This window comes from Miscanthus floridulus, chromosome 1, assembly GCF_019320115.1.
Source record: "Miscanthus floridulus cultivar M001 chromosome 1, ASM1932011v1, whole genome shotgun sequence".
Taxonomy (NCBI): Eukaryota; Viridiplantae; Streptophyta; class Magnoliopsida; order Poales; family Poaceae; genus Miscanthus; species Miscanthus floridulus.
The window spans coordinates 165,749,173-165,893,351 of NC_089580.1; the positions used below are offsets into that span (position 1 = coordinate 165,749,173).

Here is a 144,179-nt window from a genome sequence, read left to right on the forward strand (position 1 = left end):
TGTCTCTAGGGCATGAGTATGACATGGTACTCCTCACGCCCCGAGCCCCACCAACCGACGATGAAGTCACGCACCGGTAGCCCAGGCGCAGGCAGCGCTCGAGCGGCCGCTCTCGCCGTGCTCGCCAGGCACGACGCGAGCAGGATCACCCCGACGCTACGCGAATCTAGGGCGACACACCGCTCTCCGCCGGTATCCTACGACCAGCTGTTGGCGCAGGGTCCCTAGTTGGGGACCTGTCTAGCCTGAGCCTGGACAAGGGAAAAATGTCGGTGGCACACGGCGATGCCCCGTCATCAAGCTCCGCTCCACTGCTCCCTGAGGAGCCAACTCCGGCGGAGCAGAGCCCGGTGACGGCACCATCCCCATACCCCTTTGGGTTGAGAAATGCCGCCACCTCTTATGCTTACGCCTATGCTTTCGCTCACGAGGATCCCTTAGGACGCCGCCAGCGCTTTGCTCTCGACTTCGACACCACCGCGTCGACTCACACCCACGCCGACTCCTCGGAGGGGGACGAGGCATGGCCCGGAGCGGATTTCTCTGGACTCCACGACCCTGAAGCCATGCACCGCTTCTTGGCCACAAGCGACTACTGCTTCGGCTACTCCGACTCCGACGATGAGAGCACCTACGACCCCACTCGCGAGTGTTTCCACGTCAGGCTTGGGATGCCAAGGACGGATGAGGAAGACGCGGGCGCAGGCAACCGGTCCCTGCCCCGCCAGGGGGTGGACGCTGCCACACCTCCGCGCATTGTCCCACCGGTAGCGCGGAGCAGGAACCTTGCCCCCGCGCTACCTCAACGCCCAGACCTAGAACAACTTCGTGAGCTCCAGGCCAAGGTCGAACAAGACTGACTCCTCCTACAGCAGCTTCGAGACTCTCTCGAACAGGAGCAGCGTGGTCACGGCGATGGTAGAGGAGCCCGACGGAGGGCCCGCGATGTGCACCACCGCATCCACGACGACGAGGGGAGTGAGCAACCCCCAGTCTTCAATCGCGCTAGCCAGAACGTCGCGGCTACGGCAATGCTGGTCCACGCGATGCCCGAGCTTTCTACCACGGAGGGGCGACGGGTCCGCGGCGAGCTCCAAGATCTCCTAGAGACCACCGCGGTGCAGCAGGCCGAGAGTTTAGCCTTCTGACTGCACGGGGGCGCCTCGGGCCTGCCCGCGGCACCGCCTCGGTAGGATAGGGAAGCCTCGGTTCGTCCCGAGCCCGCTCGAGCACCGATAGCCCACAGGGTCCCCTTGCTGCTTGATCGCCTCGGCAACCGACACGAGGTGCAGGGAGACCATGAGGTGGTCAGCAGGCGACGACGCCACGACAACGAGGGGCCCACCCGGGGCTACCACCCACACCGAGGTGGCCGTTATGACAGTGAGGAGGACCGCAGTCCTTCTCCTGAACCGCCAGGCCCTTGGGTCTTCAGCAGAGCCATCCACGATGCTCATTTCCCGGCCCAGTTTTGGCAACTAGCCAACCTCACGAAGTATAGCGGTGAGACCAATCCCGAACTCTGGCTTGCCGATTACCGCCTGGCCTGTCAGCTAGGCAGCATGGATGACGACCTGCTCATCATCCGCAACCTCCCCTTGCTCTTGTCAGACTCGGCGCGAGCCTGGCTCGAGCACCTTCCTCCCTCACAAATCCACGACTGGCGCGACTTGGTTAGGATCTTTGTCGAGAACTTCCAGGGCACATACGTGCGCCCTGGAAACTCCTAGGATCTTAAGAGCTATCGCCAGAAACCGGACGAGTCTCTCCGAGACTTCATCCGGCGCTTCTCCAAATAGTGCACCGAGTTGCCTAGCGTCGGCAACTCGGAAATCATCCAGGCTTTCCTCTCCGGCACCACCTGCCGAGACTTGGTCCGAGAGTTAGGTCGGAACGTGCCACGCTCCTCGACATCGCCACCAACTTCGTCTCGGGCGAAGAGGCTATTAGAGCCATCTTCCCCGACAGCGACGCCAAGGGGAAGCGGAGGGATGAGGCCCCCGAGGCCTCAGCCTCCCACCTCCCCAAGAGAAAGAAAAAGGGTCGCCTAGGGAAGCAGGAGGTCCTAGAGGCCGATCTGGTCACGGCCGCAGAACGCAAGAATCCCCGAGGCCTCAAGGGCCCTAGGCCCTTCGACGACATGCTTAGGAAACCTTGCCCATACCATCAGGGCTCGGTAAAGCACGCCCTCGAGGATTGCTCCATGCTCCGGTGTTACTACGCCAAGCTCGGCCCCCCCGACGATGACACCAAGCTGAAAGGGGCCAGCGACAGGGACGATGACAAGGACGATGGGTTCCTCAAAGTGCACAACGCCTTCATGATCTTTGGTGGACCCTCGGCGTGCCTTATGGCACGCCAGCGAAAGAGGGAACGCCGAGAGGTCTTCTCGGACAAGGTTGCCACTCCCCGATACCTTGACTGGTCTCAGGAAGCGATCACCTTTGATCAAGATGACCACCCCGACCATGTCCCAAATCCCGGGCAGTACCCACTCGTCATCGACCCGATCATCGACAACACCCGACTCACCAAGATATTGATGGACGGAGGCAACGGCCTCAACATTCTCTACGCCAGCAACCTGGAGCTCCTAGAGATCGACCGGTCGCAGCTCTAGGGTGACGCCGCGCCCTTCCATGGCATCGTGCTGGGGAAACGCACGTGACCCCTCAGGCGCATCGACCTTCCCGTCTGCTTTGGCACCCCGTCCAACTATCGCAAGGAGACCCTTACCTTCGAGGTGATCGGATTCAGGGGAACCTACCATGCCATCCTGGGGCGGCCGTGCTATGCCAAGTTCATGACGGTCCCCAACTACACCTACCTCAAGCTCAAGATGTCGGGCCCCAACGGCATCATCACGATCGAGTCCACGTACGAGCATGCATACGACTGCGACGTCGAGTGCATCGAATACGCCGAGGCTCTCGTGGAAGCCGAGACCCTCATCGTCGACCTCGACTGACTCGGCAGCCAGCTGCCTGAGCCCAAGCGTCGAGCTAGGATGTTCGAGCCCGTAGAAGCCATCAAGCTCATCCCGGTCGACCCCGCCTGCCCCGACGATCGGGCGCTAAGGATCAGCGCCACCCTCGACATCAAATAGGAGGCCGTGCTCGTCGACTTTCTCCGCGCGAATGCCGACATGTTTGTGTGGAGCCCCTCGGACATGCCGGGCATACCAAGGGAGGTCGCCGAGCACGCCTTAGACATTCGGGCTAGCTCCAGACCGGTGAAGCAGCGCCTGCGCCGATTCGACGAGGAAAAGCACAGGACCATCGACGAGGAGGTACAGAAACTTTTGGCGGCCGGGTTCATCAAGGAAGTATCCCACCCAGAGTGGTTAGCTAACCCTGTGTTGGTCAAGAAGAAAAATGGGAAATGGAGGATGTGTGTAGACTACACCGGTTTGAATAAAGTCTGTCCAAAAGTCCCTTTCCCATTACCTCGAATCGATCAAATCATTGACTCCACTGCGGGATGCGAGACTTTGTCTTTCCTTGATGCGTATTTTGGTTATCATCAGATCAAGATGAAAGAGTCCGACCAGCTCGCGACTTCTTTCATCACCCCATTCGGCATGTACTGCTATGTGACTATGCCTTTCGGCCTCAGGAATGCAGGGGCCACATACCAGCGGTGCATGACCCAGGTCTTTGGCGACCACATCGGGTGAACCGTCGAGGCCTATGTGGACGACATTGTGGTCAAGTCCAAAAAGGCCAGGGATCTCGTCGATGACCTAAATATAGCCTTCAAATGACTTAGAGAGAAGGGCATCAAGCTCAACCCCGAGAAGTGTGTGTTCGGGGTGCCCCAAGGCATGCTCTTGGGATTCATAGTCTCGGAACGCGGTATCGAGGCCAACCAGGAGAAGGTCTCGGCCATGACCAACATGGGACCGATCCGAGACCTCAAGGGAGTACAGAGGGTCATGGGATGCCTTACGGCCCTGAGCCGCTTCATCTCGCGCCTTGGCAAAAAAGGCTTGCCTCTATACCACCTCTTGAGAAAATCCGAATGCTTTTCTTGGACCCCCGAGGCTGAAGAAGCCCTCGCCAAGCTCAAAGCACTGCTCACCAATCCTCCCGTCCTGGTACCGCTGACCAGGGACGAGGCCCTCTTACTCTATGTCGCCGCAACAACCCAAGTGGTCAGCACAGCCGTAGTAGTAGTAGAGAGGCAGGAAGAGGGGCATGCTCTACCTATCCAGCGACCTGTCTACTTCATCAGCGAAGTGCTCTCTGAGACCAAAGCACGCTACCCCCACATCCAAAAGCTTATCTACGCCGTAGTCTTGGCTCGACGCAAGCTACGCCACTACTTCGAGTCCCACCCGGTGACTGTAATATCGTCTTTCCCCCTGGGAGAGATAATCCATAACTGGGAGGCCTCAGGTAGGATAGCCAAGTGGGCCGTCGAACTCATGGGGGAAACCCTGACCTTTGCGCCTCGAAAAGCGATAAAATCCTAGGTCTTGGCCAAGTTCGTGACTGAGTGGACCGACACCCAACTGCCACCTGCTCAAATTCAGACGGAGTGCTGGACCATGTACTTCGATGTGTCCCTAATGAAGACCGGGGCAGGCGCGGGCCTGCTCTTCATTTCACCCCTTAGAGTACACATGCGCTACATGGTTCGGCTCTACTTCGCCGCCTCCAACAACGCAGCCGAGTATGAAGCCCTCGTCAACGGCTTGCATATCGCCATCGAGCTTGGAGTACGACGTCTCGACATCCGGGGCGACTCGTAGCTCATCGTTGATCAAGTCATGAAGGAGTCAAACTACCTCGACCCCAAAATGGAGGTGTACTACAAGATGGTACATCGCCTAGAAGACAAGTTCGACGGTCTCGAACTCAACCACGTCGCCCGGAAATACAATGAGGCCGCAGATGAACTGGCAAAGATGGCCTCGACACGGGCTCCGGCCCCCCCGAACGTCTTTGCCAGAGACCTCCACAAACCTTCCGTTGACTACGCCTCAGCAGCGGAAGAGGACCCCCAGTCCCAAACACCGATAGTTGGCGCGCCACCGCACAGCTCGACGCCTCCTCGGTTGTCGAGACTCCTTCGGTCGAGCCCGAGGTCATGGAAGTCGACACGTGGCCTCCCCAGACCGACCAGGGCATGAACTGGTGAGTCCTGTTCCTTGATTGGCTCGCTCAGGGAGAACTTCCTAGTGATAGGACCAAAGCCCAACGGCTTGCGCGACAAGCCAAGACTTACGTTCTCTATAATCGCGAATTATACAGGCGAAGTCCCTCTGGTGTCCTCCAACGATGCATCACCACCGAGGCAGGCCAAGCCCTACTTTGGGACTTGCACGTAGGGGCCTGCGGGCACCATGCGGTGCCTCGGACGCTTGTCGGAAACGCCTTCCGCCAAGGGTTCTACTGGCCGACGGTGGTTGCCGACGCCACCAAGTTAGTACGCTCCTACGAGGGATGCCAATACTACGTGCGGCAGACGCACCTCCCGGCCCAAGCCCTCCAAACCATCCCCATCACTTGGCCATTTGCCGTATGGGGGCTTGACATGGTCGGGACTCTGCAAAAGGTGCCCGGGGGCTACACCCATCTTTTGGTAGCAATCGATAAATTTTTGAAGTGGATCGAGGCTCGTCCGATCAATCAAATCAAATCCGAGCAAGCAGTGCTATTCTTCACCAACATTATCCACAGGTTCGGGGTCCCGAACACCATCATCACCGACAACGGGACACAGTTCACTGGCAAAAAATTCTCAACGTTCTGCGATGACCACCACATCCATGTGGCCTAGTCGGTCGTAGGACACCCAAGGACAAACGGCCAAGTAGAACATGCCAACGACATGATCCTACAAGGCCTCAAGCCAAGAATTTACAACCGGTTGAAGAAGTTTGGCAAGAAATGGCTCGCCGAACTCCCATCGGTCAACTAGAGCCTGAGGAACACTCCAAGCCGAGCCACGGGGTTCACACCTTTCTTCCTGGTCTATGGTGCCGAGGCCATCCTCCCCACTGACTTGGAATATGGTTCCCCGAGGCTACAGCCCTACAACGAGCAAAGCAACCGCACCGCCCATGAGGACGCCCTTGACCAACTAGAAGAAGCCCGAGACGTTGTGCTGCTACATTCGGCCAAGTACCAGCAAGCCCTACTGCGCTATCAGGCTCGGCGCATTCAAAGCCGAGACTTGAAGGTAGGCGACCTGGTGTTGAGGCTAACACAGAGCAACAAGGGCCGCCACAAGCTGACCCCACCATGGGAAGGGCCGTACATCGTCACCCAAGTACTGAAGCCCGGGACCTACAAGCTAGCCAACGAGAAGGGCGAAATCTTCACCAACGCTTGGAACATAGAACAGCTACGTCGCTTTTACCCTTAAATTTCCAAGCATTGTATATATTATTTCTCGGAATATAATTGAGAAGCGTTCTTTAGTTGTTCTAATTTTTCGAGACCCCCCCCCCCCGAGCCCATCATGGGTCTCGGCAATACGATAACACTATAAGGGAGACTCGGCTCTGCCTCTGCAGAACCAAGCCTCCCTCGGGGGCTAGACAGGGGGACTCCCCCCTAAGTCCCACGCAACATTCTTCAGTCATTTTTCGAAAAAAAAATCCTACACCAAGTCTCTCTAGCACGCTCGGACGAATCGGTTGTAAAAAACCCACGGACCAAAAAGTCTGTTTCCTGGGCAGGAGGCTGGTAGAGTCGCGAGACGGCCTACGCCTCCGGGCTACGGCACTCCCTCACCACCTCTCGCCCAAGGGACAGCTTAAGCTCCAAGGAGGTTTTTTGCAAAAGAAATCTGACCAGAGGCAACAGAGGGCAGAGGCTCAGAAACATGAGAAAAACAACTAAGAAACACGAGTACTTTAAAAAGAGGCCTCGACGGCCACAAGCGTTATGAAACAAAGTTAATTCCTACTCTATTTACATGGCCTCCTGGGCCCAGGTCAGGGCTCAGGGCCTCCAGTATCGGCAGACGACAGGGGAGGGACCACCTCCTCTTCGAACAGCGTTGCCAGCGCCGTGCTAGGGCCTTTCGCTGCCTCCATCAGCTTTGTGACCACCGCGTCGGCCTCCTTGTCATCGTCAGGCAGGACATAGCCATCACTGATGGCTGGGAGGTCAACGCCGATGTAGTGAGAGGTGATGACGGCCAACAAGCGCTTGACACCTGTGTGTAGTGCTCCTCGGAGCCGCTCGCGCATTTGGCCGCTCAGCGCAATCAAACGGCTCCCAAGGGAGCTGCCTGACTGAACCCCCTCGATCTCCAAGGCCTCGTAGGCGGTACGGACGACACCTTTCAGCGTCTCGTGCTCCCCAATCTCGGTCTCGAGCACCGCCTGCACCGCAACGGAAGCCTCGGCTGCCCGGGTGACCTCGGCCTCCAACCCTGTGCCCAAGGAAACGGAGTGAGATTGAGCGCGAAGAAAAACAAGCCAAAAAAGGGATGGAAGCCTACGGAACTCACCCCTGGCCTTCTGCTCCCAGCGTCGGGCCTCGACCCGAGAGGCCTCGGCTTTCTCTCCCCAGCGCCGGGCCTCGGCCTAGGAAGCCTCGGCCTTTTCCTTCACGTGCTGGGCCTCGACCCAAGAAGCCTCGGCAGCCCTGGAAGCCTCTCTCCCCAGCTCTGCATCACACCAGGGAGTTAGGAGGCGAACATAAGAAAAACGAAGAAAACGAAGGGGACAGTACTCACCCTCGGCCTTTCCCCTCCAGACCATAGCCTCGGTCCGGGAGGCCTCAGCCGTCGTAAGGGCCTCATCCAAGGCGCCTTTCGTCAGCTGGTGCGCACTCTGCTCCGCCCCTAGTTGCCCTACATGGGCCTTGCCCGAGGCCGTCGCTTCTTCAGCCCGGGACCTGAAGGCATCCCGATCATCGGTGACGCGGGTAAGCTCCTCCCCCAACTCGTTGACCCGCGCCGCCAAAGGGGTGACCTGCTCCTAGGCCGTGACCACCTCGACCTTTGTGTCGGCACAACAAAGCCGAAGGTCCTCCAACTCCGCGCTCTGCGCCACTAGAAGCTCATTGGCACCCGCAAGCAGGCCCTTTTGCCGCTGGAGCTGGTCCCAGACGTCCCTCTCCCGCCGGAGAAAGACCGACTTCCCAAGAGACCAGGTCTCAAGCTCCTGGGGAAGCAGAATAGGGGTCATTCACTACAACAAAACTTAGAAAAAGACAACATCGCACAAGAAAAGAAAGCGTGAACCTGGGTGACTCTGGGCAGTTCGTCGGCCACCACGGACAGCGCCGTCCGTAGTGACCGCTCCGCCAGCTGGCGGTATTGCTCGAAGGTGTCCCAGCGCCTGCCCTCGGCTACGTCCTTGAGGGTGAACAGAGGCTCCCCCTCAGGGTCGTCCCGGCTCCGCCACAGTACACGCGGGTGATCCCACCCGCGAGGCTCGGGTCGCACCCGCATGAGGGCCGAGCTTCCCTTGCCTAGGGTCGGAACCGGTTGTTCCATGGCGCCGGTCTCCTCGGCGTCGACCACCTCCCGCACCCGGGAAGTATCGTCGGAGGAGATCGGATGGACCTCTGCCTCCCGGACGCTCTCCCGTAACGGCGGCGGGCCCTGAACCAAGGGCACCACCAAGGCCCCTGCCACCTTCATCTCCACCTCCTAGGCAGATGGCCCCGCCACCATCACATTGGCCTCGGTGATCTCGGGGGCTCCGGCCTCCGTGATCATGGTCTCGGCGGTCTCGGGGGCTCCGGCCTCCGCCATCGTGGCCTCGGTGGTCGCGGAAACACCGACCCCCGCCGCTACGGCCTCGGCGGTCTTGGGCGCCTCGGCCTCCATCACCTCAGCCTCAGAGACCCCGGGGGCCTCGGCCTCGGTGGCCTTGGCAACTAAGGGCACCCCGGCCCCATCCGACTCGCGAGCCTCGCCGTCGTGGGGCGAAAGCGCTCCCTCCCCCGTCTGTGTCGGGGTCGCCTCGGCAGCCCCTCCTTGGGTGGCTGGCTCCTTCGGGTCGGCCTCACCGATGCCGCGCCGCGTTGTATGGCGGCTTGCGCCTCCGCCACCTAGTGGGCGGAGGAGCCGGGGCTCACCTTGAGCGCCTTGAGGGGCGCCAAGGATAGCACCTCCACAGGTCGCTTCCGACTAAGGACAAATCACCTACAGGGTCAGCACGAGACCAAAGAGCGAACGGAAAACGCTACGGCTCTACCCAAAAATACGCTTACCCCGAGCGAGGCTGCAACCGTTTCGGCACTGCAACCCTCGTCTGCAAAGGCGGTGGCGGCGGCAGGGGCGCGGCCTCCGCATCCACCGGCGCCGGCCGGTCCCCGATGGGCCCCGGCGCTGCCTCAGTCCTCTGCGGGGGCGGCGGCGTTGCACCTGCCGCTGCCTGCTCCGCTCCTGCCGTCAGGCCCATCGGGCGGACGGCACGCTTGCCCAGTGCCCGCGCCTTGGGCGTGTCGGCCTCGACCCCGGGGCAGGCGACCGCCGACCCTGGGACCGCTCCTCCTCCCCCCTCTAGGAGCGCTGGACTACTTGCCGACACCCTGGGCACCGTCTCCCCGACGTCAGGGAGATGGTCCAGGGGGCCTCGCCCCACCTCGCCCTCGTCATCCCCGTCCGAGGCATCCGTCGACAACAATGGCGAAGGGGACTCCTCCAACGGGAGACCGTCCTTCTTTTGCTGTCGACGATGCTTGTCCAGTTCCTCGCGCGCGAGGATCTTCTTCATGCGCTTTGCCGCCTTGGCGTCCTTCCGCTTTTTCTGCGCCTCGGCGTGCGCCCGGTTGACCGCTCGTCGCCTCGCGTCCTTGGGAACGGGCGGCGGGGAGGCTCGCACGTCCCTCATCCCCTGCGGGAACGGCGAACGCGGATAAGGGAACAAGAAATAATGAGAAACAGAGAGGGCTCGGGGACTGCGGCGGCGCGTGACTTACCAACGAGAGGAACCCCCACGACAGACGCATCGTGAGGGTGGTCTGACCACCGCTCCTCATCTTCGAAACCTCCACTGTCTCCGTCACCCCGCGGAGAATATCATCGTCAGAAAGGGCGGAGGCGGACATCCGGATGCCCACGATCGGCTCATCCGGCCTCATCTCGAACAGGCGCCACCGCCGAGCCATCAGCGGCAGCACCCTTCGGCGGTGGAAGGCGGCCACAACCACAGCCGCGGTAAGGCCGCGATCCCGCAGCCTCTCTAGTCCTTCTAAGAGCGGCTGCAGCTTGGGCTGATCCTCCCTCGGGACGCCGTACTTCCATCTCTCCGGGCAGCTCCCCACAATCTGCCCGGTGTAGGAGGAGAGACCACCGTCGTCGTTGCGGAGGTAGAACCAGCTCGTGTACCACCGACGATTGGATGACGCGAGCTGGGCCAGGATGTAGAGGTGCTGGCGGTCCTAGCGCACTTGGAGAGTGCAGCCGCCGGCCCTCACCGCCTTCGTCATGCCTGATGTGCCCGTCGGCTTGGTGGTATGCCCCACCTGGAAGAGATGGAGCCACAACTCCCAATGGGGAGCAATCCCCAAATATCCCTCGCAGATGGCGACAAAGATGGCCGCCTGCGCAATGGAATTGGGGTTGAAATTGTGGAGCTCCACGCCATAGTAGTGTGGCAACGCCTGCATGAACCGATCCGCCGGGATGCCGAGGCCGCGCTCGTGAAAAGACACGAAGCTCACGACGTAACCGTCGCGAGGCCTCGGCTCTGGCTCGCCCAGCGGAGCAATCCACTCCGGCAAGTTGGGGTCAGTCACCGGACAAAGGAGTCCACCATCGACGAGCGACTAAAGCACCTCCACGGTGATGTCGGATGGATCCCACGGGTCCGCCTCGATGACAACAATGTCGCCGGCCATGGGTGCGGTGGAGGGTTCGAATATGGCGGTGAGTCTCTCTCTGTCTCTCTCTCTCTCTCTACCTCGCCCTTCTCCTTTCTTCCCCCCGGTGCTCGCTGCTCTAACGATGGCTCAAGGAGGGCAGACCTAATGCAGGCGAGGTAACAAGGGGAGGCACAAGGCTCGTTGCGTATTTATGCAGGGGAAGGCAAAATGGACGGGTGACGAAATCGGAGAAGTTTCCCCTAGATCCGACACAGTTAATCCTGACCCGATTTTGCCGCCCACGTGCCCACCTTTTCCTCATTAATCGCAGGAACAGTTACGTTCCATCCACTGACACCACATCGTGTCCAATCGCTGCGGCGGTAGGCGTCGTTTCGCCTCCCCAAGAAAATCACCTCAAAAGGCGCGTCGGCCGTTGTCGAGCCGATGGGGAAGATATCCCCCACCCTATTCCTTTTAGACGAAGGAACAAGGCGCTGAGCCCATTACGGTCCAGGGGTTCGAAGGCTGGGCCCCGAGGGGTTTTGACAGCCGCCCTAGGGCAATAGAGTCACGGGTGACCGCGGGCGAGCCCATATGGGGCCAAGACCCAAGCAAGCGAAATGCTTGGGACGCCCAAAGTCGTGTCCGAGACCGGTAGGGAGGTCTCTGAATGGGATCCCACCGTAGGGAGGCACCGAGCCACCGGGGCACAGCGAACGGCCCCGGCACCCACTAGAGAAACCCTCTGGTACTCTTGGAGTGCGTCTCTGGACCGCTAGCCGACCCCTAGCGAACGGGGTATGGGCCTCCACTCGGACTACCCGATAACAGCTCACCAGAAGTTCCACCGCTCGTGCCCACCGAGGGTAGCTAGGCACATTCTACCCCTTTTTCCGAGCGAAAAGGAAGCGCGAGGGTCATACAAAAAGCTAGGGGAACCCCTGACGACCTTCTTGCTCTATGCTGAGGCTAAGGGGCTCTTCCTGCAACCTTGCCGAGACCCAGCGACCCCGACTCGCACTCGAGGGGGCTCGGCAAAACAAACCCTCCTTCCGAGCGAAAAGGAAGCGTGAGGGTCATACAAAAAGATAGGGGAGCTCCTGACGGCCCTCTCGCTTCGTGCAGAGGCTAGGGGGCTCTTCCTGCAGATATGCCGAGACCCCGCGACCCAGGCTCGCACCCAAGGGGGCCTCGGCAAACAAACCCTCATGCGTGAGGGATGTACAAAAAGCCAGGGGAACTCCTGACGGTCCTCTCACTCCATGCGGAGGCTAGGGGGTCCTTCCTGCAACCTTACTGAGACCCAGCGACCCAGGCTCGCACCCGAATGGGCTCGGCAAACAACCCCTCCGTCCGAACGAAAAGGATATGTGAGGGTCGAACAAAAAAGTCAGGAGGACCCCTGACCGCCCTCTCGCTCCGCGCGGAGGCTCGGGGGCTCCTCCTGCACCCAAGACAAAGACAAACGACCAAAGCCCGCGCTAGAAGTTTCATTAAAAACACGATAAAGGGCATCGAGCCCGTTACGGTCCAGGGGTTCGAAGGCTAGGCCCCCTAGGGTTTCGACAGCCGCCCTAGGGCAACAGAGTCAGGGACGACTATGGGCGAGCCCACATATGGCCAAGGCCCGAGCAAACGATCGCTCGGGACGCCCCAAGTCGTGTCCGAGACCGGCAGGGAGGTCTCTGAATGGGATCCCACCGTAGGGAGGCAACGAGCCACCAGGGCCCAGCGAACGGCCCCGGCACCCACTAGAGAAACCCTCCGATACTCTTGGAGTGCGTCTCCAGACCGCTAGCCGACCCTTAGCGAATGGGACTCGGGCTTCCACTCGGACTACCCGATAATAGCTCACCGGGAATGTCACCGCTCGTGCCCACCGAGGGTAGCCTGGCATATTCCACCCCTCCTTCCGAGCGAAAAGGAAGCGCGAGGGTCATACAAAAAGTCAGGGGAGCTCCCGATCGCCCTCTCGCTCCATGTAGAGGCTCGGGGGCTCTTCCTACGACCTTGCCTAAACCCCGCGACCCGAACTTGCACTTGTGGGCTTGGCAAATGCAAAATCTCTCGCTCAAAGTGAGAAAAAGACCCTGGGGGAATGAATCCACTCCCCCAGGGCCTCGGGGGCTACACCTGGTGGGTGCACTCGTGCACACCCGCCGAGGCCTCGAAGTACAAAAAACATCGTTCCGCTAGGAGCTACCGCAAGTCAAGCCTCGTCAAAACCTCAAGAAGAGCTCCCACGCTCTCCCTGAGGCTCGGGGGCTACTGTCGGGTACCATAAAACGGGGTACCCCTAGCGTATGTCGAAAGAGCCTTTTCAACCCCAAAAAAACAAAGCCAGAAGGTAAGCCATTGGTTAATTACCGGCCCCGTCTGAGCCCACCGGCTCTTCGCCTCGCCTTCAGCCTCGCACTGGAGGTCTCGATGGCCTGACGAATCTCCGCCTCGCGCGAGGCCGCACATGGGAGGCCTCGACAAGGAACCCAATCTTCGTCTCGCCCGAGACCCCGGGCGTACGGCCTCGGACAAGACAGCGATTCTCCGTATCGCTCGAGGCCGGCTCGGCAATGGCCCGTCGCCCCCGCCTCGACCTGTCTTCCCGACAACGCGCTGCATCCCATTAATGCGTCAACCACCCAGCAATCTTAGCCGAACGACGGCTCGACACCGTGGAGTGGCCAACGGGATGGAAGGTCACGTCGACGCCATACCGTCTAGAGCAGGACGGGGTAGGGGTTACCGGACACTGTGTGCTGGTGCTGTGCACACGATCAGCGCCTGGACTACACTGTGCCACCTAATCCTTGCCCTGGGAACAACGCGGTATGGGAAGTCAAAATCCGGATCACCACAGCCTCGGAATCAGCATGCAAGCCCAACCGCTCCCTCCAAGCCACGGCAATCTACTTTAGGGTCTCGACAACCTCGAGATTCGTGTCTGCCGAGCCTCCCACGATAGCTCAGCCTCGGCACCCACTGAGCCTCGGCCTCTCTCGCAGTCAGCACACGATGACCGGCGCGTCGACCGCTACACCCCGCTTCAAGTAAACACTGGAGCCCCCATGACGCACAGGAACAGATGTGACCGGCGTGTTGCCCCAGTGCTTCAAGGACAGGACCACTCCGTCGACCACGCCATCACAGTAACGGGCTACAGGGCTCGGACAAGCCGCCTCCATTCGCACGACGCCATGTGACTAGCGCATGTACCACCCTTGTCCCCTCTTCAACTATAAAAGGGAGGGATCATGGCCGTTTCGGGGGATCGGACACTCACGATTAGGCCTAGGCTCACGCGACTGATTCACACACGAACGCTTGGACGAACGCTCGAGTTCTCCCACGGCTTGAGATCAATATCTCAAGCAATCCACGCCACACCACGAAGAGACCTGGGACTAAGCTCCCTCTCTCGCCCTGCTTGTAACCCCCTACCACGAGCATTTCGGTGCAAAGAATACAAGATCGATCATTTGAACTGGATGTAGGGTGCCCACTACCCGAACCAGTATAAACTTTATGTCTCTTTGCATCACCATCCGGAATTGGGAACACGCAGTACAAATTTACTAGTTGGTTGAGGACCCCCCGGTCCCAAACACCAACAACTACAGACGGCAACGGGGAATTTATGAATCTGTCATGTGCCTACTATGTTTGTTCTTGTGTGTATGTGCCTGTGTGTATGCTTATGTGCTGGACACCTGGACCTGGATGCCTGGACAGTGGACACCTGTGTTGGCGTGTGTTGCTGGAACTATGTTGCTAGATTGATTAGACTAATGAGTATCCCAGGATTTATGAATCTGTGATCTTTTATGAATCTATGAACCTTTGCTAGATTTATGCAAGTGTGAATCTGTGAACCTTGTAAGATTTATGCATGTGTGTGTTGCTGTATGCGGGGACGGGGATCCCCACGGGGACAAAATCCCCGCCGGGGATCGGGGATGGTGGAGGATGGCTCCCCGTGGTTGTTCGCGGGGACGGGGACGGGGAAAATTCCCCCCCCCCCCCCCGCGGGGACGGGGATGGTGGCTTATTCCCCGACGGGGAATTTCCCGTTGCCATCTTTAGAAAGAACTATCTATTGCTTGACAAACCTAGCTATCAGAAAAAGGTTGAATAGATTTTAATATTTCAGTACAATCGTATGTTCTTATATACACATACATAAATTTGTACCACTATAAGTATCTATAAGATTTTAAGATCGACAAAGTCACGACACATGTCTTATTCTCGATGGACACATCGTCTACCACTGGAAAAAAAATGGTAGTACCTTTAGATCCTATCATCCTAGATAGATAAATCTAGGGAAAAAAAGAATGTTGTACTAGGTCGAGAACTTAATCTTGTGAGCATGTCCCAATTCAAGAAACCTATTATGCTAAACTCATAAGTCTCATGGATTTAGAAAGACAGAGGCTCTCAAATAAATGCCGTGAGTTTGATACAGGAGGCGATAACATGGCCCGTTATTGTGGTGGATGGAAAATAGTGACAGATAATCAGTGAAAAATATAATGATGGGCGTGGAAAATTTAACAGGTGAGACCATTTTTTTAGGAGGGGGGATGGCAATTACTTAAACGCAATCTATATAGCCCTAGGATGGAAAATTAATACACTGTATTTTTAGAGTATTTGGTAATTAGTATCTAATTATTATGGACTAATTAGTATCCACTGTAGCACTTTTGTTTGTATTTGGTAATTAGTATCTAATTATGAACTAATTAGGTTTGAAAGTTTCGTCTCGCGATATCTCACCTAATTGTGCACTTAGTTTTATTTTTCGTCTACATTTAGTACTTCATACATGTGCCGTAAAATTCGATGAGACACTTTGGGTTGGAAATTTTTAGAATCTAAACAGTGCCTAGACTAGAGGAGACGGGTGAACGTGAGACTCCTCCGCCCGGAACGCAACGCAACCCTACTAGGCAAATCGCTTTCCCAGAGCCGAACCCTTGCGGCCGCGCACGTCCCCACCCCCACGTCTCTCAACTTTATAGCCGCCCCCTCCCCACCGCCGCGGCCGCCACGGACATCAGCAACCGGTAGCAGGAGCGCAGCCAGCAAGCGCAGGCCACGAGCCCTACTGCAGCCACCGACGCCACCGCGCCGAACGCCATGGCCGACCCGGCGGAACACCGTCCAGCGGAGGAGGAGGAGGCCGCGGCGGCCGGCGAGGACGAGGACACCGGCGCCCAGGTCGCGCCCATCGTAAAGCTGGAGGAGGTCGCCGTTACCACCGGAGAGGAGGACGAGGACGTGCTCCTCGACATGTGAGTCATCCGCGGCCGCTTCAATCCTCCCCCTCCCTGATCCGCCCCGATCCGATTTGGTGGCTAGGTCTTGTTGATCTGACGACGTGCGGCGATTGTGCAGGAAGGCGAAGCTCTACCGGTTCGACAAGGAGGGGAACCAGTGGAAAGAGCGCGGAACAGGCACTGTGAAGCTGCTCAAGCACAAGGAGACCGCCAAGGTCCGCCTCGTGATGCGTCAGGCGAAGACGCTTAAGATCTGCGCCAATCATCTTGGTAATCACGGTCTTTTTGTGGGATTTTCGTTGGCGATTTCGATCTGGCTGGATAGGTTTCGACATTGGCGAGTATTGCTTAACCCTTTTCTCCGTTCGCACAGTGGTGGCGACGACTAAGATGCAGGAGCACGCGGGGAGCGACAAGTCGTGCGTGTGGCACGCGCTGGACTTCGCCGACGGTGAGCTCAAGGAGGAGATGTTCGCTATCCGTTTTGGATCTGTCGAGAGTGAGCACCTAGAACCATATCTTACCTCTTTATCTCTCCTTGCATCTGTTCATAGCTAGCAGCTTACACTGTCATGATGTTTGGTACCTCTGTTGATTGAACTATTTATTGTTGTTTTGGCTTACTTTTGTCTTAGAAAAGTTGATTGATCACTGGCCTTTGGATCTATGAATTATGTGATAAGCTAAGTTTGTTGGATGCCATTCATATATTGTATTTGTTTTTGATGTATATTGTTCGGTGACCCTCCTTGACATTATGAATGCCCCATCAATTCTTAGTTGTATCGTACTGGGCTTCGAACTCATAGTGCTGTCCTCATAACAATCATCAATAAAGCTTCATGTTTCCTGTTTCCATGATATGGTTTTGTTTCGCATTTGCCTGTATTTCTGGCATGCTACTCTTGGTGCAGTCACAGGCTGTCTTCTGTTCTTCAAGTATTTTAAGTTACTTCCAATGTGGGAGAATACTTGTGCTCAAAGCAAAACATATTTTATTTCCATTGATCGCGATAGAACCTACTCTAAAATTAGCGAACTGCTACTTTGGTCTCTAACCATGAATAGCAAGTTTCAATAGTGGAAGACCTGTAACTCACGACTTGGTAGCAAAAGTGCCAAGTTGGAAATGGTCTGAGACTGAGCTAATTTTGATCGCCATTGGACCTTTTGTTGCCATGTGTCGTGTATATCTAGCATTACTTTTGCCTTGACATTTAGCAGCCATGCTGTTATTTCTTAGCTAATTATGTGATCACAACATGCCGATATTGCTGAATGGATCACCTTTTGCAGCTCTGCGTTAGCATGCCTGCATGTTACTCACGTACTGCCACATGCATCATGAATAACTGATTAATTTTGCACACTCAGGTGCCAGATTATTGAGGTTAATGTGGCTGCTCAATGCACCATGAATAATTAACTTTAATGTCACACTTCCATTCAGCTACGGCATCTATTGGTTAGCCTATGCACGACCTTCATGTTTATATAGGACCATAGTAGCAGTATACTCCAAGGACCTAACAATTTAGTTTCCAGGGATCTTGGCAGCTTTTCCCTGTGTTAGAAGGGCATCAGGTGCTTGCTTGCTTATTTTGAGACATTTGCGGGATGATGATATGTATCATGCTTGTATTGTTGGAAATTTTGTTTGATATCTACAAATATCTGACAGATCATCAGCGTTGTAGTTTAGGTATTGATTGCTATTTTTAGTTATATTCCGGTCTCAAAATAAATCAACTTCTAGAGTTGTCGTAAGTCAAACTATTTTAAGTTTGTCCAACTTCATAGAAAAGAACACCAACATGTATGACATCAAATAAGTATGTATATTATGAAAAACATATTTCATGGTGTATCTAATCTAATAATTTGAATTTGGTGTCGTGCTCTTTTGATGTATTTGGTCAAACCTAAAAATGTTTAACTTCGGACAACTTAGATGTTGGAAACTAGAAAGTGTTCTTTTATACTTTTGATGATAATTTGAATTGTGGTGTTAGGTTGGGTTTACTTTTGTTTCTTTCTGAGATATCAATTGCTGTTGAATGATGATAGTATGACAATTTTATTTTTGGCATCCTTGTTTATTTTGAATTTGCTGCTTACTCTCTTGCGATTCTATTCAGATTGCAAGAAGTTTAAGGATATTGTTGAAGAGATAGCTGAACAGCAAGGAAAGACTGAGGAGGAAGAAAACGAGGAAGCCTCCACTGCCGCTGATTTGGTACAGAAGTTAACGGTGACAGAGGCCAGCAAGGAGGAAACTGTGGAGAAAGAGGAGGCTCCTGCATCTGATGATAAGAAGGATGCTAAAGATTGAAGGCGTTTGTATACGCAAACAAGGGTCAAATGAGTGTCCTTCCATTCATTTTGTTGTCAAGGTTCATCTTCCCTCCACAAATTTTCATTGTGTTTTCTCTGGGATGAATGCTTGTGTTAGGTGAAATCAGAGTCATCAGTCATCTACATGGTTTTCTTGGTTGATAGACTGTTATTTTTTAAGTTGTCTGTTTATCTGGGATGGCTGGGGTCAGCATGTCTGTACAATTACTTGGAGTTGCTTTTGGAATGGACGCTGTTTGATGAGTTGCCTAAAGCTTGAAATGGTGGTGATGTCTTTTTTGCTCCACTTCTCTTATTCATTCGTTTTCAATAATATGAGATGCTATACTTTGTTGTTCATCTTTATCGTTGAGGTTTGTCCTTCCGTATGCAGTGCGCTCTTGTGCAAATCTTCTTGCCAAGCCATCCACATATACCTATACCTATTCGTGGTTTGGTACCAAACCGCTGGAACCGCCAAATAAGGCAGACCAAACCCCAAAGCTAGTTTCAGGCTGGTTGATTTGACTCATTGGCCCGTCGACAAAACCATTCAACCCGCCTCCTTCGCCCTTACTCCTCTTCGATCTGCTGTCACCATGGGTGGTGGTCACGCGCTCACTCTCGCCCCAGGCCGCACGGCGCATGCCTTCGCCGGAGCAAGCACGGCCTCGCCCCAGGCCTCATGGTGCTCTCCTTCGCGGGAGCCGGAGCCACAGCAGAGCAGCCCGTGCCTCCTCCAGCGTCCCCTCGTGCCGCTCTGCGCTCACCTTTGCCGGGCGGCGCGGCATATGGAAGCTCCTCGCCTTGCAGCGCAACGCACCTGCGTGGGTTGGCGGCGTGATGAGGCGCCGCGCCGAGTACCATTACGGCACTTTCCGGTTTCGCCACCGCTCCTGGCTAGGCCGTCGCCAAGCACCAGCGAGCCGCGCTGCTGCAACTCAGTGAGGGGACGGGAACAAGGACGCGAGGAGTAAGACACCTACGGCTCAGTGCGGGACGGATCCAGCCTCATGCCGTTGCCATCAGCAACCAATGGCCATGGCGCGACCACAACCTGCAGATCCGGCAGCAGCTTGCTGACACCCATGCTAGCCGTCATCGTCGGTAGCACAACTCTCGGCGCCGCCTTCACCACTCGGCCTGGATCCGCTCGACTGAGTAGTAGATTGGATTAGGCGGTTTAAAACCATTAGCCTGCCTAAACCAACCCGTTAAAACCGGCTATTTATGGTTTGGTCTGAGTTCTGTCTAGAAACCGCCCAAAATCGTGATTGAGCAGGCAAATCCACATCCTTCAATCTTTGTTCAAGTGCAACAGGGCAAAGATCTCCCATAGGATACCTTGCGATATTATGTACCGTGGAGCAATCTTCACCTGCTATCTGAATACCTATTACGGTGGGATTGTATTGTCATGGTAGCCAGGAGTGCAGGACATGATGTTCCCAATGATGTGCAATAAAAACCTACGCTGAAATCTTCGTGATCCACGGGATGCGCGTCGTACTCATTGCCGGTACGTACATTCCCATGGTAGGCAGGGCACGAATACCTCCATAGGCCCATGGCATTGGTGTGCATATCTTCCATGTTGCCGGAACGTGATGAACGCGTGGATCCCCTGCGTACTTGGCTCTCGTCCATCCGTGGTACCGGCACATCGTCTTGAAGCCACTTTTGTCCAGGGACAGGGCGAGGTGACAGTAAGCTGTCGGTGTATTGCAGCTGTGGGATCCCTTCCCTTCCATGGGCTGAGATTGAGATTGATGCGCATTGTAGCGCGGGTACACATGTTTTCAGCGCGAATATGTGATACCGGTAGCCACCCATTGATGGCGGTGGTTGCGCGCGCCTTACGACGGGTAAGAATGGCACGGCCCAACGGGATGCCGATGCTTCCTTCCCAGCTGCTGTTTTTCAGCAAGGGAATTTTGCGATTCATGTACGTGCGTCGTGTGGTACGGACAGACCCGATCTGAAGAAAAATTCGGCAATTCGCGTACAAAACAGACCCTCTCTGAAAACCGGAACAAAATCTTTGTGCAGCAAAGATTTCAGTCTCACGCATTCACGCGCTGCTGTGGGAGCCTCCGACTCTGCTGTCTGCTCTGCTTCGGCGTGGTACTCAGCACAGCAGTTGTGTCTGCTCTGCTTCGCCGTGGTATCAGCACGCTTCTGCCTGGCATTTTGCCAGCTGTATTTCCTGAAAAGAGTAGAATCCTATCGTTTTGCCGTTCTGCAGATCCATGCCTACCTGTCATTCTGGGCCAGTTCAGAATCCAGACCACCGTGGCAATGGCAACATGGAAATGCCCTTCTGCAATTCCAAGTCCAATTTACACCCTCCAACTTGCAGCAAAGTTCGGATTTCAACCTTGAACTTCAAAACCGGACAACTTTGGCCCTCCAACTCTCAAAAAGTTCAACTTTCAACCCTCTGGGCGGTTTTGTGGGTGAACAGTGACTTTTGATATTTTCGGGAGCGTCGAAATTTTATATTATTTTTTCGAGCATCTTAACGTCCTCAAATGAAAAAACTCAAAACTACAAAGTTGTAGATCTCATCGAGGTCTACAATTTACATATAAAAATTATCTTCATCCGACATCGTATTGAAGGGTTTTCTATTTTTTGAAATTTGAGTCTCATCACGCGATAAAATATGGTGCTGAAATTTTATATTATTTTTTCGAGCATCTTACTGTCCTCAAATGAAAAAACTCAAAACTACAAAGTTGTAGATCTCATCGAGGTCTACAATTTACATATAAAAATTATCTTTATCCGACATCGTATTGAAGGGTTTTCTATTTTTTGAAATTTGAGTCTCATCACGCGACAAAATTGTTTCACGCGTGATGAGACTCAAATTTCAAAAAATAGAAAACCCTTCAATACGATGTCGGATGAAGATAATTTTTATATGTAAATTATAGACGTCGATGAGATCTACAACTTTGTAGTTTTGAGTTTTTTCATTTGAGGACAGTAAGATGCTCGAAAAAATAATATAAAATTTCAGCAGCATATTTTATCGCGTGATGAGACTCAAATTTCAAAAAATAGAAAACCCTTCAATACGATGTCAGATGAAGATAATTTTTATATGTAAATTGTAGACCTCGATGAGATCTACAACTTTGTAGTTTTGAGTTTTTTCATTTGAGGACGTTAAGATGCTCGAAAAAATAATATAAAATTTCGGCGCTATCAAAAATATCAAAAGTCACTGTTTATCCGCAAAACCGCCCATGAGGCTGAAAGTTGAACTTTTTCGTGAGTTGGAGGGCCAAAGTTGTCCGGTTTTGAAGTTTAAGGTTGAAATCCGAACTTTGCTGCAAGTTGGAGGGTGTAAATTGGACTTAACCCATTCCAGAATAAGCGTCCTATTTTCTTTTCTTCCTTTTTTACCCCCAGCGAGTGTAATTAGAAGTACTAATTAGTCAGCTTGGGAGTACTGAGCAATAGCATTCCCGATAAAAAAGAAACGTTAGTTTGCCCTGAGGGTCGAGTTGAGCTTGTGCCGATACGCGCCGGCGCTGACGGCTGATCAACCGATCATGGACGGCCACCCAGTCACCCACCCGATCAAAGAAGAACGCATGCAAAACGCAAACGGCATGAAAAGCCCATTGGCTGCTTGATTCGACGCAAATTTGGATTGCATTGAATTGAGTGGACAAAGGGAACAACAGTACAGTACATGGTACTAGCACAGGTACAATAGCCAACGGCGGCCAGCCGAGTCCTACTCCTACCACCCCAAACCCGCATTTATACCGACAGCGGTGACTGTGACAACCAGGACGGCCATGGCCACAGCGGAGCCCGCTGCCGCTGCCGACGACGAGGACGAGGACGTCACGATCACGGCCGTCGGAGAAGGCGGCGGCGCTGGGTACGGGCGCACTTGCGTTGCCGTTTCTTGGCGCCTCGGAACTGGGAGGTGGAGGTGGGGCCCGGGTGTCGGCTGCCCAGGTGGCCCCGGTCCCCCACTCCACTTCTTCCCAGTCCCAGCTAGTCCGCGGCCCATTTGCGGCCAATTCGGCGACCCGCCCCTTGGCGCGCGCCATGACCTCGTGCTTGCTCTCGGTCTCCGCGTCGTCCAGTGCCTCGGAGTCCGAGGAATCCGACGGGGCCCAGTCGAGGACCGCCCGAGGCGACGGAGATGGAGACGGGGACGGGGATGGCCACGGCTCGCTGGCGTCGTCACCAGCGTCCGTGGAAAGGAACGGGTGGCGCAGCAGCTGCTCGCAGCTCCACCGCTGGGCCGCGTCGCGGCGGAGGCACTTGTCGAGGAAATCGCGGCACGCGTCCGACAGGCACGCGGGGATCGCGGGGCGCTTCCCGCCGAACCCGACGAGGAGCAGCAGCTCGCCGACCTCGCTGGCGCCGCCGAGCTCCGACCACGGGCGCTTCCCCGTGAGCAGCTCGAGCGCGGTGCAGCCCAGGGACCAGACGTCCGACGCCGGCGTCGCCGCGCCGCCGCACGCGACCTCCGGAGCCATCCACGCGGGCGTCCCGCGCGGCCCGCGGGGCGTCGTCGCGGCGTTGGAGACCAGCCTCGCCGCGCCGAAGTCAGCGAGCTTCGCGCCGCCGCAGCCTTGGGCGTCGCGGCGGCAGCCGAGGAGCACGTTCCGGCCCTTGACGTCCCCGTGCACGATGTCGGCCTCCTCGTGCAGGTACCGCAGCGCGGCGGCCACGCTCCGCAGGACGCCGCGCGCGCCGCGCTCACCGAGGCCCCCGTGCGTCGCCGCCGCCTCCGCGGCGCTGCCGCCAGGCACCAGCTCCATGTGCAGGTTCCTCGTCGCCCCCGTCGCGCCGTCATCGCCGAGGTACGCCACCACGTGGGGCGAGCTCAGCCGCTTCAGGATCCTTATCTCGCTCTCCAGGCACGCCATGGCCGCCGCCGGCGCGCTCTTCGCGTCCACCGACTTCACGGCGAAGGCGCGCCCCGTGGCCGTGTCCACGGCGAGGTGCACCGTGCCGAAGGCGCCCTTGCCGATGCATTTCCCGCGCAGCCACTCCATGTCCGAGCGTCTTCTTTGAATTGAAATTGGAGCAGAGCCGACGAGTGGGAGGAACAGAGTGGGACAGGGAGAGGTGTGGACGATGAGTGAATTGCGAAAGGAGGAGTGCAAGAAACGGGGGAGTGTGCCGAGGGCGCTTATATAGTGTGGGGTTCCGGCGCCCTGCAATTTGTGTGGGCAGGGATTTCGGCCTGGGCATTTCGTTTTCTTTCCCCCGTTTTTTCTCTCTCTCGTTGGCCTGTCCTTTGCTGGGATATCAACTTGATTCGCATGTTGGGCGGACGGGATATTAAACTCGCCCGAATATTTATGGGATATCATGGGGGAATAGGTCCTGTTTGGTGTCTTAAGGCGCCTAAAATTTCTATCACGAAACTAATTGCATAACTTATGACTAATTTGTGAGACGAATCTTTTAAGTCTAATTAGTCCATGATTTGACAACGTGGTGCTACAGTAAACATATGCTAATGACGAATTAATTAGGTTTAAAAAATTTATCTCGCAAATTAGCCTCCAACTATGTAATTGATTTTTATAATTAATCTATATTTAATGCTCTTTATTAATATCTAAATATTTGATATGATATAAATTTTAGGAACCCTGAATAACCAAACAGCCCCTAAAGCGGCGGGGTCTTGGTTTTCCGCAGGGGGAGAGAAACAGAGAGGACGCTGTGCAACTTGTAATGTTATCTTCGAGGTGCAGCTGCGTTGAGGCCACATGGTCAAAGATATGGGCTGAGTTTGATGGGTTTTCCCCTGGATACATGGATGGATGACATTTACTCGCAAGGCTTCCTCACCGGTTAGGCTCATAGGCCGAGCAACGCTGTCACTATATGACTTTGGTCTAGGGTACTAGCTTCGTGTCTGTGCGTTGCTACGAGATAGTTAATATTTTATACTACTAAAAGTATATGGATCGTACGATAAGATAATAATACTGTAAAATTAAATATCAACATTAAAGTGATATTTAATCCAAAAAGCAAAATTTGTGAAATTAACACAATCACGTAGAGCGCGGCATCGCAGGCTCACAAACCCTTCAACGATTCTCTTATGAATATTTTAGTTGTAGATCGCACGTCTGTCAACGATTCTCATACACACTTGGCTTGCGGCTTATTAAAAAAACATATAAAGTCTATTTCATGATCTTTATCACATGTAGATCTAGTTTGTATAAACCTAACAAAATTAGTTTGTATAACCTAACAAAATTTATTATTATGCATTTTATCCTTTTAAGTTGATTTGATCATTTTTAGAAAATAATAAAAAGCTAATAAACATTTTTATTTGGGTACCCTAAACTTTTCCAAATTGATTCAAACATTTTTTTTCTTTAGTTATGAACCATATTCTCTTTATATTTAGTCCCCACATCTTTTTTTTATCTACAGTATTTAGACTACAGTGATTGAAAATTCTGAAGAAGCGCCACGTTTTTTAAAAGCACTATGTTTGTTTTGAAATGGATAAGAGTGTGTCAAGATCATCACCACCGGTTCTTGAGTGACCTCTTGCTGACCCCGGTTGTACTCCAGCGCTCCATAAAAAAGATCACCACCGCCTTTAAATTAAACAAGGTAGTGTGCCCGTGCGTTGCTATGGGATAACTAATAATTTATATTAAAAACACACGGATCGCACGATAAGATAATAATGCTGTTAAATTAAATACCAACGTTAAAGTGATATTTAATCCAAAAAGCAAAGTTTATGAATTTAACACAATTAAGGAGTGCGCGGCGTCGCAGGCTCATAAACTCTAGAGCTTTCAGAGATTGGGTCAAATCCAACCTAGAGCATTGGAACCCTGCATCTTTTTCTGGACAGGCTTCACTTCGAATGCGTCGGTAGCAATATCAACGATCTCCAGTCGATGGACCAAGTCGTATGAATCCCCATACAATGGCTTAGACATATAGATTTTGTTCTCATTGTACTTGGATACACTTGTTCCACTGAAGCTTTCATTGAAATGTTTAGACACAAACAATGTCTGATCATCGATGTCCCTCACCCTAGACCACTCTGGCGTACGGTCGTGGAGGCTGCACTTGTAGATCGCGCTACTGTAGGTGAAGCTCTATGTCTCGTGGAACGTGCTCATGTAAGGTTGAGATGGCAGAGTAGAGGGGGTGAATGGTCCTTTCTAAAATTAATTGCGTCGGCTAACCAAAACAAGTGCGGAATTAAGACTATCGGTCTAGCCAAGACTACACCCCTCTACCTATGTTCTCTAGCACCTTCTAAAGATACTAATTAAGCAACAAAGGTGCAGAGCTAGCTAGAGCTCACCTAACCAGTTCTAGAAGCAAGGTCACACAAACCTATGCCACTAATATTTTAAGTAACAGGGGAGCTCCTACACATGCTAGTAAGTAAAAGCACAAAGCCACCTAATGCTCACTAACAATGCTCAATAACAAGGCAACCAATGTCAAATTAGAGAGCGTAATTACTTAGCTACACAAACTAAGCAATGTGACTAGCAAGGCCACACAAACCAAATTAGCTACGCAAGGGAGCTACTTCTATGCAACACAAGCAAGAAGGTAACTAGTAAGCTACACAAGCTAACTAATTACAAAAGCAACTACACAAGCACAATGTATGCAAAAGTAATTACAAGCTTGTGTAACAAGGAAGCAAACCAACGGGAAGAACAAGATTGACACAATGATTTTTCTTCTAATGTTCATGTGTTTGCCAACACGCTAGTCCCCATTGTGTCGACCGCTCACTTGGTGGTTCGACGGCTAATTGGCATCACCCGCCAAGCCTGCACGTCGGGCACCGCAAGAACCTACTCTGAAAGTGAGGGTAGCTCAATGACACGCTCAACTAGAGTTGCTCTTCGCGGCTCCCGCGGGGCGAGCACAATGCCCCTCACAAAGCTCTTCTCCGAAGCATCGCACAAGGTTCTTGCGGGCTTTGCCAGAGACCACCACCAAGCCATCTAGGAGGTGGCAACCTCTAAGAGTAACAAGCACCACCGGCTTGCAACTCGATCATCTAGTGCCACTCAATCAACCTCATGATGCAATCGCACTAGAATCGCTCTCTCACACAATCGGATGATCACTATTAAGCATATGTGAGATGGAGGGCTCCCAAGCACTCACAAGCATGGGCACAAAGTCCCCCGAGGTGCTCAACATCAGCCATGGCCGAGACCATCTTCTATTTGTAGCCCCATGGGCTAAACTAGCCATTACCCCTTCACTGGGTGTTTTTCGGGTTGATCGGACGCTCCGGTCAGATCGACCGGACGTATGACCTCAGCGTCCGATCGCCTGATGCTTGCCACGTGTCATCAGCTTCAAATGCTGTTCACCCTATCTCAATGGTCAAGTGGTTACCGGATGCAGCTACTCAAGTGACCAGATGCAGCAACCCTAGTGTTCGGTCGTTTCTAGTAAGGTACCAGTCGCGACCGGACGCGTCCGGTCCTTCTCCAACTTTTCTTCGTCGTCTACGTCACCGTATGTCAGCCTGACCAGACGTACCCTGCCAGCGTCTGATCACTTTCAACGCCAGCGTCTGACCGAAGACCGATGCCAGTGCGCGCTCTACTACCACTAACCAGACGCAGGACCCCAGCGTCCGATCACTACGTGACTAGTGTTCGGTGCACTCTCTGAGACCCTGTCTTTTCTGTATAGGGCGCCGATGGAGTTTCAAATCCTTCTCACCTCCGTTCCATCGCCAAGTTAATCCACATCAACTCCAACTTCATCTCCTTTATAAATGTGCCAACACCACTAAGTGTACACCACTATGTCTATGTGTGTTAGCATTTTTATAATCATTTTTCAAAGGATTAGCCACTTAACTTGCCATGCCACTCAATCCTAGCGATGATGCAAAGTTAGATCACTCGAGTGGCACTAGATGATCGATATGCAAACAAGTTTGCCCCTCTTGATAGTACGACCATCTATCCTAAACCCGATCACAAACTTCTCTACACACCTATGACCAGTGAAATGAAATACCCTAGGTTATACCTTTGCCTTGCGCATTCCATTCCATCTCCTCCAATGTTGACGCAACATATGCACCAACATGATCAACAATGATATGATCTACTTCATATCATCACGTGATCATATTGGTTCATCGATCTTGACTTTACTTGCTTTTCACCATTGCCTTCGTCCATCGACGCCAAGTCTTGCTCAAGCTTTACCACCACGTGGTCCATCGCTCCAAAGCCTCCGACTTGTCCTTCACGCTTGCAACCGGTCCATCAAGCCAAGTCTTATCTTGATCTTCTTCACCTTGATCACATGACTCAATGTCATATCTCATGTGCAATAAGCTCCTTCATCATCACATGTGTGAGCTTTGCAACATCTCCAAGCTATTTTCACCTTCATGGCATATGTTGCTCACACACATATACCTGTGGACTAATCACATGTGTATCTCATATAAACACAATTAGTCCACCTAGGTTGTCACTAAATTACCAAAACCACACAAGGACCTTTCAGCTCACCATGGCACCCACAATGTGTAGCTCACCGTTTGATTCTAGGTAGCTACGGTGGTAGAGCCCCGCAGGTGGCAACAACGATGGTAGCAGCATCGCGGTTGAAGTAGCATCGGCAGCGTTGCTGCTATAGAAGGAGATTTCTCCAGTGCAGTTGATCGCCAAAAACTTGTCTTGGCAGTGGACGATGGACCCCATGGAGAACTCCAGTTTGGTGTCGAGCAGTGTCCATGCGCTGTTGACTCCAACCCAACAGAACGCGACCTCCGTGGAGCACCCAAGCATAGCCATGGCCACGCACTCGTAGCCGGCGGCGTCAGGCGGCGCCGAGAGCATGATCTCACGAAAGAACACGTCTCTCATGTCTTCTAGCTTGATGGCTCTACCTGCGGCATCTGCGTCCCCGTAGTCACTGGTGGGATGGAGGACCCACCGACCGTGGACCCTAGACATGTGTTTCGACGAGGACGTTGCTGTGACGTGTTCGCCTATTGGTGGGAGCTCAACACGAGGGGCACGGGCACCGCGAATGGATTCAGCAGCGTCACGGATGCCGCCTCGTCCATGAGCGCTAGCCACCCTCACGAGGAGCCGCACGCCACATTGCCGCGCACGTCGGGCAGCGTCTTGGACAGGACCTTCTCTGGGACGTAGTAGAAGCCAACGTGGTCCGAGTCGAGGTTGAACGGAAGCAGCAGGAGCGGTCCGAAGGTCACAAACAGGACGGCGGCGTGCCATGGGGAGCAAGCAGATCAAAAGGACGCCACGTCGTGGCCTGATGCGAGACGCTGCCTGATGGACTTGAGGAGATCCTCTAGCAGGCCGAATCTCTAGTCAGGGAGAGGTAGGGACCTTCACTTGGGATTGGGAGGCTGAGCCATGGAAGACAGATGACATCAACTATAGTTCACGCAAGAAACAACAAGCAAGGGCAATGGAACACGTGAGCGTAAAACCAAATGAAAGGAGGAAAAAGTTGTCCCTTTTACAAATGCAAAGAGGGGAAGTAATTAAATGTAGGCAAATTTTGCAAGGTTCTCAAAAATGCAAAGAGATTCCTTTTGTCTTAATTCTCTTTCTTTCTGTGTTAATTCTCTTTCTTTTTGCTCGTTGCCATGTATACTGGTGCATGCAAACATGCAATGTGTATACGGATAGCATAATAATTTTCTACTTCCTAATTTGTCATGATTCCTCTATCACATGACAGGCAATATTCAATCAAGGAGATGTCGAGGGATCGCAGGTGTGGGCAGACGGATGAACCAAAACAAATGTCACGCTAAAAAATATTCACACTTTGTTCTGTTTAGTTGTAGGAGATAAAGCTTCTTGTACCTTCCAAATACCCTTTTCTCTCTCTTTTCTCTCTCTACCTTATCACCAACGCACACAGAACCGCACACGCGTATCAGCCTCGCACCTCCTGTTCTCGCACATGGCGTGGAAACGCCATCGTCGCGGCCACCCTTGCCTGCCCTCCTAGGCGCCTCCGTGCATGTCCCGGCAGTGGCAGCCGCGGCCGTGCGCGACCCCCGGCTGCTCCTTCGTGATCACCGGCGATGGCCGCGGCCGCTCGTGACTTCCGACGGCTCCTTATCCATGACCGGTAGCCACAGACGCATCTGTATGTATCCGTCTTCCCAACAGCGACACCTCTGCGTCCGCACCTACTCGCAACCCTGCCAAACATAGTGGAGGCGTTGCTCGGACATAGCGGGCTCATCGAGCCATCGGGCCTGCCCACCGCGCGGGGAGTGCAAGGTCGAGTTTAGCTGCAGCAACGGATACGGAGAGCGTTCTGAGCCATGGCCAAAGCTAGCTTTCGAGCAGGTGCTGACCGGTCGCCACACCACCGCATGGAACGCCACCGCTGCCGCCGGCCTTCTTCCCTTCCTGGCCAACCTTCTCTGCCTCAGTTACGCCGTCTTCGACTAAGCGTCGACCGGATCTGGCCTGCCTGCACCACACCCACATGCCGCATGCCGCTCTGAGTTCACCTTCCCTCCCCTCTGTGTCCGACATAGATCCACAAGTACGCTGCGCCGCCGTACGCACACGCCGGCGTCGTGCCGCTCCAAGTTCGGCTCGGCTTTTCCTCCCTTCGTGTCCAACGCAGCGCCGCCTGCACCCACACGTCGCGCACTGCTTCAAGTTCAGTTTGTGCTTCCCTCCCTCTGTGCCCGACGCAGCGCCGCCAAATTCCCTCCGCACAGCCACGTTTTCCATGGCAACAAGTTTGAATGAAAATCAGAATTGAAAACAAAATCAGCTCAGATCGCTACCGACGTCACGCGTTGGTCGCACGCCTCGGCGGCCTTCCCTTCCATCCTGACATCCACGTAGGCAGCGACGAGGGTGCTGATGCTAGTGGGTGTAGCCCCCACGAGGGACATGGAGCCAAGCGCGGCGTCCGTGGTGTCTCTGAGCATAGAGACGACGGCGGTGAGGCGCGCATCGGGGAGCGGGGACCAGGTCGGGTCCGTCTGTGGAGCGGGCGGTGAGCACGTGCGCGAGCAAGGCCGCGAGGGCGGGGTGGAAGACCAGGCTCGGTCTTTGTTTCGCACGAAGGGAAGCGAGGGCGAGCGATGATTCGTTTCACACGCTATCAACGATTCTCTTATCAATATTTTAGTTGTAGAGATGTATGGTATTGGTTGATTAAGTTCACCGCAATTATTTTCTTTGACGGTCACCAACTATGACTGGCAGTAACAGTGCGCAACATATCGAACTGATTTATACACGTATGTTTTTTTCTCCAAAGATGATTACTCTTTGTCCCATAGAAAGTGTCATCCTCACTTCCTGGAAAGTCAGACATTTTAAAATTTAACCAACTACGTATAAGAAAATATTAATATTTTTAGCACATAATTAGTATCATTAGATAAACTGTTAAATATATTCTTATAATAAATTTATTTAGAGATATAAATGTTGTTGATATTTTCTATAAACTTAGTCAAACAAAAAAATGACCAACACAAATACCGTAACAACTCTTTTTATGGAACGGAGAGAGTATTTTTCACGCACCTCGTATCCTTCGTTTGCATAAATCTTGATGATTTGGTCGAAAATCGAGGAGACCTTTGGTTCTCAGGGTAAGATTACTTTACCTTATTGTCGGTGCAGAAAGTGACCAACACGTAAATATTTGTAGTTTTGCCGTATGTTATGATCGGATGTGGCCTAGCACTCAATGGCACAAGGTTTATACTGGTTTAGGCAACGTGCCATATGTCCAGTTTGAGTCGGTCGGTGACTTTATTCTTGAGCCCAGGTGCTCGAAGTTTGCTGTGGGGTTACAAACGATAGGGAGAAAGATGGGGGTGTAAGAGGTCCGGTCGGACTCCAGACTGAAGGGCCGAGAGTGACGGGAGCTCCTACATGCGCTAAGTATTCGAGCATGTGCTCTGTATAGCTTTAGAGCGTCTAAAGCTAGCAGAGGGTGAATCGATCATTGGTTGTTCGAATCGTTCGAGTCCCTGGAGTTGTGTGTGTCCGATGTCGTATTGGGAGAGAGCGCATCCCCTTTTATGGATGAAGGGGACGGCCTTACAAGAAAGAGAGAGAGTACGTCTACTAAGTCTTGTTGCCCACGCCGTCGGGTACAAGATGATTGTAGGCGCCCACAACACAGTTTTGTGCCAAACGCGTGTGGGAGGTTTTACCGCATTCACCATGTATGGCACATGACGGCGCCCACAACACTATTGATACCCAGAGGCATGTGGAGGGTTTTACCGTGTTCTCCTGGTATGGGAATTGATGGCGCCCATAACACTGTAGGGCAAAACGTCGACGCCCACAACACTGCTTGGGTTCGGACATGCCTGGAAGGTTGCAGGGCATCTTTCTGACATGTCTTGTCGGTACTATCATGCAGGTGTACAAGGTATGGTCCTTGGTTTTGTGGTTGACTTGAACGCCCTGCCTTACTTGCTCCGTCCATTTCCTGGGTCCTCACCGAGCGGGCGTCCCCAATCGGTTGGTCCCAGTCAGCTCCGATTGCGCCAGTCGGAGAAGAGCTGTAAGCAAAGGTTCGGTGCATCCCCGGTCGGAGACGTGGGTCGGAGTCTGAAGCGGCGTCGGCCAGGCCTTCCAGTCGGAGAAGCGGGTCGGAGTCAGAAGCGAGTGTCGTTCCTCCTTGGCGTCGGCCAGGTATTTGGGTCGGCCTAGGAGCTGCGCGTCGTTCGCAACGACGTCTGTTGGGCCGAGCTTTTGCTGGGAAGCAGGTCCATAAGGGACCCCGGGTTTATGAACCCGACACTTACCATCATAGGTTCCAAGAAACTTGCTGAGCTCGGAGAGATATTCTGGTTCACCATTTGGTAGCAAGGTGAAAGGCCGGTAATTCTTGCTAGCACAAAAAACGAGAAAAGATAGCCAAATATCCAAACACAGCGACAACATTAAATCCTTACTCGACAATGGTATACAAGATTTTTGTGAGGAAACAAACGCCCCCCTGAAGAACCAGGTAATGGCAAATGGTAGTATAGAGGGTATGGGTTTTGAGGTTTTAGGCTAGTGGGGCTTAATGTGGGCTACCAACATTAGAAAAAAGGTGACGGGGGTGGTTGGATTGGTAGAGGAGGTGGCCATTGGGCGAAACGCTAGATGGCCTCCATCGACCACCGGTGGCAAAGGATGGCAATTAGATGGGGCCATCAACAGAAAGTCACAAAATGGAGTAGTTAGAAGAAGGACGGTAAACTTGCGATAAAGTTTTTGCCGTCCTTTAAAAAAAGTGAAGAAGGACAGTGACAGGATCACGACAAAGATGAAAACAAGGGAGACAGGGAGTAGAAGGTCGAGGAGTGTGTTATCGGTAGTGATACGTGGAGGGACAACACTGGTGATGATAGCATAGTGGCTAGCAGTAGGAACAGTTTGTTACCCACGCGATTACCACGTTAACTCTGAAGCAAAAAATTTGACGTCGGGGCACCGTATATCTGGTAGAGGCGGAGAAAGGATTTATGTCTGGTTCATTTGGTGTCAGCGCCAACCGAAGGTACAGAAAGCGGAGATCTTCTAAGAATCTCGTCATGTCCTCGTAAGCACACCAGCACGTCTACCCGCACCAAAATATATGAGATGGATTCCGCGCCTGCGCTAGCATCCAAAACACCAGTGGATCTTTGCTGCCCCAAAAAATATTTTATTTCTGTGATGCGTCCATATCACTATCATCATTTATCTAGTAGAGGATAAAATTATTGTTGCCAGAGCGTGGCGAATCACACCACCACACCAAAGTGCCGATTTCCGCTCCTCATCTCATCTGGGCCTCGTCGTCCCGTACACCCGTGCCGCCAATGTGGCGGGGTGGGGCCCGCGTACCGCGATGACATGGCAGGGGCCACTCGTGGCGCAGGTGGTTCGCCCGGCCGCGAGCCAAAAAAGAACAGGCAGGGAAAGAAAGGGAGAAATTGGAAAAGGAGGACCGCCGGCAAAGTAGTGGCCTGCGGCGGTACGAGAGCGAGGTGTGAGGCTCGGACCGGCGCGGCATTTATCGCCATCCGGCGCCCTTGCGGGCACACTGGTACGGCGGACGGCACGGGCGCCGCAGCGGTGGGCGGACGACGTGCGCGCTGCCGAGCCACACAGGCAAACGCGGAGGCGAACGAACCGCGGAACCCCGCGGCCCGCTCGGCCGCTCCTCAACGAACGTAGGCGCCGGTCGCCGTCACTAAACAACGTGTGGCCCTCGCCTGGGAAACGTGCGCGACTCGCATCGCAGGTCGCGGGCTCTTTTCCCTTTTGCATGTTTGTTTGGACGAGCGACGCCCACTGCCACCGGCCCGTGCGTGCCCCCGCCCCCCGAGGTTGTTCGATTCGACGGCGATGGTGGCACGTCCAGTCTCGTCGCTCATGGGCACCGTTTAGTTCGGCCGGAACTTTGCATTTACACAGTGTCTGATGTGATGGCAAACACTGTAGCACTGCGCTTGTGTCTATGAGTTGTTGTCTAAACATTGACTAATTAGACTCAAAAGATTCGTCTCGTAAAGTTCAACCAAATTGTGTAATTGGTTTTTGATTTCATCTACATTTAGTACTCTATACATGTATCACAAGTTTGATATGACGGAGAATCTTCTTTTTTATAGTGCCAAAGTTTGGGGAACTAAAGGGCATGAATGAAATCGCCAATGTGCGTGGGTAGGCAGTAGCATCAGCAGTTCTCCAATCATGCGGTTGTAAAGCATACACACGCACCTAACGGAAATTCACGTTTGCAAAAAAAAAAAAAAAAAAAAAAAAAAACTCAGCTGAGTACGGACACTGGCCATCGTTGGTGGAGTAGCAACGTCCCACGAACCGAACAAATAATTCACACGGTTGTCGGTAACAATGATTGGAAGGAACATAATTCGACGACCTCTGTGTGTCAATCTGAGGGACACGCAGTTCACTCGATCCATTTGTAAAGTGGGCACACCGATCCCGCGCAAGCTTACATTAGATTACATGGACTCCTTGCGCCGATCCTAGCGTTGGTGTGCACACACACATTGGCACGATATATGACGGGGCATGTGCCCAAGCCCAACATGAGGCCGGCGTTGGTGCATCGTATCGCATATATATCTACGGATCTCGAAGATTCGGGCCGTGCTATGCATGCAACGGTTCAAGTTATTACAGGGCATATCCAATTCCAGCCGATGGACACAAACACCGTTGGCTAAATAAAGATGCCTAGAGGGATCGGGAGGCATTCATTCGCGGCTGGTGGTATCTTTTTTCCGCTAGTTGCAGGGTTAGTTGATGCGTGAGACCAACCACCCTCCCCATGCTGGCCGTGTGCGTGGGATAAGATCCGCGCTTGATTCTTGTTGTATGGTGGTACGTGCTGGCGTCAAGCAAAAGCAGCACTAGAGGCCGATCGCCCAAGATTCAATCCAGGCCGGGTTCCCCATTCGTGCCGCTTGCAACATGAGGGAAGCTACGATAACCGGAGGAGGAGGCCTGTTACAGTCACTTGGTCTCTCGCTCATTCAACTTTGACGTCCTTGTACGCCATCGCGAGACCTATTGCTCAAGCTTGTCAGGCTAGATACCGTCCTAATTTGGGGGTGTGCTTCCTGATAACGTAATCAACTCCTCCATCTTGCTAGAATCTGGGAAAAGGCGGCCCCACAAGTTGCGAGAAGACTTCCCTGGTCAAAATCCTTTTCGGCATCGCTTTCTGGAGGAGCTGCCGGAGCCGCAAACAGGCGCTTAATTAACTGGGCTAACCCAGGGCAGCCACAGCTGTTTTGATTAAACAAACAGCCCTTGTGTCCGGGCAAGTGAAACGCATGGGATGCACCCACCCACTACCCCGCGCGGCCCAGATTCTCAGCACGATCGATCGATCGATCCCAACCCATGGCAGCCAGGATACGGTGATCTGGACAAGGCAAAACGACCGGGAAGAGCAGGCTGACTGCATGACGACTAGTCCTTCCCACGACGGAGACACACACGGTCAAGTCAAAAATCCTTCCCGGGGAGTCGGCACGACGCGAACATCATCCACCACACCCCGCACGCATGCGCCGACCGCTGGGGTTGTTCCTGCCGGCACGGTGCCGCAGCCGACGGACGGGCCAAGAGGCCAGAAGCATGAGAACGCGCGGGGTTTGTCCCCGTGAAACGCGAAAAACGTTGCGCGCACGGCCGGGGCGCCGGGCGGACGGACCCCGCACGGCGTCGGCGTGAGCGAGGCGAATGGATGGACGTGCGTGGACCAGGCAGCGTGAGCAAGCGACGCCGCGGCCTGTGGCTGGAACCGAATGGACTGGATGGATGCATGAGCCGCCCCCGCCCCAGGATTGTCGCGGCGGGGTGTCATGGGATTGCGCGACACCGGCGGGCAGCGCAACGTGTGGTGGGGGAGGCCAGTCTCGACTAGGCGCGCCCGGCGGCCCGACACCACGGGGCCCAGGTGTCGGCAGCGCGGCCGAAGCCCCGAGAGAACCTCCGGGCGCGGCGGTGTCGCGATATCACGAGGTCTTGCATGCATCCCCTCTCGGGGTGATAGGTTGCCCGAACCAGGACGTTCGAGAGCATCTGCATCCCTCCGTGCATTTGCGTCGTGTTTGGTTGTCTTCGTACTTTTTGCTTGTATCTTTTCATTCGTTTGCCCTTCTCCATCCCGTACGTCTTCGTCTTCTACATTTCTCCTTCCCTCATGGTGCAGGATGACTTGATTCACCCAGAATGCAGGGACTCATGCGTCAGACACCAAAAAAACTGATGCATGCATGCAACCAAACATAATCTCGTATCGTACTAGAGCAACAGCAAAGACAACCAAACACGACCACTTATACCAGCTCAACCTAGCTTCTTTGGTCCTACATAGGCTGACCATCGTGGCTCAAGGCTTAGTTTACAACCAATCACGCCCTCTGTGGTGCAGTTGCCCACCCTGCCAGTGGCCCGGCCGGCCTTTTGGCTCACCGCCCAGTGGTTGTCCTGCCAGTTCTGCCGCCGGCGCGACGGCGCTGAGCTAACTGACCGACGCCGAGACGGCATGCGCGGCCGGGGGCCGCAACGGCGCGCGCCGTGGCGAATCGGGGCGTCACGCGCGGACCACGAAACCAGGTTGCTTCGGTGGATGGAGCACCTGATTTTTATTAGTGACTCCCCTACACTACACACATCGACTTAGCGTATGAAAAAGGTACGTAGATGCATTGCTGCCATCACGTGGGGAGCTCAAAATCAAGCTGAAAGCAAGGTCCCTCTCAGGCCGAGTTTGGGGCCTTGGCGCGGCTGGCTCTCCACTCCACCCATGCTCTGATAACGATGCGCAAACTGTCACCATCGGCGCCGCACAAAAATACACTTGCTTGTCGATTACTTTACCGAGTGACTTGTTCATTTCTTCCACTCGGCAGTAAGGTCACATGGCCGCACAGTTTTACCAAAGGGCTGTGACCACCGGTCCGCAACGCTTCAAAAATGAGATGCCGACTTACACTTACGGTTATCTGTCAGCTCAGCGAGCTCCGACACTGTTGAACAATCTTTGGTGTGTTTATACGAACTGATCCTGATGTCGCGAACATCTGGGATTGGGAACACAGATGCACGCTCGAAGCAGGGTGTGCGGATTGCAGAAGCATGTAGGTCCAGAACACCTCGGCGCACGCAAGTTGGCACTTCTGCTGGACGCAGCAGGGTCCGTGATCCGTGAACCCTGTGACGGCCGACCTTTTTTGCGGGAGGGGCTGCGCATAGGCTGGCGGCCAAAAAGGCCCGGGTGGGGGCAACTTGGCAAACCAATCGAACAGGGCTGTTGGGGAGGTGCAGGGTGAGATGCACGCACCGGCCGGGCGGTCGGCCAGCCGCAAAGGCCCCGGTCCCGCGCTGCTTCCTGCCTGCCTCTCGCGCCTTCACGCATCATCTCAGCCCGCAACCATCGTGTTTTTATTTTTATTAGTAGCCGTCCGTGGCATCTGAGTCGTCGCTTTGCCCGATAAATCAATCACACAGGTCATGTCAAACATTTCGATGCAGCAATTAGGCTACGCTTGTGACACTGGGTCCCGGGAACATGCTAGTATTGGTGTACGAAGATTTTTTTTTTGGTCGCTTTTCTTTCTTTCTTGTTCCTTTTTTTTCCCGATCGAGATCCTCCAGCTCGCAATGGATTGCTCATCGGTCAGTATGGTATAGCATCCGACGACGTATTACGCCATGCCTGAATGAGCTCCATCGTTTCGTTGGTATTTTAAAAGCCCCAGGTCGGCCGGCCTTTTGTGACGGTGACTGTCACGGTCAGACTAAAGATATTTCTGCGCGCCATGGTATGAATTGCGGATAGAGATGATGCCGGGTCGGCCATGTTGTGATGCTGTACGCGCATCAACTTGATCGTTTTTAAGTAGTAGTAGTCTGATGATAGCACAGTTCGCACATCTATGTACTCGTCGACTATAATGAGGGGTCGAAAGCCTGCAATCGAAAAAAGAAAGGGAAAGCAGGGTGACGCAGTCGCAGCTCTTTCTCCAACGCACTACGTAACGGGGAAAAAAAACGAACATCAGCGGAATGCCTGAATGCGTTGGGTTCACGGAGCATCCGGTACACCGGCCAACTAATCAGAAGTTGGTTTTCAGTTATCATGGTCGGTGCTCGCCATGTTGCATATTGGCTCCGTTCGCCGATCTTAAACCTGGCTGAAAACACTATTCCAACTGAATTGTTGTGAGAAAAAATATTGTTTCGTCTGAAAAAAGAAGCTGAACAAGCCGAATAGGGCCATTCAGTGAACTCGCTGTTTATCTGTTCCCGATCACTTAGTTCTGCTTTTTCTAGATACATAATAAAAATTATGTAACTAGATATCGTGAAAGTGTGAAACGGAGGAAGTATTAGAATAACAAGTGCGAGGGTTGTTTCCAAAGTCAACCATGGGGATAGATATAAGTAGAACTGTAGCAGCAGTATTTCAACCACTCAAGTAAAAGGAGGGTCAGAAATCACAGTTTCGTTTCATGGTCTTATAGTAGACACAACTATTATAATATTTAAATGCAACCCACGAGATAACCCACGAGATTGAGCGTTGTTAGATGACATGAAACCATCTTGCCCCAAAATGTCAATTTCAATAGGTTTCATAGTTTCTCAAAACACAGCGTACTCACTCCAAGTTCCTAAAAAGAAGTCGTTTTCAATATTGACACGGCCTCCAAAGTATAACTTTGACTTCTTATTTTATAAAAATATTTATTAAGAATGATATATGTATATTTTTATTAAAGTATTTTTCAAGACAAATCTACTAACTTAAGAGTTATTTATGATTTATATTTCCAATGTTTGACCTAAACCTTATCCTTAGCGACTTCTTTTAGAAACCTAGAGTAACTAGTTTCATCTAGATAAAAGCTATCAAATCTATCTCTTAGTTTCTTTTCTATGCCACCGTTTTTATGAACATGTCACCAATATTATCTATGTGACATTTTACTTAGGCCTTATTTGGATGACCATGTATCCACCCCAATCTATGTATGTTGAAATGGTTTGGCATGTGATTTGAATTAGTAAATTCCATATCAAGCCATCCGAACACACGTAGATTGAGGCGGATACATGGACATCTAAACAAGGCCTTAATAAGATTAAAACCCCTATAAAACATTCTTATAAGTATGACCTAATAAGAAACGCCGAAGATGAGTTCTTAGGACCTGAGTGCAAGTTGAACGATCCTTTATTTTCGCCGTCGCACATTTTGAACTTTGTAATTAAGTATTTAACCTAGCCTGATTACAACATCAGCTTTAAGTAACACACACGTGGAAACTTACTCGACAAGTTCGTTGTATTGTGCAACTGTGGAACACCAGATTGAAAAGAATACGTCTACCTCAGACTTACAAGGATGGGTTTCCGCGTGCGAGGTGCCTAGGTAGTTCATTTGTCTTGATGACAAATAGATTAGGATTGATTTGTTCATTGGTTCATCTCAAAACAAGTCAATATAAAAAAAAAACATTTGCCCTAGTTCTCTGCCGCACTGTTAGTTGTTACGCCACTGTAGATTAAGGTAGTGGCCGAGTCACTTTTACCACGCGACCAATGAGCGTGTTCGTCTTTCCATTTCCAGTGCTGACACACCCTGGTGCTTTTTTACCGTGTAAAGTTTGCATCTGACGTACACTGCACCCTTTTTCCTAACAAAGCAATGAGGATTGAAGCAGCTTCAGACGAACGACTGTTCTTTTTTATACCGGTGGATGTTTGATGCTAATTAGGAGTATTAAATATAGATTAATTATAAAACTAATTGCATTAAAAGAGATTAATTTGCGAGACGAATCTATTAAACCTAATTACTCCATGATTTTGACACGGCCTATTCGCTGGTTAGTTTCTGGGCTGGCTGGTGCTGGTTTATTGTGGGAGGAAAACACTGTTGGCTGACTGGTTTGAGAACCAACAAGCGAACAGGGCGATTATGGTGCTATAGTAAAGAGGTGCTGCTGATGAATTAATAGGCTTAATAAATCAGTCACACGAATTAATCACGACTTATGTAATTAGTTTTTATAATTACCTTATGTTTAGTCCTCTTAATTGATATCTAAACATTAAAGACTAAACTTTAGTCCATAGATCTACACACTTCTTACACCGCGTTCGCCTGGTACCTTCAGGCACTGTAGCTCAGATGGTTGTGGATGTTTAAATAGTATTCTGTAAGAGAAAATAAGCTAAAACAATCCGAGACCGGAACAGCCGAACGCATAGTTAGTCATCAACTCAGAAAAACTAGCCTACTCAAATGCATTACCAGAAATAGGTCCCTAGCCGTCTATGCAAACTGTTCACATGAGATTCGTAACTGTGCCAAGAAGACAAGATATTTTTTTTTAGATAAAGGAATTTAATTCCAGCCACTGCAAGAGTTTTGCACTAACCATTCATATTACATCGTTTCAGCCACCAGCTGATGTAGAAAAGCTCACCAAAAGCGTCAAAAGTATGGGAGACTGCATCAATAAATTAAACTCTAAGCCTACTAGAAAGCAACCATTCATTCTTGGTGAAAATTTCCACTGCTGTAATCTCCATCACTCGGTATGTCCTTTTCAAATTTGGTTGGTCAGCCTTCTTTTGAAGTGTGGATCAGCATCTAGTGAGTCGCCCTGAAAATAACCTGTAAATAGAAGTAAAATATTTTTTTGTCAAATATTACATCATTTCTGGTCAACCATATAGACCAAAATATTACGCTTGCTTCTACTTGAATTTGAGGTCGCAACTTTGAGTCTACGTGTTGTAACCATGTTTGGAAAAAAAAAACTAGTCATATCTCTTGGTGGTTGTAAACCAAAGGCTATGTGAGCAATCCTCTAAATAAAGCGTGCTATATGACACTCAAAAAATAAATGTTGGATGGTTTCTCTGTTGTTACAAAAACAACACTTTTTATCACCCTTCCAATTTCGTTTTAAGGTAATAGCCTTGAAATGGCATCTGCCTGACTGTTGCTGCAGCATAGAGGCTGTTGCTGAAATCTCTCACAGAGTGCTACCGAACAGGCATGAAATGGCACGCAAATTAATCGTGCACTATACACCAATTAATCGTGTAACTAGCATATGTTTTGAGACGCGCGTATCGACTGTCCAATGGGAATGACTCCCCCCTGTTTTCCATCTGCCTCGACCTAGAGTCCTAGACTGTCGATTTCATAGCCAGCATGCAGTGCGTGGTCGCTGTGCAACCACATGTGTGTCTGTGAGGGAGGGCCAACCTCTCGTTGCAAGCTAAGGCCTCGTTTAGATGCTAAAAAAATTTCAAACCGATGAATAGTACCACTTTCGTCTTATTTGACAAATATTGTCTAATCGTGAACCAACTAGGCTCAAAAGATTCATCTCGTAATTTCCAACTAAACTGTGTAATTAGTTTTTTTTTACCTACATTTAATACTCCATACAAGCGGCTAAAAATTGATGTAATAGAGAGAAAGTGAAAAAACTTGGAATTTTGGTGGCGTCTAAACAAGGCCTAAAGAGTAAAGAAGCACAAGTTGAGATGCTACGCCTACGGTGGCCACGAAAAAGGCGCCCGCACATCCATGCATCTACTCAGCTCGCTTGGAAGCGTATGGGCGTATGGCGCTGACGAGAACAGCAGCGTAGAGGCTGCTCCAGATAGGCAGCAAGATCCTTCCTCTACCTTGTGTGTGCTGCCAGAGCACTGGTCCCTACGTTTTTTTTAACAAATTTTGGCACGAGCTCGGCTCGCCCATAGTCTCTCATACGACCTGCAAAACCTGGCGCTACTCACCATCACATTGCAAAAACCTGGCGATGATGACCCGTCCAGAACACAACAATTTCACGTGAAACATCGCGAGACGCACGCAGTGTCACGCAGAGAGAACATGTGAACCCGTCCTGTTCCAAACGTGCTGCGATCACGCGGACGCAATGACCGGCGAGAAAAAGGGACGTGCACACATGGGCGGAGGGGCGTCTCAGAAACGGAATTGCATGGAGACAGCAACCGCCGGCAGGAAAGCGGCCAGCGGCCAGCGGCCCGGCGACCGCGGGCCGTGGAGTGGCCTTTTCGGTGGGTGCAGTGTTTGTGGCGACGAAGGCGGATGCTCGGTTGATCGTAGGAGAACCGGATCCTCGGAGCTTTTCGTCAGAGTACGCAGGTAAAAGAAGGCCATTGCGTCGCAGGCTCAAAGCTCGGAATTGGATGCCCTGGCCCTGCGGTAACTTTTAAGCTTGTCTTTTCATCCCTAATTTGTTCTTAGAGAAAAACACTGTTTCTTCACTTAGAAAGTACGGCTTGTAACATAAACGAACAGCTGCTGCAAGCGGCCTTGCCGCAACGCTGCCCACGCCGTGCACGAATGCAAAATGTTGCCGACAGCATCTTGTCTCGGATTTGGAGGTCAGTCAGTGCTCCCCTGTCCCTCCCAAGTAAGATCATGAGCAGGTTTTAGATCTGGTTACCTGTACCTTTTAACATGGCGCTACATATCAACTACAAGTCTACAACAACGAATGAACTAATGCCGTCAATCTACACTTAAAACTGGAAGGTTTAGCCCCTTTGGATTGCAGGAAAATTTTGCTGAATCTTGTGCTTTTTCTGTGAAACTGAACCAAATTCTATAAAACTATTGCACGAATGGAAGAAAAAAAATTCTTGAATCGTGAGTTTTTTTTTTGTGATTTCAATCGAATCATACAAAATCACTACATGATTCCTTTGAAAATCCTTCCAAAGGGCCGTATTCATCTACAGCCTGGAGCCTTTTTTTTATTCTCTTGATTGAAAAAGAGGTAGCTACTGGATTTTTTTTTTGCACAACTAGCAGGACGAACAGTGTACCAGAAAGGCCATCCTTCGAATTTGGTCATGGTCTGCACTATCACTTCTGGCCCAGGTACAAATGATATCTTTTTTATTGCCCGGCCGCGTATAAAAAAAACCCTCAGCTTTTCAGATGAACGTAGATTCTATCATCATCATACACACTAATGCTGTTGCAGTTTAACAACCATAATAATAGTCACCAGAACGGAAATCTTCTATCTCTGGGTCCAAAAATGGAGTTTCATCATTATTGACAACAAAATAGTACAAGAGTTCATTGCCTCCATCAATACCCAACTCTAGGCAATGAACAAATGAATATCCAGGCACTGGAACAGTTTACACTTAATGGACGACTTCCACGTCTAACCACCGATTCAAAATCATGAGAACCAACCAAAAAATTTCAGTGAAGCACTGAAGTAGGATGGTCAAACATGAACTGGCTGCAGATAAGTTCGCTCATAGAGGCCCATCACCTGATCAGCCACTGCCCACATTATAGCCTGTCCAGGTGGAATCCTCATGAGCCGGGGAAGCAAGCCTTTCCACAGGGCTCGCAGCCCCTCTTCGGTATATATTGTTCGTATTGCATGGACCATGCCTTTGTACTTGATGTCACCAGTTCTCCCTTGAGCCATCAACCTAGTCTTCACGACATCGAAGGGTCCTGTGCAGACAGGGCCTGCAGTTCCTGCAAGGAACCCAGAGATCATTGACTGCCATGGCAGGAGCACCTTCCCGTCCCCTTCATGCTTCTTCCATAGAACAATGTCAAATGTGTTCTTGGCTGAGAACATTGCCGCTTGATTTGTGCCATTGCGCATGACAGTTGGTAATGCTCCAGACCAAAGACCAAATATGCCTTCCTCTCGAACTATAGTTCTTGCGCAGTGTATGGGACCTTTATATCTAAGCAAGTCTGGGCTTAGCCCTTTTTGTTGTTGCAATCTAATCTTTACCACCTGCATCCATGACAAAGAAACATTACATGTTACAAAATTCTCTCGGCATATTTTGTATCAAGCAGAACATCGCACAAAAAATGAAAATTGCTTTGCCTCCCACAAGTGGAACAACAAAACACACGAAAAGCTGCTGAAGTTTGTGCAAACTGTAAGCATATTACTGGTTCTAGATCCCGACCTTACCTCAAAGATTATGGAAATAGACACAATGCTCGGTTGGCTAGGGGTGATTCCATTTCCAGATGCACTGATGTAAATGTTTCACAGAACATCGTACATCCAGTCAACAATAAGGAAGGCCAATTTTATAACAAAAGAAATATAATGTGTTTTTCCAGCAATCTCTAATTATTAGGTACCCCTTAATCATTCCATGTCGCAATAAAGTATCACTGTGAAGAGGGACAAGCTGGACATTATCTATGCCCGCTTGGGACAACATAAGAACTAAACTGTAAGCTCCAAACTGGTATTCAAAATGGCAAAATGCAGTTGTGAAGTTTGTTATGAAGCTCCTGATCCATGACTGGAACAGAGCATGTTAGTTCAGACTGAAGCATACAAAATTGCAATCCTAGTAGTATCCCATTGCCCCCCTTTATATCTAGCCTTTGTTTTCCTTACATAGATAGATGACCCTGCTTTTGTCATGTTAAGCAAAACTATGGTGTATGTTAACAAGGGCCAGAGAGTAATAATTAAAAAATAGTGTTTCCATTGAAAAAACAGGCAACATGACTATCATAATAAAACAAATTACTTCATCCTCAGTCATAATCAAGTTAACACTAAAGGAGAAACAGGTGATTGACAGCAACTCCTTGGCCAAATGTGTTTGACTGCATCAGGGTTTTAACATACAGTATTTCCCAATTACTCAATCATTGCCTTGGTCGTGGACTCGTGGTTCTAGCAAACTTCAATTTGGCTGCAAAGTACATAGCTGTCATTTCTTTAATCCCAAGATGGCACAAATGCATCCAACACCACTCCGGGACAAGAATAAACAAGTGTAACCATTCTTTTTCTATACAGTAAAGATGCCGTACCTAAGTAATCTGAACGTAACCTCTCTCACGTTGTTTTTTTTTTTTAGATAAAATGAAGCAAGTTGTTGTTTATTCAACAGGAAGCATCAAGTGTCGTATAAACGATTTGTGTCTAAACGGCAAACGGTTCTTGTGCGATCAGTGTAAGTTGGCTATAGGATGCACAGCAGTGTAGCCAGGGTAAGAGAGTTCAAAGAGCGACTCAGGAACAGTGGGGATGTTCAATCTTACCTCGAAGGGGGTGACGATGAGGAGCGCCTCGATGACGCCAGCGCCGAAGCCAGAGGCGAGGCGGCCGTGCGCGGAGACCTTGCCCGTGGCGGGGTCCTTGAACGCGGACTGCAGCACGGCGTTGGAGCCGAGGCGCAGCGCGTACTTGAGCGTGAGGTGCGTGGCGAAGGGCGTGAGCCCCTTCCAGAGCGCGCGCACGCCCTCGGCGCGGGCCACGGTGGCGCCGCAGTGCGCGATGCCCCGGTACGCCCCCGTGCGGTCGAGCTGCAGGCGCGTCTTGACGACGTCGATGGGCTGCAGGCAGCACGCCTCCATGACGCCGCCCAGGGACCCCGCCGCCGCCTTGACGTACGGCGGGACAGGGGGCCGGCCGCCTGCGCCTGCGTAGCGCTCCTCGGACGGGGAAGCCGCCCCGGGCGACGCTGCTGCGGCCGCCGCCGGCGGCGGCTGAGGCGAGGAGGAGGAGGTCGAGGCCATTCGGGAAGCGGCGGCGGTTCCTGACCGGGTTTGGCGTGGAGGAGCGGATCGGACTCTTCTTTCACTTTTTTACCGCATCACAACAGCGAAGGACCCGGAAAGTAGCGGCGCCCCTGAACCGCTTCTTTTTTTCGTGCGAAACACTATTTTACTGTCACCAATTTCTCTAAATTTATTTAGATTGCTTTAAATTCGTCCAGAATTTCTCCTTGGCGCCATATGAATCGGCGCCAGCCTCAGTGGTGCGTCAGCAACGTCTCCGCTTCCGTCTGTGCGGTCCGCCACCTGCGTCACGGTACAGAGGGCCCGGACGTGGGCCCACTTGCGAGTGGCTGGGAAGTAGTACGTGCAGGAGCAGCAGCCTATTCGGTTGGCTGGTTCATATCGTTGCTGGTTTGTGAAGAAGTACTGTTGGCTGGTTTGTGTGAGAGAAAAATACTGTTCCGGCTGGAAATTTACGATTGTTTACGACAAGACACAGCCAAACGAACAGGCTGCAGGAGCTAAGGCACAGCCGGCTGCCACTTCTAGGACCTGTTGGATCAGGGTTGAACTTATTTCTGTAAAATTCCTATATGATTTCTATAAAATTCCTGCGTTCAGAAAAAATGTGAGGGGAATACGCCACCTACCGATGAATCCCCCGTGTCAGGGCACATGCGCTCCTGTCGCCACGTACGCATAGTGGCGGAACCAGCAGAATGCCAAAGGGGGCCAGCCAGCTAGACAAATGGGTAACACAGGACCATCAGCATGTTCACTTGTTGGTTTCAGCCAGGATTTATTAGGCAGTCAATAGTGTTTGTTTTCACAACAAACCAGCATCAGTCGGCCTTATCAGCACAGAAACCAACCAGCGAACAAGTCGTATGTTTTAATGTATACTAGCCACTGCTGCCCACGCTTCGCTGTGGGAGATGTGTTTGGTATAGAAAAAATCTTGAGAAATATGACTCATATGTCTAATATGTTTTCTCATCGTGTTGGTATAGAAGATTGGATCTCAATATTGTAAAAGAACATAGAGGTTGGTTGTCATTACATGGTGCCTATTCTAGACCAGTAAATCAATGACATGTTAGTGAAAAGAAGTATTTGATGGAGTTGGACTCAAGCAACTAACACACTTAGATTTAAAGCACAACATTGGCTAGGATTACATTATAGATGGAAATAGCAAAAACTACAACACAAGTATTTCTTCTAACGCGAGGGTTTATAAAAGAGTGAATTAGGATCCACTCGCCTTAGGCGAAACTACAACACATTTCGTAAATCTAGAATTACACAAAAGATTACACTGGCGTCGAACACTAAATTATACTGGAATTTAAAGTTACATGGTTAAGAGCAACCTAGCACAACCAAGGCTTACTCTAGAAGTTGGGATAGACGAGGGCAATGGAGAAACAACAAGATAATATTATCCAAAACATAGCGTATGACCAACAGATCCAGAAACAGGAGAGTGAGAAGTCAAATATCATGAACCCTAAGACCAAACTAACCAACGATAGACTTAAACTTCTTCGAAAACCAGATCCCTTATTCTTATATTACACATCACCTCAGTCAGACGAAATAAGGACTGGATCTCGTAGCTCTGCTTCAGATTCTAGAAGGATAGGGATAAAGAAGAAGAGCAAGGACCAAGGGCATCTTATAGTGGTGAACGAAGATGAGGCGCAACACGCCGGAAGTGGAGACGACATGGATGGGATATGCTGTCGGTTCATGCTGTGGAGATACAGTCGGCCATGGCGTGCTCCCTGCTCAAGCGAGCGGAGGAGGGGGGGATAAAGGAGAGGAGAGAGGGTTCGCTCGACGAGGAAGGCGTGTGGGTGGTCGCATCCCCAAAAGAAGAAAGAAGGGAGGCGGTCTGGTATGGGGACTAGAGCGAGGATCAAGAGCGGACCAGAGGCCGGGAAAAGGAGAAGCACACAGTGCACGAGGACAGCGAGTGTGGCACGATGTTGAGGCCATGCAAGGACAGTGCACGATGTTGATGCTAATGGGCTCGACATCGACGGCGTCCGCGGGGCACGCGGTGACAGCGACCCGGCGTACGTAGCGTGGTCGAGCTAGGCACAGTGCCTAGGACTTGACATCCACTCAGCCTTTTCTAAGCATTCCCTACTACCCAAGGTTAACTTTTTCCAGGTGTTCTTTTTTCCTTCCCTTCCTTGTCCATAATATGCGCCAAACTTTGTTTGAAGTGAGATCGCAACATACATGCTTCCTCTGAAACCACCTCCTCTTATTTACTTTGAGAGAATACTATTTCATCAATCCATTGTGGATTTCTTGCTCAAACACCCGAATATTTGTATCAAAAGTGGTATGACAGTGTAACTTGGTAAAGATACTTGGTCAACAATCTTAATACCAGCGCGTGGCGAGCAGCGTCACCATGTGACAGCTGTTCCACAGGGAGCCCTCGGTTTTATCATAACCCCTATAAGCTATTAACCAGACAACTACTACCAACTTCATGGCCGAGAGGCAATGGGGTCATGGACCACAGAATGAGGGGAGTATTACAAGGGAAGATTCAAACAACAAGAGTCCCCTTTACAACAAGGGACAAGGAATTCAAATCCAGCGACGAATTTGATTTAAAGAGATTCAAGTGTTCTACTAGGGACATCCACAATTAATCGATATAACGTCCTATATTATCCAATCATGACTAGTTTGCTGATATATGGATGGCAACTTCTCTTGTAACCCACCTACCATCGCCCTTGAAAACTCTAAGCATGTTTAATGGAAATTAAGTAGATGGACGCAATAAACACAGGGAAATAAACCAAATGCATATTTCAACGGTCTTATACGGGTACATCATACAGGCGTCCAGTCTCCCATTCATGACACAGCATTCACCTTCCCTACGACGGATGATCTCAATAGTACGAACAAAAATAACAAGAGTACAATACCGGAAGACAGCAAAGAACAACACTACTACTATGGATACAACATCTTAAGGCAACTAATCTACTTGGAACTATGCATCTTCATTCCCGAGCTTGGAGGATTCTTCAACCGCCTTAGCTATGGATCTACATCTTCTCTTGGCGATGGATGAGTGAGAGGAATCAAGGGCTCTACTTCTGACACTTATGAAGGTGGAGGTGCTAGTGGCACTACAACATCGGTTCTCTTTCTTTCAGGCGGGTGGACAGGGATCCCTTCCAAGATCGGGGCATACTGCCTTTCAGCAGACAGCGTCCTCTGCTTGGCCCTGGTGATAAGATAGGCCTCCCACAGCTGATGGACATGCCGATCTTCAGTCTCCTTTAAAGCTTTAGACATGGCAGTCTCCTAGCTCTCAGCAGCTGCAGCAATGGCATGCGCCTCGGTGAGCTATACCTAGAGGATTCAGGTGAAGATCTCAGCTTCCTCCACCCGCCGGAGGCAGATCCTCAGTTCCAAGGCTTGCCGGTCATACTGCTCATCTAGGGCAAGAAGGTACGTGGTCAAATGCACCGTGGTAGGACTATCCTCTTGTGCATCCCGCCCTTGCAAAGCCTCCATGCCCTTCGATTCCTATCCAAAGGTGGAAAGAACCACATAGGGGTACTAGCAATGGGCTCCTCATAGATCTGGCAAAGGTACCACAAGGCTTTATGGGCCACAACCTGGTAGGTGCCGATAAAGCTAAACCCGGTTGCAGTCACACCCCAGGCTCTAGTGAGGTTGAGGAACTCCTCACTCTTCCCGATGTAGACGGTAACCTCATATCGCTCGGTGCCTTGCTCCTCATACTCATAGCCCTCATACTTGGGATGATCTTTGACTCTGAGCTTCTATAGGGTGGCATGCAGGATTCTGGGAAAATCCTCAATGTTTAGGCAGTAACTACTAACCTAGGCTCCTGCCATTTCTGACGGTGGTTGTGAGGAAGGCTAAGCGAAAAGCTAGCTCAAAGGAAAAGCTAAGCGAGCTAAACTGCATCGAGTTGTGGTACCAATGGTTAAGCCAGGCTCTGCTTATAAAGGCGGAGCGGTCTATGGTCCTAACACGGTTCACTAGGGTTCCTGCGCGGGGTCACTACGAATGAATCGACCAAATTCCACGCGTTTGAGGCGAGCGACGTGTGGTGCCAATACTGAGTAGGATGACTACAGGGAAAGGGTCCGACAAGAGCATAGAAAAGGGGTATGAGGAGACGTGGGTCACTATAGGTGTGAACCATGGGCGAACGCGGAGGATGAAGCCACAGTGCAGACCTAACTCTAGAACAGGAACGAGTAGGTCATGCACAATACGACACGCGTGACATCTATGGATGGCGTATCTACCAGCAATACAACACTATAATTCACAAACAGGATATGCATGAATGCACATCCTATACGTCCTTTTACTATTACCAACATATAGGGAAACCGTTCTCATTTTTTTGGCACATCGTTCTCTCCCTGTAGCTAGTCGATACTATCAGACAATGGTCGAGTCAGTGTATCTGCAGGAAAGTTGATTAAGCCTATCTAAGTTAGGTCATAATGTTGAAGATTTTTTGTGTGAATTCTATTAATTCTTTGTAGCATACCTCTTACACTCGATGTTGTTCATTGTGCTTGCTTGTAGGTTTTTAGAATCGTATGTGCGTCCACCCCGAATTTCTCCACTCCAACGCAACTTCACATAAATGGCCGTTCGGAGGTATGCTTTTATGTGGTTTTAGACTTCTTTTTTAGACTACAGTCCTTGTTATTGTTGCATTATGTCTTACATTCTTTGCCTTGTTACAGCCGTGGCAGAATTGTTGGACAATGCAGAGGATGAGGTAATTAAACATAATTATTGGTTTTTAAAACTCTCAAAAGATTTATTGTTGAGCCATATTGATTATTCATAGGTAAATGTGTGATTAGATTTTTGTGTCAAACAGATAGAAACTGGTGGTGGCTACAGCAACATTGTTGGCCAAAGTCATCGACAAACGGCATGGATCACTAGCTTTACTAATCCAAGGTTCTGATTGGTGTACTATAACAAATGCGATAGCATTATTTTAAATGATATTTGATTGAATCAATAAACCAAAATACAAAGTTATAAACTTTGTAGTTTTTTATGGAGTTTGTAGGAACTACCCCTCAATAAAACACTTAAAGCAGCGGTGAGTTCCACTTTTTATGACATGTGCTGTCTGAAAGCATCTAGGCCCCTAGTTGAGTTTCGGTGATTAATGACAATACGTGATTGCTGTGACTAACTTGTGTTTTACAGAGCCTATCATGGTGGTCATGCCCCTACGATGGAAATCATTTCTGTTTTCAAAGGATGGACGACAAGGTTAAGGGTAGACTAGTTCTAAGTGTCGATTGGAGTTGAAGAGACACTTAGAGTAGTTTAGGACTTTGTTTTTTTCCTTTGGCCATACTATTAAGGGGGGTATGGACGGGTAGCTTGACCTAGGTGAGTCTAGTGAGTTAGGTGTGGAGCATACTTGCTAAATCTAGCACTAGGTAGCTCCTAAAAAGCCCTTAGATCTATTGGAGTAAACTTCATTCACATATGATCGAGAGTTGGAAGTGAATGGAGGGTCAAATACTGACCGAACGCTGGCTCCGGGGTGATCGGACGCTGGCTCCGAGGTGACCGGACACTAGTGCAGTGTCCGATCAGTTCATTTGATCAAGGTGAAATCGTCTGGTGCGACCGGACACTGCGAGGTGAAGTGACCGGACGCTGGGTCTCAGCGTCTGGTCGACTCCCGTAAGGTTCTAGAGAGGGAAAATCTTGACCGGACGCGTTCGGTCACAACTTAAATGCTGGAGTTCGGGGAGAAACACCTTTGAGAGTGCCAAGAAGAGCAAGGTCCTAGTGAGGTGATTGAGATTTGAGAATCCGAAAGAGAGCCCTCATTAGTGAAAGCAAGAGTAGCAAAGTGTGCATCCACCCTTCTCATTAGGCTTATTGTGGTCAAATGAGAGTTGATGCTTGTTACTCTTGGTGATCGCCATCACCTAGACGGCTTAGTGGTGATTGGGAGCTTGGTGATCATCTGACAGAGCTTGTGGATGACCCAACTCAAGTTATGAGCGGTTGTGGGTGATTCACCGCGATGGAATGTCAAAGAATCAACCCGTAGAGAGCACTTGATCCTTGCGCGGATCAACGGGGAGCTACACCCTTGCGCGGGTGCTCCAACAAGGACTAGTGGGGTGTGGTGACTCTCCGATACCTTAGCAAAACATCGCTACATTCCTCTTTCTCTCTTTACTTTGTGCATTTACTTTGAGCAATTCAATTCTTGTCATTTATATTCATAGAATTGCCATGCTATAGTAGGATTGGAACATAGGTTGCTAAACTTTTGTGCGGTAGATCAATAGAAACACTTTCTAGGCACAAGGGGTTAATTGGGCTAATAGTAGGATTTAATTATTGCAAAGAAATTTTGAATTAGCCCAATTCACCCCCCTCTTGGGCATCTTGATCCTTTCACTGTCGAATTTCCCTTCGAAGGGAATACGCAATGATTTGCAAGCTATAACGCGTCCTTTGAAGTTAAACCTTCCAGGTTTGAACACAATACCTAGTTACCTACACATGATTTCTTCATGTTAAAAACGTACACGTGATTTCATTTTGGTAGTCACTTTATATCTGGATTCACGGTCTAAACTTTGAAACCTCAGACCGTGACACACCATAGTTGTTTGCTCGCATGATGGCTCCCTGGCCCCCTCCCTCGCTTTACCTCTATTCAACCCTCCTTCCCTTGCATAATTTTTCACTGCATGTGAGATTTGGAGGGGGAATCTTGGTCAAAGGCGACAAATGAACAAGGGAAGTTCAGTTTCAGCCTAGATCTATTTTTGTCCCCATGTCTTACCAGCTTGCATGCTACTCGTAACCACTGGTTTTTTAGCACACACTCATAACCACTGTTGTTCTATAGAGAAAAATACCACCGCGTGGAGAGAGAGAGACCAAGTGAGCTGACGTGATGTGATGGCCACGAGTCCCTGCACAAAGCAACATGCAACTTACCACCTTACCGACCATGCTGCATGCACCCATACTGCAGCAGAGGCAGATGCTGTAGCAAGCAGACAAGCACTCGTAACCACCGTTTTTTGAGCACACACTCATAACCACTGTTGTTCTATAGAGAAAAATGTCGCCGCGTGGAGAGAGAGACCAAATGTCAGCAGTGCACCCACCCACACAAACAGATAGCTCATGCATACATGCAAAGCAAGCAAGGCCCCAGCAGCATGCACGCACGTGTACTCGCATGCGTGCCGACCACCATGCTAATTAGGTACCGACCATGCATGCCGAGAATACACCGTCCCCTGCTACGCGCCACCATCCATTTGCGTGTCACATACAATCACGAGGGGAATGCGTCCACTTGCTGAGATGATAGACGTGCAACGCCTCATGGCAGTTATTGTCGTGTACCTATGTTTCAGGCAATAGAAGCAACATGAGAATTATATTAGGACTTTAAGGTTGCCTGCAAGATGGTAAACACCACAGGACTTTGTGCCATTTATTGATTACTTTTTGCTTCTGCCCGTTAAGAAAATTGCCTAATTTCTGATCCCTTTGACATCTAATTCCATCACTGCATTTAGTATCTAATTGAATGATCAACAGGTGGGTTAACACTAATATGGTCTTGGTTTGTCTAGGATTCTCTGCCTCTAGCTTCTAGGTAATTACTACCAACCGTCAACGTCTTATCTACATTAACTGTCCCCACAACACCGTATAGTAGCTTGGGACAACTGTTGGTGATATCCACAACCACACACCATGTACAAACCTGGTAAGAGCTGACTTCCTGTCACATGCATCTCATGCTTGGGTATTGAGATCGGTAGCTTCAATTTTGATTAAATTTCTAGAATTTTGCATTGCTTAGTCCATTGGTGAATCACATGTCATTAAAGTCTAGAGCTGATAAGAACCACTCGGATGGATGCAATGGATTCACTATAATACGCACTCCTTTGGCCAACTTGTAGGTACGGGACATTGTTAACTTTGAAGGCACCGGCCAGTCGTCACCAACCCCAGGTTTTCATAAGCAGATGGGCGCACATGAGGGTAGTCGCTTGAGACACGCTATTTGGAGTGCAATAGATGTACAAACATTGTAGCTGATGATGAGTTATTGACACTTATCATGCCTATGTTGCCAGCAAAGCTCTAGTTTTTGATGTCCCACTAAATGGTTTGTGAAGGGACGGAGCAGCACAATGCATAGTTGCTAGGATCTAATGGATCAAGCTAACGATGGAGAGAGACAGCTTACTTCTATATTGTCGTGGATCCATGAGTGGCCTTCTTTGCTCAAATATTAAAACATGAGAATAGATTTCAGTGGCCAATGCTATGGTACACTGCACCCATTACCTAGTAAGAGGTAAAACTTCAAAGCAATCTGAGCCAATGATTTATTGGATTTTTTTTTAAATTCAACAAATAAACAAATAATGTAAGAAAATAAAGAAAAATCTACCAACATCCTGTAATCAGGGAACCCTCCCCCCTCCGTGATTTACACAAAGTGGGGCCCATCCCTTTCTATGTTTGTGTGTCATGCAAGTACAAGGCACGAAAAGTTGTCACGCCACTTTGTCGTGCTTACGCGGCTCAATTTTTAGACACAAAAAGGTTATTCTAGATATTTTAATTTATTTCTGAGCTAACTATTTAGGTAACTATTCAAGTAATTTTGGCCATTTCCCATTACGAATAATTAATCTACACCAATTGTAAATCAAATTTACACCAAAACTAGAATAGTAAAGTACGATATACAAAGATGTAATATGCTTTGCATATATATGAGCGAGCTGACATGATGTGATGGCCATGAGGCCCTGCACAAAGCAACATGCGCCTGACCACGTTGCCGAGCATGCTGCATGCACCCATACTGCAGCAGAGGCAGATGCTGCAGCAAGCAGACAAACACTCGTAACCACCGTTTTTGACTCACAGCAGCATGCACATGAATACATGATCCCGCACAAGGGCCTGATCGAGACACCCTGCCACCCTGGCCCCGCGACCATCCTATCCGTTGCAGGGACGGATCTGACGGCCGCAAAATCGAGTGACCGACCGCCGAATAATGGTCGGGTGAGGTATATATTAATCGTTTTTTTCATAAGCAGTTAAGCCTAAGTTATCTATGGATCCTTTTCCATGGCACTAAGCACTACTATGGTAGCATCATGAAGAAGCAAAAGCAGCAAGGCTTAAACAATAGGCACCTTGCAAAGTTACAGTACACTGCTAGCTAGCTAGCCTCCAAGGACAATCGAATGCACACTTGGTGGTGGACGGCCACCGGTGAGGTTCTGCCGAGGCTATACACGCGGAGCAGCGCGGGCCCATGCTTCCTGCCGGACTTGGAGACTATGCTCTTGCCGGCCGTGTTGAGCGCGTTGAGGCAGCCCCTGACGACGTCGTAAATGTAGGTGAAGTCACGGCGCGCGTCGGCACCGTTGGCGGTGCGGAACAGCGTGATGGGCTCGCCGGCGACGATGCTGCGGGCGAATGAGAAGTAGGCCATGTCGGAGCGTCCCCACGGGCCGTAGACGGTGAAGAATCACAGGCCGGTGATGGAGAGCCCATAGATGTGGTTGTACGCGTGCGCAATGGCCTCGCCGGCCTTCTTGGTGGTCTCGTACAGTGACGTGGGGCGGCCCGTGCAGTGGTCCTCGGAGAAAGGCGGCTCGGTGTTGAGCCTGTACACCGACGACGAAGACGCCCACACAACCGCCGGCTATGGGTCGGCGTGCCTTGCCGCAGCCTCGAAGAGCGCGACGAGGCCCGCAATGTTGGAGGCCACGTACGCCTGCGACGCCCGCATCACGTGGCGCACGCCCTCATGGGCCGCGAGGTGCAGCACGTGCGTGAATGGCACCGCGGACAGGAGCCGCTCCAGCAGCACGGCGTTGTTGATGTCAGCGTCCAGCACCACCACGCCGCGGGATGCCAGCAGACGCTGCTGCGCGCGCTTCAAGGACGGGTCATAGCAGGCGTTGAAGTTGTCGAGGCCGAGCATGCCGTCGTCGCGAGCGCGGAGCGCCAGCGAGCAGTGCGAGCCCACGAAGCCCGCGGCGCCCGTGATGACCACGGACAGTGCCCCATCCCGCCGTGGCCTGGCGCTGCGCCGCACCTCCCGCTCCCACGCCGCGCCCCACCCGTACGACGATGATGTCCATGAGCCTAGCAGGCTCCGATGCGAGTGCCGAGACCGCGGCGAGGAGGAAGAGGAGGAGCCAGAGCCGGACGTGCGCAACGCGAAGAGGCTGAAGGAGTGGGAGAGAAGGGACGGGTAGTGCATGGCAAAGAGCACGACGAGCGCGAGCATGGCGAGCACGGTGGCGCGGAAGAGCAGGTGCGACGATGTCGACACGAGCTACTTGGCGTCCGCCGCGCGCTGCAGCAGCAACGCCGCCTCCACCTCCGAGTGGGAGCCCGCCATTGCTGAGGCGATGATGCCAGGCCACCACGCCGCCGCGCCGCGCACTCGGCCCGTGCCGCTGCGCCACCACGCCTGCTGCGCGCTCCCCCGCGCCTCTGTACTTCCTCCGCGCTGGGCCCGCCCTAGGTGAGGACGCACGTCGGCAGCGTGAGCGAGGCCTCGCCCGCGCTGGGGGCCTCCTGTGCCGGTGGCCGCTGCGCCGAACCCACCACGGCGCGGCGTCACCACGCCTGCTGCGTGCTCCCCTGCGCCTCCGTGCCACCTCCACGTGGGGCCGCCCTAGGTGAGGACGCACGCCGGTAGCGTGAGCGAGGCCTCCCCCGCGCTGGGGGCGTCCTGTGCCGATGGCCGCTGCGCCGGACCCGCCTGCCCGCGCCAGAGCTGCTGCGCCGCTGCTGAGAGTGAGGAAGAGTGAGGGAGGGAGTAGAGGAGCAAGCAGCTGCTGCCGCCGGCCATTTACACGAGAGAGAGAGAGGTGAAGGAGCACCATTTTACATGAGAGGACCATGGTGGAGCCCAGCTCTCCCAACGCCTCTGTATCCTCCGGCACGCAAAGTACACTGTCCTTGCATGCATGACCATTTAATTTTTCATCTATCATGCATGCATGCAAAGCAAGCAAGGCCCAGCAGCATGCACGCACGCGTACTGGCATGTGCGCCGACCACCATGCTAATTAGGCACCGACCATGCATGTCGAGAATCCACCATCCCCTGCTACGCGCCACCGTCCATTTGCGTGCCGCGTACAATCACCAGGGCATCTATCCACTGCCGAATGCATGGAGGAAGACCGGTTGTGACGCGCTTCATCTGAGTCGTAAAATTTCTATCTAACTCACCAACTAAACAGAACGTACGTGGACACCCTGGGAGGCCGCCGATTTGGCGTGCCTTCGTATCTTTAATGTATATAATATATACTATAATTTTTTTGCTGTAACAACACACAAGAGTGACTCTTGTTCAAAATCCAAGCCTTGTCTTGTTAAATTCTGAAACTTTAAATTGGTAAGCACATCAAGTTCATAATGTAGTGATGAGCATCTCAATTTCATTCTTTCTTGCTCTGAGCAGGATAAAACTTTGAAGCTAAAGAACACACATCATCAATCTAGAATGAACTGGATGAATCTTCAGGATCCAATCTTTGAAAATTAGTAATCTTATCAATGAAACAAACAAGTATTTAATTTGGGAATACAAACAAGTAAAAGGCTGCACGGATGATCATTGCACAGATGAATTAGCATACCTTGCTTGTGCGTGTAGCGTCCGGCTCTCTTGGACAGTTGCACCTGCAGACTTGCGCTCGCTCTTGATTCCTGAATCCTGATCCTCGGCTGCTCCAGTTGGCCCAGTTCGGCAGTTGCGCACCGGCGAGGGCGCAAGCCGGTGACGCCGACGCGTGGGCGCGTGGCACGGCCGCGAGCAACAAGACCGCGACGGCTGACTGGATGGCGTTTGGGCCTTGGCGGCCGGACGCCTCGATGACTCTGCTCTCGCCGGCGCAATCTGCTAACCGCGCGGAGAACTGGAAACGACGCAATCACGCAAGACACGGGAGGCGGCGGTGGGGAGTCTACGACGATCTCTGCGACGTTTCTCCTTCCTGATGGGCTGGACCGCTGAGGGGGTTCCAAAAAAATAGGGCCGTTTTTTTTGGGGGTTGGGGGGGGGGGGGGGTTGTATTTCTGCAGGCTGGGGCTGGCAGTGGCAGTGCTCGCTCGCCCTGTTCACTTGAATTTATTGGTCTGGTTTACCAATCATACCACAATGTTTTTCTCTCACAACAAACAACCAAATAATAGTCACCAGAACGGAAATCTTCTATCTCTGGGTCCAAAAATGGAGTTTCATCATTATTGACAACAAAATAGTACAAGAGTTCATTGCCTCCATCAATACCCAACTCTAGGCAATGAACAAATGAATATCCAGGCACTGGAACAGTTTACACTTAATGGACGACTTCCACGTCTAACCACCGATTCAAAATCATGAGAACCAACAAAAAATTTCAGTGAAGCACTGAAGTAGGATGGTCAAACATGAACTGGCTGCAGATAAGTTCGCTCATAGAGGCCCCATCACCTGATCAGCCACTGCCCCATTATAGCCTGTCCAGGTGGAATCCTCATGAGCCGGGGAAGCAAGCCTTCCACAGGGCTCGCAGCCCCTCTTCGGTATATATTGTTCGTATTGCATGGACCATGCCTTTGTACTTGATGTCACCAGTTCTCCCTTGAGCCATCAACCTAGTCTTCACGACATCGAAGGGTCCTGTGCAGACAGGGCCTGCAGTTCCTGCAAGGAACCCAGAGATCATTGACTGCCATGGCAGGAGCACCTTCCCGTCCCCTTCATGCTTCTTCCATAGAACAATGTCAAATGTGTTCTTGGCTGAGAAACATTGCCGCTTGATTTGTGCCATTGCGCATGACAGTTGGTAATGCTCCAGACCAAAGACCAAATATGCCTTCCTCTCGAACTATAGTTCTTGCGCAGTGTATGGGACCTTTATATCTAAGCAAGTCTGGGCTTAGCCCTTTTTGTTGTTGCAATCTAATCTTTACCACCTGCATCCATGACAAAGAAACATTACATGTTACAAAATTCTCTCGGCATATTTTGTATCAAGCAGAACGTCACACAAAAAATGAAAATTGCTTTGCCTCCCACAAGTGGAACAACAAAACACACGAAAAGCTGCTGAAGTTTGTGCAAACTGTAAGCATATTACTGGTTCTAGATCCCAACCTTACCTCAAAGATTATGGAAATAGACACAATGCTCGGTTGGCTCGGGGTGATTCCATTTCCAGATGCACTGATGTAAATGTTTCACAGAACATCGTACATCCAGTCAACAATAAGGAAGGCCAATTTTATAACAAAAGAAATATAATGTGTTTTTCCAGCAATCTCTAATTATTAGGTACCCCTTAATCATTCCATGTCGCAATAAAGTATCACTGTGAAGAGGGACAAGCTGGACATTATCTATGCCCGCTTGGGACAACATAAGAACTAAACTGTAAGCTCCAAACTGGTATTCAAAATGGCAAAATGCAGTTGTGAAGTTTGTTATGAAGCTCCTGATCCATGACTGGAACAGAGCATGTTAGTTCAGACTGAAGCATACAAAATTGCAATCCTAGTAGTATCCCATTGCCCCCCTTTATATCTAGCCTTTGTTTTCCTTACATAGATAGATGACCCTGCTTTTGTCATGTTAAGCAAAACTATGGTGTATGTTAACAAGGGCCAGAGAGTAATAATTAAAAAATAGTGTTTCCATTGAAAAAACAGGCAACATGACTATCATAATAAAACAAATTACTTCATCCTCAGTCATAATCAAGTTAACACTAAAGGAGAAACAGGTGATTGACAGCAACTCCTTGGCCAAATGTGTTTGACTGCATCAGGGTTTTAACATACAGTATTTCCCAATTACTCAATCATTGCCTTGGTCGTGGACTCGTGGTTCTAGCAAACTTCAATTTGGCTGCAAAGTACATAGCTGTCATTTCTTTAATCCCAAGATGGCACAAATGCATCCAACACCACTCCGGGACAAGAATAAACAAGTGTAACCATTCTTTTTCTATACAGTAAAGATGCCGTACCTAAGTAATCTGAACGTAACCTCTCTCACGTTGTTTTTTTTTAGATAAAATGAAGCAAGTTGTTGTTTATTCAACAGGAAGCATCAAGTGTCGTATAAACGATTTGTGTCTAAACGGCAAACGGTTCTTGTGCGATCAGTGTAAGTTGGCTATAGGATGCACAGCAGTGTAGCCAGGGTAAGAGAGTTCAAAGAGCGACTCAGGAACAGTGGGGATGTTCAATCTTACCTCGAAGGGGGTGACGATGAGGAGCGCCTCGATGACGCCAGCGCCGAAGCCAGAGGCGAGGCGGCCGTGCGCGGAGACCTTGCCCGTGGCGGGGTCCTTGAACGCGGACTGCAGCACGGCGTTGGAGCCGAGGCGCAGCGCGTACTTGAGCGTGAGGTGCGTGGCGAAGGGCGTGAGCCCCTTCCAGAGCGCGCGCACGCCCTCGGCGCGGGCCACGGTGGCGCCGCAGTGCGCGATGCCCCGGTACGCCCCCGTGCGGTCGAGCTGCAGGCGCGTCTTGACGACGTCGATGGGCTGCAGGCAGCACGCCTCCATGACGCCGCCCAGGGACCCCGCCGCCGCCTTGACGTACGGCGGGACAGGGGGCCGGCCGCCTGCGCCTGCGTAGCGCTCCTCGGACGGGGAAGCCGCCCCGGGCGACGCTGCTGCGGCCGCCGCCGGAGGCGGCGGCTGAGGCGAGGAGGAGGAGGTCGAGGCCATTCGGGAAGCGGCGGCGGTTCCTTACCGGGTTTGGCGTGGAGGAGCGGATCGGACTCTTCTTTCACTTTTTTACCGCATCTCAACAGCGAAGGACCCGGAAAGTAGCGGCGCCCCTGAACCGCTTCTTTTTTTTCGTGCGAAACACTATTTTACTGTCACCAATTTCTCTAAATTTATTTAGATTGTTTTAAATTCGTCCAGAATTTCTCCTTGGCGCCGTATGAATCGGCGCCAGCCTCAGTGGTGCGTCAGCAACGTCTCCGCTTCCGTCTGTGCGGTCCGCCACCTGCGTCACGGTACATAGGGCCCGGATGTGGGCCCACTTGCGAGTGGTGGGAAGTAGTACGTGCAGGAGCAGCAGCCTATTCGGTTGGCTGGTTCATATCGTTGCTGGTTTGTGAAGAAGTACTGTTGGCTGGTTTGTGTGAGAGAAAAATACTGTTCCGGCTGGAAATTTACGATTGTTTACGACAAGACACAGCCAAACGAACAGGCTGCAGGAGCTAAGGCACAGCCGGCTGCCACTTCTAGGACCTGTTGGATCAGGGTTGAACTTATTTCTGTAAAATTCCTATATGATTTCTATAAAATTCCTGCGTTCAGAAAAAATGTGAGGGGAATACGCCACCTACCGATGAATCCCCGTGTCAGGGCACATGCGCTCCTGTCGCCACGTACGCATAGTGGCGGAACCAGCAGAATGCCAAAGGGGGCCAGCCAGCTAGACAAATGGGTAACACAGGACCATCAGCATGTTCACTTGTTGGTTTCAGCCAGGACTTATCAGGCAGTCAATAGTGTTTGTTTTCACAACAAACCAGCATCAGTCGGCCTTATCAGCACAGAAACCAACCAACGAACAAGTCGTATGTTTTAATGTATACTAGCCACTGCTGCCCACGCTTCGCTGTGGGAGATGTGTTTGGTATAGGAAAAATCTTGAGAAATATGACTCATATGTCTAATATGTTTTCTCATCGTGTTGGTATAGAAGATTGATCTCAATATTGTAAACGAACATAGAGGTTGGTTGTCATTACATGGTGCCTATTCTAGACCAGCAAATCAATGACATGTTAGTGAAAAGAAGTATTTGATGGAGTTGGACTCAAGCAACTAACACACTTAGATTTAAAGCACAACATTGGCTAGGATTACATTATAGGTGGAAATAGCAAAAACTACAACACAAGTATTTCTTCTAACGCGAGGGTTTACAAAAGAGTGAATTAGGATCCACTCGCCTTAGGCGAAACTACAACACATTTCGTAAATCTAGAATTACACAAAAGATTACACGGCGTCGAACACTAAATTATACTGGAATTTAAAGTTACATGGTTAAGAGCAACCTAGCACAACCAAGGCTTACTCTAGAAGTTGGGATAGACGAGGGCAATGGAGAAACAACAAGATAATATTATCCAAAACATAGCGTATGACCAACAGATCCAGAAACAGGAGAGTGAGAAGTCAAATATCATGAACCCTAAGACCAAACTAACCAACGATAGACTTAAACTTCTTTGAAAACCAGATCCCTTATTCTTATATTACACATCACCTCAGTCAGACGAAATAAGGACTGGATCTCGTAGCTTTGCTTCAGATTCTAGAAGGATAGGGATAAAGAAGAAGAGCAAGGACCAAGGGCATCTTATAGTGGTGAACGAAGATGAGGCGCAACACGCCGGAAGTGGAGACGACATGGATGGGATATGCTGCCGGTTCATGCTGTGGAGATACAGTCGGCCATGGCGTGCTCCCTGCTCAAGCGAGCGGAGGAGGGGGGATAAAGGAGAGGAGAGAGGGTTCGCTCGACGAGGAAGGCGTGTGGGTGGTCGCATCCCCAAAAGAAGAAAGAAGGGAGGCGGTCTGGTATGGGGACTAGAGCGAGGATCAAGAGCGGACCAGAGGCCGGGAAAAGGAGAAGCACACAGTGCACGAGGACAGCGAGTGTGGCACGATGTTGAGGCCATGCAAGGACAGTGCACGATGTTGATGCTAATGGGCTCGACATCGACGGCGTCCGCGGGGCACGCGGTGACAGCGACCCGGCGTACGTAGCGTGGTCGAGCTAGGCACAGTGCCTAGGACTTGACATCCACTCAGCCTTTTCTAAGCATTCCCTACTACCCAAGGTTAACTTTTTCCAGGTGTTCTTTTTTCCTTCCCTTCCTTGTCCATAATATGCGCCAAACTTTGTTTGAAGTGAGATCGCAACATACATGCTTCCTCTGAAACCACCTCCTCTTATTTACTTTGAGAGAATACTATTTCATCAATCCGTTGTGGATTTCTTGCTCAAACACCCGAATATTTGTATCAAAAGTGGTATGGCAGTGTAACTTGGTAAAGATATTTGGTCAACAATCTTAATACCAGCGCGTGGCGAGCAGCGTCACCATGTGACAGCTGTTCCACAGGGAGCCCTCGGTTTTATCATAACCCCATAAGCTATTAACCAGACAACTACTACCAACTTCATGGCCGAAAGGCAATGGGGTCATGGACCACAGAATGAGGGGAGTATTACAAGGGAAGATTCAAACAACAAGAGTCCCCTTTACAACAAGGGACAAGGAATTCAAATCCAGCGACGAATTTGATTTAAAGAGATTCAAGTGTTCTACTAGGACATCCACAATTAATCGATATAACGTCCTATATTATCCAATCATGACTAGTTTGCTGATATATGGATGGCAACTTCTCTTGTAACCCACCTACCATCGCCCTTGAAAACTCTAAGCATGTTTAATGGAAATTAAGTAGATGGACGCAATAAACACAGGGAAATAAACCAAATGCATATTTCAACGGTCTTATACGGGTACATCATACAGGCGTCCAGTCTCCCATTCATGACACAGCATTCACCTTCCCTACGACGGATGATCTCAATAGTACGAACAAAAATAACAAGAGTACAATACCGGAAGACAGCAAAGAACAACACTACTACTATGGATACAACATCTTAAGGCAACTAATCTACTTGGAACTATGCATCTTCATTCCCGAGCTTGGAGGATTCTTCAACCGCCTTAGCTATGGATCTACATCTTCTCTTGGCGATGGATGAGTGAGAGGAATCAAGGGCTCTACTTCTGACACTTATGAAGGTGGAGGTGCTAGTGGCACTACAACATCGGTTCTCTTTCTTTCAGGCGGGTGGACAGGGATCCCTTCCAAGATCGGGGCATACTGCCTTTCAGCAGACAGCGTCCTCTGCTTGGCCCTGGTGATAAGATAGGCCTCCCACAGCTGATGGACATGCCGATCTTCAGTCTCCTTTAAAGCTTTAGACATGGCAGTCTCCTAGCTCTCAGCAGCTGCAGCAATGGCATGCGCCTCGGTGAGCTATACCTAGAGGATTCAGGTGAAGATCTCAGCTTCCTCCACCCGCCGGAGGCAGATCCTCAGTTCCAAGGCTTGCCGGTCATACTGCTCATCTAGGGCAAGAAGGTACGTGGTCAAATGCACCGTGGTAGGACTATCCTCTTGTGCATCCCGCCCTTGCAAAGCCTCCATGCCCTTCGATTCCTATCCAAAGGTGGAAAGAACCACATAGGGGTACTAGCAATGGGCTCCTCATAGATCTGGCAAAGGTACCACAAGGCTTTATGGGCCACAACCTGGTAGGTGCCGATAAAGCTAAACCCGGTTGCAGTCACACCCCAGGCTCTAGTGAGGTTGAGGAACTCCTCACTCTTCCCGATGTAGACGGTAACCTCATATCGCTCGGTGCCTTGCTCCTCATACTCATAGCCCTCATACTTGGGATGATCTTTGACTCTGAGCTTCTATAGGGTGGCATGCAGGATTCTGGGAAAATCCTCAATGTTTAGGCAGTAACTACTAACCTAGGCTCCTGCCATTTCTGACGGTGGTTGTGAGGAAGGCTAAGCGAAAAGCTAGCTCAAAGGAAAAGCTAAGCGAGCTAAACTGCATCGAGTTGTGGTACCAATGGTTAAGCCAGGCTCTGCTTATAAAGGCGGAGCGGTCTATGGTCCTAACACGGTTCACTAGGGTTCCTGCGCGGGGTCACTACGAATGAATCGACCAAATTCCACGCGTTTGAGGCGAGCGACGTGTGGTGCCAATACTGAGTAGGATGACTACAGGGAAAGGGTCCGACAAGAGCATAGAAAAGGGGTATGAGGAGACGTGGGTCACTATAGGTGTGAACCATGGGCGAACGCGGAGGATGAAGCCACAGTGCAGACCTAACTCTAGAACAGGAACGAGTAGGTCATGCACAATACGACACGCGTGACATCTATGGATGGCGTATCTACCAGCAATACAACACTATAATTCACAAACAGGATATGCATGAATGCACATCCTATACGTCCTTTTACTATTACCAACATATAGGGAAACCGTTCTCATTTTTTTGGCACATCGTTCTCTCCCTGTAGCTAGTCGATACTATCAGACAATGGTCGAGTCAGTGTATCTGCAGGAAAGTTGATTAAGCCTATCTAAGTTAGGTCATAATGTTGAAGATTTTTGTGTGAATTCTATTAATTCTTTGTAGCATACCTCTTACACTCGATGTTGTTCATTGTGCTTGCTTGTAGGTTTTTAGAATCGTATGTGCGTCCACCCCGAATTTCTCCACTCCAACGCAACTTCACATAAATGGCCGTTCGGAGGTATGCTTTTATGTGGTTTTAGACTTCTTTTTTAGACTACAGTCCTTGTTATTGTTGCATTATGTCTTACATTCTTTGCCTTGTTACAGCCGTGGCAGAATTGTTGGACAATGCAGAGGATGAGGTAATTAAACATAATTATTGGTTTTTAAAACTCTCAAAAGATTTATTGTTGAGCCATATTGATTATTCATAGGTAAATGTGTGATTAGATTTTTGTGTCAAACAGATAGAAACTGGTGGTGGTACAGCAACATTGTTGGCCAAAGTCATCGACAAACGGCATGGATCACTAGCTTTACTAATCCAAGGTTCTGATTGGTGTACTATAACAAATGCGATAGCATTATTTTAAATGATATTTGATTGAATCAATAAACCAAAATACAAAGTTATAAACTTTGTAGTTTTTTATGGAGTTTGTAGGAACTACCCCTCAATAAAACACTTAAAGCAGCGGTGAGTTCCACTTTTTATGACATGTGCTGTCTGAAAGCATCTAGGCCCCTAGTTGAGTTTCGGTGATTAATGACAATACGTGATTGCTGTGACTAACTTGTGTTTTACAGAGCCTATCATGGTGGTCATGCCCCTACGATGGAAATCATTTCTGTTTTCAAAGGATGGACGACAAGGTTAAGGGTAGACTAGTTCTAAGTGTCGATTGGAGTTGAAGAGACACTTAGAGTAGTTTAGGACTTTGTTTTTTTCCTTTGGCCATACTATTAAGGGGGGTATGGACGGGTAGCTTGACCTAGGTGAGTCTAGTGAGTTAGGTGTGGAGCATACTTGCTAAATCTAGCACTAGGTAGCTCCTAAAAAGCCCTTAGATCTATTGGAGTAAACTTCATTCACATATGATCGAGAGTTGGAAGTGAATGGAGGGTCAAATACTGACCGAACGCTGGCTCCGGGGTGATCGGACGCTGGCTCCGAGGTGACCGGACACTAGTGCAGTGTCCGATCAGTTCATTTGATCAAGGTGAAATCGTCTGGTGCGACCGGACACTGCGAGGTGAAGTGACCGGACGCTGGGTCTCAGCGTCTGGTCGACTCCCGTAAGGTTCTAGAGAGGGAAAATCTTGACCGGACGCGTTCGGTCACAACTTAAATGCTGGAGTTCGGGGAGAAACACCTTTGAGAGTGCCAAGAAGAGCAAGGTCCTAGTGAGGTGATTGAGATTTGAGAATCCGAAAGAGAGCCCTCATTAGTGAAAGCAAGAGTAGCAAAGTGTGCATCCACCCTTCTCATTAGGCTTATTGTGGTCAAATGAGAGTTGATGCTTGTTACTCTTGGTGATCGCCATCACCTAGACGGCTTAGTGGTGATTGGGAGCTTGGTGATCATCTGACAGAGCTTGTGGATGACCCAACTCAAGTTATGAGCGGTTGTGGGTGATTCACCGCGATGGAATGTCAAAGAATCAACCCGTAGAGAGCACTTGATCCTTGCGCGGATCAACGGGGAGCTACACCCTTGCGCGGGTGCTCCAACAAGGACTAGTGGGGTGTGGTGACTCTCCGATACCTTAGCAAAACATCGCTACATTCCTCTTTCTCTCTTTACTTTGTGCATTTACTTTGAGCAATTCAATTCTTGTCATTTATATTCATAGAATTGCCATGCTATAGTAGGATTGGAACATAGGTTGCTAAACTTTTGTGCGGTAGATCAATAGAAACACTTTCTAGGCACAAGGGGTTAATTGGGCTAATAGTAGGATTTAATTATTGCAAAGAAATTTTGAATTAGCCCAATTCACCCCCCTCTTGGGCATCTTGATCCTTTCACTGTCGAATTTCCCTTCGAAGGGAATACGCAATGATTTGCAAGCTATAACGCGTCCTTTGAAGTTAAACCTTCCAGGTTTGAACACAATACCTAGTTACCTACACATGATTTCTTCATGTTAAAAACGTACACGTGATTTCATTTTGGTAGTCACTTTATATCTGGATTCACGGTCTAAACTTTGAAACCTCAGACCGTGACACACCATAGTTGTTTGCTCGCATGATGGCTCCTGGCCCCCTCCCTCGCTTTACCTCTATTCAACCCTCCTTCCCTTGCATAATTTTTCACTGCATGTGAGATTTGGAGGGGGAATCTTGGTCAAAGGCGACAAATGAACAAGGGAAGTTCAGTTTCAGCCTAGATCTATTTTTGTCCCCATGTCTTACCAGCTTGCATGCTACTCGTAACCACTGGTTTTTTAGCACACACTCATAACCACTGTTGTTCTATAGAGAAAAATACCACCGCGTGGAGAGAGAGAGACCAAGTGAGCTGACGTGATGTGATGGCCACGAGTCCCTGCACAAAGCAACATGCAACTTACCACCTTACCGACCATGCTGCATGCACCCATACTGCAGCAGAGGCAGATGCTGTAGCAAGCAGACAAGCACTCGTAACCACCGTTTTTTGAGCACACACTCATAACCACTGTTGTTCTATAGAGAAAAATGTCGCCGCGTGGAGAGAGAGACCAAATGTCAGCAGTGCACCCACCCACACAAACAGATAGCTCATGCATACATGCAAAGCAAGCAAGGCCCCAGCAGCATGCACGCACGTGTACTCGCATGCGTGCCGACCACCATGCTAATTAGGTACCGACCATGCATGCCGAGAATACACCGTCCCCTGCTACGCGCCACCATCCATTTGCGTGTCACATACAATCACGAGGGGAATGCGTCCACTTGCTGAGATGATAGACGTGCAACGCCTCATGGCAGTTATTGTCGTGTACCTATGTTTCAGGCAATAGAAGCAACATGAGAATTATATTAGGACTTTAAGGTTGCCTGCAAGATGGTAAACACCACAGGACTTTGTGCCATTTATTGATTACTTTTTGCTTCTGCCCGTTAAGAAAATTGCCTAATTTCTGATCCCTTTGACATCTAATTCCATCACTGCATTTAGTATCTAATTGAATGATCAACAGGTGGGTTAACACTAATATGGTCTTGGTTTGTCTAGGATTCTCTGCCTCTAGCTTCTAGGTAATTACTACCAACCGTCAACGTCTTATCTACATTAACTGTCCCCACAACACCGTATAGTAGCTTGGGACAACTGTTGGTGATATCCACAACCACACACCATGTACAAACCTGGTAAGAGCTGACTTCCTGTCACATGCATCTCATGCTTGGGTATTGAGATCGGTAGCTTCAATTTTGATTAAATTTCTAGAATTTTGCATTGCTTAGTCCATTGGTGAATCACATGTCATTAAAGTCTAGAGCTGATAAGAACCACTCGGATGGATGCAATGGATTCACTATAATACGCACTCCTTTGGCCAACTTGTAGGTACGGGACATTGTTAACTTTGAAGGCACCGGCCAGTCGTCACCAACCCCAGGTTTTCATAAGCAGATGGGCGCACATGAGGGTAGTCGCTTGAGACACGCTATTTGGAGTGCAATAGATGTACAAACATTGTAGCTGATGATGAGTTATTGACACTTATCATGCCTATGTTGCCAGCAAAGCTCTAGTTTTTGATGTCCCACTAAATGGTTTGTGAAGGGACGGAGCAGCACAATGCATAGTTGCTAGGATCTAATGGATCAAGCTAACGATGGAGAGAGACAGCTTACTTCTATATTGTCGTGGATCCATGAGTGGCCTTCTTTGCTCAAATATTAAAACATGAGAATAGATTTCAGTGGCCAATGCTATGGTACACTGCACCCATTACCTAGTAAGAGGTAAAACTTCAAAGCAATCTGAGCCAATGATTTATTGGATTTTTTTAAATTCAACAAATAAACAAATAATGTAAGAAAATAAAGAAAAATCTACCAACATCCTGTAATCAGGGAACCCTCCCCCCTCCGTGATTTACACAAAGTGGGGCCCATCCCTTTCTATGTTTGTGTGTCATGCAAGTACAAGGCACGAAAAGTTGTCACGCCACTTTGTCGTGCTTACGCGGCTCAATTTTTAGACACAAAAAGGTTATTCTAGATATTTTAATTTATTTCTGAGCTAACTATTTAGGTAACTATTCAAGTAATTTTGGCCATTTCCCATTACGAATAATTAATCTACACCAATTGTAAATCAAATTTACACCAAAACTAGAATAGTAAAGTACGATATACAAAGATGTAATATGCTTTGCATATATATGAGCGAGCTGACATGATGTGATGGCCATGAGGCCCTGCACAAAGCAACATGCGCCTGACCACGTTGCCGAGCATGCTGCATGCACCCATACTGCAGCAGAGGCAGATGCTGCAGCAAGCAGACAAACACTCGTAACCACCGTTTTTGACTCACAGCAGCATGCACATGAATACATGATCCCGCACAAGGGCCTGATCGAGACACCCTGCCACCCTGGCCCCGCGACCATCCTATCCGTTGCAGGGACGGATCTGACGGCCGCAAAATCGAGTGACCGACCGCCGAATAATGGTCGGGTGAGGTATATATTAATCGTTTTTTTCATAAGCAGTTAAGCCTAAGTTATCTATGGATCCTTTTCCATGGCACTAAGCACTACTATGGTAGCATCATGAAGAAGCAAAAGCAGCAAGGCTTAAACAATAGGCACCTTGCAAAGTTACAGTACACTGCTAGCTAGCTAGCCTCCAAGGACAATCGAATGCACACTTGGTGGTGGACGGCCACCGGTGAGGTTCTGCCGAGGCTATACACGCGGAGCAGCGCGGGCCCATGCTTCCTGCCGGACTTGGAGACTATGCTCTTGCCGGCCGTGTTGAGCGCGTTGAGGCAGCCCCTGACGACGTCGTAAATGTAGGTGAAGTCACGGCGCGCGTCGGCACCGTTGGCGGTGCGGAACAGCGTGATGGGCTCGCCGGCGACGATGCTGCGGGCGAATGAGAAGTAGGCCATGTCGGAGCGTCCCCACGGGCCGTAGACGGTGAAGAATCACAGGCCGGTGATGGAGAGCCCATAGATGTGGTTGTACGCGTGCGCAATGGCCTCGCCGGCCTTCTTGGTGGTCTCGTACAGTGACGTGGGGCGGCCCGTGCAGTGGTCCTCGGAGAAAGGCGGCTCGGTGTTGAGCCTGTACACCGACGACGAAGACGCCCACACAACCGCCGGCTATGGGTCGGCGTGCCTTGCCGCAGCCTCGAAGAGCGCGACGAGGCCCGCAATGTTGGAGGCCACGTACGCCTGCGACGCCCGCATCACGTGGCGCACGCCCTCATGGGCCGCGAGGTGCAGCACGTGCGTGAATGGCACCGCGGACAGGAGCCGCTCCAGCAGCACGGCGTTGTTGATGTCAGCGTCCAGCACCACCACGCCGCGGGATGCCAGCAGACGCTGCTGCGCGCGCTTCAAGGACGGGTCATAGCAGGCGTTGAAGTTGTCGAGGCCGAGCATGCCGTCGTCGCGAGCGCGGAGCGCCAGCGAGCAGTGCGAGCCCACGAAGCCCGCGGCGCCCGTGATGACCACGGACAGTGCCCCATCCCGCCGTGGCCTGGCGCTGCGCCGCACCTCCCGCTCCCACGCCGCGCCCCACCCGTACGACGATGATGTCCATGAGCCTAGCAGGCTCCGATGCGAGTGCCGAGACCGCGGCGAGGAGGAAGAGGAGGAGCCAGAGCCGGACGTGCGCAACGCGAAGAGGCTGAAGGAGTGGGAGAGAAGGGACGGGTAGTGCATGGCAAAGAGCACGACGAGCGCGAGCATGGCGAGCACGGTGGCGCGGAAGAGCAGGTGCGACGATGTCGACACGAGCTACTTGGCGTCCGCCGCGCGCTGCAGCAGCAACGCCGCCTCCACCTCCGAGTGGGAGCCCGCCATTGCTGAGGCGATGATGCCAGGCCACCACGCCGCCGCGCCGCGCACTCGGCCCGTGCCGCTGCGCCACCACGCCTGCTGCGCGCTCCCCCGCGCCTCTGTACTTCCTCCGCGCTGGGCCCGCCCTAGGTGAGGACGCACGTCGGCAGCGTGAGCGAGGCCTCGCCCGCGCTGGGGGCCTCCTGTGCCGGTGGCCGCTGCGCCGAACCCACCACGGCGCGGCGTCACCACGCCTGCTGCGTGCTCCCCTGCGCCTCCGTGCCACCTCCACGTGGGGCCGCCCTAGGTGAGGACGCACGCCGGTAGCGTGAGCGAGGCCTCCCCCGCGCTGGGGGCGTCCTGTGCCGATGGCCGCTGCGCCGGACCCGCCTGCCCGCGCCAGAGCTGCTGCGCCGCTGCTGAGAGTGAGGAAGAGTGAGGGAGGGAGTAGAGGAGCAAGCAGCTGCTGCCGCCGGCCATTTACACGAGAGAGAGAGAGGTGAAGGAGCACCATTTTACATGAGAGGACCATGGTGGAGCCCAGCTCTCCCAACGCCTCTGTATCCTCCGGCACGCAAAGTACACTGTCCTTGCATGCATGACCATTTAATTTTTCATCTATCATGCATGCATGCAAAGCAAGCAAGGCCCAGCAGCATGCACGCACGCGTACTGGCATGTGCGCCGACCACCATGCTAATTAGGCACCGACCATGCATGTCGAGAATCCACCATCCCCTGCTACGCGCCACCGTCCATTTGCGTGCCGCGTACAATCACCAGGGCATCTATCCACTGCCGAATGCATGGAGGAAGACCGGTTGTGACGCGCTTCATCTGAGTCGTAAAATTTCTATCTAACTCACCAACTAAACAGAACGTACGTGGACACCCTGGGAGGCCGCCGATTTGGCGTGCCTTCGTATCTTTAATGTATATAATATATACTATAATTTTTTTGCTGTAACAACACACAAGAGTGACTCTTGTTCAAAATCCAAGCCTTGTCTTGTTAAATTCTGAAACTTTAAATTGGTAAGCACATCAAGTTCATAATGTAGTGATGAGCATCTCAATTTCATTCTTTCTTGCTCTGAGCAGGATAAAACTTTGAAGCTAAAGAACACACATCATCAATCTAGAATGAACTGGATGAATCTTCAGGATCCAATCTTTGAAAATTAGTAATCTTATCAATGAAACAAACAAGTATTTAATTTGGGAATACAAACAAGTAAAAGGCTGCACGGATGATCATTGCACAGATGAATTAGCATACCTTGCTTGTGCGTGTAGCGTCCGGCTCTCTTGGACAGTTGCACCTGCAGACTTGCGCTCGCTCTTGATTCCTGAATCCTGATCCTCGGCTGCTCCAGTTGGCCCAGTTCGGCAGTTGCGCACCGGCGAGGGCGCAAGCCGGTGACGCCGACGCGTGGGCGCGTGGCACGGCCGCGAGCAACAAGACCGCGACGGCTGACTGGATGGCGTTTGGGCCTTGGCGGCCGGACGCCTCGATGACTCTGCTCTCGCCGGCGCAATCTGCTAACCGCGCGGAGAACTGGAAACGACGCAATCACGCAAGACACGGGAGGCGGCGGTGGGGAGTCTACGACGATCTCTGCGACGTTTCTCCTTCCTGATGGGCTGGACCGCTGAGGGGGTTCCAAAAAAATAGGGCCGTTTTTTTTGGGGGTTGGGGGGGGGGGGGGGTTGTATTTCTGCAGGCTGGGGCTGGCAGTGGCAGTGCTCGCTCGCCCTGTTCACTTGAATTTATTGGTCTGGTTTACCAATCATACCACAATGTTTTTCTCTCACAACAGTGCTCGCTCGCCCTGTTCACTTGAATTTATTGGTCTGGTTTACCAATCATACCACAATGTTTTTCTCTCACAACAAAACAACATCAGTCAACTTATCAGCCGTAGAAACCATCAGTCGAACAGCCCTATGGACGCCTTTCAATATAGAAGCATGTCAGCAGCTGGCCTTTTCACGGGTCCAAAAGACGGACACTAGTCTTTGTCTTTTTTGTTCGAAAGTGCTAGTGCCCAGACGTCCGGACGGACGCCCGTATTAGGACGACCACGCGCTACATTCTGTTTTGCGCTCCACAGGGGCCCGCGCCGCCCGAGCGGCAAGAGGGGAAGGGCGCGTGGCGCCTCCGATTCGGAAGGACCCAGCAGCGACGTCGTATGGATGCCCTATCGGCGTCGGGAGAGACGATGCAACAGAAGGTGGGGAGGAGAGATGCAACATCCGATCTACTTTTGAAACATCCAAATACAACAGTTGCAACATACGTCTGAAGGCAGTTGAATACATGAAATATGCTTCTGAAACACTTAAAAACACACCTGAAAAACACTTGAAAATCATTGCAACCATGCACAAACATCCAAATAAAACACATGCAACATCCAGATAAACACACTTGCAACATGCGTTCGGAAAACACAGATGAAACATACCTCTGAAACATCTGAAACACTCAAAACATACGATTGCAACATGCCTCTTAAAACAATTGCAACATTCCCTGATCTACTATTGCAACATCCATATCAAACAAATGCAACATACATCTGAAAGCTTGAAATACTTGAAACATACATATGCAACATAGGGGGGGGAGCCTGTCGCGGGGAGTTCCATGGCCGCCGGGGTAGGGGAAGCACGGTCGGCAGGGTGAGAGAGGGCGTCGTCGGGGGTGGGGAGGGGTCTCGCTTGGGGGGGGGGGGAGCGCCGCCAACTCCCCTGCAACACCGCCGCACTACCTCCAAAGGATCTCGCTCATGCTCCATGGGTCTTGCCAGTGTGGGGGAGAGGGCTATCGGATCTACGGACGTTGAGAGCTCCCGGTGAGGGAGGACGCTACGATGAGGAAGGACGCCGGGGTGGGTGAGGGCACCGCCGTCGGCCAGGGAGGCAGCCTTGGCCAAGCATCGGGGTAGGGCAGGGCGCGCGCCGGGATTGTTGAGGGCACTGTTGCCGGCCATGGAGGGAGCGGGCGGCGCATGCGATGAGGGGGGCGAGAGGCGAGCGAGCCAGCGAATGAGGATAAGCACTGTGGAGGATTTTTTAATATGAGCGAATGAGTGACTAGGCATTTATTGTAACATTACCGTATTTTGATAGACGATTTGTGCCTTGATGACTAGGCATTTATTGTAACACCCTAGGTGTTGAGCTTGCATGTTTCATTTGCATTGCATGAGCATAAGCATCATTCATTTATTCATGAGCATAAGCATGTGGTGATGCATTTAATTGTCTATGTTTATTTCCATGAAATGCTTAATTTCATCCATGGGTATGCTTGATGATCATATTTGATAATGCAAGTGAGTGTTGTTTGGTCACCTAACCAACCTAGAACTATTTAGGATAAAAAATGGGCTAGGGTTTATATTGCTCTTTTAGCCTAAGAATGCTTCTAAGTGTTAATGATTCAGAAATCACATTTTTCATGATACTGGTTTGACCTGAGTTTATCTATAACTTCGAGTGCTTGCATGAGGTTTGACCTTAAATAAAAGTTGTAGTTTACTTTGAGTAGAACTAACTTTGTTTAAGAACTGAGACCTAGTTCAGCCTCTATCACAGCCAACCAAAGCCCCCAAATTTGAATGCAGTGCTGTTTTCATGTGCCCAAAATTGGCTGTCTGGGATGACTGAAAATTCAGATTTCAGTTTCAGGGTAGCCTTCTTTGTGAATTAATATCAGTTTGATTTGGGCCAAAATCCTTTAACCAATGTTGTAGCACTCCTGTAGCTCTACAACAAGGAGCAATTGGTTGAATGAATCATCAACCGATTTAGGAGTTTTGGAGGGGGGAAGGTTTGAGTTTCAGTAGTTGTTCAAGCATTTTGAAACGCCTGGAGCATGCCGTAATGACTGACCGGCCTTGGCCGCGCGCGCTACGTGGCGCCCATGCTCCGTTGTTGCCCCCACCTCGTACCCACGCGTCATCGCGCTAAAGTGGAGAGCCCGAGCCACTCTGCCTCGCTCGCTCGCTCTCGCCCTTCGCTCCCTCTCGCTCTCTCGTCCGCCATGGCAGATGAGCAAAGCTCCACCGCCGTCGTGTCCTACTGCTTCGCTCCTCTGCGGCACAAGCCAAGAGCGCTACCACCTCCGCCTTCGCCTTCTCTCTCGCCCCGCATCATTTTCTCGACCGCGCCACCGCCTACAGCTCGCTGCCGTCGGAGCAACGACCACATTAGTCGCTTGCCTCCGTGGCCAGGCCACCACGGGCAGCCGGTGCCGGCATGCCGCTTCCCTCAGCCGCACACTGTCCTAGGCTAGCCGCACCGCTGCCACTTGCCGTTGGCCCGCTCCCACGTCGGCGAGAACCGCCCCACCTAAGCCCATTCCTGTGCATACCTGAGCCCGTTCCTGTGCCTGTATCGTGAGGTTGAAGAAGAGAGGGAGTAAAATGGAAATAGAAACTCTTTTGTGGTTCCAGATGCGAAACTCGTGACTTAGATGAATAGTGTGTGTTGTATTGAGGGTTGGTTAAGGAAAACTATAGGGTCCTCAGTGCAAGATGTGTTTTCCTTTTCTGTTTAATCTTCTCCTTTAGCATATAAATCTAGCATGTGTTGGAATCCTTGTGAGTAGTTCTATGCAGTAGAATCATAATATGGCATGTGTTAGTGCTAAGTTTTTGCTGTAGATGTATATCTATGTTTATTTAGGGTTATCTGTGTTTAATTCATATCTGATGGTGTATTGCTCCAATTGATGTGAACTTTTTATGCTGGGTTACTCATTTGATGCTTGTGCAGTGGTACAAATTTCAGCTTCATTGGTGCATGTATGACTGATTTATTGATTTACTTAGGTTCATGCTTGTTAAATGGTTTATAAATAAAATACATGTGTAAAAATGGAAAATATGGTTACACTAGCTTTGCATGATGTTATTGTAACCTAAGGAACCTTAATATGGCCATGTGTTTACAGAAAATGATGAGTTATAGATTTATCTAGCTCTCACATGCCTTTTTGCATGTAAAACTTGTTTTGATTGTAATAATTAATTTATAAAACCTGAGCATGCAAAATTTGTAACATAGTCTTATCTTGATAACCTCTGTCACACATAAAAATCTTAGCTTCAAATGAGATGTTTGCCACACCACATTGTTTTTAATTATATAGGTTTAAGAATTAACTTTAGAGCTAGTAAGAGATGTTTGGGAAATATTTATATGATTCATGTGGTACTTTCTTGCTTGCGTTAAGGTACAGAGGTGGCTGAACTATGTTGATGTTGGTTTGAGCTTTTGAATGACATATATGTATGCTCTCATGTTAATATAATCAACTAATAATTATGTTGCTTATGCAAGTCAATAATCTTTGCTTTAGCTCTACTTTGGATGAGATGATCGTTGTGTGGATGTTGAGGATGTTTGTGTGTGGTGAAGACCAGCTCCTAAATTACCTTGGGGCAGGTTACCTTTCTTTATGTGTTGCTCATGTTTGCTACTCGGTAAACAAGTGTCCAGTAAATGGAAATGCGAGATAAGCATCACTTTGTAACCTCCATCTTTTGAAGATACGTTAATATGCTTTTCATGTTAGCTATGAATAATGCTAATTTATTATATTAGTAGTCGTTTGAGAGCCATTTAATTAATTGTACATATGTGATCTTGTTGTTGAACCAAGTGAAGGACTTGGTTACACGTATGCTGAAAATGGCTGCTTGTATAGTTTTTGTTGTAGTGATATTTTCGTGGTGATAATGATGTTTTCTGTGAATATGTTGAATACAAAAGTTGTACATAACTACCCCATCTTGTTTGTCCTAAAATTACATGAGAGTTATAGGACAATAGGTCCGAGAGTTATAGATTTTACAAAGTCCTTGTCAAGTTTTGTTTGGGTTCTTGACTGATATGCAATGTCATGCTTTTTGACTATGATAGCTATAGAATCACCTCTTGGTGATAACTAAAGATTTGTAGTACTTTACTTAAGCTTTTTAAAATGTTAAAGAACACTCATTTTGGTGGTCTAGAACTCAAGATATATATGTCAAAAGCTTATTGCTAGAATCTATCCAAGTCTGGACAGATTTGCTTCCTCGCGTTGTTGGTCTTATTAACTGTTGAATCATCTTCAAGTTATAGATAACTTAATAAGATTTCTAGAAAGTTAAGAAGCATGTTTGTTGGATGTCTAGAACTGTAGATATAGCCGTTTAAAGTTAATGTCAGATTCTATCCAAGTCTAGATAGAATTGCTTCTTTGTAATGTTTGGCCTTGTTAACCAATGAATGAGCTTTGGATGATAGTAAGAAAGTTGTAGGTAATTTCTTGATCTTTCCAGAAAGTCTTATATCACCCTTTTTGAATGTGTATATCTCTAGTTATGGTTGAAACAAGTGATTTCTATGCTGCTATCCAGATTTTGTGCTTGTGCATAAGTTGATTTCTTTTAACTTTCTCTTATTTTGGTTAAACATGTTTAATTAGTTCTTGATCGATGAATGCTTGCAACAGCTGAACTTAAGTTAACTTATGTGCCACGCTTGATGTGCTTGCTATCTCAAGATAATAGATTGTGTGATGTTTAGTTAAACAACTCTAGGTGCTTATGCCTTCTCGTGTAACCTTGTGCTTGACTTGAATGCTTTTATGTGATGCATTTCATATTGCCATTTGCATTTATACATCTGCATTGTGCATCTCATTTAGGTACGCTAGATGAACCACGTGAAGGATGTGATATTGGAGCCGAACACAAAGATGGTGTTTGGTGGATCTATCCCAATGATGGAAGGACTCCTGGAGTGCATGCTTGGAGTGGAGATGTTCCCCAAGATGGTGCAAGCTAACTGAACTGACTTTGTGTCAGATCTCAGGCAAGCTGATGTAGACAAGGCCCGATCTTCCGAAAGGTATAATAGCATCGATTGGTGGAGACTTGACGTTCATGATCTAGGCTTTGAACCAAGACTGATTCAGACCCCCCACAACCATTACACCACTGCTACGTTGGTTATCAACCACGTGAACACGATTGACCTCGCCGAGAAGGCTTTCCTGCAAGCGAATCGAGAACACAAGCAAGAACAGGATGAACGCAATCTGAAATTGCAAATAAATATAAGGCTTATGATAACGAGAAAGAGTTCAAGTCTTTATTCGAAAGGACTAATCGCCACAGGCGAACAAGATCAAGAACTAGGGCCCTGGTTCACAGCAAGCGGCCTTGGTGGCGACAGTTGCAGCAAAACAACAGTCTGTTTCATAAGGAAATCAAGAACTAAACAAAACCCAAACCCTAAGGAGAGCGGCGGCTACTATTTATAGAGTCTTGGGCGTCACCCCCCTGGACGCGCCCCTAATGGGCCCAAACACGATACACGGTCCAACGGACCAAAAGACGGTGTCGCACCACCCTGATAGATTCTGGATGTTGACTTATTTTGACGATTCCTGTTGATTCCGAAGGTCTTTTGATGTGAAACCAATTGGGTTGGCTTCCTTATCCAATTAGCTTTCCATCCATATGTGGATCATCGGAAATGGAGTCCAGATGCGTCCTGGGTGACCAATTTATGGCAGACTGGTCATAGAACCCGAGATAGACTCGAACTTGTGTTGCTTTGGGCCTCCACCTCGGGGACTCGAACCGAATTAGCCTTGGACCTCCTTCTTGACTTGGACACCCTCGCTGATCTCCTTGGTCTCCATATGGTTCTCCAAGCATGGTCATATGTATGGAGGTCATGTCCTCATCATCCTCCCTTTCTTGACGAAAAGCCGTCCTCGGCGTCGATTTTGCTTAAAGTCGATCCTGCACAACATGAGGACAAATGATGTTTCTAAAATAATAGGAATGGATAATGTTGTGAGAAAGAATATGACCACATGTCTAGGTTTGTAGCATGTCTTGTCCTACAGACATGTAGTCTGCTCGATTGAAATACACACGATCTTTGTCAATACTGTCCTACAAACGATTAGTACTAACAAAAAATATATGCTCCCTTTCTTTGGATTCCACTTGTGTTCGAAAAGCAAAACTAGAGAAATATGGCATAACAACAGTATTGATTTTACTGTCCTCTAGTTGATCATTAATTTGTACAACAAAAGGAGAATTCGGATTAGTACAAATGTAAACTCGTTGTATCAATATTGCCCTTGGTTGTTATATTTACCAAAAATATGATATGTATGTCTAGAGAACCATGGCAAATCAACATATGCATAAAGTTTCTTCTCTAAAGAACTAAGATTACATGGAACATCAAATTCAATGTAACCCAAAGTATTTAAAGAAAACAACAATTTCAGTTCATCAACTTCACTAGCATTATGAATAACAAGTCTATTTTCAGCACAAGTGCTCGATTTCAGCACACATATATCATGATCATTCTTCAATGATTGCATAGGTATAACATAAATATCATCATGCAAGTCATCTTCATCACAAGAAACATCAAGCAAATCATCTTGTGACAAAGGTAAATCAAGCGAAGGCTCCACTAAAATTTTCTCTATCATAGCATGATTGGTGAAAAAATTCAGCACATCAAGAAAACTCTCACCTTCCGTGAGTTTAGCATCGTGGCCATTACCTTTGTTCTCATGTTCAGCAGGCGTAATAGTTGATGGTTCTGAATTTTCACATGAGGCTGTGAGCATCTCCTTTTCTGTCACGTCATCCTCACTCTTTTGTATATTGTCCTAATCTTCTCCACCAAGCCAAGTCATGTCTTGATCTTCTCCACCTTGATCACATGACTCAATGTCATGTCTCATTTGCAATGAGCTCCTTCATCATCACATGTGTGAGCTTTGCAACATCTCCAAGCCATTTTCATCTTCATGGCATATGTTGCTCACACACATGTACCTATGGACTAATCATCTGTGTATCTCGCATAAACACAATTAGTCCACCTAGGTTGTCACTTAATTACCAAAACCACACAAGGACCTTTCACTTGGGCAGATCGTTGTCTGAACATCCCAACTTTCGGTTGGTCCATGAGTGTGTGGCTCAGCTCAAACCCACGACGTGTTCCAGAATTGTATAAAAGGTGACCTAAGGCTACTGTTGCGCTAGTATGCCTGGATTTGTGTTATGAATTTATCTGCCCAACTGGTTGAATCGATTGGAATCGCCGTCTCTCCTAGATAGTGAGAAACTTAGTCACTGTCCAGCATTCGTAGTAATACTTGATGGAACATGATGGTTATACTGATTATATGATAAACTGGATATGGTTATTACTGTGATGCTTACTAATGTTAATCAAGTGATTGCTCTAGAATATGTGTAAATTTAGCTATAACAAGCTTCACTGAACTTGATGCTAAAATATTGATCAAAATATTAAAAGTAAGGACTTATAGTAGTACTGCTCTTTTGCAAAGTTATGTTATCCAACCAGCTCCATCAAATAAGCCTTGTATATTCTTGAGAGTCTTTTTATTTCTCTCTTGGCGGGTAAGTCTAGCTGGGTACATTCTAATACTCAGGGTTTTATCCCATCATGTTGCAGGTGAAGTTCTTAACCCGTTGAAGATGGTGGCTACGTGCCAGTGGGCTCGGCGACTCCATATTTACTTCTCATCTATACGCTTTCATTGGAGGATGTCATTTAAGCTAGCAATGTATTTTAACTTATGTTATTGTAATTATTTTAAAGTTATGTTGTTTTTTCTTCAAATCCGATTGGAACCAAATCTTGTACTATTATTTGTGAACTCAATTGTAATATCATTTTCGCTGCAAACTCCGTGTATGCGATGTGTATTTGCTTAATCTATGACGGTCTTGGTTGTGATGTGGATTTACCGAGGTTCTTCGTGACATCCGGTGGACTACCGGGTTTATACAAGTGAGAGTGTGTACGTGTCAACGTGTTTAGCAGGGGTAGCCATAGTTGATCTTATATAATTTGGACGGTTCTGTCACATCTACGACTAATTTCATTCTACAGAAATAGAGTCTTCCACGTGCATTCACATATAGATGGGTGTGTAGCACGATTTGCCCGGGAAAGAGGTGAGAAGAAAATAAAGACACTAATTATCATTCTGTGTTGTCAGTATGCTCCTGGATGAATAAGTGTCAATTTCTTTTTATATAGTCATATATATGACTATGAGCACTTCCGTTTTCTATTTTAGAATTGTAATATGACCACATTTCCCCAACTATTAGATCCATGAAAGCTAGCTCCTTTCATCTGATTGGTATTAAAATGTGTTTAGCTCAAGGAACGATGAGTTGATGAGGGATAAGATGGGTCAATCTCATTAGAGGATATTTCATTCAGGAGCGTACAGGTATGTTAATACACCCCTTTGTAGTTGCAGCCTTGCAGGTCGTCCCATCTGTTCCAATAGAGGAGATGGCTTCATCCCTCTTGAAAGTCGTGGCTCTATCTGTGGTTGAGCTCGGTGCTTCTTCCACATCCCCAGGGGCGGAGAAGGGCAGATGCAATGTAAATTGAGCGACAAGAACTCATGCTTAAGTACTGATCGAACACCAATTAAAAACCAACATAGGTGCAAAGTAAATTATGACAACATATATCTTGATGTTACTAATGTGAGGTCCTTAACGAAGCCTCTACAACAATCCTTCAATCCTCACAAGATACATTAACAATCATCAGAAACATTTTGCCATTAATTTAGTTGACTCTAATCACCATAGAATAATAGTCCTTCAGTCTATTCTATTTTCTAAAAAAGTTATCAATTTCTGGCATTGGGAAACAACATAAAAAATAACCTAAAAAATCTACATCTAAACTACCAAGATATGTCATTATGAAAGATAATTTAAAGCAATATTTAAATTTACTTTTCAATTGTCCACATATACCATTATAAAAGATATTGTTTTCATTTGCATTGAAATTGTCAACATCCACCGTTATAAAACATAAACTAAAATGTCCCTTATTTATGTCTAAATTACCAATATAAGATATTATGAAAAATAATAATTGAATAACCATAATGTACAATATATATTTCTAAGCAACTCAGCTCTACCACGGTTAAGTCAAAAGTAAAAGTAAATGCTAAGTGTCACCGTATCAATCCATACATTACTAATAAATATATGCTTTATAGTTTATCGATTTTTAACAAAAAAAAACATTTTCATAACAGACCACAAACTTATGCATTGATATTAGAAATCTTCATTGTAATCATTTTTAAGTTACTATTTTTGATAAGTTTTTATATTTTGATCCAAACACTGACATATGAATACCTATAGTTTAGTTTTAGCACTATATCTTTTATACAACAATACTACTACTATATACATATGATTCTTAATTATTATTTATGTCTTTGTAATAACTAAGAATTATAAAGCATAAATGGGTATTTTGTATTAAAAAGGGAGAAAGTAAAGATAACGAATTTTGATTAGCGGTATATATTAAATTTATCTACAAAATATTTTGTAACATAAGAATTTAGGTTGTGGTGAAGCATTGTTTGATGAGCAGTAGACTATAAATGCGAGGACACCGCGTACTCCACTCAGGGTATAATATAACACAAGCGAAATCCTATAAGAAACTTTGGTCAAAATTAATCGGAACGCGGACGGATCTAAGGAATCCCTCAGTCAAGACGCAATCACCTCAGAACAGGCGAAATTTTCTAAAGCCAGTTAACTCTGCATATACTGATAACCACAAACCTTGACTACAGTTGCTTCTCATAAGAAAACTGACTTGACTGGCTCTTCTTTGGTCTCAAAATACGTGGCCACACGCAAATCAACTCGAGCCTACAAAATGAATCGTAGTTGAACTAGCATATTTTGATATGTTAGTTGTCTTCGAGAGTGTGATACCATATGTCGGGTTCTTAAACCCGGAGTCCCCAATAGATCTGCTTTCCTGCAATACTTGGCCCAATAGATAGTGTAGCGATAGCGCACGTCTGGACCGGCCCAGATACACAATAATGAGCCGAGATCATGATCCGATCCCCGACCGGCACCTCCGGCCAGGAGACCAAGGACCGTACCCTGTCCATGCTCTGCGCACCTGCAGGACGGTGCCATCAGGCTATGTCATACGCGTCAGAACACAAACGGTATTGTGGGCGCTGTCGTTTGCCGTCCTTGGTGAACACTGTGCAGCCTGTCAGGTCATGAACAGTAAGGTGGACGAACACTGTGCAGCCTGTCAGATACAACAGGTCATGAACAATAAGGTGGACGATGGCGTGCCGTAGCCAATGGCGTGGACAACAAGACTAGGTAGCACACGTATACATTCTCTCCCTTTCCGTCTTTGACTTGTAAAACCACCCCCTTCATCTATAAAAGGGAATGTGCTCTCTCCTAAAAGGACGATGGCTAAACAGCTCAACAGCTCTAAAGTTCGATTGCTACACAGTCTACACGCTCTCAACAGCTGATAAGCGCGGACACAAAGAGCATACGCTCCAGTATTTATCGCATGTTTGAGCATCTGTCACTCTCTTCCACTCGGTTCAGAGTCTGCCTGGGTCTCTAACACCCCCTTCCTATTCCTTACTCGTTTGTAACCCCACAGCAAACTTTGAGCACCTGGGCTCAGGAATAAAGTCTCCGACCGACTGAAACTGGATGTAGAGCACGTTGCCTGAACCAGTATAAATCATGTGTCATCGCGTGGTAGGCCACATCTGATCACAATGCACGATAAAACTACAAATATTTACTTGTTGGCCACATTTCGCACCGATGGTTGGCGCTGTCCGTGGGGAGATACGTCGTACGTTCACGTTTTTGGTCATCGGATGGCCCACCTTTCCACCATCTTTGGCATGACGGCCTTGAGCGATACGATTCGCTTCGGCTCGCTGGAGTTTTCCACGCTTCTACTTGATGGGATGTGGGCACCTCCTGTTTTCGTGCCACTCTAGACCCTCCTTTTTAGGAGTCTGGATTTCGTCGCCGACCAGTTCAGCGTACTCCTGCCTCCGCGAGAAGGTACCCGTCCCAGCGTCCACTGGAGGAGGAGCGCCCTCCACCAGCCCTGGGCCACTCGACGGCCTCAACAGCCGAGACACCTGCGCTTGGCCTCGAAGCCCATGCTGGGCTCAAACCCCACGGTGAGTGATGTACATATTGTTCTTTACTCACCGTTTAACACCTTCCCCCAACTCTTCAGAGGGACCCCAGTTGTCCCCACCATGACCAGTCGTGCAATCGATCCCCTGTGGACGCGTGCGCACTGGGGGCTCCGAAGGAGGCTCACGCCGCCCCCTCTCATGTCTGAGTTCGTGGGGATGGTGGGCTAGGCTCCCGCCTCCTTCCATGACCTCATCGATGACGAGGTCGAAAGCGACGGCTCCAGCATCGACGACGTCATGGCACCTGACCACCCTCTGTCCTAGGAGTGCACTATGGCAAACGCTCTGGGATAGCCACCGGAGGTAGTGGAGTTTCTATAGACTCACACCCCTCCAGACCCCGTGAGTAGGCCCTAGCGCGTGCACAGGAGCATGACGAGGAGTTACGACAAAGGCGGCAAAGCCAGCCACCGCCTGTGCCCAGCGCATCATAGCTAGCGTCACTCGGTATCATGCCTGTCAAGTCCAGCATAACATCCTGGGTGGAGGGGACGTTCCCCCTTAGTTTGCTCGGGCTAGCCAGAACATCGCTGCTGTAGTGATGCTTCTGCATGGCCTCCCTGAGCCTACTGACCCCCAGGAGCAGGTGATCCACCAGAACCTCTAGGAGCTGGTGGAGACCACCACCGTTCAGCAGGCAGAAAGCTCTACGTCGCGACACCGGCACGCGACCTCTTGCCCAGCCAGGGGACTAGGGCCGCACCAGTCGAATCACTCTATCCACTCACCACAGTAGTTGCTAGGCGTGGAGCAGGAGGTCACGGCTAGTGCCGTAGCCTAACCCGGTGCTCGCTCCACACCGACCAACTATGCACTAATGGCTTGGGCAGAAACCGTTATGCTCGTAGCAGTCATCAACAATCGACGCCACGTCTAGCACGATGATGATGTCCATCGAATGGCGGTGAGAGCAGGCGCCCCGGCCCCGGACCAGACCATCAAGGAGTGCGAAGACACACACCCCTAGGCACTGGCAGGCTGACCAAACGACTAGGAGCCCCTGCTCATATGGCCTGAGGCCATGGGCCTTTGGTTGCCGCATCCAGAAAGCGTTGTTCCCACAACGCTTTAGACCACCCACCAACATCGCTAGGTACACCGAGGAGACTGAACCCTGGTATATGGCTCGAAGACTTTCTAGTTCGCCTACCGAGTCGAAGGAGTGGTTGATGACTACTCTATCATCCAGTACCTCCCCATCTACTGTGGGGGACCATGTTCAAGCATGGCTTGAATTCCTTCTGCCCGACAGGCATCCACAACTAGGCATATCTCAAGAGGGTTTTCGTTGAAAATTTCCAGGGGACGTATGTTTGTCTTGGGAATTCCTAGGACCTCAAGTGCTGCTAGCAGGAGTCTAATGAGTCCCTACGGGATTACATCCGTAGGTTCTCAAAGTAGTGCAACTCCCTTCCTGATGTCAGTCGACGTGGACATCATCAGCGCGTTCCTCTCTAGGACAACCTACAAGTCCCTAATCCATAAGCTTGGCTGTGTGAAGCCCCAAACCACCCGTGACCTGCTCGACATCGCCATGAACCATGCCTCCAGCAAGGAGGCGGTTGGGGCGGTCTTCAGCGGCGGTCGGGATAGGGGCAAGGCCAAGCATGAGGATGAAGGCGAGTGCCCCTCCACACAAAAGGGGAAGAAGAACAAGAAGGATCGGCGCCGATCGGCCAACCCTAGCTTTGGTCACCCTCGCCGACCAGTGCGGGCAAGCAACCCTAGTAGGACTAGCCTGACCACTTTGACAAGCTCATGGAGAGTCCATGCACCAACCACGCCTATCCTGTCAAATACTTCTACAAGGACTGCGAGCTCCTCAAGCACTTCCTGTGGCAAGCCGCCAAGCCAAAGGAAGGGAAAGGCAAGGAGGAGGCGACCAAGAAAGGAGGCGCGGTGGGCAAGGATGAAGATGGCTTCCTTGAACCTAAGGAATGCCTCATGACCTTTGGAGGATTCGACACCATCCGCTCCAAGAGCTAGCACAAGGTACGCTATAGAGAGGCATACACCACCAAGTCGGCCATCCCTTCTTTTCTTAGCTGGTTGGACTCCCCGATCACTTTTGATTAGAGAGACCATCCTTCCCATAGTTGCTCGACCAGGTCATTACATGCTCATTGTCGACCCCATCATCCACAAGAAGTGCCTCACCAAGGTGTTGATGGATGGAGGCAGCAGCCTCAACATTCTCTACGTCGACACCCTCGATGCCTGCGCATACCCACTTGGGCAAATTGATCTACCCGTCACAGTTTGTCGACCGCGCCAACTTATGCTTGGAGGTCCTAACCTTTGAGGTAGTGGACTTTCTGGGGTCCTACCATGCCATCTTGATGTGGCCATGCTATGCCAAGTTCATGGCGATCCCCAACTACACCAACCTCAAGCTGAAGATGTCGGGGCCAAACGGTGTCATCATCATAGGTAGCACCTTCTAGCACACCTACACATGCGACTGCGAGCATTACGAGCTCACCAATGCCATCATCAACTCCACTAAGCTCCTAGAGCTTAGGAATTCAGTGACTCCAGCGGTCCTCGACTGCAACGGGCTGACCTCCTTGAGTACCTTCCATCCGACCGAGGAAGATAAGGTGGTGGAGATCGACCCCACTGACCCGACCAAGATGGTTCAGATCGGGACTAAGCTCCTGGCCAAATAGGAAAGCGAGCTCGCCAACTTCCTACTCGTAAATCAGGATGTCTTCGCGTGGAAGCCTTCTAACATACCAGGCATACCGAGGGAGGCCATCGAGCACGCACTAAGCATCGTCCTGGGCTCAAAGCCTACCAAGCAATGCCTGCGTCGCTTTGATGACGAGAGGCGTAGGGCCATAGGCAAGGAGATGGCCAAACTTATGGCAGTTAGATTCGTCAAAGAGGTATACCACTCTGATTGTCTAGCTAATCCTGTTCTGGTGAAAAAGAATAATGGGAAATAGAGAATGCATGTTGACTATACTGGTCTCAACAAGGCGTGCCCAAAGGACCACTTCCCTTTACCACACATAGATCAGATAGTCGACTCCACCTCAGGGTGCGAAATCCTCTCCTTCCTGGATGCCTACTCAGGCTACCATTAGATCATAATGAAAGAGTCCGACTAGGCCACAACTTCATTCATCACCTTGTATGGTTCATACTGTTACATAACCATGCCTTTTAGTCTAAAGAACGCTGGCACCACCTATCAACAGTGCATGCAGTGATGCTTCGCTGACCAAATCAACCCATCCGACTAACCTCACCAAGTCGAGTGGCCAAAACCAACAATCGCTGTCTATGTCGATGACATAGTGGTGAAAACGGCTCAAGCTTGCGACCTGATCGCAAACTTAGCCGCCACATTCATGAACCTCCAAAGGTTCAGCGTCAAATTGAATCATGAAAATGTATTTTTAGGGTTTCAGAGGGGAAGCTGCTCGGATACATCATGTCTGAGTGCGGCATCGAAGCCAACCCTAAAAAATCATAGCCATCTCCAACATGGGCCCTATATGCAAGTCAAGGACGTATAGAGGCTTACCGACTGTTTGGCCACCCTGAGCTGGTTTATCTCTTGACTAGGCGAATGGGGGATGCCTCTATACAAACTTCTCAAGAAGACAGAAGCATTTGTCTTGACAAAGGAAGCACAATAGGCTTTGGAAAGCCTCAATCCTCATCGCACCTAAATAGGGAGAATCCCTCCTCCTCTACATCACGGCAAGCAAACATGTTGTGAGTGCCACCCTCGTCGTCGAGAGGGAGGAGTTGGGACACCCCCTGAATGTCCAACGACTAGGTGTACTTCATCGGTGAGGTACTCACTGATGCCAAAATTTGCTACCCCTAGGTTCAGAAGCTTCTGCATGCCGTGCTAATGGCAATCTAGAAGCTCCTGCACTACTTCACCTGACCATGAGGTCATGGTCGTCACCTCATACCCACTCGAGGAGGTCAGTTTGTAACCATGACGCCGTTGGCCGAATCTCCAAGTGAGCTCTCCGAGCTCATGGGCCAAGACATCAGGTATGTCCCCTACACTACTATTAAGTCTTAGGCTCTTGCCGACTTTATCGCCGAATGGATGGAAGTCTAGCTCCTAACCCCAGGACGTCACCCATGTGTACTGGATGATGTACTTTGATGGGTAAGTCATGTCACTCAGCTTCAGGGGCTAGAGTGGTTATGATCTCCCTGGATGGGAGCAGGCTCTGCTACACTGATCTGCCTCCATTTTTCAGCTTCGAACAATGCTGTGGAGTATGAGGCCCTCATCAATGGACTACTGCATCACCGTCGAGCTCGGTGCCACATGGCTATATGTCCACGATGACTCAGAGTTGGTCATCGACCAAGTCCTAAGGAGTCCTCCTACAAGAGCCCTCTCATGGCGGCATACTTCCAGGAGGTGCGCAAGCTTGAGGACAAGTTCCGAGGGATCGAATCGCATCATGTCCCTCAAAAGGATAATGACATCGCCAACTTCCTCACAAAATTGGTAGCTAGACTAGGAACTACTCGCTGACAGGGTCTTTGTGAACGACCTCCATGAGCCATCTTCCCACATCCGAGAGGATCTAACCTAGACGCGCTCCAACAATAATCTAGGCACTCGAGGGCTCCAACCACCCGACATGCCCGACCCTCGATCGAGCAGCTCGGGGGCTCTAACCTTGGTGCCTCCATGGTAACATCGCCCCAGCGACATTGATGTGATGACACTTGATCTGAATGACTAGAGAGCACCACTGCTCACCTACCTCCATGAGGTGGTTCTCCCACCAGAAAGGAATGAAGCACAATGATTCGCTCGACGTGCCAAGACATTCATCGCCATTAGTAACAAACTTTCTAAGCGAAGTCCGTTGGTAGTGCTCATGAAGTGCATCCTGACCTACCAGGTTAAACAACTTCTCCTCGAAGTCTATGCCAGAATTTGTGGAGCATCACACGGCCCTATGGTTGCTGGTCGAGAAAGCCTTTCGCCAAGGTTTTTACTTGCTCACTGCACTATGAGACGCAGAGGAGGTGGTCCATAGGTGTGAAGGATGCTAGTTCTATGCTTGGCAAACTCACCTGCTGGCGTAGGAGCTTTAGACCATCCCTATCACCTGGTCATTCAGTGGTCTGGGGCCTCAACATGGTTGAACCCCTCAAAAAGTCCCTAAGTGGCTTCACTCACCTACTCGCGGTAGTGGATAAGTTCACCAAGTGGATAGAGGCGAAGCCCACCACCAATATCCGCTTGGAAGAGGCGGTCAAGTTCTTCCTTGATATCATCTATCGGTTTGGTGTCCCTAACTGTATCATCACCGACCATGGAACAAACTTTACCAGGAAGAAGTTCCTAGACTTTTGTGACGGATACGACATCAAGATCAATTGGGCCTCGGTCGGACACCCACGTACTAACGGACTAGGTCGAGCGGGCCAATGGCATGGTCCTCCAAGGACTCAAGCCCTACATCTTTGACCGAGTCAAAAAGTATGTCGGGTGATGGGTAGTAGATGTCCCAGCGATCCTCTAGAGCCTAAAAATGACCCCAAACTGGTCCATGAGGTTCACCCCTTTCCTCCTGGCATACGGAGCCGAAGCAGTGTTGCCATCCGACCTCGATCATGGCACCCCAAGAGTAAAGGCATTTGACCAAGACCAAGCCATGGAGGCTCAGCAGGACGCAATCGACCTGCTTGAGGGGGCTTGTGAGACGACCGTCATCCACTCCGCTCGTTACTAGCAAACTCATCGTAGGTACCATGAAGAAAAATCAGGTGGAGGATCCTTGAGGTCGGTGATCTCGTACTCTGGAGGACCCAGTCAACCATGGACAAACATAAGCTCTCTCCACCATGGGAAGGACCATATGCGGTGGTCGAGGTGATCCGATCGAGCGCCTACCGGCTGAAGGAAGACAATGGCAACGTTCTCACCAACACATGGAACATCGAACAGTTACGTCGTTTCTTTTCCTAAACCTCGGTCTTATAGTTTATTTCCATTCAATGCTTGCTTCTACAGTGCCCCAACCCAAGCACTCTCAGCCTGGGTCGCTCGAGGTCTCCATGGGGGTGTGATACCACCCCCTTTTTACTATCATTTTTTACTATCATGTAGTAACACTTTTCACCCAAACAAAAGGGTGTCGCCCAAACGAAAGGGCATCCTGTTCCTTTGATTACCCTACATAACTTGCGCTTTAGCCTCCCGACCGATCTCACCCTGCCATAACCTATGGTTACGAGCAGCTGAGCCTTGCGAGCCACGCCCGGGTTCTTAAGGTTGTAGGCAATGGGTCAATGGCAAGGTGCAAAAAATAAAGGATAAAAAACAAAGCTACGCAAGGATAAAACAAGGGTGGATGGGACAAGCTTCCCCTCATGAGTGATTTCATCACAAAATGAACTTAAAATATCCATGAATGTAAAACTATTCACACGGGGGCTTCCCCATGAATTCATCTTTTACATAAACTAACTATTTCTACTCTAACTTTATTGTGCCCCCCCCCCGGCGGTGTCGGTTGATGATGCGGTTGGCGAGGATGAAGGTAGCTCGATTGAGGTTAGGACAACGGTGCTCAGCTCGGCTATGGTCGGGATGATGTTTGGCTCGGTTGGGGGTGGGATGACGCTCACCTCCGACCTAGTCTCCGCTACCTCCGTAGGCTGGACGACGACTTCTCGATGCACATCTACGGCCACGGTCAAACAGCGAGCCTCCATCACCCACTGTGCGTTGACCTACTCAGCGACCACCTGTGCGTGCGACATCAAACTTTCCCCCAACGCATGGATCTCATCTGTGCTCCACCTATCGGCATATCCTTTGCAGATGGCCACGAAGTCTAGATCAGGGTAGTGGGTCACCACCAAGGTCAGCAACCCTGATGTCTCAGAACATGCCATCAGAGATGAGCGCCCGAACTTCATTCAGAACTTCCACGAGCTGGATAGCGGGCGTACTGGTCCTCGGTCCCAACCCGAACACCTCGGAGACCACCACTTGTGCAATGTTGCGAAGCTGGTCGAGCTCTCCATTAAGAGCGCATCACTCCTCAAGGGACTAGGCTAGTGCCTCCGTGCTCCAATTGACCGCCACTTTGACCATCTCCAGCTCTTGCTCTAGAGAGCCGATCTTCCCATCTAGTTCTAGAAATGGACGACAAATTTAGGAGTAAGGAAAAGAAAAATTCAAGGCATCAATCGAGGGTAGAACAGGTATGTACCGAGGTGAGTGCATTTGAGAATGGAAAGACCATCCTCTTGCTAGGTCACCCTCTCGAGCAGCTGAGTGTTCGACTCCTCTGCCCTGAGCATCTGCGCTCGAAGCACGACGACCTCCCGCTCAACATCCGACCAGGCCTTCCGCTCCACTTCTAGATCCTCTAGGAACTTCCTAAGCACTACCTCAGTTTCTACCAAGTGGGCCTTCACTATGTCGAGTTTCTACTCGGTAGTAGTCGCTCGCTTGACCGCACATAGCTCCGCCACCTGTGCTCCCATTGCCTCGGTCGCCCAGTCTTGGGACTCATAGCGAGCGGACTCCAGCTTATGCCTAACCTCATCGACCCACCACAATGTCACCGCTTCTTGCTCCATCTGACCGTGCTCCTCCTAAAGAAACCAGGACTTGTGGATCGACATCATCTCTGGATCCTACAAGACAAGAAGCAGGTGTGCTGAGACAACCGTTTAAATGCTAAGGAATCAAAGACAACACCAGGAACACAAAAACCTTACCTCTGCAATGTGTGGTAGGTCGATAATCATGGCCTAATGGATGAGCTCAACCCTATCCAAAGCCTCCTTGAGCTTTGCCTTAGCAAGGGCGAGATCGGATTCCATCAACAGTCCTCTCTCCCTGAGCAGGTGCCAAAGCCTCACCTCCTCCTCATCATGAAGAATGAACTAGGCCTTTCCTAGCTCACTGAGGCAAGGCCACACCAGCTCATGGGTCACCCCTGACCTGTCAGAAGATCCAGCCATCATATTATCAAGCGACGATAGGATCATCACCAACTCCTAGGACGGTGGATGGTTGGTGGCTCCACCCTAGTGTCTTCCTCGCCATCAAAAGGGATGTCCACCACTAGGACTCCATGGCTCGCCAGCGGCTGCTCTACCTCTAGCCTAGCCATGGCTCCTCCGGCCCCTTCTAGCTCTCACCAGGCGAGTGAACCATGCGCTCCTCCACCAGGCAAGACAGGGAGCCCTATTTCCCTCTTCTCCTCCTCTATAACCACCGGGGGAGGGACCGCAAGAGTCACCTCTGACCCGGCCTCCGCTGTCACCATGGGGATCGCCACCATCATGGGCGCCCCAGTGCTCATGACCAGTCGGGAAGGCGCAGCCCCCATTAAGGAAGGTCACGCCGCCACTAGCCTACTCCCACCTTCGCTCGTCGTAACCTACCGCAGGCTAGGTCTCCACTCTTTTCACACGGGAGGTGAGAGATCCCTAGTCCTACCGGCTCTTGGCTATAGCCGCACAAGCATAAGTTAGTCACACTCAAAAACTCAACTATGAGAACAAAGGGAAGCATGAATACATACCTAGACGAAAGTGGCAGAACCTTGAGGCCCCGATCGATTGACGATGAGCCGATCGAACGAGGATCACTCAGGGTCATGACCCACACCCCCTCGGATCAACTGAGGGTGGGGGCGACCTGGCCGGTCCCCGTTCGGCCCATAAACGGCCACGGCCGCCAGCTCATGGTGAAACCACCAGAGCAACTAGCAGGGCATCTCCCCGTTGGGGGTCAAGCACACGCGTTGACCCTAAAGACGCAGGGGAATGATCACATCCCCCCTACCAACCGGCATGCTCCACCACATTCGGAGCAGGGGACTACGAAGTCGATGATGTCTCCGAAGGGCGTGGAAACCGCACCCGCTTCGCCTCCCATTCACGGGCGACATCCTCTCCCGCAACATGTTTCCTTGACTTGGGAGCATCACCGCATGTCTCTGTACCACACCCGCCGCTGACAGGCATAGTCGTAGGCTCATGGTGCTCCACCAAGGTCATAATAGCACCCCTATCTCCCTCATCCTCTGAGGAACTTGCGTCATCACCCGTCTCTGTGGGCTCCTCTGACTTGAGCTCTGCCTCCACATTGCTCTGGCTCTCACCACCACGGACCCGCTGGTTGATCTCCTTCTCCTTATCAAACCTATCACAGAACCGACCAATTTATAAGAGCACAAGTACAAAAACAATCGCCAAAACGATCAAATTCTCGCACTTGAGCCCATATAAACCCGGTAGTCAACTGAAATCTCGAAGGATTTCAAACCAACTTGCATACAACCAAGATCATAGTAATTCAACATAACATATCATACGTTACAACATTTCACAGACGGTTGTAAATAGGTTACAACACCTCAGAGTCATCGTTATTACAAAACAGGTCTTGTAAAACATGCGAAAGCAAATAGTTTAACTTACACACCCGAGTTCAAATACAAATACTGGTTCGCTGATCACAACCTACAAAAGCATTCAGATAAGAGAAACAGAGATCATGCCCATGATCTAGTCTTCATCACCCACCGGGGTGAAGACAATACTTACAGAATCCCTGATATAGAAGGTCATCTGCAACAAGAGGGAATAAACCCTGAGTACGAGAATGTACTCAGCTAGACTTACCCATCGGAAACTAAAGCAAATGACACCAAGGATTATGCATAGCTTAATTTAGTGGATCTGGCTGACACTTTCTTTTTGTGGAAAAGCATCAATAATAAAGATCAACTCTTGTCCTGAACTAGCAGTGACTTTTAGCCATTAACCTATCATCTATATTAGCACCTGTACTAAGCAACCATTTGATTAAGATGCAAACATTAATAGCCATATTAGGTATAAATCTTGGCAACATTCTCATCCACATTCATTTAACCATATCGTTAAATTAATTGAATCTACGTTGCCGCTGCTCAGTCAAGTTCTCACTATCCGAGAGAGACGGCGATTCGAATCGATTCCTATCCAACTGGAGGGGTATTCCTAAACACAAACCCTGCTTCCCCCATCAGGGTCGCAAACGAGTCACCTTTGGTACAACTCAGGAGAAAAATAAAAGAAAAGACGTGGGTTCGGGCCGCCCTGCATTCTCAGAGAACCACTCTGCCAGAAAGTGCAGGATTTTAAGCACCTGACTCCCCTTGGACTTATGCCAATGGCTCTCTGCACATCCTTACAACCTCCAAAATGCATCCAACCCCCATGGTTCCTGGCCTGAGTTGAGCTACTCGGCTTCGTGGTCGGAATGACTTATTTGGCCAACTAAGTGTTAGGCTGTGTTCAATATGACATGAGGACGTACAGCGTATTGGTCCTTAAACGACACAGACGGAGTCACTATGTTCAAACCTACACAAGACTCTGCCCAGTCTTAATTCATTATTAACATGGTTCTTTTCCATGATAGCAAATATAGCCAACTGTGATCCACCTCATCCTAAAGCTCGCAGGTTATAGGAAATCACCTAACTTCTACCGCACTAAGCATGGCTAAGCATTTAACCCATTCCTGAACTTAAATAGGATTGCAGTGCGATATCTGGACAAGGATGGATATATAATGCAACAATTGGTTCCAACCAATTCCTATACTTAATGCATCATCAATGAATAAAAGATACTCAATGTATTTGTAAAAACATAGAAGGCTTAATATGCTCCGGGGCTTGCCTTTCAGGAAAGAGGAAGGACAGTGGTCGGGGCACTCGGGCAACTCCTCCTCGGCGGCTACTTCGTCGATTTCCTGCACCTTAGGCTCCTCCTCCTGGTTGGCTCCCTCAAACTCCAGCAGCGTCACTCCCTCCGGCACACCTATTGCATGAATGCGCACGATAAATATCATGGATGCACATGGACGAAGTTAGGGATGCTCGGGGAATGCACATGCTCACTGCAGTTCGCATATTCTAACTTAAGCTCTATTCAAATCACTTTAACTTACCAAGTTTATACAACCTAATGTATAATTGCTCATCTTCAGTTAAGGACCTAGCACCTGCACCTAAGCATGTTCTCAAGTTAGGCTTGCCCCTAAACAATCAACGAGAACATTGCAACAAAGCATACACACAAGCATTTGTATTTCAGCAAAATAGAGACTATATAGCGGTATGGTAAATTGGCCATAACTGAAGATCTAGAATTCCAAATAACATGCAACAAGACAATTTGGAAATCTTATGAAATTATCTACAATTAATTTTCAGACCTCAAGGCTTGATTCTAACCTTTACTAGGTCAAATTCTTTAATCAACAGAAATCTGTCTTCACAAGACACATAACAGGCAAAGCTGTGATCCAACTTTAAACGACTGTAACTCCTAAACTATTAGGCCAAATGCCACCAAATTTTGACAAGAGATAGATACATAAGTTATCTACAACTTTTGTATTAACCACATTCACAGAAAACCAAATTATCATGGGGAACTTTGTAAAGTCCCCAGAACTGTCCAGAAGGACAAAATGCAAGCAAAATAATTATTAACTTATGTTGCAAACACATAATTGGATAAAACTAACTTTACTCACTCATCACACATGTCACAAGAACACCAGAAAGTAAGGTGTTCATTACCAAATCATTTCTTTTAATACCTTTCTTAATTTATTTAATTAATTAAGAGGAATAATAAATATATATGCCAACTACACCATTTGATCTACAAAAATTATAGTAGGTACTATATGATCCAAGTAGGCTACTATAAAAATTTCACACCATTTGAGCAAGTATAACAGCCTACACAAAAATGATAAGGCATAATGTCTTAAAATGACATAATTAGGAAACCTTAGTGAAAAGTGTCAAGCAATATATTTTATATTTTTCCTAGCATCCTTTAGGTACTAGGATACTCCCCACAAAATTTCATAGTCATAGGATTCCTAGATAATTTACAAACATTCACACAAGTATCAATTAATGATAAAATAAAAATCTATAACTCAAAAACCATACATGCAATGACTCTCAAATTTTTACCAAAGCTTCTACTAAGCAAGAATAGCTTACCCACAAAATTTCATAATTTTTGGAGCAAAGAAACTCAAGATATAATTTAAACAAGTTTGCATGCATTTAAAAACACATTTCAAGTTCCTATTTAATTCATCCAAAATTTCCACTTCAAGTGTTCATGTCATATTTTTTCTAAATACCAGACTTCCATATGATCCTAACAAAATTGGAATCACTCCATTTGGATCTACCAATTTGGAGATACAAATTTTACAAAACAGCACTAAAACTGGAATTATTTGAACTAACTACTGCTCAACGGTCACTGACGCAAGGGACCCGCGTGTCAGCCGGGCCTACTTGTCATTGACACTAGAATAGGGGAGAAGCTTGCGACAGCGCGGTAATGGCGTAGCTCGCCGACGGCGAGGATTCCGGCGAGATGGTCGGCACCTACATGATCTACGTGATGAGCCACGTCGAGTGATGCTACCAGAAAGACCTAGAGCTAACCGGAGATAGCTCGTCGCCGACCAAGGCAGCACGGCGGAGCTCTGGTGCGGGGTATTGACGATGGCGAGCCCCCAATGCCTCTTCTAAGCTCGGTACGAGCTTCACAAGGTCACCACGGAGCTAACAAAGAAGAAAAAGGAGGACGAGAGGACCCCGGTGGTGGTTGGCCGCGGTGAGCTCCACTCCGACGAGGTACGGCCATGGCGACGACATCGGAAAAATGGCCAAAGGCCCTCACCTACGGTTTGGCTGGCTCAGCTAGAAGGTCGACAAGGTGGAGGAGGACACGATGGAGCTTTGGGCTAGCTGGAGGTGTCAATTTTGCGGCGGCGGGTGAGCTAGGCGACGGTGTCGACGAAATATGGTCGGTAGTCTACCTAGGGGTATGCCCAAGGTAGTAGATTGTCGGCAGACAGATGCGTAAGCCACAAACAAGACGGTGACGCAAGACAGACACGAGGTTTTATCCAGGTTCGGCCGCCGAGAAGGCATAATACCTACGTCCTGCGTCTGATTTGTATTGCTGTATGTCAATGAGAGATGTTTTTTAGAGGGGTCCCCTGCCCGCCTTATATAGTTCGGGGGGCAGGGTTATAGATCTGGAAACTAATCCTAGCCAGTTATAATTGCCATATGTGGCCGGATAAGGATTCCTATTCTAACCGACCAGGATCTTGATTGATCGCCAAATCCGCCTTAACTCCTTGCGCGGGACTCCGATCAGGTTGGCCTGGCCGCACATCGTCTTTTGGTGGACCGAACCCACCGATCCGGGCTGGCCCAAGCTTAGCCATAAGGGTATAGGGGTTAATACCCCCACAGCTAGTCCCCGAGCACCATGTATTATGCTGCGACATGCCATTTTAACCTTCTTCGACAAGTAAGGCTTGAGTCCTTGACATCTCTGACCACCGTTGTCGCCAGAGAAGTAGGTTGTCCAAAGAATGTATGGTGCTCCTAAGAAAAAAGAAAAAGATTTCCGTCCTGGAAAGTGTGCCCACTTGTATTTCTGAACAGAAATGTAAGTGCATCTTGAAGCGTGGCGTCCTTGATCACCAGAGGCGTAGGGGTCAAAAAACAAACACATTCACCGCAAGATGAAGTGTGCCCACTTAGTCCCCAAGCCTGGTAGTAGGTGACGTAGGCACATGGTGCCAGGGACTGAAAAGAATTCCCACTTAAGTTGAAAACCCAATTGTCGTACAAGCAATACGAGATGCACCGGCAGTTGCATCGTACCGATGTAGTCCCTGAGCTTGCTGGAAAGTGAAGTATGAGCCTTGTAGCAAGGTCTAAATAAATGTCTCTCAACTATATGTGAGTACAAATCACATGTAGCCGAGAAGAATGATCTCCGAGCTATGGTCGGGACAGTCCCCGAGCACGATAGTAATCCTTACAATCAGTCAAAGCATAAGGGTCGATTAAACAAACACATTCACCGCAAGGTGAAGTGTGCCCACTTAGTCCCCGAGCCTGGTAGTAGGTGACGCAGGCATGTGGTGCCAGGGTCTAAAAAAGAATTTCCATTGAAGTTAAGAATCCAATCGTCGTGCAGGCGATACGAGATGCACTGGTAGGTGCATCGTACCGATGTAGTCCCCGAGCTTGCTGGAAGGTGAAGTATGAGCCTTGTAGCAAGGTCTAAATAAATGTCTCTCAACTGTATGTGAGTACAAATCACATGTAGCCGAGGAAAGCGATCTCCGAGCAGTGGTCGGGATAGTCCCCGAGCACATTAGTAGCCAGAGTAGTCCCCGAACACGGCAGTGGTCGGAGCAGTCCCCAAGCATGGCAGTGGTCGGAGCAGTCCCTGAGCACGGCAGTGGTCTGGGCGGTCCCCGAGCATGGCAGTGGTCTAGGCAATCCCCGAGCACGGCAGTGGTCTAGTCCATCATTGAGCACAAGACATGCAGCGAAAAAAAAAACGAATGCCGCTTGTATTATTATTTGGTGTATTTATTTATCTCCTTACTCTGTCAAGTCTAATCTGCCACGTCTGGTCAAAAAAGCAGACGGATATAACACATCACTCTACCTTCTTACTATTTCTGGCAAACAGTCGCTTGGCGCCTGTATGGAGGTGTGTCAATGTGGGCCCTCTCACATTATCAACAAAGAGGCGCGTACACTGGAAACGAAGAGGTGCGTTTATTGGCGTAGATCTCGAGGTTGTGAAAACAACCGTCTGCGGCACGTGCGCATGTCTCCCAAGAATCTCGGGTGGATGTAATGATGGAGCTCTTGGTTATTTATAATATAGAACTAGTAAGTTACTTTTTACCGATCCCCATTGTCATTCGCCACCGCAACCTTCTCCTTCCTCTTGCCGAACCCTATTCCTCCGAAAATCACCAATCCCCCCTCCACCACATCCACCCCTTAGCAAGGGCAGATTAATGGTGAAGAGAGACGCCCAAAAGAAAGGCAGAGTCATGGCGAAGGAGTGGTGGAAGTCAAGGAGCAATGAGCAGACCATCGAAGACCTCATCGCCATGTGAGTGCTCCACAATAAGGCACTCGTGGATGGCGTGCGCCGGAAGGAGAAAGCTTCCCCGATCCACAACTAGGTGAGATTATGGTTTTCGAGGATTTCTTCAAGCGGGGTTTTGGGGTTCCAGTGCACCCTTTCCTTCAGGGGCTCTACTTGTGTTACGAGATTGGGATTTGCAATCTGCATCCCAACTCGATTCTTCTTGTCTCCACCTTCATCCATCTTTGCGAAGCTTATGGTGGCTTCCAGCCCCACTTCCACCTCTTTCGCCATCTGTTCTGTCTATGGAAGAAAGGGAGCGGCGGCTCGAAGATAGCCGGAGGCGTATACCTCAATCTGCGTGACGGTATGAAGGCCCAATACCTACACTGCCCCTGGAACACCTCACTGGACGAATGGTACAAGAAGTGGTTCTACATCCGTGAAGAGCCGAACATGATCACCCTATGTGATGTGGGGTTGATTCCGGAGAAGAAGAACAGCTGGTCGGAGAAGCCCGAGCACTTGGAGCAGATCGTAGAACTGCTCGGGATGATCCCATGGGGAAAGCTGGATGGTCCAAGTGTGGTCAGGAACTTCATCAGCTGAAGGATCCAGCCCTACCAGAAGAGGGTACATCCTGGCTTCGAGTACTAGGGGAGCGTAGATCCAACGAGGACCAGAAAAGAGGCGCTCGACAAGATAGAAGTCAAGGCCAGGATTGGGGAGCTATTCAACCTAGCTGATCCCAATTATGTCAGGTTAAACGACATCGAGCACGCCTTCAAGCTGGCCCGACCTCCCCCAAAGGTAAATGATGCTTCCTTGTACCTGTAGAATTATGTTGTAACAAAAAATTGATCGTTGTCTCCTTTATGTTTCCTAGAGTAATGGTCGTGACCGGGCAGCAGTGTTTGTGTCTCTGCCCCCTGGTGTGGATTGGCCACAAATTGCCGGCTCAACCGCCTAGACTAGTGCCAGGACCGAAGATGTCGACTGGGCGGTACTCGGGGTTGGGGAGGATGCAATAGCCAGGGCTGCTGGCAAGCGGCCAGCTGCCAACAAACATCGCCAGGCCATCTTCCCCCTTTCAGACGATGAAACAGAGGATGCAGACATCTTTCGACTCGTCCCTCGAAAGAGGAGGAGGCAAATGGGGTCGACAGAGCAGGGTGGCTCCTCTGTGCCAGCAGTGATCGCATCACCGACCATTGCAACGCAGAGGACAAGCGAGGGAAGTGTCGAGCACCAAACCCCAGCGCCAGTACCGGTGGTGGAAAAAGACCCGGTGGAACCCACCGAGCACGTGGAGCAGGCGCGGTTGAAGAGACGCTCCTTCACCACATCATTCCATGCTTCCAAGCTATAAGTATGTATAACTTTGATGTAAGCTTATAATTTGTATTGAATACTATTATCTTCTGAACTTTTCTCTGGTATATTAGGTCGGTGTCCACCGAAAATCCCGACCAGCTAGCCGGGTGTGGCATGGCTTCGCTAGTACTAGCGGAAAGAACTGCTCAGCAGCTGGCTATGGAGGAACCTATAGAAGAAATTCCGCCAGAACCTTAGTAGATGAGCAGCCAGATGACAGTCCTCGAGCAGCTTGGTCAAGCAGACAGCCGAGCAAAGTACAAGTGCTCTGAGCACTAACCCTCCTAAGGCGGATACCTTGGTGCCAAGGGAACCAGACCAAGCCGAGGAGCGGCAACCAGAGTTGGCACAGAGCACGCTTGCTGATGCTACAGCTCATGGGAAAGCCATAGTGGTCGCAGAGACTACAGACTCCAGACCAGCGTCGCCCCCTAAACAAGAGGACGAAGAGGACGAAGTCGAAGAGATCCTAGGCCGTCCCCAAGACAAACGACAACATGTATATGAGTTGCGCTGGTGGAACGACGAGTGGGTTATGCATGAAGAAATCCCAGAGGTCGAAGAGACCCTAAAAGTTGAACGAGCGGCAAAGCATCTGGTGACAGAAGTCTAGGTATGTTTGGCTTGACTGCTTGACCCTATTATGTAGTTGAACTGTCTAACTTATCATATTTATATGCAGGACTTGATGAAGACCGCAAAGTACCGAAAGAGGTGCTTCGACCAGATTGAGGGAATCACGGCGAACAATAGAGAACTGGCGGCCAAGGTAGAACGCTTGCGCCGCCAACTTGAAGCCGCCGACCAGGAGAGGACAGAGCGAGAGGCACAGAACCAGAACCTGGTCGGCCAGCTCAATAACAAAGAGCGGGGAAAAACAAGTAAGTTGTCATTTTATCACAGCAAGTGTATGACATGTGTTGTTGCATTGTTGGTAGTGACAGCTGTAATGCAGGCTTAGAAGCTGAGGTAACCCACCTCCAAGAGGAGAATAGCCGCATGACCGCAGAGTGTGGTCGCCTGAAGGAGGACAACGAGAAACTAGCACGCAACCAGTCTCAACTCTAGGACCACACCACCAAAATGAAGGAGGAACTGAAGAGTAAGTATTCCAGACCACCTTTCTCATTCTAGTTGCCCGCCTTATCTTGTCGTGCCAGTTACATTTGATGTCTTGTATGGTGTGCAGTTTTAAAAGTCAATGCCAAGAGGCATCTAGAAGCCATGATGAAAGAGCGTGACGGCTGGAAAGCACGATGCCTCAAGGCCACCGAGGATCGGGACACATGGAAGAACTGGTGCTAGGAAGTGGCAACTAACATTTTGCCCATCCTCGACCTTATCGACCCGACGCTCACAGAGGAAGAGCCAAGGACGCCCTAGCTTGGACTGGTTGAGAGATGCAGACAAGCATGGGGATGGTTCCAAGAGTTCATGAAGGAGGCGGGTGAGTACATGGGTGCCCATGTGCTAAGCATGGTGCGTGCCCACTACCCCCTGATCGATCTCAAGCGCCTAGAGGCTAGATACCCGAAGGAGGTAGACCTCAGACAAGGCAGGAGGAGCTTCGGATGGCCCAGCTGGCCCTGTCAGTCAAAGATAATTAGCGACATTAACCTATGTGGAGGTGGGACAGCACCTGTATAGGGTACGCCATCGACAAGTCAGCTAGAAACGCCATCAGTTGCAAGCTAACCGATGAAGCTTGCAGTCTCGACTAGCTAGGTATCGGCGGGGCCATCCCCTTCAGCTCGACTAGCACAAGAGTCCCCGAGACTCGAGTAGGATATCGGAAGCAGCGAGCAGTAGTTGCCGCGCGCCCCAACCAACCAATGTAATAGGCTTAGAGCTGTAGAAGGAGGACATAGTTGTGTTATTGTAAACTTGGGCCTCTTCAGGCAAGCTTGTAATAACATAACTGTATATCATTATAAGCTTGTTTGCTTTGCATAAAACGTATTTAAGCTTGAAACTTATGTTGGTGTAACTAAGTGAGAACATGATAACTGTTCTGTTTAGTTATACCATTTTGCTCGACACATCACCCCTGAAAAGTTTGTGCGGCCCTAGTTTGCCATGTGGTCAGGAGTGTGAGGTGCGTGACCTATGCACACTGTAGATGCGGACAAGTCAAACCAAGGGGGAACTGCCGATCACCCATAACATAGAGAGCGGATCCCATGCACGTGTTGGGAGGAACCGGAGATAGGTCCTGCTCCAAAAACCATAGGAGTGGTGGTCGGCTTTTACTGGCTAAGTTAGAATAACTATAAAAGTCGAAGTGACACATTAGAGTGGTCGGAAGAAATTCATAATAGCTTTATTGAAGTAAATCAAAAGTACAAGAGGGGTACATATCTCAGTGGTTAAGCATAGAAACGTCTAAGCTTGTCGATGTGCCATGAGTTTCGTACGTCCGTACCATCCAGGTGAGCTAACCTATAAGACGTTGGTCGTGTGACCTCCTTGATCATGAAGGGCCCTTCCCATGGGGTTGCGAGTTTATGGACACCAGCCTGGTTCGTCTTCCACTTCAGGACCAGGTCCCCGACCACAAAGAACCGCTCTTTAACATTCTTGTTGTAGTACTTGCGCAAAACAGCAAGGTATTTGGCCGTACGTATGCAAGAATCGAGCCGCTTCTCTTCTGCGCTATTCACTTCTAGCTCCCATACTTCATTGGCCTTGCCTTCATCGAAGTTCTCTACCCGTGCTGATCTGAAAGCTATATCTATAGGGAGGACTGCCTCAGCGCCGTAAACCATAAAGTATGGTGAGACATCGGTGTTACGACTAGGGCTGAGTTCTGAGTCCCCAGACCACGGCTGGTAACTCTTTGAGCCATCTTCCGAGAGCTTTGTCATTTTCTCTATACATCCTCTTCTTCAACGCAGTCCAAGATCATGCCATTTGCCCAGCTCTGACTTGTCCATTAGCTCTAGGGTGCGCCACCGAGACGTATTTTACTACTATGCTCCTTTCATCGTAGAAGTCCCAAAAAGCATTTCCGGTGAACTGAGTACCCTAGATCGGTGATGATGCTATTGGGTATGCTGAAACGATGGATGACCTAGTCGAGGAATGTGACAGTCTTTTCTGAGGATGCCTGTACCAAAGGCATGTATTCTATCCACTTAGAAAATTTGTCCATCAGCACAAAGACGCATGTAAATTTCCCTGGAGCCGGTTTGAAGGGCCTGATCATATCCAGTCCCCAGCATGTGAAGGCTAGGAGGCTGGTATTGTCTAGATCTCATATGCTGGTACGTGGATTCTCTTAGCGAAGAACTGACAACCCTCACAGTGGCGGACTAGCTTCTCTGCGTTGGCTACTGCTGACAACCAATAGAACCCTGCTCAAAAAGCCTTGCCGACCAGCGTTCTTGAGGCCACATGGTTGCCACAGGAGCCAGAGTGGATTTGGTCTAGGAGATGTTCACCATCCTCCTGGGTTATACACTTCATCAAGATTTCCTCCTTTGCGTTCTTGCGCCATAGCTTGCCATCGACGAGCAGGTACTGCTTACTGCGACGCATCAGGCGCTCATTCTCTGTCCAATCAGTGTAACCGCTGCCATCTGTTAGGTACTTGATGAAAGGTATTCTCCAGTCGGGCTCATGAGTGGTCGGAGGGGGCTCGGCGGTGCTTGACGCTGGAACCATAGCCACCAATTGCTGGTTTGGAGGCTTGTCTACCGTGGAATCTTCCTCTTCAATGGAAGGCGTGAGCAGGTCTTGGACAAATACGCCATGTGGGATTTTTTCTTGGGATGATCCTAACTTTGACAGTGCATCGGCTGCTTGATTCTTGTCCTGGACCACGTGTATGTACTTGATGCCATAGAACCTGCCTTCCAGCTTTCTAATCAATTTACAGTATGCATCCATCTTTTCGCTGGTTGTGTCCCAGTCCTTGTTGAGTTGGTTGATGACCTAGAGCAGAGTCTCCAGTAGACGTAGAGACGTTTAACGCCAAGCTCAACCGCAATGCAGCAAACCATGTAGGCATGCTTCGTACTCGGCGGCATTATTAGATGCTGGGAAATAAATCTTGAGGACGTACCGGAGTTGCTCCTTGGATGGTGACATGAAAAGGACTCCTGCTCCTGCACCGTCAATGTTGAGAGAGCCGTCGAAGTACATTCGTCCAATACTCGTTCGGATCCGGGAGAGGCAGGCGTGCTTAAGTCTGTCCACTCGACGATGAAATCGACGAGTGCCTGAGACTTGATTGTAGTGCGGCTTGCAAACTCCAAGGAAAAGGGGCATAGCTCCATTGCCCATTTGACGATGCGCCCATTCGCATCCTTGTTGCTAATGATGTCTCACAGAGGGTACTCAGTCATGACCACCACACGATATCAGTCGAAGTAGTGTTTCAACTTTTGGGATGTTATCAGTATGGCGTAGATCAACTTCTGAATCTGTGGGTACCTGGTCTTGGACTCATTGAGTACCTCACTAATGAAATAGATTAGTTGCTGTACCTTGTAGACGTGGCCAGGCTCGTCTCGCTCGACCACCATGGCTGTGGAGACCACTCGATTAGTAGCCACAATGTATAGCAGGAGTATTTCGTCTTCTCTTGGGAGCAGTGAGGACCTGAAGGTGACGTAAGGTATTGTTTCAGCTGTGTGAAGGTAGCGTCTGCTTCCTCCGAGCACTCAAACTTTTCGGATGCTTTGAGTAGTTTAAAGAACGGTAATCCTTTTTCACCTAATCTTGATATGAAACGGCTGAGGGCGGCCATGCATCCGGTAAGCTTCTGAACATCCTTCACCTTTTTGGGTGGCTTCATGTCCAAGACAACTTTGACTTTCTTTGGGTTAGGGCGTATGCCTATCAGTGACTGACGATGTTGCCGAGTAGTATGACAGAAGGAACACCAAAGATGCACTTCTTTGGGTTTAACTTCCACTGGAATGTATTAAGGGCTGCAAAGGTGCGTTCTAGGTTGTCAACAAGGGTATGAGCTTCCTTGGTTTTGACAACTATATCATCAACATAAGCCTCGACTGAGGTCATCTTTTATCTCGTCTTTGAGGCAAGCTTGTATAGCGCTGTTGGTAGGTAGCCCCTGACATTTTTGAGCCTGAACGACATGGTCATGTAGCAGTAGGCGCCGAAGGGTGTGATGAAAGATGTCTTGATCTGGTCATCCTTTTTTAGAGCGATCTGGTGATAACTAGAGTAGAAATCAAGAAAGGAAAGGAGCTCGCAACCGGTGGTTGAATCTATGACCTCGTCTATGCGAGGTAAGCCGAAGAGGTCCTTAGGGCAGTGTTTGTTGAGATCAGTGTAATCAACACACATTCTCCATTCATTATTCTTTTTGCGTACAAGAACCGGGTTGGCTAACCACTCCGGATGATACACTTCTTTGATAAATCCGGCTGCCAAAAGTCGTGTAACTTCTACCCTAATCGCCTCCTTTTTGTCGTGAGCGAACTGTCGTAGCTTCTGCTTGATAGGTTTGGCCTTGCCATTGACATTCAAGGAGTGCTCGATCAAGTTCCGAGGTACACTGAGCATGTTAGTAGGTTTCCATGCGAACACATCCACGTTGCTCCTCAAGAACCTGACGAGCGCGTCTTCCTATTTGGGATCCAGGTTGGCCCTGATAAGGGCCATTTTGCTGGGATCACCAGTCGACCAGCTGGATCACCTTGTGCTCCTTGGACTTGATGTTCTTGCATGGAGCCTCGAGCTCCGGGATCTCCTGGTGGTCGGTCGAGGTCTTCTTGGTGTCGAGCATGGTCTCGGCCATGCGAATAGAGAGGTCGTGAGCCTCTGCTATTTTGAAACTGTCATCTTCGCAGGTATAAGCTGCGTACACATTACCTTGGAGGGTTAGAACTCCTTTCTTGGTAGGCATCTTGAGCACCAGATACCTGTAATGAGGTATGACCATGAACTTGGTGAGCGATGGTCGACCAAGAATAGCATGGTAGGTGCCGTCGAAGTCGGCGACCACGAAGTTGACATAGTCGGTGCGGAAGTGGTCCGAGGTCCCAAACTGCACAAGTAGCATGATCTGCCCAAGAGGTGTAGAGCTTTGTCCGGGGAGAACACCCCAGAACTATGCCTCGTACGGCTTGAGGTTCGCCTAAGCTATCTTCAGGGCAGGCAGACTGTTCTTGAACAGTACATCAATGGAGCTGCCGCCGTCGATCAGTACTCTATCGAACTGAACCTTGTTGATACAAGGATCGAGGACCAGGGGAAAATGCCCTGGCTCAGGTATTGCGGCCCATTGGTCCTTTCTGCTGAAGGAGATTTCGTAGTGAGACCACGAAGGGAGCCACGGATCAGTGAGGAGATTGTCGGTGTTGGCCACGTTCAAGCAAGCGCGAGCGAGCAGCTTGCGTTCTCGTTTGGTCTCGATGGACACTTTGCCTCCGATGATGATGTGCACGCGATCGGTTGGCTTGACGTACTTGTGACGAGGGTCTGCATCATCGTCGTCATTATCCTCGTTGCGCTGTTCCCCTACGTCGTTGGGCTTATCGGATGTATCCAGAGCCTGTTGACGCGTGTAGATAGACTTGAGGACGCGGCAATTCTCCATGGTATGGTTTGACTTAGGATGGAGCTGGCAGGGCCCTTTCAATGCTTTGGCGTAGTTGTCTTCATAGTTGCGACGTCTGGCACCCTTTTTAACGGTGTTGACCTCACCGTCGTCTTCCCGAGCACGCTTGCTCCTGTAATCATCACAGCGGTTATGCCGCTGATTACGTTGGTCGCGGTGGTCACGGGAGTTGTTGCGCTGGTTGTGGCGGTCAAAATTGTCATTCCGACCACGGTTGCCACGGTAGTTGTCGCGGTGTGGGGGGTGGTCGGAGCGTGGAACCCTTGCTGCTTCTTCAATAATTATCTTCTTAGTGTCGTCGGCGTCCGCATATTTCTTAGCGGTGGCCAGGAGCGCTATGACCGATTCAGGTCTCTTGTGGAGGAGCTTGTCCCTTAGGGCGTCGTGGAAGCGGAGGCCAGTGATGAAAGCCTCGATTGCCTTGTTGTCGGAGATTGATGGGACCTTGATGCGCATCTCCGAGAAACGCCGGATGTACTCGCGCAGTGGCTCATCTTTTCGATCTCGAATCCATTGCAGATCGTATTTGTTGCCTGGTTGTTCACAAGTAGCAATAAAGTTGTCGATGAAGGCTTGCTTGAGCTCATGCCAAGAGTCGAAGTAGTTCGACGGCAAGCTGACCAGCCATTGGTGACCCGCATGGCCAACAGCGACTGGGAAATAGTTAGACATGACGTGCTCGTCAGCCATGGCTAATCTGCACGCAGTCTCATAGAGCATGACCCATAATTTAGGGTTTTCCTTGCCATTGTACTTCTGAAGTTTCTCGAGCTTGAAATTCTTGGGTCATATGACTTAGCGAAGGTGTGGAGTAAACTACTTCAAACCCAGCGGGCCGTGGGCAGTGTCATATTCCATATGGCAATAACTTTCGTGGGATGCTCGATCGTTGGCTCTCTGGTTGATGCGAGCGCGCAGATCGCGTCCACCGAGGTAATGGCGAAGATCGTTATTGTCATCGTGGTGATCTTGATTGCCATCTGGATTAGCCCTGCGACCGTGGTTATCATGGCGATTGTCGTGGTTGTCCTGGCGGTTATCATCCCGGACGTCGCGGCGGTTGTCATCCCGACGGCGGTTGTCATCCTGGCCACCATCATGGCCACCGTTTCCACCTTGACGGTTGTCTAATGGGTCGTTGTTGCGCGAGCCACGTTGGTTGAGTGGCTATGAGCGACTTGGGTGCTGACGGTTGTGGCTTGACTCAACTGAGACGGATGGAGCCCGAGCTTGGTTTACAATCTCCGTGGTCTAGGGCCAAAGCAGCCGTCAGATAGGCTTGTATTTCATCGCGAACTGCTTGGGTTTCTAGGGTGTTGGGTAGCCGTTGCATTGTCGCCATGGCGACGACTATGTTGGCACTTGGAGTCATGAAGACCTATTTGTCCCCCACCCTATCAAAAGCATCATTGAGGTCACGTGGCTGGACCCTTATGCGTCGTGCCTCCTGGTCTGCTTTGGCTTCGATTTGTCAGGCGATTAAACCAGGTCAATATTGCGTGCTTCACGTGTAGTCCTTTCTTGTTCTGTTTCACCAACTGCTGGCGGTTCGTCATTGCTGACAACATGGATCAAATCCCCTCGTCTTGGCAGGAAAGATGGGAATTATGAGAACCCTAGGGCGTGGTCTGGGATATCCAGATCATACTTGACGCCTTCATCTTCGTGATGCTGAAGCTTGGTGTGGACAGATGCATTAGATGCGGTGCCAGACGAGGAGCTAGAGTCGCCCTCTTGGACTGTGTGGACGGATCCTTCTTGATAATCTTCACTTCGGATCATGTTGACGAAGTTGCGTGGCTTTGGCCGAGGTCGATGCATAAAACATAGATCCAAGCGGCGTTGTAGGTTGTAGGCGTAGCTGAAGGCAGCATTTTGCAGGCCATAGGGCTGGACCTGGTGGTTCTCTATCGAGGCTTCGTACTCGGAGAGCCGAAGACCCGTCGCGAAGGCTGGCCATTGACGAGCAGAGCGCCCTTCAGGAGTAGATGTGACCACGAGATCTGTACCAAGTCGTGCAGGACTGACTGGTACCGAGCTGGTCAGGGTAGATCTATTGTGGGGAGCAGTTACCTGCTCATTAGGTTGACTTTGAATCATACTTACCAGAGCTAGGGTTTTAGCGAGTTTGGTGCCGACCCGATTGATGGAGTCGAGCAGGTCGATGTTGTCGATCTGCTTCCCTTTGTAGCAGGGAAGCAGATGACGAGTTGTCGGTGTGGCTGAAGGTGATGCAGGTATGGTCGGAGCTAGATGTACTGTGGTCGGAGCCAGATCCATCGTGGTCAGAGCCGTATCCATCGTGGTCGGAGCCGTATCCGTCGTGGTCGGAGCCGTATCCACCGTGGTCGGAGCCGTAGCCGATGCAGGTGAAGCAGTGGTCGGCGCAGACTGAATCCACGCCTCCTCCGGGGTCATGGCGATGAAGTCGTCGGAGCTGGTGGTCTAGGTGATCTGGCCAACGGTGAACGTGAGGCCATTCGACGTAGCCATGGAGCCGGAGATGATGACCATCTTGTTTGCTTGGAGAGCAGTACGCACACCCCCTACCTGGCGCACCACTATCGACGAAATATGGTCGGCAGTCTACCTAGGGTTATACCCAAGGTAGTAGATTGTTGGCAGACAGATACGTAAGCCACAAACAAGATGGTGACGCAAGATAGACATGAGGTTTTATCCAGGTTCGGCCGCCGAGAAGGCGTAATACCTACGTCCTGCGTCTGATTTGTATTGTTGTATGTCAATGAGAGATGTCTTTTAGAGGGGTCCCCTACCCGCCTTATATAGTCCGGGGGGTAGGGTTATAGATCTGGAAACTAATCCTAGCCAGTTACAATTGCCATATGTGGCCGGATAAGTATTCCTATTCTAACCGACCAGGATCTTGATTGATCGCCAAATCCGCCTTGACTCCTTGCGTGGGACTCTGATCAGGTTGGCTGGGCTGCACGTCGTCTTTTGGTGGACCGAACCCACCGATCCGGGCTAACCCAAGCTTAGCCATAAGGGTATAGGGGTTAATACCCCCACAGATGGCGGAGCTCGCTCGGCAGCAATGGTGGGGCGGTGCTGTGCTTTAGCTGTGGTGGGAAGCGAAGGAGAGCAAGAAATGGAAATGTGAGATGGGAGGGCAGGATGGCGCGGGTTCAAGCAGTGGACAGCGGTGCTAGGCCAGCCACGACGCATGGCTTGCACGGTCAGGTGGCCGGCGACGTGCAGCGTACACGTGGCCATCGAGTTCTGAACCTATCGAACACTGTAGCTATGTTTCAGAGTTACCGGTCGAGCCTGACAGCAAGGATTAACAGAGCTTGATCTCCTAAACCGTGAAGAATCAGTGAAAACAATATACATGAAAGTTGTAGAGCTATGATAGGGCTACAACAATGTTTTAGAAATCATCAGCTAATTCTCAAAGGATCATGAGTTATATCAAGCCAAAGTCAGCTCAATCAAACTGAAATTGCAATCCAGACTTAGAAAATTTTCTAAGTGTTGAATCAGCCCTCAACACTGACTTGTGGGCCCTTTTTGAGCATGTTGTCCACATTTTCATGACTTGGCTTCTAAACAAAGTTTGTTCCTTATAAAATTTGCTACAACTTTGCTTTAGATTGCTCAGACATGCAAACACTCTAAGTTAGTACTTTTTAAATAGTCAAACAAAAGAGTCTAGGGGTCAAAACAAGTCAAACCCCTACTTGAAATCATAATTAGGCAACATGATCAACATGAACAATGTTCCAAATGACATTCTAAGTATAACTAAGTTGCTTAAGAGAATTATTAGCCACACCACACATAGGTCACACCAAAATCAAGCATTACATGTACTGAAACAAGGAAAAACCAATGAAATGTTACCTTTGTTTCATAGTCATGTTTCACATGTTTCATGATTTTGTTGCATAGTACTTACTAACTATGTTTCACTAAAGTGAGTTGCACATGTTGCACTTGAGTGTTGCACACTATTCATTTCATAAAACAAGCACACATGAAATATAACAATATGTTGCAATGTTTCGAAAACATGTTTCATGCAATATAAACTCATGAAGGGATGAATAATGCTCATGTTCATGAAATGCAAGTGCAAATGTGGAAGCTAAACACCTGGGGTGTTATAGCCCTCCCCCCTTATAAAAATCTCATCCCAAGATTTGACAAGCGTACCATTGTTGATAGAATTCCTTATAACCTTTCCTCAAATAATCTTCTCTTTCCCACATTGCATCGCGTTCACTACCCTGATTACTGCACATGACTTTGTAAAACTTGACCACCCGACTCCGAGTCACTCGCTCACGAGTGTCAATTACTTGGACCGGCTTTTCTTCAATGGTCAAATAAGATTTTAACTCGATATCCCCCAGTAGGAACTCTCTCTTCAGGGACGCGAAGACATTTCTTCAGTTGAGATACATGAAAGACATTGAAGATAGCACTCATCTCAGGAGGTAATTGGATCTTGTATGCTACCTTACCACTTTGTCCAATGATTTCAAACGGACCAACGTATCTCGGTGCAAGCTTTCAGCTTCACACCAAAGCATTGGCCACTCTTCATGGGTGAGACTTTCAGATAAATGAAGTCTCCAACTTCGAACTCAATAGGTTTCCTACTGACGACCAGCATAACTTTTCTGCCTAGCTTGAGCTGCGGCCATATGGGTTTGGATAGTACGGACTTGTTCTTCGGCTTCTTGAACAAAATCAATTCCATAATATCTCCTTTCACCGGCTTCTACCCAATTCAACAGGGTTCTACACTTTCAGCCATACAAAGCTTCAAACGGTACCATCTTGATACTCTCTTGATAACTATTATTGTACAAGAATTCAGCTAGGGGCAACCACTTTTCCCATGAACCCTTAGCCGAGATGACATATGCTCTCAACATATCTTCTAAGATTTGATTCACTCATTCAGTTTGTCCATTAGTTTGAGGATGATAGGCAGAACTTCTTACTAACTTAGTTCCTAATAATCCATGTAAGTGCTCCCAAAAGCGAGCAGTGAACTGTGGTCCTCTATCAGAGACAATAGTACAAGGTATCCCATGAAGTCAGACTATCTGATTAAAGTACAACTCCGCATAGTTAGTTGGATAGAAATCTATGCGTACAGGAATGAAGTATGCAGACTTGGTCAGATGGTCTACAATCACCCAAATAGAGTTAAAATTCCTCTGAGTAGTAGGGAGTCCAATAGTAAAATCCATACTTATCTCCTCCCATTTCCAACCTAGAATAGAGAGTGACTGAAGCAATCCAACCTTCATATGCACAGCTTTGACTCGACAACAAGTGTCACACCTAGCCACATAAGCGGCTATCTCTTTCTTCATTTTGGTCCACCAAAAGCGAGGCTTCAAATCATGATACATTTTGCTACTACTAGGATGAATAGATAATTTAGAGGAATGGGACTTCAGATATGATTTGATTTCTAAGCTCTCTATCCTTCGAAACCACCAACCTATCCTTGAACCATAACACGTCATTCTCATCTACCCAAAAATGTTTGGTATCTTGCTCTTTCATCTTGTGCTTGATGTGGAACACACCTAGATCTGTCTTCTGTAGCTCGATAATTCGACTCTGTAGAGTACAACTAGACAGCGATGTTGTAAAGGACTGCAGGATGAAGGAGTTTTGACAAATGGACGTCACTTTCAATCAAAGAGTGGCAATGAGATTTCCTGCTCAAGGCATCCGCGATGACGTTTGCCTTGCCAGGGTGATAGTGCACTTGGAGGTTATAATCCTTGATCAACTCGAGCCATCTTCGCTACCGCATATTCAACTCCAGTTGAGTGAAGATGTACTTAAGGCTTTTATGATCAGTGTAGATATTGCACACATTGCTGAGCAAATAATGTCTCCAAGCCTTCAAAGCATGAACAACTGTAGCGAGTTCTAAGTCATGCGTTGGATAGTTCACCTCATGCTTCCGAAGTTGGCAAGAGGTATAAGCAATGACTCTACCCTCTTGCATAAGAACACCTCCTAAACCTATATCTGATGCATCGCAGAACACATCAAAAGGTTTCTCAATATCCGGTTGTGCCAAAATCAGAGCCGAAGTTAGAAGAGTTCGCAGGGTGTGGAAAGCCGTATCACACTCGAAAGTCCAGACAAACTTCATGTCTTTTTGCAGCAACTGGGTCATAGGCTTGGCTATTTTAGAGAAATCCGGGATGAAGCGACAATAATAGCCAGCCAACCCCAGAAAACTCCGAACCTCGTGCACCGAGATGGGAGCCTTCCAGTTCAACACTTCTTGCACCTTGGTGGGATCCACCATAATTCCACCATCGGACAACACGTGTCCAAGAAAAGGTACCTCACGAAGTCAGAATTCACACTTACTGAACTTTGCGTAAAGCTGGTGTTCCCGCAATCTAGTGAGAACCACTCGCAAATGTTCAACATGATCTTCTTCATTCTCATAATAGACCAAGATATCATCTATAAATACCACCATAAATTTATCCAACTCGGTCATAAACACCGAATTCATCAGATACATAAAATGTGCGGGGGCATTGGTCAATCCAAAAGATATAACCAGATACTCATACAGACCATATCTTGTAGAGAATGCAGTTCCGGGAGAGGCTTGCCGGAAGGTACGTCGGAGACCCATTTGCGCGTGGGGAATGCCCGAGGCTATCCACGGAGTTACCTGACCGGGAGCTTGGCCCTTGAGAGGGATTCCTTGCGAGGGGCTCCAACGAGGACTTGGGAAAAGCTTGCGCGCTTCTCGATACCTCGGTAAAAATACCGGAGTCGTCGACGGGAGTTTACATATCTCTACTTTGCTCTTTAGCTTTCGCATTTACATTGATTGTATTACTCCTTTTTGCGGTAGAGATAGCAATACACTAGCAAAATCGTAGTTGCAAATTTAAATAGTTTATCTTTTTTATAGGTTTTGTTAGGATTAGAAAAAGATGCCTAAGTTTATAGTTAGTTTTTTAAATTGCCTAATTTAGCTCCCTCTTAGGCGTCACGGTCCCTTACCCTCCGCTGATGTACTCCAAAAGAAGATCTCAAATTAAACGCGGGTTTCATCAACAACAATAACAACAACAAAGCCTTTAAGTCCCAAATAAGTTGGGATAGGCTAGAGTTGAAACCCAACAGAAGCAATCAAGGTTCAGGCACGTGAATAGCTGTCTTCCAAGCACTCCTATCTAAGGCTAAGTCTTTGGGTATATTCCATCCTTTCAAGTCTCCTTTTATTGCCTCTACCCAAGTCAACTTCGGTCTTCCTCTGCCTCTCTTCACGTTACTATCCTGACTTAGGATTCCACTACGCACCGGTGCATCTGGAGGTCTCCGTTGCACATGTCCAAACCATCTCAACCGGTGTTGGACAAGCTTTTCTTCAATTGGTGCTACCCCTAATCTCTCACGTATATCATCGTTCCGAACTCGATTCCTTCTTGTATGACCGCAAATCCAACGCAACATACGCATTTCCGCGACACTTAGCTGTTGAATATGTCGTCTTTTCGTAGGCCAACATTCTGCACCATACAACATAGCAGGTCTAATCGCCGTCCTATAAAACTTGCCTTTTAGCTTCTGTGGTACCCTTTTGTCACATAGGACACCAGACGCTTGCCGCCACTTCATCCACCCTGCTTTGATTCTATGGCTAACATCTTCATCAATATCCCCGTCCCTCTGTAGCATTGATCCTAAATATCGAAAGGTATCCTTCCTAGGCACTACTGGACCTTCGAAACTAACATCTTCCTCCTCCCGAGTAGTAGTGCCGAAGTCACATCTCATATACTCAGTTTTAGTTCTACTAAGTCTAAAACCTTTGGACTCCAAGGTCTCCCGCCATAACTCCAGTTTCTGATTCACTCCTGTCCGGCTTTCATCAACTAGCACTACATCGTCCGCGAAAAGCATACACCAAGGGATGTCCCCTTGTATGTCCCTTGTGACCTCATCCATCACTAAAGCAAACAAACGCGGGTTTCATGCTGAAGCAAAATAAAATGAAATAAAAATGTAAATATGAGTAATGAAAAGAAGACTAGGGGACTTGGATGTCATTGGAGGCTTCTTAGCGAGACTTGATCGTCAGGCCTTGATCAGTCCATTTCGTCCACGTCTGATAACTGTATTTTTTTGGGGGCTCTTGTGTTCATGCCCCTATTTTGATGTGCAATTGTGATTTTGTCCTCATTTTTCTAACTTTTTGATTTTGCCCTTAACTGTTCACAAGTCAACGCGATTTTGCTCCTGATCAACAGAAAAAACAGGGGCAAATTCGTGTTGACCAGGGGCAAAATCGCGTTGACTCGTGAACAGTCAAGGGCAAAATCACAAAGTTAGAAAAACAAGGGCAAAATCACAAAGTTAGAAAAACAAGGACGGGGCAAGAATACCATTTTTTTTTTTTTGAGACACTAGCAGCTGTATGTATCCTGTCCCTGTGTCCTACAGTGGTTTTGTTGCTTTGATGAAGGATTTGCAGGGTGATGGGGTGCGGAGGACAAACACACGCATATATACTTCATAAAATTTGATTGAAAATTAGAGGTCTAAACTACTATTAAAACTGGAGCGTCAAACAAGCAGATACTAAGAAAATATCAGGTTATGGCGCAAGCTTAGTATCTTTCTATTGGATAGAATCGACAAACAAAAAACACGGTAAGTTTTAATCTACTATGAATATAAGATATCATTGTTCATAGGCAAATCGCCTTTTACAGTATGAGATCATGAAGATAGAAATCACCCCGCATTATTTCAGTACTATCAAAGAATGAATCAAATAGAACAAATAATAAAACGAATAGTTCTACGACAAAGAATGGATGTTAAAATCCCCACAAAATAACGCCGACTCATGAAAACTTTCGCCAGCGAAGTAACATGCGTCCTGTTCGTTTGGCTGAAAAACCATTGCTGAAAGTACTGTTCGCTGATTTGTTGTAAAAGAAAAACACTGTTCATTGGCTGAAAAGCCATGGCTTATAAGTAAAGTGAACAGGGCGATGATGTCTACCTATCCTGCCTTCCACCAGTCTGTTAGTGCTACTGGCTAGAGTTTTGGTCCAGTTTCTCCAATTAGGTTAGGAACTTGAAAATTTCTGTAACTGCACGATCACGACACTGATATCATCAGTTGAGCCCCTGGAAATCGTGGTCTCAGTGAGCATCCTGCAGGCAGCCATGCGAGAGGCCTTGTCATTGTTAATGCAGAGAGGTCGTGCGAGGTCTACTGCCTCCTGATTATCGATCTTATCCCAGAGGCCATCAGAAGCAAGTATCAAGAACTCGCACTGCTGGTCAACCAGGAGCGTCCTGGTGTCTGGGTCAGCCACAACCCACTGCTTTAGGTGTCCATCCCCAATGCCCCTAGACACTGCCAGGGAGCCCTGGACTCGCCACGTTCCGTGGTAATTCACCACAAATCCACCCTGAAAAGCAAATGAGCAGGCACATAAGCAAAATTGCAGAACAATGTATAATCCATGTATGCTCGATTGTGTTAATTAATTGCTCAATCATATAATTGCTTCAGCTTCAGTGCATTTTCAATTGCATTAGCAGAGTTTGTGCAAGAAATGAGAAGGCTAGGACATCCTGGACATACCAAATTCTCAATTCTCTCCTTCTCATCCTCCCGGGAGGCCCGGTGGTCGGAGGTGAGCGCCTCTGCCTTCCCTGCTCGGCTGAGCACCGCACGGCAGTCTCCAGCATTGGAGACGACCAGTCCACCCTTTTGGAGAACGGCTGTGACGCAGCACGCGCCCCCGCTCTCGTCCCTCTTGAGGAACTCCTCGTCCGTCTTCAGGTAACCCCTTTTCACAGCTCCTTCGATCTCTCCGCCGTTTACCTTCTTGAACTCCTCGGCAATAAACTTGGGCATGTTCTCAGCAGCGAACTCTGCCGCGTTTTTACCGCCGTGACCATCGAATACACCAAACAGCGCCTGAGAAGATGGAATAAGTCGATTAAGTTCTAGTAGTCCTGAAGGCAATTTCAGAGGAAACAACGCAAATTTTCCGCCCCAAAACACCCGAATAGTCGCCATTGAAGGACAATTCCAAGTTCGTCTTATTTTTTCAAAATCACGAGAAAAGTACACATCGAAACAGAGAGTCAGAGAGATTTTCAATCGAGATTACCACTTGGGGATCTCCGCCAAGAGCGACCTTGGCCACATGCCGGTCCTCCATTTCCACCCTTCTCCTCCCCTTCCCCCTCCGGCAGTACGCCGCGAACTCCTCCCCCTCCTCCTCCACCTCATTTCTCGGATCTGCCTCCACAGCGGCCACCGCCGCCGCCGCAGCAGCAGCCGCTGCCGCGCCGGACGCCGGCACAACGAGCGCCGCCGGTCGCCGTCGCTTCAACACGGCCCCGCTTGGTGCCGAGGCCACCGCGGTAGCGGCTGGGGCCGGCTGGGCCGACGGAGACGGGGAGACCTCCTCCCGGAGCAGCGCGCGAAGCGCGAAGGGGCGGAGCGGCGAGCCGGCGGCGGCGGGTACGGGCGCCGGGGAGGCGGCGGAGACGGCGGGCTCCGGTGAGGCGGAAGCGGCCTTGCAGGAGAGCGGGCGGCGTGAGGGTGAGAAGACTGGCGAGCTCGGGATGGCCACCGTGCAAGACATCGCGAGGCGGAGGCGGCGGGGCTAGGGTTTCCGGGCGCTCTCTCTGTGTGCGCACTGCCTCTGCCTCGTCGCCGAGTCCTGGTCTCGGTTGCTGGTTTGGAATGGTCTGCGGAAATGGCCGTTTGAAAGGGGGATTATATACGGGGGACCGGCCACCACGCGTTGTGCTGGACGCGCCTAACGGGAGAAATTATGGTCAAGGATAAGAATGGGCTTTCGTAGTCAATGGAGATCGGAACATGGCACCGTTCGCCTTACCTTGTCTTTTTAACTGTAACAGTATTTTTTTTTTACAATAATTTATTCAGAATATTATTTTTTAGTTAGTTTTAGTCAAGATTCAGCAAGCTAAACGGGGCATATGTTATGCCACGAAGATGCTCTTTTGAAATGTTTTATGTTTCCCTCTCAGAGAAAACGTTTCTTTCCGCTAATTCGCTTCAATGTTCAAGTACTTTTTATTCGGAATCTAGAAATACAGTTTTTTTTAAAAAAAAAAATTGGAAAGCCTCTCAGAGAACATATTAGTAGAGATTTTTTTTTAAAAAAAAGACAGCATAGGGAAATTCCGGGACAAAAAATTCTACTAAAAACACTTCCCGTTTAACTTATAAGAAACAATATCTAAATCAACTACAAACTCTCTCATTATTATCTTAATTATAAATCCACGTCGGTTTAAATTATAACTAGCACTTACTTTTCATTGTTTCACCAACCACTTTTGAGTTAGGGCATTTCATTTTGGTTCCCAAGTTAAAGTTACATTGTTTGACTATGATATATGCATATAACGGCATAAAGCCAGCCAAATGCAATGTCTATAATTCTTCCGTGAGAACCCGAGTCTCTATGCATTGAAGTATTTGCAAGACGCAAGCACCAGCATTAGCAGCTTGGAAAATTTCGAAATGCGTAAGAGATAGTGAAAGGAAGCGTGATTTATTACTATAGTATACTGAGAAAAGAAAACGAAAGCGGCTGTTCCGGAGTGTTACACCCGGTCTCCAGTGCCCAGGTTTTCACACTGGCAAGTCCAAGGAAAAATACAGCGCACGGGCCGTCGTCATATGGCACGACCACGAGAGTCGAGAAGCAAAGGAAGGAGCGGAGCCGAGGCCCAGCCCAGCCCGGCCCGACGGTGGCGGCGGAGGAGCAGGTGTTAACTGGGAGGAGTGAACGGGGCGCGAGTCAAAGCTACGTTAGTCCCGTGTGGGAGACCAGACCACGGGCACCACGGGAAGCAAACAAGGGCCGACGCCGATCGATCTGGCCTGTGGACGGCACGCCGCTCTCCGTTCCACTCGTGTCTGACGCGGTCATTAATCAATTGATTTGCTTGGAGCCTGCCTTGCACGGGCCGAACCGCTGCTCGCGTCGCGCACCCTTTCTTTTTCCTCGTCCCGCGGCACGGAACACGGACGCCGCCCAACCGCTGTCCGCCACGGCGAGGGCCGGGTGGCGCGTGGAGCGGTCTCGTTGGATGCCGCCCCTTCTCCCGTGTGTGGCGTGGTCGCCTGATGCAACGGGAGTTGGAACCAGGAAGGAACGTGCCGGGAAGCTGCCTGCGGGCGGGCGGGCGGGCGGTGCCCTGGAAGACTTGGGGACCGGGACTGGACGCTCGCGACGAGAGGAGGGGAGAGAGGCGCGACGCTGACTGTCTAGGATTGGACCAGACCCAGACGAACGTTGGAAGCAAGGCGACCCCAATCACATATCGCGCCCCGTACGCGTACGAATACTACACTCGTGCAGCCTGTCTTGCCATAGCACACTCGGCTAAGCAACCTTGCTGTTGCTGGCACAAAGCCAATGTTCCGGTTCATCGTGTCGCAGTTGGCTTCTTCTTGTTTCGTAATAATAAGGACGTTTCGCTGGGTTAGTACTATACTGTTGCGAAATCATCTTTTCACACTGAACTCAGGTTGGCGACCTGGGTTCCGGCCCCCCCTGTCAGAGCAAGGTGCTAGTTCTGGGTGGAAGAGCGAGAGTGCCCGTAGCGGCGGCGGATACGTGGAGAGAGAGAGAACAGCGAGGGCCACGTCCACGAGCCGTTGGAACTTGTTCGTTCGCACCGTGGGCGGCTGGACCTATGCGGGCCCATCACAGTCACCCATGGGAAACGTTATTCGTGGGCTCGTGGCCACTACTGGCCAGGGTTGACTGGCTGTGTGTGGCGGCGTGCTTATGATGCGCGTCCCGCTGCCCCGGCCGCTGACGTATCGAATGGATCGAGACGATTTGCTCGGGACCGAGTCCGAGTCCGGATGCCAGGTACCTCCGTCAGCCTGACTGGAGCATCTTCCGGGCCGGGCTCGGGCCCGACAAATGTGTACTGTATTTGTGCTGTGGACAAGAAGGCCTAGGTCAGGGTGGGCATGGCCCAGCAGCCAGAACGAGCTGGCCGTCACAATTCACTAGCCAATGAGGTGCCCCCCCCCCCCCCCCCCCCCCCCCCCAAAGCTTCTGTCGCTGGAATCCTACGACTGCGAGCGAAGTGGACCGGCTAGACGGTCATTTCGCGAGATCCACCGAACCACGAATGCACGTGCAGGTGCATCCGTTCCGTAGGCACGGTACGCAGCGCCCCAGCTCTGCCTCTGCTCGTGGTTATCCGATCAACGGTCAAAAGTCCAGCAGCCCCTGCCCGGCTGCCCCCACCCCATTCCCCAAGCAATCCAACCTGGCAACCTGGGCGCTCCGCTGATTCCAACTAGCTACTGCTGCTCGCTTGGCAAGGCATGTGCGCTGCCACTTGGGCTGTTGGGCATACGAAACGTACCCGCATGCGCGAACGAGGAGGGAGTAGTAGGTCAACCATGAGCTCGAGCGAGCGGGGCGATCCAATGATGATGCGAGGCTCGTCTCTGTGTCTAGACTATAGACTCCAGACGAAGCGAGGACGCAGCTGTGGTTTTGACCGCTTTGCATTGCCTCTGCTGTCGACGACGTCGATCCTTGATGCCTGGCTCCCTGCTGCGTCGATTCGGACTGCAACTGCGAACATCATATTTTATTCGTAGTCAATAGTCCACCGGTCAAGCTTTATCCACTGAATCATGGAAGCTTTTGCTTTTTCGGCCGACTGCGCTACGTTGTCGGCGATGACTGATGAGCGATCACGGATTATGGTTGAGGAAAAGCGGCGGCCGACTGCACCATCGACCGAACTGCTCTGTTTTTGTTTTTTGTTTTTTTAATGAAGAAAAGTGCTGTGAATCCCATATTCCCATGGACAAATTCTAGCCAGTTTTTTATAAATATTTTAGCCAGTTAACGACATCTCATAAAAATAGGGATTTTCATCAGTGGGATACTGTCGCGAAATATGATCGGCAGTCTACCGAGGAGTATGATCACGGTAGTAGATGAATTGGTAGATGTGCGCGTAATAGTAACCGGATGGTAACGCAAGGCGCAGAGACAGCGATTTAGACAAGTTCGGGCCGTCTGATCGACGTAATACCCTACGTCCTGTGTCTTTATTGGATTGTATTGAATATGAGATGAATTCGAGGGGGTCCCTACCCGCCTTATATAGTCTGGGGATAGAGTTATCAGTCGGTTTAGGCCTAGATCTATTCGGTTATATGGTAAGTATTTACAAGGAATACGATATCTATCATATCCGAAGAGATCTTCCTTCATCGTCAAGATGTCTTCTGATTGCCTTGCGGTGCACGTCGATCAGAACTGGGGAGGCGAAGCCCTTGAGCGTGTCCAACCGAGGCGAGGGCGCAGTCCAATTTGAATGGCGATAGTATACGTCATCTTAAATATATTTAGCATGGAGAAAAGTCGTTTGGAGAAAAAAATATTGAAAACAAATGGAGAAAACATCACGGATAAAATCATTATTGAAATGCATATATACATAAAAAAAGGTACATATCTTTAGTAGAACGTCTTAAGGATAGAAACGTCTAAAATATTCGATGTGCCAGGAATTAGGGACGTCAACGCTGTCTTAATCACAGAGCCTATATGACCCTGGTTGGGTCACAACCTTTACGTCGTACGGGCCATCTTGGAGCCAGCAATGAAAGCCTCCATTCTTGTTGAGAGATCCATTGCTTCGGCGAGGGCGAGTCCTTCTCTTTCGCAGTCATAAGAGGTAGAGACATTGGTGCGCATGGTGAGGACGCCCTGCTCCATTGGAATCTTCAACACCATATAGACATAATGGGGCACGGCCATGAACTTGGCAAGCGCTGGTTGGCCAAGGATGGTATGGTAGGCGGTGTCGAAGTCATCCACAAAGAAGTTCACGTACTCAGTACGGAAGTGGTTAGCGGTGCCAAACTGGACTGGCAAGGTGATCTGTCCCAAAGGTTGGGACGCTCTGCCAGGTATAATACCCTAGAATGGAGAATCAACAGGAACAAGATCGTCTTTAGTGAGTTCTAACTCAGTTAGGGGTTTGGCGAAGATGACATTGAGGGCACTCCCACCATCAATGAGAACCTTCTTGAACCGCACATTGCGGATGGTTGGATCCAGCACGAGTGGGAAACGCCTAGGGAAAGGGATATATGCCCACTGGTAGGCCCTACTGAATGTGATAGGATGCTCTGACCAGTCTAGATATTTGGGATCAGCGACCGTGTCATACTTGCTGATCGACATGACCTGCCGAGCGGTGAGCTTCTGCTAGTGTTTGCTCTTGAAGGCGGCACATCCTCCGAAGATTGTGACGACAGTCTTGTTGGCATCTTGGAAAGCATGTCGTGCATCCTTAGGATGCTCCTCCTCCTTGCCATTATCTGATTCATTGTCCTTGCGCGTCTGTTGTTTTCTTCTCTTCATCGCGGAAAGCTTTGGTGATGCCATAGCATTGCCGCATGGTGTGATTGGTGTTCTTGTGAATTGGGCACGAATCGTCGAGGAGCTTTTCATAAGCAGCATTGAAATTGCATTTAGCGCGCGGCTGCTCTACGTTATTGATGAAGTTTTCTGGTCGGTGGTGACATGGTGGTGCGGCCCTCGATCCCTCTGGCCGATCATTAGGACAGCATTCGCGATCATCATAGCGCATGTCACGATCTTCATAACGCCGTTCTTCATGGCGATCATCATCACGACGTGAGTGGCGATCCGAGCGGGAAGCACAAGCGACGTCATCCTTGAACTACCGATCAGCTTCTTCAAAGTCTACGTATGAGTTTGCTACCTTGAGCAGTTCGCCAATGGTCTGGGGCCTCTTGTGGTAAAGTTTGTAGCGTAGCTCCTGATGGTGATGGTGTCCTCTGGTGAAAGCGGAGATGGCCTCGCTGTCCCTGATGTTGGGTATGGTGTTTCTTATTTCGGAGAAGTACCTGATGTAGCTTTGTAGAGGTTCCCTAGAGGTCTGATGGAATTTCTTCAGATCATATTTTGTAATAGGCTGCTGGCACGTTGCCATGTAATTCTCGACGAAGACTTTCTTGAGATCATTCCAAGATTTGATGGAGTCCTTCCTTAGGCCATAAGCCAATTGTTGGCTATCTGGGAGAGCATGACAGGCAAATAATTTGCCATTACGTCGTTGTTTCCCCCGGTAGCACATACAGCAATCTCGTAGAGCTGCATCTACTGCTTGGGATTAGCCTTGCCATTGTAGGGATCGACCCTAAAGATCTTGAAACCCGCAAGCCACTGTACAGCTTGCAGCCTTGCTGTGAAGGGCGAGGTCCCATTGGTTCAATAGCAGGGAGTGGTCGAAGGCTGACGGGGTTGCCGTGTTGTCCGTCATACTCCTATCGACGTTGGAGTTCTACCTGATGTCATAAGGCATGACTATTCTCGGTGCGATTATGGACATCGAGATTAGCGTTGATGCGGTCATGGGTGTCACTGCATAGGGTTGATTAACCTCCTGGTTGACATTATGAGCTAGTCGGCCACGCTGATTTTGTGGTCCTTGTGATCTAGGATTGATGACAACATTGCCCCTAGAAACCCCATGGATGGTCTTGATGCTATGGTAACGTCTCCCCCCATCATGATGAAAACTACGGGGGTTATGACTGCATGCGGTCGCTGTCGAATAAGATGGAGCTAGGTTTTGGATGTCGTTGACTTGGACCTAAGCTGCTTTAAGTAGCGCTTGAATCTTGAGTACCTTCGATGTTGGTGGGAGTTGATCCAACTCATGGGTGGCCACAGCCAGATTGGCGCTCAGCGTCTGCTCCACTTGCTAGTTGTGCACCATGAGGAACTCATGTTGGAGATTATGAGCGAGAGGCAGCGGGTCACCTCCGGCAGCGTGTTCTGCTTCTTCATTGCGACACCATTGGTGATCGGTGTTCCTAGTTTCACATTCACGACGCTGGACACTAGTCTCTCCATCGATAGCAACGCTATTGTGGCTAACCATGAAGAGCTCTCTCCAAAGCCTGGAGGGAAAGGTGGGTAGGTGCTAGTAGAGCCCTTGGAGTTTGGCTCAAGGCTTTCCTCTAGGATTGTATGGAGTGTGTCATCTAGAAGATCTATTTCGATTTGCACCATATTTACCATTGGTGCGGGCTGGTCGATCTCAAGGAAGTTGATCTGATAGAGGTCGTCAATGCGGCTACGCTCAACGTGGTTGGCGAAAAGATGGTGCAAGGCGTCCTAATAGATCAGACCCACGCCTACCAGCCTAAAAAAATAGGGTTTCAGCATGCTCTCCGTCAGGGTGGGGAGTGGTCGACATTGAACGGTACGCCCTTCCGGAGTTGCCATGATAACTAGATTAGAATCTAGCCACCTTGAATGAAGTGGATGAGCAGGTCACTCGGATGTAGCGGCTTGGTGATCTTGGAGTATGGGAAATTCGTTGCTTGCTCTAGATTGATCTAAGATCGAACCCACGACTAGTTGACATTCTGCTAAGCGGTCTGTGACCTGATCGATGGATGCGATCAGATCATCATTGCTGATGGATCTCCTAACCCAGTTGCAGGGCGTTGGGATCAGAGATGTGTTGCAAGTGTTAGCGCGATCGGCGTAGGGTGATCCTACACCGCTTCCATGATCTCCACATTGTCGTCAGAGCTGATGATCCAAGTTATGGATCCGATCGTGAAGATCTAGCCCATCTCGGGAAAGGCCATGGTGCTCAGGAAAGTGACCATCTAGTTGGCCATGGAATTAGCACACACACACCCTACCTGGCGTGCCACTATCATCGAAATATGGTCGGTAGTCTACTAAGGGGTATGCCCACGGTAGTAGATGAATCGGTAGATGTGCGTGTAATAGGAACCGGATGGTAATACAAGGCACAGAGACAACAATTTAGATAGGTTCGAGACGTCTGCTCGACGTAATACCCTACGTCATGTGTCTTTATTGGATTTTATTGAATATGAGATAAATTCGAGGGGGTCCCTACTCGCCTTATATAGTATGGGGGTAGGGTTACCAATCGATTTAGGCCTAGATCTATTCGGTTATATGGTAAGTATTTACAAGGAATACGATATCTATCATATCGGAAAAGATCTTACTTCATCGCCAAGATGTCTTCTGATTGCCTTGCGGTGCACGCCGACCAGAACTAGGCACCGTAGGCCTTAATCTTATGGACTAGACCTCCCCTGGCGGTGCGGCCCATGTCCATTGTCATGGGTACCTAGGGTTATACCCCCATAGACACCTATAAAGCATGGTTTTGTCCACAACATATTATAGTGCATTTTTGGTATAGTAACTTCGCTCCTAGTTTATTCAAGCTGATTCTTTATAGCTCTACCAAACAGTTATAGTGCAATTAGATTCTAGTGGGGAACTATATAATAAGAATTACTTCTTCATTTACATTACAAGCTTGGAGCTAAGAAAAACCTTCTCTCCACTGCTTCCTATTGAACCACCACTAGAATCACTTCTCACTTGCTCCTCACCCTACTCCCCTACCAAAATCTCTCCACTAGATAAACAAGAATTGAAACTCGAGAATCAGGAAGTGAAGCTCTACCAAACTAGCTTGTACTTATCACTATAGTTTTTAACTCTCTAAAACCACGAACGCACCATACCATAAAATCATGTTTCCAACTTCGTTAATAGTTTTGTATGCACTATACATTACTACACTCACACCTTTTACAACCGCATCGTAACCTACATCGTAGTCCAATTTCGGCCTTGGTAGTAAGCTATCAACAGTGATGGTCATAGCCTTCACCGTCAGCATCTGGGATCGACTGTGGTGTAAACTAACACCGCTGATTGGCTTATGATCCATCCATGATTAGGTCCTTGCTTCAGTCGCATTGGAGCATGACCCGGCTGTGGATGTACACTAACATCGCTGCATTGGCAAATGATCCGACTGTGTCGAGGCTATCAAAACCATCATGTGGGCACATCAACCGTCTGTGTAGTGGTCACCAGCACCATCGCCTTATACTTCGACCCGACTGTCAGCGGTGTGGGTTCACTATCGGTTCGATGGTCGAGACGCCTATATAGAGGTTAACACCACCGTCGCTTCAACGTATGATCTGCCAATACAAAGGTCATGGTCACCGTCGCCTTGCACCATGATTCACCTTTAATGATCGTTTAGTCGGTGTCAGGTTACTAAAGGATTCGGCGGTGATATACTTTTGATTCCTGTCACATCATACGTATAGCGACGGTGATAGAATTTCATCCGGTTTCATAATAGTTACTAATTCAGTTGGGCCCTTAATAGCTTCATGAACACAAAGCATATAGATATATAATCATTACATCCATAAATCATGTTCACAAACAAGAGTACTTTTTACAATAACAATGGACGCTACCAATCTGTCACACCTAGTTTTAAAGACAAAACTAGGTTCACCATATGTATGCCTAGGAAGTCCACACATACAATAATAGAATGAATAGTATCAAAAACAATGTTATTAAATAACGTATACATAACTATATTAACACTTACATCAGAGTATCATGGAATGGTAACTAATCTTCAAACTCCATTCTTCATAGGGACGGCTGACTGAGGGTAACATACGCTTAGCACTCCTATCAATCTTCTGGGAACTCCTTTGTGTCCTCATGAATCTTCTGAGCAACTTTACTTTAGACTAAGGTGTGGGGGAAATAGGAAGGGTGAACACATATTGTACTCAGCAAATATAACATGGGGTTCATGAGGCTCAAAAGGTTGACACTAGTTTACTACGATTAGCATTTTAGTGAGTCAAATTTTAACAATTGAGTAGCATCAACTTTATCATAAGCCCATATAAACATATGATTAGGTAAACATGAATAATGAATAGAATAAACAATTAATTATCTATTAATAATCATCTATTTCGTAAGAGTTCCAAGGCCGCTCATGACCATGAGCACGGCTGTTATAACAGTTTTACACTCTGCAGAGGTTGTACACTTTCACCATAAGCCATGATTTACCCTTTCGCCCGAGGCGGCCAAACTCTTGACCCACTACTAAGGTCGGCAGGGTTCACTATGAAGCCTTTTAAAGATTCGTCTAACAAGTTAGGGCCGCTAGAATTCTAATTGGTAAATGATGTAGAGCTCCCCTTCCAAATGGCATATTTTGCGCAGGCTATACACATAAGGACAGAGGCCACACTATACCCGATTCGTCAAGCCCCTCTTGCGCCATAAAGGTAACCACTAACAAGCTAGAAAATGTCCTCATACTTGACTAAAGCTAGAGCTATGTGACACTCATGGTTGTATTGTAAGTCCCGGTTGACCACTTACAGATAAGTCCTTAAGGAGAGGAATCTAGAGCACCATAATAACTGCCCAATGCTCTAGCCCTCTTGAGCCATGTTGCTAAAAAGCATCTTTTAGTGTTTATTGCATATACCATTAGTCAAATTATAAGATTATGGTTATTTAATTGAGCGCTAGCATCATACTACCCAAATGCATAAACCCATAGGAATCAAGGTAAAAGGTAACAAAGTATTAGGAAATCCTTAGTGGTAGTCAAAGTAGACACATGCAACATAAATTAAATGATTAAAGGTGTATAGGACAACAAGGAAGATCTCATGCTATACTTGCCTTTCACTTGCTTTACAACTAATGATCAACTCCTCGTAGAACCTTCAATCTTTTGTTCTTTCAGTCTCCAACACTTTCGGACAGCTCTTCTTCTACTCGTAGATCGTAGCACACCAAGCACACATATAAGAAGGCAACTAAGAGCAATACACCACATGAGATAAAACAACATACTAAAAGAGAGCTAGTGCTACGAGATCACAAGAAACGCCAGAACCGAAACTATCGTAAAAACAAACGACTACTAGGAGTTTATATTATATAAAAGAAAAAGCCTACAACTACAAGTTTGATTTATTTTAGTTAAACAAAAATATGGAAGAGTCATTAATTCAGTTTAAACAAATCATATTTATACATAAAATCGAGTTGAAGCTGACCATATTTTATCTTATAAATATTATCACATAGTTTACTAAGCAAGTTAAACTTTAACTTTGCAAAATAAATAAATATATGAGAACATCTAAATATGTTGTACATGATGCGTGTTTAAGCTAAGAAAAATTATAATTAAAAATCATATTTATATTAGCAATTAATAATCATATTAATATTTGTATATAAAACAATGCAGTAGAAAACCTATATTGATTTTAATTATAAAACTAGTTGCATTAGCATTAAATCATTTTAATTTTTAACTATATATGAAAAACAAGTGGCATAAAAACATTAGCATTTCTGCGTAGAGCGCATCAACACAAATCTAACGCAACTTGAACAAATCAAATCAGAATTAAAATAAAAAAACAACGAAGATAATACGAACCAGTGGCAAACTCATAATTACTTGGTCTTGAACCTTGTACATGAGGTATGAAACGTGAGAGCCTCCATGCCATGGCCGATCGGTAGGGTAGGGCCCTAGCTGGCCAGAGGGGAACTGGCCAGGATGGCGTCGGACCGACAGACGGTGGTAAGAGAAGGAGAAGAAAAATCTAATTTAATACACGAGGGATTTTCCAAACTAGCGGCTTCCCTTATGGTAGTTTTGGTGTGCTTTGCCCAAGGAATTGGTACATATATATAGGGAGGAGAACTCCCTACATCTACATCAATTAGCAATATGATACTATTTGATGTTGCATCCTCCATCTTTACTAATAGGCCTAATTAATTATTAAAGCCCATTAGTAAATAAAGACATGTGCCTTTAGGATTTAGTAGGATTATTGCACATGGGCTTTGAGCGTCGGAAAAGATGAGAGATTTATTATTTTCAGAATTAATTAATTTCATGGATAAAATAATTTTAGAAAAGTTTAGAATTATTATTTAAACCATGAAAATACTCCGAAAGCTCTGAAAATTTAGGAAAATTTCTCAGAGACATTATGGAACATAAGGAACCCAAATAAAGTGTTTAGAGCTCATGATAAGATAATTTGGAGCATCTAAAAAATAAATTATGCTCATAGACAAGTAGGAACAAGTTTTAGAAAAAGCTAAAAAAATTTGAGAAGTTTGTAAAGATTGATTGACGAACGAGGAACTAAAAGGAGTGATTTGTGTTACAAAGAAAAGATTTCAGGAAGCTTCCAATGAAAACTTGAGTTGAGAAACAAAGTATTTGATTGTAGAAAAATATAAAGGCATGCCGGAGAAGGAAAATCGACCTACTAAATGCATTTTTAAGACTTTGCTCACTCTCAACATATAAAAAAGCAACAAGCAAACATCACGTCAAGCAATAACCCATCAAATTAGTTCAAAAAAGTATGAAGATTCACATTTTCCCTATAACTAATTGACGCTATCCTAAACTAAACTTGGGAATTTTTATCAAAATATCAAAACATTTATTTTAATTAGTGTTTTTTATGCACAACCCAAAATTAGAAATTTTGGTGTGTGACATCACATCTTTCTTAACTGATGTCCTAACACAAGCGGCACATAGAGCACACTAAAGGTACTGATGTATATAGACTTACATAACAAAATAACATAGTTGCGCTCCTTCGATGTGGCACTCCTGCTTGCAAGGCAAAATAAATATAATTAGTGCATCCTTCGTATTGGTAGCCAATGCACCATGGAACCTCTCTTATTCATCTCTGATCCACAACCTGAACAAAACATCAGAATTAATAATATTAAATATACCATTCCTTTAGTTAACAAGCCAAAATTGGCCTATAGATACATAGAATGAAAACAACTACCTACCTGATCAAAGACCGTTGTGACGACGAAATGCAGGAAATACACCTTTACTGCTCTGCTAATGACTCCATAAATAAGGGAATATAAGGAAGATAGTAAGGTCTGTGCATATAGAAACACCCTCTAGATCTACAAAAGTGGATGACACAGGTATGGATGACATAAACCTTTCTATGGTCCATGTCATATGCAATTAATGTTCTATCCTACTCAACAAGAAAAATGAAATTCCATTCCGAGTGAACTGTAATCACTCTGTATTCCTCATCACAAAGCTTAGAACCAACTTTAATATTCATGTGTCAAAATAGTTCCTCCGTGTCCACAACATGCTTCAAACTCTAGTTATCAGTACCATAGTCTTCAAGTATCCACACTAAAAACCAAGACCTATTGCGAAAATTAGCACAAAACACACACAGGTGAGCCTAAGCTTGATGGATGGATATTTCAGCACCACCTGGTTTATGAATTATCCTCCATGTCTTTCCCTCCATATCCACAGCAACTATCACAGAGTACTCAAGCATGTGTATAAAACCATTAAGAAAAACACTTCTTGATTTTGAACGTAGAACAATACTACCATCACCCCATTTAAATTCCTTAAAGATCCATGCTATAAATTTAGATGAGCAGATCTCCACACCAATGCATGCACCCTCCACCTCAACAAATTCAATCACATGGAAGTGCGATGATGTTAGGTCCAAACCTAAGCGAGCCTGACCAATAGAACGGATGCTACGCGACAGTACATGCCATTTGTGGGTTGCTAGATTGCAGACAACATAGCGATGTAATCCATTAGGCCCAGTACACCAGCAAAGGACAAGGCCACTGCAACAATCTAAGACTAGGACTTTTTAAGGGGGAAGGGCAAGAAGGACAAGGAGGGTCGTTCACCGGTGATGCTGGTGAAGTGGCGATTGCCCTTCCACCAGCTACCATAAAAGAAGTCGACGACAGTCTGTGAAAGCTTCTTACGTTGATAGGAGTTGGAGATGACGTGCCTCCAGCAGCGATAGACACACTTGCTGCAACATAAGGACCGAGAGGGGAGGTAGCTAAAGATGTCAGCAAGCATATCGTCTGAGAGGTTGTCCACTGCGTTCCTCATGTTGTGGGCCTCCTTCATCTGGAAGGACACCACCAGCCAAAGAGATGAGGCCGCCCTACTATGAAATTGCATCAATAAACATTAGTAAGAAGATGAGTTTTGAGAAGGGACGACGATGCAAGTAAGGCCTTATTACACTTGCCTTTGGATCTAGTGGTGGTGAGCATGAGTGGCAACACCGGTGACAGCAGCAGCTCATTCGCTGGTAGATCTATGCTAGCAATCTGATGATGTGCACCGGCGCGGAGCAAGGGCTGAGCAGTGCTGATGAGTAGGAGTGGCGATGATGAATAGTAGCAATGAGGAAAAGAAAAGCTTTGTGTGTGGGGGGAGGGAGGGCAGTGAGGAGGTGGGGGTGTAGGGGGGTTAGGGGGGATGTTGAAGTAGGTTGCTTGCTCTCTGCGTAACTTGTATGGCATGCGGGAATCAAATTTTCATCAGTTCCGTGCAGGAGGGTTCAAACACGGGATTAGAAATTTTGCAACTAAGGGACGATGAATGCATAGTACCATCACCGATGGCTAGGTCCTATTACCACCCAGTGACCTTCGTATGATACGGTGATGAACACTAAGGCACATAATCCCGCACTGAGAAAACTAAGAAAAGCATAATTCCAGTACTCAGATTGAAAGGAAGCTAACTTGAGTTTGATGATGAATAATAAGGCACACATATTTATATTGAGGCAACGGCCAAAACACACACTTAGAAAACATAAGGAAAGCACAATGCCAGTACTCATGGATTGAAAGGAATCCAACTTGAGTTCCATACATTCATACCGAATAAATAGGTGGACACTACCAAGCTAACAAGCATGTCGAAAGCTAAAATACATATACTAATTAGGCCAACACTATGCAAAAGTTAAATGTCCTTCATATGTACATCATTGGTTGCATAATTAATCATTCTCCATGCAGATCCTAGTCGACCTCCATGGGATCACTGTGAACCTCCATAATGTCCTGCAGATCGTTGTCGGACTCCATGGGATCATTGTCAATCTCCATGTCATTCTGAGCCTTGACCAATACAACCCTGTCCACATCCATTGGTACACTTTTATTTAGCTCATCGACTTTGTTCACATAGCACTAATTTGGTGAACCAATACTAAGGACAATAAGGCTCAAAAGCTACACTCCATGGATATACAAGGCCACAAACTCTAGAACGAGAAGATGCATTTTCATCTGCAGATCCAACAAAATTACTGTAGCTAGGTTGGAGGTGAAGGAGCAAAGAGCATGAGAGAGCAATACAGAAGAATATAGAATTCGATGAAGGAGGAGCAAATCTAGTGCAGTTACCTTAGATCTGGATGGAGCAGAAAAGCAAGGACGACGTGGTGAAGATTTGTGCGCCGGCGAGGTTGGAGGTGAAGGAGCAGTGAGCACGCAAGAGGCTGCCTTTCGTCTGACGCTAGCAGGGTGAAGCAGAGCAAGGGAGTAGAGTGGGGAATGGATGAGAGGAAGATGTGATAGGACCATAGGAGTGTATATACAGTTTAATAAATTGGTTGCCCCTATACTAGGGCCATGTCCAGGGAAGTAGGATGCCTCCAACACATCATTTGATACTTGGATCTACTATCATTTATAGTTCAATAAGTTGAACACCTAGTCAATCACCTTGTATTTAGTTCAATAATAGTTGTATAATAGTGATAGATTTCAGTCTGACACATCAATTGATACTTGGATGTACTAGCATTTACATTTCAATAAATTGAACACCTTGATAATCACCTTGCATTTAGTTTAACAATAGTTGTACAAAAGTGATAGATTTCAGTCTGGTACATCATAAATTGGTACTTGAATCTACTGCGGTGAACTAAGCAACTTGCCAATGAATATGCTAAGAACTAAGGTAAGTACAAAATAGGTGAAAGAAGAACAGGAAGCACATTTCTTTCTCATAGGTACGAAATCTTCCATCATCTTCGTTGGAACCCTGGCCATTTCTTCAATCTGTGGCGTAGTCTCTTCCTCCTCCTGTAGATGTTCTTCATTTGTTGTAACATTGGCCTCCGCCTTTAGCTCCCAAATCTTGTTATGTAAATCCAAAATCAAAGTCCTTAGAAATTTTCCTTATGGGGATCGTGCCACTTAAAGAATCCATAAATTCTAAGTCGGGCTATGAAAAAACCAAATTACCATAAGTACAGCGGGATTTTAGCATTTGCATTGAGAAAATAGAATGAACAAGAAAGAAATTGAGTTATATTATTTGCCCTAATACCGACGTCCTGGGTTTCCATCACTCCATGAAATCCACCGAGGCATCTTCAAGCCACAACAACACAAAAGTGGTGGCTGGTATGCGTAGGGGTGGTTCTCGACATGTCACGGAATGGGCGGCCCCCTCCTGTTGTAGCCTCCTCCACTAGAAGCCGATGTTCTTCTCACAATAGTGCCCTAGGATGGTGCCGACCACTAGGAGGAGTTGGAGCTAGATGCAACCATGGAGCAGTTAGGGTTTAAACTGTTGCACACTCTGAGTGAAGAGGTCGGCCCAGGTCTTTTGTTTATGCTTTTGCCTCCCACAAAGGCACCAAACCATCCTTCAAAACCCATGGACTCCCAACAAGATGAAATGCTGTGTCATCGCCGGTTTAGGGTACTATCTGCCTATAGAAGAAGGCCTATTTTGGATCCTCTGTGCCCATAATAAAGGCCAACTAATTCAATTAACAGTTCAACCAAAGTAATAGTTCAACGATTATGCAGTACTCATACATACTAATCTAGAGGTTTCATCAGTACATATAAACTTCATTAATATAAAAGTTTTACAAATTCTAAGACTTAATGTCAGATGGGTAGGTGTTGGTGTTTCGAATAAGCACAAGCAAGTAAATTTATAGTTATGCGTGTTAGGCCTGGATGGTGCGCTAATGGACATAAGATTTATACTGGTTTGGGTTAAATGTCCCTACGTCCAGTCTATTGCTGCTCGTGTTATTAGCACCAAAAATGGTTCATAGTAGGGGGTACAAATGGTCGAGAGAGGGACTGGTCTCAAGTCTCTGATGGAAGGGTCGAAAGGATGTCAAGAGCCTGATAGCAGTTTGACTATGTGTGATGTGTGTTGTTCATCAAGAGTCCCCCTCTTCGTTGAAGGAAGCACATCCCCCTTTATAGATGAAGGGGACAGCTTTACAAGTGAGAGGGCTCGGATGCGTACGCTACCTAGCCTTATTGTTCACATCTACCAAGCCTTGTTGTCCATTCCAGTGGGTGCAAAAGGATGATAAGTGCCTATAATACTATCGATGCCGCTGTAGAATGTCAGGATGGCTATAGAGTACTGCCCCGCGTAGGGTATGGAATCTGGTACAGTGGTTTTGACTTATGAGCCATGCCTTGCCTTTCTCCACACGTCTTCTGGTTCCTTTTGAATGGGAAGCCCCTGGTCGGATGGCTCCAGTTGTCCCTCAGTGCGCCGATCGGAGAAGAGCGGTGAGCAGGCTTCCCGCGAGCCCCGATCGTGGGGTCAGAGTCATGAGGTCGGAGTAGGAAGCAGTGCTGTGGGCAGAGCCATTTGATCGGAGGGGGCGTCCAGAGGCTGAAGCGAATACTCTGATCTGGTGGACCCGAGGGGCCATGAAGCGGGTGCCGCTCCCTTGGGACCATATCGTGGTGATAGCATATCTGTCATTTGTGGAGGACGTGCGTCTTTTTCTAGACCGTAGTGGTTGTCGTATGTCTACGTTGGGTTCCGTGCCTGAGGGCTGAAGGCGGTGCCTACAACCCAGTAGGGTGAAGAGCATGTGCCCACAACACTATTCAGGCTCTGCTACGCCTAGAAGGGTCTAAAGCACCCATCTCGTCGTTCCCTGGTAGTACTTTTCCTACCGGGGCGTAGGGCATGGTCCTTGAAGTCGCGGTTGACCCAATTGTCTTGTCCTACCCTGTACCTATTATCATGAGGGAATGGGGAGAGGTTGTCAGGCATGACAAAACTAGTCCTTCAACATCGAGTGAGGCAAGGTTCATCCTCGGACGTCGGGTGAGGCAGAGTCCAGTCCTTATCCCTCGGGCGAGGCCGAGCCCATCCCTCGGGGGTCGAGCGAGGCGGAGTCAATCCCTAAGCTCTCGGGTGAGGTGGAGCTAGCCCTTATCCCTCGGGTGAGACCGAGCCTGGCCCTCGGGGGTCGGGTGAGGCAGAGTCAAGGCATCAGGCGTGGTAGAACCAAACTCCCATCATTCGGGCAGGGAATGTAGCGGCGCCCTTGTCCGTCCAGAAGTTTTTAATGTTCGATGGTTATTGGTTCTACCTCCTAGGGTGCCCTAGTGTTAGGTCCCCAATAGTAGCCCCTAAGCCCCTAGGTGATTCGGACAGAATCGTCCAGGGGGTGTTTTCAATTTTGTCGGAGTTAATTTGCCAGAGGATGCGCGCGAGCACACCCAATGGGTGTAGCCCCTGAGCCCTCGGGTGACTCAAGTAGAGTCACCTGGGGGGTAGTATCAGACCCTTCATGGGTAAGGCTGAAGAACTTGGTTTTTTGTTGATGGGACATTTTTAAGGGAATCGTGGTATTCCATTTGCGTTAATTTTACTCAGTTCCGACTTGGCTGGGTCCTGACTGTGGATCATGGCCCTGGTGACGCTTGCGTCATTGACTATGGATCATGGCCCTGGTGACGCTTGCGGGCCCATCCTTCGTTGGGGCGGCCATTGAGTTGGTTTGGGCCGACCCCTGGTCGTTATGGGCCTAGACGGATTAGAGAAGAGATCTTCCTGGTCCACGTCCCCTTTGTGGGAAAAGAGTCCGGTTGCTTCAGGAAGGCGAACCATCTGGCGCAATTTTGGTGGGAGAGGATAGGGATAGCGGGCGCGTGTCCCACGATGTGACGCGATGGTGCGCGTGGCAGGCCTAGAGATCGAGGTGGACGGTTGCCCATCTCACATCCATCACCCCTATAAAACCACGGGGTTCGCCCCCAGGGTTCCGTATTTCACCCCTTGCCTTTGCATCTGAAACCTCCGCCGCCAATCACCCTAGCCTCCTGCGCCCATGCTGCCGCTGCTGTCAAACTCGCTGCTGCCTTCTTCTCCGTGCTGCTCCCGTTGTCGCAATGGACCCAGGGTGCAAATCCAACATCTCCCTTTGGCGTCTGGAGGGCCTTGTCTACCGAGGCCTCCTTTGCCCGTTGACCGCCATCATGGTGTGGCGACTGCCCGGTGAGGAGGAGGAGCCGTAGCCGCCTAAAGGGTACGTCGTGTCTTTTGCCCACTTCCATGAGCGGGGATTCACCATGCCCGCCCATCCTTTTTTCTGGGGATTGCTGGACTATTATTAGGTGGAACTGCAGCACCTTACCCCCAACGGGATCTAGCACATTACGACGTTCATCGCCCTGTGTGAGGGGTTCTTGGGGATTAGTCCCCACTTTAACCTCTGGCAATATATCTTTACCGTTAATTTGGTGAAGAGGCGGGTCAGGCAGCAAGAGCTGCAAGCGCCGGTTTTTGCCTTGTGTTTTCGTGTTTTTGATACTGGTCTTCTTTTTAGAATCTTGCTGCCCGTAGCCGGAACAAATCCTGGTTTCTCCATGAGCGAAAGGCGGAGTGGGACCACCTCACCGAGGAGGCCTGGCTGTGAGGAGATGTGAGCGCATAGCTTGCTGTCGTCCAGCAGCAAGAGGCTGAGGCACATCATGACATGGAGGAGTTCCATGTGATGTTTGAGGATTTGTCGGTGAGGATGAAGCAGGATGAGGAGGAGATCGCCAGGCTCCGAAAGGAGCAAGACGAGTTGCTATAGAAGAATGCCGTGGCTAGTGAGTGGGCTGGCGAGCTCCTAGCGGAGCTTGAGACGAAGCGAGATCTCAAGCTTAAGGCTGAGGAGAGGTCCATGGTGTTGCAGCAGAGGGCGGACCGAGCCATCTAGGAGCACGATGAGGCGCGTGGGGTGGTTGACTCCCTCCGGGCAGATCTTGGGGATGCGGTGAGCCAGAGGTTGGACATTGAGAATGTTGTTACCAGGTTGGAGAAGGAGCTTGCTGAGGTGCGAGGGATCCTCCAGGTCGAAAGCGACGGGCACGACCTTTTGTAAACTACCGTCGGTGTGGTTACCGATGCCCTAGAGGTGGCACAGCCAGAAGGATCCAACTCGCTTGCAGCTCATGCCGTGGGAATCATGGCGCGGGTAGGCAAACTTGAGGAGGACGCCTTCCATGCTAGGATCACCCAAGCCTTTGTTGTGTCCCATTTCCATTACGATCAAGAGATCAACCTAAAGGTAATGAGTTATGGTTTTGCGCCTGTTTATGATGACGATGAGCTGGACAAGATGGAAAAGGTAGTGGCTCCCCTCGCGCAGAACCTAGCGGACCAGTTGAAACAAGAGGTTCTCCCTTCGCGGAAGTAGTTAGCTTGATAAACACTTATTTGTAATATGTGAACAAGTGTTAGTATTTTTGTGTCCTAGAAACGGTTTCGTAATTTTCATTTCGTTTGTTTAATCTTACCTTCTTCTCTTTTTTTGTGATGAAAAGATTTTGACAATCGATCAATCCATTTGTTAAGACCATAGGGCCTGAAGTTTTGTGGAGGAAATTTTAAGTGTGCTGGTGAGCAAAATTATCGTAGCTGTCGAAGCGTGGGCTCACGTGGGCGACCCGGGTTTGATCCTCGACAACGATGCCATCTTGCCAGTCTGTTCCCCTAAATCTTGCCGCCAGTCTTGATGCGAGGAGGAGATCTAATGTAATGTTTTTTTGAGAAAAGAAAGGAGGTACCCATACCTTTATCAGCCCTTGAGTGAGATCCGACCCCTTGCGGTTGCTAGGGTCAGATGTTACTAGAGACCGGAGTGAGGGAGGTGAACTTACATTTGTATTTACTCGTACCTCTTACCTAGGACTTTGATGATCGTTGTGTGACCATGTGTTATGAGCTTGCTAACGGGGATGTTCGGACGGAATCCGATCCCGTTTGCTTCGCGACAGGGTCGGCAAAGCCCTCGGGGGGTGTTCCATTACTCCTTTGCCCGCCTTCTAATAGATTCCCCCTCAATGGGGTTTCTATGGGCTCGGCTAAAGGCTGGATTGAACAAGAAGGTTGAGATAACGCTATTTGCCTTAACACGGGTTGGGCAAAGGCCGTTGAGGCTCATCTGTGTTTTCTCCCCTAGCTCTTGTTTGACGTGAGGCGGCCTCGGACCCTTTGCTAGTTAGCCTTCAAACCTCGGTCTCTCAATCTTGGATCGAGCGACTTGAGCCCCTGAACCTTTTAGGGTCTTGTTAGGGGTCGGCCGTGTTTTCGCGTGCTACCCCATCCTTGGTTTTCGCGACCGGAGGGGCTGAATTGATGACACTTGCCTTGATGGCTCGGGTGTCGCACTCAATGAGCTTGCTAACGGGTATGTTCATGTGGAATCTGGATCCATCATTCGTAGACGGGGTCGGTAGAGCCCTCATGTGGCATTCCACTACTTCACCTCCCAGCAGATGCCTGAGCCATGTGCAGGGCTCAGGTGGCCCGTTGCCCTCTCCTCGTTGGAGATTCTTTGGGTCCGGCTCAAGGTTAGAATCAAACGAGAAAGGTCGAAATGTCGCTGTCCGTTTCTAGACGTGGTCGGGCAAGGCCGCTGGGGCTCATTTCAGTTTTCCTCCCCTGGCTCTGTTTGACACAAGGCGGCCTCGAGCCCTTCATGGGCTGGCCTTCGAACCCCGGTCAGGCGTCGCTCATATTGAATGAAGCGACTACTGCTTCCTGACGCGACACAAAGCATTGGGTGCAAGAACTTGCATATGCAACGTTTGGACGTATGAATTTAACATATAGTTTAATTGAAATGAAAGCGGGGGTCAGTAACGTTACCTTGGTGGTATGAGCCATGGGAAGCTCCTACCAGACATGTCCGAGCCAGGTTTGGGTTCGATGTTTTTGACAAGGCCGGCGTAACCTACATAAGTATCGCTACTTTTGTTTTTGTGATTGATTTTTAAGCGATCTGCCAGCTTCCCCCTGAAGGGGGGGCTCTGTAGGTGGACCTCTCCAAACTCCTTTCAGGAAGGCGGGAGCTAAGGCTAGTAGTATGAGGAATTGTGAACACGATTATGCTGGTGAACCAAAAAGACTCCATAGCCAATGGAGCGTAGGGTCTGGTGGTTCGTCCAGTTGTACATATCGTTTTATTCCCATATGTCGTGCTTTTGGTTCTACAAATGTAAGGAGGGGTCGGGCTAAGAGGGTGTTTAAATAAATAGATGTCCTTGGCAGCCCCCAAGCGATGTTCGTGCCTCTACCATTGTTGGGGTCGGAGGCTCTATAAAGAATTTCAACACTCAAAGTATGTAAGCAGGGGTGCTTATCTTTCAATTGGCCATTCGTTCGTTGTTTTGCCTGGGCCGCCCGATCGGCCCAGGAGGCCCGCTAGGCTCCCCCTAGAGGGAGGTTCCGTCGTTGGGTCGTTCCATGGTCCTACCTAGGGAAGCGGAGAGTCGCCTACAGATGAGCATGCCCTGGTTCTCATGTCCGGGGCACATTAGTGGTGGGCCATGCCCGGGTGACGTTCTGGCTTACCAGGTGGTGTCCCATCGAGCAGAGCGTGTCCCGTCATTTCCGGTGCGTCCCCTCAGATTTCTGTCAGCATTGATTTCGCATTTGTATTGAATAGGAGAAGGCAGAGAGTTTTTTGTCTGAACCTTTCGCCTTTCCTTAGCTGCTAAGCCCCCTCTTTAAATAGGGGGGAAAGAGTTCTTGCCCCACCTCCCCGCCAGCCTCTGAGCTACCACCTCTTCTCCTTTCTTCTCACCGAATGCATCGGCTCCTAAGTGAGAGAGGGTAATGTCAAGGAGAGAAGAACTCACAAGTCCACCCGTGATTCCGGAGCATGATGTCGAGCTGGAGGTTATCCAATGTAGATGAGATGGTGCGGTTTGCCTATGCTGAGGAGGGGTCGCCACTGCCGAAGGAGAAAATGCACCGAAGGGCGATGAGCGTTGTCGATTTCACCACCGTTGGTTGCGGCCTTCCTTCAGCGGGAGGCGCTTTTTGCCCCGACGCCATTGTCAGGGTTGCGGCTAATGACGATGGCATAGTCCCTAGGTGCCCCGATGTCGGGACACCATAGTCACCGGCGTGGTGCTCATTGTTGCAGATGACGGCACTTTTGAAGATCTAGCAAAGTGGTGGGACGTCACCAATGGAGGGCATGGCGCGATGGCCATAGTAGACGAACTGGTCTATGTACATTCTCGGTCATTGCTGATGGAGAGCTTGGCGCGGCGACCGTAGTAGTACTCGTAGTAAAGCTAAGCAGAGACTATAATTGAATAAGTTTTGGGGGAGCCCCCGACTGAATAGTCCTTTGGATTTTAGGAGTACGCTAGTCCTTTGTGTGATGAAATCACTTTGTAAGTGGTGAATTTGCGCAATAATGAACAAATTTTCATCTTTTGTTATGGCAAATAGCTTTTTAGCTTCCTCTTCTTGTAGAAGAGGTTTCGGTGCCCTTCGACACTTCTCGTGGCCCAAGTTGTAAGAAACTAGGAGTGCGGGTGAATTAATTCTGATCATGCTGGTGAGCAAAGAGGTTGTAGCCATTGGGGCATGGGTCTCCCACAGTCCTACCAGTTGTACTCAGAATTTGTTCCTGAAATCTTAGTCCTTAGGACTTGTTTACGAGAAGAATAGAAAACTTAGATAAAAATTTCAAAGATAATACAAGAAGTGTTTGTAAGATAAACATATTTGTACTTGTATCAGCCCCCGAGTAAGGTCCGACCCCTCACAATTTGTAGGGGTCGGATGTCACTAAAGATTAGGGTTTTGTAAAGACAAAAACTAATAAGAAGAAACATGCGTTTATTTAAGGGTAAAAACGACATAGCTGCACAATGTTCTAGGCATTGGTGAAGACCTCACCATTGATGGTTTTCAACTTCTAGGCGCCTGGGTGGAGTACTTCCGCGATGACGTATGGCCCCTCCTAGGGTGGGGAGAGCTTGCGGCGGTCCTTGTTGCTTTGCACAAGGTGGAGGACAAGGTCCCCGATGTTGAAGGCTCGGTTCCACACCCGTCGGCTGTGGTATCATCGTAACGCCTGCTGGTACTTGGCTGAACGGAGGAGGGCGATGTCGCGGGCTTTGTCTAGCTGGTCCATGGCATCTTGGCGGATTGCCTCGACCCCCTGTTTGTCGTATGCTCTGATTCTTGGTGCTCCATAGTCAAGGTCCGTTGGGAGAACGGCCTCAGAACCGTAGACCATGAAGAAGGGTGTGTAGCCGGTGGCCTAGCTAGGAGTTGTCCTTAGGCTCTAGAGCACGGCCAGAAGCTCAGCGAGCTAGCATGTGCCAAACTTGTTCAATCGGTTGAAGATCCTAGGCTTGAGGCCCTGTAGGAGCATGCCATTTGCGCGCTCAACCTGCCCGTTTGTTCGGGGGTGCACGATGGCCGCCTAATCGATCCGGATGTGCTGTTCATCACAGAATCGAATGAATTTCCTGCTGGTGAACTATGTGCTGTTGTCTATGATGATGGAGTTCGGTACTCTGAAGCAGTGGATGATGTCGAGGAAGAACAACACAGGCTATTTAGATTTGATCGTGGAGATTGATCGACCTTCGATCCATTTTGTAAACTTGTCTATGGTGACAAGTAGATGGGTAAAGCCCCCAGGCGCCTTTTTGAGTGGCCCAACTAGGTTGGGCCCTAGACCACGAAGGGCCACGTGATGGGGATCGTCTGGAGCGCTTGGGCCGGGAGGTGAATCTGCCGATCGTAGTATTGACACCCTTCACAGGTGCATACAATTTGCTCGACGTCGGCTACTGCGGTGGGCCAGTAGAAGCCCTGTCGGAATGCGTTTCCAACCAAGTCCTTGGCGTGGCATGGTGACCGCAGACCCCACCATGGACATCGCTCAGTAGAAGTTTTCCCTGCTCACTAGGGATATAGAGCTACAGGATCTCCATGTGACTCTGTTTGTAGAGTTCGCCCTCTACAAGAACAAAGGACTTGGCACAGCGCGCGAGCCGTCAGGCTTCCATCTTATCTGTCGGTAGTCTGTCGCGGAGGAGGTAGTCGAGGTAGAACATTCTCCAGTCATTGGGAGGGTCAGACTCTGCTGCTAGGTCCCCTTCAAGCTCCATGACCTTGGGGTCAGGCGGAGCAGTCGGTGGGTCAACCCCGGGGCCAGATCAGGTGGGCCATCGTCAGCTTGTTCCGTCCCCTCATAGCGCACCGAGGGCTTATGTTGATCGCTGGCGAAGACACCCATCGACACTAGCTCTCGGGCGGATGCTGCTTTCATGAGCACGTCGGCTGCTTCATTGAGGTGCCTTGGGATGTGATTGAGTTCGAGGCCGTTGAATCTGTCCTCCAGCCATCGGACTTCTTGGCAGTATGCCTCCATCTTGGCATTGTGGTAGCTCGACTCCTTCATGACCTGGTTGACGACTAGCTGGGAGTCGCCCCTGATGTCGAGGCGTTGGATGCCCAGCTCGATGGTGATTCGTAGGCCGTTGATGAGCGCTTCGTATTCAGCGATATTGTATGATGGGGGAAATGGAGCCAAACTATGTACCTCATGCGGATCCCTGAGGGGAGATACGAAGACTAGTCCCACGCCAGCGCCCTTTTTCATCAGTAATCCATCAAAGTACATCGTCTAGTACTCTTGATCAATGACTACTGGTGGCATCTAGACCTCAGTCCACTCCACGATGAAGTCAGCCAGCACCTAGGATTTGATCGCTGTTCGGGGGCATAAGTAATGCCCTAATCCATCAGCTCGACTGCCCACTTTGTGGTTCTTCCTGTAGCGTCCTGGCTACAGATGACCTCGTCGAGGGGGAACGACGTCATGACTGTCACAGGGTGTGACTCGAAGTAGTGGTGTAGCTTCCTCTGGGTTATGAGGACGGTGTAGAGGAGTTTCTGGATTTGGGAGTAGCAGGTTTTGGAGTCAGATAATACCTCACTGATGAAATATATAGGGCGCTGCACCTTGAAGGCGTGCCCCTCTTCTTCCCGCTCTACTACAAAGGTGGTGCTAACCACTTGCGTGGTGGCCGCTATATATAGGAGGAGGGATTCTCCATTGCTTGGAGGGACCAGGACTAGAGGTTTAGTTAGAAACTGTTTAACCATGTCAAGCGCCTCTTGAGCCTCGGCTGTCCACTCGAAGTGGTCAGACTTCTTCAGAAGTCGATAAAGGGGGAGTCCTTGTTCACCGCTGTAACAGAATCGCCCAATTTATACAAGATCAAGTACGGTTATCCCCGCTAACACGTTGACACGCGCATACTTTCACTCATATAAACCCGGTAGTCCACCGAGTGTCCCGAAAGACCTTGGTAAATCAACATCACAACCAAGATCGTGTGATTAAGCAAATACACATCACATATACAGGGTTGTAGCAGAAAATAATATTACAAATGGATTCACAAATAATAGTACAAGTTTGGGTTTCAAGACCGCTTAGTGAAAACAACATAGCTTTCAAATGATTACATTAATGTAAGTTCCAAATATATTGCTAGCATAAGTGACATCATCCAACAAAAGCATATAGATGAGAAGTAAGTATAGAATCACCTAGCCCACCGGCGGTTAGCCACCATCAGCAACAGGTCGAGAACTTCACCTGCAACAAGGTGGGATAAACCCTGAGTACTCAAATATACTCAGCCAGACATACCCATCGGAAACCAAAACAAATGACATCAAGGATCATGCATAGCTTAATTTAGTGGATCTGGCTGGACAACCTTTTTGCATAAAAGCTTGAGTAACCATTAGCATTATTCACCTTTACTAGCAGTGACTTTTAGCCATTACCTACCATCTATATTAGCACCTGTACTAATCAATCACTTGATTAAGTTGCAAACAATAATAACCATATCAGGTATTTCATAGCTCATTGTCATTATCATCGTCATCATCATCATCATCATTTAACCATATCTTTAAATTTAGTGAATCTACGTTGCCGCTGCTCAGTCAAGTTCTCACTATCCGGGAGAGACGGCGATTCGAATCGATTCCTATCTAGCTAGAGGGGTATTCCTAAACACAAACCCTGCTTCCCCTGTTAGGGTCACAAACGAGTCACCTTTGGTATGATTCAGGAGTCACGAGTTCGAATAGATCGACATTCTCAGAGAACCACTCCACCAAGGTTGTTTGGGACTCTAACCCACCTTGGGCTTATGCCAATGGCTCTCCGCACATCCTTACTACCTCCAGAATGCACGCCACTGCTCGCGTCCCCGGCCTGAGTCGAGCTACTAGGCTTCGTGGTCGGAACGACTTATCCGGTCAGCTAAGTGTTAGGCTACGTTCAACATGACATGAGGACATACAGCGTATCGGTCCTTAAACGACACAGACGGGGATAGATTCACACCCAAGACCT

At 49.0% G+C, this 144,179-nt stretch overlaps 3 protein-coding genes and 4 pseudogenes across 3 annotated transcripts; 1 reads left to right on the top strand and 6 right to left on the bottom strand.

The window, feature by feature from the left end:
- Positions 1-15,765: 15,765 nt before the first annotated feature.
- LOC136500857 (ran-binding protein 1 homolog a-like) lies at positions 15,766-18,671 on the top strand. Its single transcript, XM_066496322.1, has 4 exons — positions 15,766-16,078; positions 16,182-16,333; positions 16,437-16,562; positions 18,202-18,671. The coding sequence occupies exons 1-4, from the start codon at positions 15,924-15,926 to the stop codon at positions 18,393-18,395; spliced, it is 627 nt and encodes a 208-aa protein (XP_066352419.1). The 5' UTR covers positions 15,766-15,923; the 3' UTR covers positions 18,396-18,671.
- A 3,264-nt stretch (positions 18,672-21,935) lies between these two features.
- LOC136500865 (mitogen-activated protein kinase kinase kinase 18-like) lies at positions 21,936-23,544 on the bottom strand (annotated as a pseudogene).
- Positions 23,545-43,017: 19,473 nt separating this feature from the next.
- LOC136500876 (mitochondrial succinate-fumarate transporter 1-like) lies at positions 43,018-45,605 on the bottom strand. The gene is made up of 2 exons (XM_066496343.1): positions 45,053-45,605; positions 43,018-43,769 (listed from the first exon to the last, which is right to left on the bottom strand). The coding sequence occupies exons 1-2, from the start codon at positions 45,527-45,529 to the stop codon at positions 43,236-43,238; spliced, it is 1,011 nt and encodes a 336-aa protein (XP_066352440.1). The 5' UTR covers positions 45,530-45,605; the 3' UTR covers positions 43,018-43,235.
- Positions 45,606-48,913: 3,308 nt separating this feature from the next.
- Positions 48,914-57,905, bottom strand: LOC136466688 (UDP-glucuronate 4-epimerase 6-like; annotated as a pseudogene).
- Positions 57,906-58,048: 143 nt separating this feature from the next.
- LOC136500885 (mitochondrial succinate-fumarate transporter 1-like) lies at positions 58,049-60,407 on the bottom strand (annotated as a pseudogene).
- Positions 60,408-63,720: 3,313 nt separating this feature from the next.
- On the bottom strand, positions 63,721-70,805 carry LOC136466695 (UDP-glucuronate 4-epimerase 6-like; annotated as a pseudogene).
- Positions 70,806-115,542: 44,737 nt separating this feature from the next.
- LOC136500893 (probable protein phosphatase 2C 32) lies at positions 115,543-117,626 on the bottom strand. Its single transcript, XM_066496364.1, has 3 exons — positions 117,019-117,626; positions 116,484-116,822; positions 115,543-116,307 (listed from the first exon to the last, which is right to left on the bottom strand). The coding sequence occupies exons 1-3, from the start codon at positions 117,496-117,498 to the stop codon at positions 115,960-115,962; spliced, it is 1,167 nt and encodes a 388-aa protein (XP_066352461.1). The 5' UTR covers positions 117,499-117,626; the 3' UTR covers positions 115,543-115,959.
- Positions 117,627-144,179: the final 26,553 nt, after the last annotated feature.

Bases quoted from the DNA above. Each gene is read 5' to 3' on its own strand.
- LOC136500857 (XM_066496322.1), top strand. From the start codon at position 15,924: ATGGCCGACCCGGCGGAACACCGTCCAGCGGAGGAGGAGGAGGCCGCG. The intron at 16,334-16,436 runs GTAATCACGGTC...CCGTTCGCACAG, and splicing joins GATCTGCGCCAATCATCTTG to TGGTGGCGACGACTAAGATG. The intron at 16,563-18,201 runs GTGAGCACCTAG...GATTCTATTCAG, and splicing joins CCGTTTTGGATCTGTCGAGA to ATTGCAAGAAGTTTAAGGAT.
- LOC136500876 (XM_066496343.1), bottom strand. From the start codon at position 45,529: ATGGCCTCGACCTCCTCCTCCTCGCCTCAGCCGCCGCCGGCGGCGGCC. The intron at 43,770-45,052 runs GTAAGATTGAAC...TCATGGATGCAG, and splicing joins TCATCGTCACCCCCTTCGAG to GTGGTAAAGATTAGATTGCA.
- LOC136500893 (XM_066496364.1), bottom strand. From the start codon at position 117,498: ATGTCTTGCACGGTGGCCATCCCGAGCTCGCCAGTCTTCTCACCCTCA. The intron at 116,823-117,018 runs GTAATCTCGATT...CCATCTTCTCAG, and splicing joins TTGGCGGAGATCCCCAAGTG to GCGCTGTTTGGTGTATTCGA. The intron at 116,308-116,483 runs GTATGTCCAGGA...TTTGCTTTTCAG, and splicing joins AGGAGAGAATTGAGAATTTG to GGTGGATTTGTGGTGAATTA.